Source organism: Aphelocoma coerulescens, chromosome 15 (genome assembly GCF_041296385.1).
Source record: "Aphelocoma coerulescens isolate FSJ_1873_10779 chromosome 15, UR_Acoe_1.0, whole genome shotgun sequence".
In the NCBI taxonomy this organism is placed as follows: Eukaryota; Metazoa; Chordata; class Aves; order Passeriformes; family Corvidae; genus Aphelocoma; species Aphelocoma coerulescens.
This window is the reverse complement of record NC_091029.1, coordinates 11,819,298-11,928,011: the sequence shown is the minus strand read 5'-3', so window position 1 is coordinate 11,928,011 and position 108,714 is coordinate 11,819,298. Positions and strand designations below refer to the sequence as shown.

The 108,714-nt window shown below is 47.8% G+C and overlaps 3 protein-coding genes and 2 long non-coding RNA genes across 15 annotated transcripts in view; 2 read left to right on the top strand and 3 right to left on the bottom strand.

The window, feature by feature from the left end:
• Nucleotides 1-12,344: 12,344 nt before the first annotated feature.
• On the bottom strand, nt 12,345-17,654 carry LOC138119380 (uncharacterized). Its single transcript, XR_011155487.1, has 2 exons — nt 17,527-17,654; nt 12,345-17,249 (listed from the first exon to the last, which is right to left on the bottom strand). It is a non-coding gene; the product is annotated as an uncharacterized lncRNA (long non-coding RNA).
• An 11-nt stretch (nt 17,655-17,665) lies between these two features.
• LOC138119379 (ATPase MORC2-like) lies at nt 17,666-74,111 on the top strand. Of its 6 annotated transcripts, none has more exons than XR_011155486.1 (26): nt 17,666-18,054; nt 24,267-24,320; nt 25,784-25,818; nt 26,797-26,865; nt 35,655-35,745; nt 37,299-37,407; nt 38,623-38,782; nt 38,867-38,978; nt 40,221-40,346; nt 50,002-50,081; nt 54,901-54,983; nt 55,831-55,916; nt 58,842-58,982; nt 59,402-59,556; nt 59,684-59,812; nt 61,040-61,145; nt 67,466-67,598; nt 67,896-67,970; nt 68,083-68,457; nt 68,858-68,998; nt 69,092-69,146; nt 69,921-70,062; nt 70,387-70,578; nt 70,673-70,789; nt 72,177-72,365; nt 73,207-74,111. XR_011155486.1 is itself a non-coding variant. In XM_069031164.1 (26 exons), exons 1-26 carry the CDS (start codon nt 17,969-17,971, stop codon nt 73,273-73,275), a joined length of 3,087 nt encoding a protein of 1,028 aa, XP_068887265.1. In that variant the 5' UTR covers nt 17,666-17,968; the 3' UTR covers nt 73,276-74,111. The 6 variants fall into 6 exon arrangements, 5 of the variants coding, with proteins under 5 accessions (XP_068887265.1, XP_068887267.1, XP_068887266.1 ...); XM_069031164.1 differs by having other exon boundaries at nt 70,673-70,766; XM_069031166.1 differs by lacking the exon at nt 59,684-59,812 and having other exon boundaries at nt 70,673-70,766.
• An 8,400-nt stretch (nt 74,112-82,511) lies between these two features.
• LOC138119246 (coiled-coil domain-containing protein 81-like) lies at nt 82,512-86,553 on the bottom strand. 5 transcript variants are annotated; one of them, XM_069030880.1, is made up of 11 exons: nt 86,508-86,553; nt 86,021-86,174; nt 85,572-85,828; nt 84,953-85,038; nt 84,720-84,793; nt 84,523-84,637; nt 84,189-84,312; nt 84,000-84,116; nt 83,315-83,451; nt 83,100-83,225; nt 82,512-82,628 (listed from the first exon to the last, which is right to left on the bottom strand). In XM_069030880.1, the coding sequence occupies exons 2-11, from the start codon at nt 86,070-86,072 to the stop codon at nt 82,604-82,606; spliced, it is 1,113 nt and encodes a 370-aa protein (XP_068886981.1). In that variant the 5' UTR covers nt 86,073-86,174; nt 86,508-86,553; the 3' UTR covers nt 82,512-82,603. The 5 variants fall into 5 exon arrangements, with proteins under 5 accessions (XP_068886981.1, XP_068886982.1, XP_068886984.1 ...); XM_069030881.1 differs by having other exon boundaries at nt 84,523-84,619; XM_069030883.1 differs by lacking the exon at nt 84,000-84,116.
• Nucleotides 86,554-88,915: 2,362 nt separating this feature from the next.
• LOC138119349 (uncharacterized) lies at nt 88,916-90,491 on the top strand. 2 transcript variants are annotated; one of them, XR_011155478.1, is made up of 4 exons: nt 88,916-89,109; nt 89,536-89,672; nt 89,762-89,887; nt 90,359-90,491. It is a non-coding gene; the product is annotated as an uncharacterized lncRNA (long non-coding RNA). The 2 variants fall into 2 exon arrangements; XR_011155477.1 differs by lacking the exon at nt 88,916-89,109 and having other exon boundaries at nt 89,381-89,672.
• An 8,384-nt stretch (nt 90,492-98,875) lies between these two features.
• The window catches only part of LOC138119259 (ATPase MORC2-like), an 11,110-nt gene continuing 1,271 nt past the window's right edge, over nt 98,876-108,714 (bottom strand). The window contains exons 2-11 of the mRNA XM_069030906.1: nt 105,389-105,521; nt 105,017-105,091; nt 104,530-104,904; nt 103,989-104,129; nt 103,841-103,895; nt 102,925-103,066; nt 102,409-102,600; nt 102,221-102,314; nt 100,622-100,810; nt 98,876-99,780 (exon numbers count right to left, since the gene is read on the bottom strand). Of these exons, the coding sequence (XP_068887007.1) occupies nt 99,712-99,780; nt 100,622-100,810; nt 102,221-102,314; nt 102,409-102,600; nt 102,925-103,066; nt 103,841-103,895; nt 103,989-104,129; nt 104,530-104,640 (993 nt within the window). The 5' untranslated portion in view covers nt 104,641-104,904; nt 105,017-105,091; nt 105,389-105,521 and the 3' untranslated portion in view covers nt 98,876-99,711. The remainder of the gene's footprint in view (nt 99,781-100,621; nt 100,811-102,220; nt 102,315-102,408; nt 102,601-102,924; nt 103,067-103,840; nt 103,896-103,988; nt 104,130-104,529; nt 104,905-105,016; nt 105,092-105,388; nt 105,522-108,714) is intronic.

The following is a 108,714-nucleotide window of genomic DNA, read 5'->3' as shown; positions in this document are numbered from 1 at the left end:
CCCGGGCGCGGGGACTCCCCGCCCGCAGGAGCTGCTGCTGACTCGGCTTGCGGGATGCGGGACAGAGAGCCACCAGCACCTCCTGCCCAGACGCCCTCCCCACTAGGCCCGGGGGATCCCACCATGGCATGCCCCTGCGTGCACTGGGGGGCTGTTTGAGCTGTTCCTTCACACCGCTGCAGGATTAATGCCCAGGGCACCCCCCAAAACCTGCGAGGGCTCCCTGGGGATATGTTGTCCCCCCTACATGGTCCCACTGCTCGCTCCAACTCAGAAGCTGCTTGTGGTGTGCTTGTCCTTACATCCTGTCCCAGGTCCCAGAAGGCAGTGCCAGGACACCCAAGCCCTGGTGTCTTGCTGTCGAGAGGTTCCCCTGGAGACCCCAAGCTCCTTACCTGCAGCTGAAGTCCTCTGCTAGGCAGAGGACAAACTTTTTGGGGGTCAATCTTGTTTCTGGGCAGAGGCCAGAAGTATTCCCTGGAGAGGACTAAGTACCTGAAGTAAGCGGGAAGCACTGTGGGCTCTGCAAACCAGGCAGCTGCCATCTGCTTCCAGCTCTTAGGAAATGGGGAGAGGTGCTGTTCCTTGCCTTGACTAGCAAGTCAGAGACCAAGGGGCTTCTCCAGAGCAGGTCACTGAGATTAAGTTCACTGCTATTCTGGGAGTTCCCAGCAATCTGGGAAGATGGATGGGATGGAGCAGGACCACAGCATCCTCTGTCACAGGGAAAGACCCACCACTGTAGGCCAGAAAGATGGGGTGTGGTAGAGGTGCCTAGAAGGTCCAGCAGTTTCCATACTGGGAGTGTCGGTTCAGATACCTCACTTCGGGCCTGTTTGGCAGGGTGGGTCTCCAGCTGCACTGGCATCCCAGAGCCCTCTGCTCCCCTAGGTTCCTCAGCAGCTCTCCACTCTCCAGCCCTGAGCAGCATTGGGCTCCACTGGAGCATGACAGCCCCTGCCCAAGCAACTATGCTAAAGCCAGGCCCTCTAAGCACTGTGCCCTCTAACACGACATCATTCTCTGCCAGTCTCAGCAGCAACATTATCTTCACTTGCTAGATGATCTCTGCCACAGAGCTGTCACACAGGGGTCTGCCCTGCCCTGAATCTCTTCTGTCACACAGCCCCTCAGGGAGCAGGCACCAGCACACTCAAGGTTCTGCATCACTTGCAGCCCTGCTGTCATGTGGGAGCAGGCACTGGCACATACCCAGCTCCTGGCCTTCAGGCAGCACAGCTGGCAGCAGCACAGCTGGCAGCAGCTCATCTGCTCTTGGGTTATGGGGGGGGACCCCACTGCCAACCTTCAGCTGTTGAAGGTATATCAGGTTTGTTCCCCAGCCCTTCTGCCAGCAGCAGCACTGGGCAGGGCAATGGATACTGGTGCGTGGCTGGCAACGTGGATGGTGGCCTTCCCACATGGAGCACCCAGAAGCAGAAGCATGCTGAGCCGTGTGGACAAAGTAGTCTTGGGTGCAGAGCTCTCAGCATATGCAGTGGCACTTATCCTGCCTCTGCTCCCACAGGTCTGCACCACTCCTGGCTGCATTCTCCCAGGGCAGTGACCCTGTCACATCCTCACTGGCCCACTGCCACATCCCCAGGATCACCACCCACCACACAGCATATGCGGGGCTCCCTGGGGGTGAGGTGGGCATGCAGCCAGCCAAGCACAGACTCCAAGCAGACCTCCTTATTCCATGAAGTGGAGCAAGGAAAGATTTAAAAATCCCCCCGGAGAGCCCAAGGCTTCAGCTCCAGGCCTGGCTCTGGGAGGGCGCAGGTGGCTGCCCTGTGCATTGGTGCAGGGCAGGTGAGGGAGTGATCTCACCGATCTGCAGCAATCACAGTGCACTGCTGTGTGTTCTGTGCTGACAAAGGCGGGCATATCGCCCAGTAGATGGGATGAACCTGCACCAGGGGGCAGAGAACTGGGTGGGTGCACAGGTCCTGGGGGCTCCCTCAGCTGGGGGACAAGTACAGCAAAGAGAGGAAGGGCAAGAATCCTTTGGGTTTCCTTTGGGGATGCTAAACATAAATACCAGTGATTGAATTTTTTTGTGCAAGCATATGTCTGGAACTGGTCTGGACACCTTTCTGACTCAGGTATGGGACAATGCAGACAAGGGTAGGGACGTGACTGTAGTGCCGGGCAGGGAGAATTTAATCTCCTTTGAGGCATGGCCTTTCCTCTGGGCACAGGAGCACAGTACGGGGCCAGCATTACCCTGCTGTTCTAGCAGCACAGACCCACTGGCAGTGCAGGGTTGCACAGGCTGCAGTGGGCAGAGGAGGGTTGTGGGATCCCTCTCTTCATCCTGAAGCTTTCTTGGTTTCATGCCTCCTCTCCTGGGAACTTCTGACACCCACAGACCTGTGTCCATCCTACTGTCCACACACCCAACACTTCGTGACTGCTCCCAAAATCACAAATTGGCTTGACCTGGTTGACCTCACTCCCAGAGGAAGCCAGGGAGGGGGGGACCTGTCACCCCAGGTGGGTGTTTGGGCCAGGCAACCACACCTGGCTGACCAAAGCAGCAGGATGAGCTCAGGGAGGAGGAGAAGAAGGAGGAATAAAAAGGGGAGGAGGAGAAGAAGGATAGTTCTTAGCTTCAGTGCACTGTGCTGTTCACCCATGGCACGCACATATGAAGCCTGATGCTGCCACTCCTCTGTATGCTGACAACAGGGCAGCTCCCACAGAGTACCATGCTATTATCAGCAGTGACATCATTATTATCAACAGCTCTCAGACCCACTTCCCAGGGCTCCCCATGGCAGAGTACCCACATGGTGCCCAGCTCCTCTGGGCAGGAGAGAAGCTCCTCCAGCTGCCTGGGGCTGCAAGAGAAGTTGGGCCCTCCCTGCCTCCTCCTCCTCTCACTCCTGAGGATTGCAGCCTTGGGTGTGATGGTGTGCCAAATTCCTCCTGGACAGTAGGTCCCTGGGCACTATGCAGCTTGTTTAGTTCAGAGGCTGGAATGAAGAGAGGCCAGACCTGGGGTGGATGTAGTGCTGTGCCCTCTGAGAGATGGAAGAACCTGGGCATGGGTGCACCCCAGAAATGGGGCAGGACAAGGGATGGGTTAAGTGCTGCCCTTGGGTGTGGATGGAGGCTGGGCAGCACAGAGTGGCCAGGGTGATGCACAGGAAGGTGTCCTGGGACACGCAGCACAGCTGGAGGGCACCAGTATGGCAGCTCTGCTGCAGCCAGACCAGGCACAGGGACCACCTGCCTGCACGGAACCAGTGCCACTTGCTTAGGACAGGGCACTCACGCACAAACCCATCCCCATTCCTCAGGCATGATTCACATCCTGCTGGGAGCTGGGGCAAGATCAGGTGTGATGTATCTCTTACATCCTGCTGCTGTCAGGGGCACTGGGCAGCCTCCTACCTGCCCAGGGGTGCTGCTTCATCTGGGATAGGAAGGAGCCATGTGACAAGGAAAGTCGCACTTTTGGGGGGTACATGGCCCAAGGAAGATCAGTGTTGCCACGTACATTGAGGGCTCCAGTTGCCCCACTTGACTGGCCTGTATGGGGACCAGGATGCAGAAAGCACACACTGCTTCCCTACAAGCTAGAACCAATTTGCCCCAGGTGCAGATCTCGAGGGCTGGATCTCTGTTGTGCCTCTTTACCTGCGCAGAGGAAGAGAATGGGTAGGTCTGTCCAGATGTCTGCAGTGTTATAAATGACTGTGGGAGGTTGACTTTTCTAGTCCCCCATGACAAGAGTCTCTTATTGTTAATGATTCGTTAAAACAGTTAATGGCTAAGTGGTTCCAAGTTATTGTTAAGTCTGGTAAATGGTTAAGGGGCATTTTGTTATTCGGGGATACTGTTAAATTTGTTTGTGTGTGAGGCTGATTAGCTTTAGGTTTGTTTCTTGTATTAGTACTAGGCCTGGAGTTGATTGACAGGAGGGGAAGGGAGAACTTTCTAGAAGAAGGGGATCAACTGTGATTAGCGTAAGGGGATAACCCGAGGACCCAGATTGGACCAGGACTTCACCAATCACTCGACGTTCCTACCTTGTCTATTTGAATGAACCAATCACCTGGACAAATGAGCCAACAAACACCAGTCGTCTCCAAGACTCTCGGAAGGGGGGTGGTGCTCCCAGGAGGGGCATAAAAGGTGACTCCCCGAGCAATCTGGGGCTCTGCTATTCGGTAGTGGTGAGGTGTCTAGTGTGGGTTGGGTTCTCCTCCCTGGGAATAAGCTAGGCAGCTGTTAGGAACCTTAATTGCTCCATTGTTAGTTTTTGTTAATAAACCTGCTTAGCAGGAAATTTGCTACAGTCATTTCTTTCATGCAGACTCTGGTCTGTTGCTCATGTTGGTACAGGAGCAATGCTGGTGAGTATCCAGGGGCTCAGCCTGCTCAGGGCATGCACCTGTGCTCCTGGTGGAGCCTCTCCAGAGGGTAGATCCACACAAAAAATGCTGGGTTAGCACCCTTCTTGCCCCTGCCCACCCTGGTCCAGCTCAGCTCCTGCTGTGGGGGCTGCAGCACTGGGGCACTGAGCTCCTGCACCACCACAGCCTTGGCTAGCAGGAGTTAAAGCCCAGATAAATTAATCCATTTCCCTCCACTGACCTTTGGCCCCGTCCCATGCAGAATCCCCCAAGGATCCTGTGAAGCGAGCACAGTCTGTCCCATTTCCTGCCCTGCCACAGAAGTCAGTGGGTTTATCCTGCAGCACGACATCTGCCACAGGAGCCTGAGTCTGCTTCTGCTGCAGTGCCTCTGATGCAGCCTGCTCCTACCTGGGCACCTCTTGGCCATGACTCCACCTTGCCTGAGCACCAGGAAAGAAGGGAGAAGGAAACACTTTCAGTACCCCGCAGTGCAGGAGCCCAGCAGTCCAGGGCACTGCACAGCACTCCGCAGTGCAGGATGCAGCCACAAGCAGAAGCAGGGCACCATGGCTGCCAGGAGCAGAGGGAGCTTGCAGGTAGAGGCTGCCGTGGAGCTAGCATCTACTCAGGACATGACTCCCCAGGCTGCAGCCTGCTCCCTGGCAGTGGGCCTGGGGGACTAGAGTGCTTGAAAACTGTCAGGGCCTTGGTGTCAGCATCTCCAGCGCCCACAGGGCTGCCAGCCTGTGAAGAAGAGTGGGAACCTCCCTTCCCTACTGTACGCTGGCATTTCCAGATGGATCTGTGCAACACCTGTACCCAGGCTGAGCGCATGGTCCCTGTCCTGCTGCCCAGCTGCTGCTGCCAGGGCCTGCAGAGGCACTCTGCGGCATCTGAACTTCCCACAGAGCTGTGCCCCTGCTTAGATGGCACTGGTAGACTGTAGAGTTTCCCTTCCAGCCTGTCCAGACCTCCAAATATCTCTTGTCTGACTCTCCTTCCTCCAAGGGGTTGTATCCCTCCCACCATGCTGACCCACAGGGCTCTCATCCTGCTTTTATCTGCACTTCAAGCAGTGGTGAGAAACAGGATCCCAGGGGAACCACAGCTCCTGGCCACATCAGAAGCCCCACCTGGAGCTGGAGAGAAATATCTTTTTGCTGTCAGAATGGAGGGAGGCTCCAGCTCAGCTGCAGCTCTGGGAGCTCACATGAAGCCCTGGCTGTGTGTTACACTGAGGGAGGCTGCTTCATTATTTCGACAGACAGGACATTCCTGAGAGGTGACCGGACAGCATTCCTCCCTTCTGCCTTTCCAGTTTCTTTGTTACACTGAATGAACACAACTCTTTTTTCCCCTTTTTGAGACACCTCAGAAGCCCACAAATCACAACATTGAGATCTGCTGTGGTCAAGAAAGGAAGGATTTGGAAAAAGAACAGGGGTTCAGGGAAGATGCCACTCCTGGTCACTTACCCCTAAAACCCAGGCTCCAGACATCTCCAAATACTGCTCAGCCTGGAGAAGAGAAGGCTCTGGGGAGACCTCATTGCAGCCTTCCAGTACTTAGGGGGGCAGATAGTGATAGGATAAGAGGGAATGGTTTTAAAATGACAGAGGAGAGATTTAGATGAAATGTTAGGGAGAAATTCTTCCCTGTGAGGATGGTAAATTCTTCCCTGTGATGTTGCCCAGGGAAGCTGTGGCTGCCCCATTTCTGGAAGTGTTTTGGGCCAGGTTGAACAGGTCTTGAACAACCTGGGATAGTGGAAGGTGTTTCTGCCCATGGCAGGGCAATGAAATGAGCTTTGAGGTCCTTTCCAGCCTGAACTATTCTGTGAAACATGCCAACCCTTTCAGGGCTTTCCCAGAAGAGCAGCCACATGCATATCCAAGAATCCTGCCTGTCAGTTAGGAGTTAGGGATTTTGACCAACAGGATACTGGGAGACAATCAAAGAATCGTTTTCCAGACTGTCCCAAAAATGGCTTTATTCACAAGCTGTATGTCAACAGCAAGATGACTCTTGCAGGGATGGGTTTGGGGAAGGTCCCCCAAATCACTGGGACTAGAGACCAAAGTGGCACTACTGTACCACAAGCAAGGCCAAACACACCTGGGTAGAGATGGCCAAATCCCCTGGACTGCCCAGGTCCTCTCTGCAGCCCTGTGCCAAGGCAAACAGACCACTTGTCCTGGAGCTGCAACACTGCCTGCATGGAGGGAGACACAGCCCCAAATGCAGGGTTCAGCACGGCCCACACTCACAGTCTGGCTGCAGGCAGCCCTGGCTATGGGCAGCCTGGGCTACAGGCACAATTTCTCCTCCAGGACTGAGGAGCTGGGGACAAATCTGCCTTAGCACTCAGAGGTTGCTCTCTTGTGGTCACTGGCAGCATGGAAACCACATCACAGGCACCAGTGCCACATGACTCCAAGAAACCTGGAAGCTGTAATGTTATGGAGAACCTGTACATGACCAGATCTAGTATTTGCTAATGAGCCATATCACATGCTGACAAAAGACACTTGGGTGTGCTGCTCCCAATGGCTCATGTCCTGCCAACTGGTGGAGGGCCTGGCTGTGTGTCACACCTCTAGGCTTCCTGCTGCCTGTGGTCAGTGATGGCTGCCCCATGCTCCAGGTCTACCATGTCCTTATGGATCAAGAGGATGAGCTTTCATCTGCTGCTCTCTGGTGACAGCTCTGTTTGCCTCTGCACCTGTCTCAGGCAGGGGCCCTTCTGTCTCATTTACCATGTGAACTATTTCAAGATCAGACTCTTTTCTGAACATATTTTCTCCTTATAGTCACTTGATTCTTCCCTGGGACAGCCACAAGGAATTAAGAAGACTTGGAAAAATATTCCTGAGTATGCTCTTCAGGGCTGCTCCTCCCCAGGACCATCCTTCCCCTTGCCCGCAGCTCCATGCTGAGTCCTCTTGTACTACCCGAGTCTTGTGGGCTCACCATGAGGAGATACTTCTTGACAGTGCTGCACCTTCTGTGTGCAAAATGTCAGATGTTTTTGTAGCTGTAATAAATCTCACTAGTTACTGTTCCATTATTTTTATAGCTGTTCATAGACTTTTCTCTGATGCATAGCTGGCTGCACTACCAACATCCTTTTTCTGTTCCCTTCTTGCTTTGCACAAGCTCAGATATGAAAGCTGTAGACTGGAGACCATCTGTGTAGGGAGCAATACTCTCATGCCAGGGCATTGCTTCTTCTTGTCTTCTTATCTAGATGGCTTATGTAAGAAAGAAACGAACAGCCACCTGGTTGGGAGTCTTCCCTGCTCAGCTGTGACTCTGCCAACTCTTGCACTGGACTCCTAATCCTCGCTGCTATGCCTAATATACTGCAGGCAGGCTGAGCTGTTGCATTAAAATGCCCTGTCCACACACAATGAGATTCACAGAGCTTTTCACAGAATCACAGAATAGTCTGAGATGGAAGAGACCCAGAAGGATCAACAAGTCCAACTCTTAAGTGAATGGCCCATAGGGGGATCAAACCTGCAGCCTAGGTGTTACTAGCACCATGCTCTGACCAACTGAGATTGCTAGTACTCCGTTCAGCATTTCACATGGGGTCTCAAATTAAGTTTGGAGATGGAAGATTAATTTATCCACTGCAAAGCCAGTATGAACAAATCCTTATCCTGCAGCAAAAGCTCCCACCAGCATCTCATGATGCTCTGCTGTCTCCCTGCGATGTGCTTTCCCACCCTTCCCTTTTCTGGAGGTCATTCTCTTAAGTCCCAACTTCAGTCCCTGAACTAGGGTCAACTGCAGCTCCATCATGTATGGAGGTCACAAACCAGCACTTTGCTCCTTTTGACTCATTTACAGCTGACAGGTGCATCCCAATCCAGCTATTGCCTTCCATGATATTCCAACAGCTGCCTCCCAATCCAGCTATTTCCTTCCATGACATTCCTTCTCCTCCTCAGTGGTATGATGACACACAGAGAAATCTTTAAATTACCTTTCACAAAAATTCTGCCATTCCTTGCAAGTTGTGCCTGCATTTGCACGTCCCTTATACTCTGTTCCGTCCCTCAAGAAGCTGCTCTGCCTGCCACCCAAACTGTGCCCGATTCCTGTTCCCACTCCAGCAGCTGTGATGCAAGACACAAAAACCAGCTGTCACAAAGCAAAGCTTCTCCCAATCACCTCACAGCATTTATGTTTTGTTCTTAACAGCCACGCACCTTTAACACCCTGCATATCAGCAGGTGGTTGTTACAAGGCTCCTTCTATTCTCCCAGCACCTGTTGTTTCCTGGCCCCAGGTACACATGGCAAAGTGAACCAGCAGAATAATGAAGGATATCATCAACATCCACGGAGACCATAAAATGGATCAAAGTCTCCATCTGATGTCACAAAAATTCCTCACAATTCTTAAGATGCTCCTACAGTGGACTTCTCAAACCACCCCATGGAAACACAGCAGGTATTGCAGACTGGTCACTGAGAAAACATCACAGAACACACACTATAACTGCCAAACTTCCTGCTGAAAGCAAAAAGAGCAGACAGCTTGTCCCACCAACTACCCTGTGTGACAGACACCATTACTCCAGGTTCCCTTGACAACCACATCCTATGCCTAGCGTTGTGGCTCAGCCTCAGTGGCAGCAGGAGCCTCCAGCTGGTCCAAAACTCATCAGCTACAGCTCAACACCAGGCTGGGGTGGTGGGCTCCCAGCTGAACGTGCTTCCCTGTGCGGGGCAGAACTTGCACCAACACACTGCATGCTGTTACTTCTACCCTTGAATCCTTTGGCCTCCAGTCCCCTCATCTTTCTCCTTGTTTCAGGGAAGCACTTGCTCAAGAGACACCTAGCTCCTATCAGTTACTGGCATCCCAAAAGAAAGCTGGGCTTCACATGTCTGCATACCTGGGAAGTGGTGCCTGCTTGTTCCAACAGCTACAGCCCAACAGCCTGACCTCAGCTCTGCCATGAACTTGGGAGAGGGGAGAGCATGGCCAGAGCACTTGTGTGCTCTGATGGCAGTCCTGCCAAGGTGCATCCCTCAGTGCAGGCTCACACTCCTCTCTGCCTGGTACATTTCCAGACCATGAATCCAGCAGACACCTGTGAACACCACAGAGCCCTGGGTGCAGAACAGGATGTTTCTCCACAGCAGGGACCATGCAGTGTGCCTAAAACCCCTTCAGCACTATGAAACTGGGCAATACCTTTGCCATCCAGAGGGAAGGCAAGCCCCTCAACAAGCAAAGGCTTTGGAGAACCTCAGGGAGGAGCTGGCAGGGACAAGTTCCAGTTGTGGCACTTGACCCACACTGCCTGCTCTTCACCATGCTGTGAGCTCTGGGGGTCCAATGAATTCCGAGATCCCATAGCTTCTCTTTCAAGGGCTCCCCATTCCTGGCAAGTGCCCCCTTCCCTGCACAGTTGATGCTTAGCTTCTGCCCCCAACTGTCCCATCCTCTTCCCATGTGTGCTCTTTCATACTCCTCATTCTCAGTGGAAAGTCTGTCAGATGGAAAGCTTCTCCCAGGATTATCTAAGGACAAATTCTTTTCTCCCCCTTGCTATGACAGTGGCTGGATTAAGACCTCAGCTACATGTAAAAAGAGGGCAGAATGGAGGGAAGCCCTCATCATGGCCAGAGCCTGAGCCACATAATCAGCAAAGAAGTAAATCTGTGTGAGGTGGTGGAAGGAAGTACTGTCTTAGAGCAAAATATTTAGATTCTGTGGAATATTGGCCAATTACAGTATTTTTCTTCAAATAGAACATTTATAAGAACACTGAAATAAATATTTGAGAACACTATATACCAAAACCTTGAGTAATTCCTGATGCAAAAGTGTTCCCTCATTTTTCAGGCAGCTTCCCCATTTAGTGTTTGGAGTTGGGATGACTTCTGGTGGCAGTGAGTTGCACTGACAGCATGTCCCTGCTGCCTGGAAATGGTGAAAGCCCTCCTGGCAAGGGTCACCTCCCAGTTTGAACCGAATGGCTGGGTGTGCTGGAGAATGAGATATGCCGTCTTGGCTTAAAAGATCCTGCTAGCAGCAGCTTGGGGAAAGGCCTGCAGGCAGCTCTTCCTGGGAAGTGGGAAGGCAGTTTATGACCTTCCTCTGTCTTTCAGTCCTGTGTGGAGGACTGCAGAGGGACGTGGACAAGAATGAGGTTCCTTAAATGGCCTTTTCTGAGATTCTGATGAACTCAGCTGCTAATTTAAGTCACACTCACTGCTGCCATGTCAGGGGACTTGTTCAGTGATGCTGGCAGTCACATCCCACTGCCATGGCTTCAGAAGCAAGGCAAACCCACCCACACAGCCCTAGCAGATTTGGTGTCATGCTCCTGAGCCGATGACCACCCTGGCCCCGAACAGTCCCAACCACATGCTTTGCCTTCTATTTTGCCCCCATTTCCCCCTGCCATATGAACAACCTAACCCAGTTCTTCCTCTCTCAGGCTCAATTTTTTCCTGCTTTTGCACCCCTCTGCAGTGATTGTAGCCTTGGTGAGTGATCCTAGTCAGGCAGCACTGCTGACACTCTCACCCCTTTGTCTGACTGTTTCTTGCTTTTTGCCCAGCCCCTGGACAGGGCTGGCCCCTCTTTGGCCTGGCAGTCAACCCTCCATTCAACCTCAGCCCAGAGCCAGACACCTCCTTGCAATTTTGCCATTAATGCTGGTATTTTCCTACATTTCAGCCACTGCCACCTGATGCAACACCAAAACTTACTTTCAACACAAGCTGGAGTCTCTCTTCATTGGCTTTCACATACCCATTATCCCACATGCCAGTAGGAAACAAGCCGCCACCACCACACTCCTTGTGAGCCTATGGATACTCTGCTCTTCCTTATGTTAGGTGGGGCAGGGTTAGAGAAAGAGTTTGGGAGAGGCACACAGTCAAAACCATTTTTACAGAACAAAGTCCTTTGTCTTTTAAAAATATTATGCAGATTATGTATTATGCCAATCACCGATGCAGGACAAAGATGCGGGGCTCAGGATGTATTGAACAAGCATGATGACATCTTCACACATCCTCCAAATGGACGGGATTACAGGATTGATGAGGACTGGTCAAACCATCACGAGATGATCCAACTACACTGATAAAACATTTCCTGAGTTTGTTTCTCTTAAATAAAGTAACTAGATTTGGATGGAAAAGCTGAGTGACAAGAAATAACTTCAGGGTGAAGTTGCTGAAAAAATTACGCTGCCTCACAGATTCTTCTTTTTTGGCCTCCCAAGAACTTCCCAGCTTCCTGATAGTTCCAGCTCAGTCTAGGGACAGTCTCTGAAGCTGTACGCTGACAGAGTGCTGACAGCTTTTTGCTACAGTACTTTTGCTCCTCACACCATCTCTTGACTGCCAGACTGACCAGCTTCCTGCAAACCATGACATTCCAGGGAAGATATTACACATCTGTGAAGTTCCCCTCATTCTCTCCCACCAAGGCAGACAGGCCTTCCTGTTGATATCAGCTTCCTATAAGGCAGAAGGGCAGCCCAGGGTTCTGGTGCACCTTGCACTTGTCTAAGACTAAAGCCAGGGGAGATGAATGCCTTCAGAGATGACAAAAGACGTTTGACCCATGGTGGCATTCCCAGCACATGCTAGAGGAGCAGTTATCTAGTCACCACTGAGAGATGCTTTGATGGCAATGACTGGCACAGCCCTGCTCTCTCCGTAGCACTCCCCAAGTGTGTTCTGTGACAGATGTGGTGATATAGCTGTTCATCTCTTCATTGGTAGCACAGCTCAATCTACTTGGATGCTGCCTCCATGAGGCACCCAAGAGATTTCCATAAGCTTTTCGCTACAACAGTATGTTTTTGGTTGCTTTCAAGTTGCCAGACTGAAATTACCTGAACCGCCCATGTCAGGCATACATCCATCAGGCTGGGTTAAACAGACACTTTGAATTGGACCAAACTCACAAGTAACACAGTCCACATATTTCAAATAATGAGACAGGGAAAACTATTTATTCATGAAAAGAATTGTACTAGTTAGTCACCTTGTTAAGAAGCCTGCACACCTTACGTTGGTTGAAGCCACTAAAAACATCACAGTTACAGTTCAGAGCAGAAAGCCTCTGGGCACGGGTCCTTTTCAGCATCCCTGTGGAAAACCATCCAACCTAGACCAAATTATCAATTTCTGACAATGAGTTCATGCCATCCATAACTCTTTCAAGTTTGTGAGGAAAATTCTTGTAAGATACTACCATCGCTCCTTTTCTACCATCTTCTCGTAGGCTCTTCTGCCTGTCTTTCCTGGCAAGGGACAGAGCGTTTTCTGTGGTAGGCCTGAGGTGGTGACATAATGCTGTAACAGCTGTGACATTTTTTTCATGTTGTTAGTTCATTAATCAAACCTGGACTCAGGACAGCGGGAGCCTGAGTGGCAGTGGAGGATCCTCCCTCTTCACCATTCCGCTTACAATTCACTCCAAGATGTCTCCCTGCTCTCACCTAATCTTACCCTTTCCACTCTTCTGCGAACTCATTTACAAAGTAATTTCTGACAACCAGTTTCTCACTGAGAATGGTACCTAGACTGAAATAAGGAATTTAAATCCATGATGTGACTTTCCCTGAAAACAAAGCATCAAGAGGCTGACACTTGTCACTACAGAAAAGGTCTCTGAACCGTTATTCTAGTACCTTCCACACGTTTAGGCACTCATCTTTGAACATCTTGCTCTGCATGTCTTGTAAGGACTGACACACAGACTGTTCATAAAACTACTGTTCCAGAAAAGAACCACAGGATTTAGGCCTCCCAACACAAGAGAAAAAGACACTTCCGTGAAGAGAGGTCCAACTTCACGACACTTGCATTTAGTCAGCAAATTGCTCTGCTACTTGATGCAAATGATAGAGGCTGGGCAGACATGGCTATGAACACAAGAAACAGGGCTGCCCCAGGTCATACAGGGAATAACTCCTTACTAGGAGAAGCCAGAAGGAAAACACTTCCTTCTAAATTCTTGACTTCAGGGTTGTGTTATTGTATTGAATCGACATGAAGATGCAACTCACATCCAAGAAAAGGTGGAATGCTTTGATGCTTTTTGATGCAGCCCTTTTCTGTGAGTGAGACTGGCATGCTCTGTCTAGAGGGGAACACCCCACATTGTTTGGAGGCAGCAGCGTATTTCACGGCAGAAGTTCTCATTGTGTACAGGGAGACAATGAGAACTCATCACATAGCAGAGGCAGCATATCGCATGACATGAAAGAATGAACCAAAAAGCTGTGAGGCAACATGATTTCAAGCCCATTAAAGGAAGCCACTTTGAAATTCTTTCTACAAACTCAGGGCAATGGAAAAGAGATCCATGCCAGTTTGGTTACTGGGGCTTGCAACTGCACCCAACCTTCTCAGGAGAAGTACCAAGGTGAACACTCAGTAGAACAGCACTGATCTAGAACTTCAGCAGCTTCTGTCTTGACATAGAGGACCTTGCATCCAAAGGCAATGCCATTTTTTCCTTCCATAAAAATGAAGGATAAAGGAAAGACCAGTAAACCCCTGAGGATTACTGGTCATGTCTCAGATTTATTTTTCACTGCCTGCTTATTTCACTCTGACACTGAAAACCTTGTTTCTACAATGCAAAGGTTTACATTTCTTCATGTACATAGACACAGAATAAAGCTACAAACAGTTAACTTGGGAGACCTCACAGGCATGTGGAAAAGACACTTCACTGCACTCGTGGCACTTGTCTGGAGCAGAATCTAATACTTACCACTATGATGACTCATGCATTAAGTACTGGCTTGGAAGTCTAGCTTCTTAAAAAATAGTGGAGAAAAAGAAAAATTGTTGATTCAAGACCCACACAGGTGGAGAAGAGGTTACCTTCAACTTGCAGAACAATGGCCACATAAATAAACTCTTCAGTGACCTCAGGCTATGGCCTGGATTCCAGTGGAAAGAGGCTTAACAAAATGCTACACCAGAGTAAGGACCCAGCAAGCACCACACGGGACCACATGAGAACTCACACCACAGCCTAGAAACATAGTGTGGAATCAAAAGACTAGTTTTACAAGGGCACGTGGGGATTATTCCAGAGTAAGAAACTCAGCCTTAAAGATGAGCAGTACAGTTTGCCCCAAGCTCCACACATATAGGCTGGACAAACCGCCAACCCACAGGTCATTTATCAGGAAAGTTATGTGCACCAGAGCAAACTGCTGCCTTCTACTGCACCAGAGACTTCAAAAATGAGGGCGTACTGCCCGTGACACCTGAGCAGCCAGACTTGTTTTGCCTGTTACTGTAAGATGCAGAGACCCTGGGACTGAACAGAAACTTAGGGAAATGGTGCTAGTAGCAGCAGAAAAAAAAAGGGAGGTTGCCTGTCATAACCACTATAACTGAAAGATCTAGAACTATTTAAACAAAGTTTGGGGAGAGAGTTTCCAAGAAAAAACAGCTGCCCCAGAAGAGGATAAATGTGAATTTCCAGTGGGAAGACTTAAAAGTACTGAGAAATTCAGCAGTTTGCAGCAGTGGTACTCAGGCCAAACAAGCCTATTATGTCTCCATCCATGGACGGAGAGGTTCTCATCAAAGCATAGCTCTGCTGTGGCCAAGGCAGAGTGTGATGTAAATCCAAATGCTGCTTTGCAAAAGGTGAATTCATTTCATTACACCTTGGGCCAATGTCTGGCAGCTCAGAGAGCCAGTAAACGAATGTATAAATCTTTCAAGACTTGGGCAAGAGAGACCAAAGAGCAGAATTCCAGAACATGTCTGAAACCTATTGCAGAACAGCTAATGAAAGTGTGTAAGAATTAAATTCTCACTTCACTTTTGTCAAAGAAAATTAAAAAGATGTGGAATCGACCATCACCAAATGGCAAGATGATAATGAGCAATTTCCTGCCTGGGCTGGCCAAATGAAATGGAAGTGCAATGCACTGGTCTTCTACCAAGAGCCAGATGGAAAGGACTGGCATCCAGCCAGCTCATCCTCAGAACAGGTCAGATCCCATAGGAGCAGCAGGAAGGTGTTCAACTGCTCTGTCCAGAGCACTGCAATACTCAGATGATGTTGTCAACCTCTCCAACATCAGGAAAGAAACACTGGTTCCTCCCTGAAAGTAAGATGATGAGGCAAAGTTCCTGGTAGGTACAGAGACACTCAGATTACCCAAGAGGACAAGGCTGATATGATGCCTAAGCTCAGGTTCATGTTCCTCAGGAACACATATTTGGGTAATTACCTTGCCCTTTCACTGATAGGATTTATATTGCTTTTGAACATCTGCTGTTATGTTATTGACTACAATGTGACAAAACAAAAGCTGAGCACAACAGATGATGCTACAATCTTTAATAGACTCTTTGTATGTCATAAACATAATACACCTAAACACAGTTCTTGACAGTAATTTTCCTAATTCTTTCATGCAGTTTGATGTCCTGCTGTGCACAGCTTTTCAGAGATAAAGTCTAAAAGAGCCACTGCAAACACAGGCACAGTCATTCTTTGATGCCTTCACAAGAACACAGAGAGAAATCCTTGCCAGGAGGAATGATACAACTTGCTGGCCTGAACAGGCCAAACTGAGGGTAAACAGAGTTAAGTGCTGTTCTGGGAAGTGAAGTTCTTAGGCCAAAGCTGCAGACTTGTTAACTCAGGCTCACACACCACTGGGAATGGGGGTCAAACAACTCAAATATGAAACTCAGGTTTTAGCCATTTACCAATCATGAGTAACAGATTTAAGTTTTCACCACATAGCTTGGATATCATAGAATCACAGAATGATGGAATGGTTTGGATTGGAAAGGATCTTAAAACTCATCTTGTCATACCCTCTACCACAGGCAGGACATGGACACCTTCCACTATGCCAGGTTGCTTCAAAAGCCCCATCCAACCTAGCTTTCCACACTTTGAGGGATGGAGCAGCCACAGCTTCTCTGGGCACCCTGTGCCAGGGCCTCCCCACTCTCACAGGAAAGCTCAGTATTCCATTAGCCCTGCCCTCTGGCAGTCGGGAGCCATTACCCCTTGTCCAAAGTCCCTCTCCAGCTCCCTTGGAGCCCCTTCAGGTACTGAAAGGCTGCAGTAAGGTCACCCTGGATGCTTCTCTTCTCCAGGTTGAATAATCCCAACTCCCATAGCCTTTTTTTTTTTTTTCTGATGAATTAGATTTTTTTGTTGGAAAATTATCAGACAAAATTAAAGTACTTCTTTTTTTTTAGCAAAACTTTACCTTTTCCCTGTGGTGCCCTATAAATAAAGTCTATCCTTTTTAAATCTGCACTTTTACACGTTCCATTCTTGCTGGACATTCTTCAAGAACAAATATGCCACATCAATTTCTGCACAGACTGAATTCTTTCAGAATTTGGATATTTAGTTCAGATTCCTATCATCCGAGACACAGCAGACACAGCCATGCTGTTTCAGCGTCCATTTCAGAAGTACGATTGGGGGTGCTTTTCCAGTGGACAACTCAGATGCTCAGACAAGTATTCCTGGCCTTCAGGGTTCCCGCATTCATGCTGCATTTAGGGGGGCATGGTGTGTGCAGGACACAGGTAGGACAACCCCTGAACTCAATCCCTTCACATTTCAAGATGAGCCAAAGGCACAGAATTGAAGCAAGAATATTTATGATTTTATATACCCTTTACATTAATGTTTTTTGGTGAGTGCGGGCACGTTCAGGAACTTCTCCTCGGTGACTTCCCAGAGCCTTCATCAGCGCCGCAGGACCGGCACCCGCCGAAATCCGCGCGGAGCCTCCGTAAGAGTTCAGCGGCGGGATCCTTCCATCCAGCTGCGTCCCGGAGCCGCTCCCGACGTTCAGGACCGGCAGGCCTCGCCCGCTCCAACCTGGCACCCGGCAGTTACCGCCAGCTGGTGCCCCCCACGCACGCCGCCGGCACCGCGGCGATCGGGCCCCCCCCGGCTCCGGCAGGGCCGGACGGGGCTCCCGCTGCCGGGCGGCCTCATCGCGCAGCCCGGCCCCACCACACCCGCAAGCCCGCCCTAGGAGGCAGCGGCGGCCGCTCCCGCGGCGCTGAGGCGTTCGGTTGCCGCCGGGGCGGAGACTGGGGAAAAAAGGGGGTCCCGCGAGGGGTCCCAGAACAGCCGCGCACACCGCACTCACCCTCCTCCTCCGTTCCCTCCCGGCCGCGCGCGCCCGTCACGCGGCGGCGCAGAGCCTACATTGGCCGCGCCGGGGCACTTTCATCACGTGCCTCTTTTTGACCAATGGGCGGTGGCCGCGTGGCCCCGCCCCCGCGGGGGCAGTTGCGGCGCTGGGTGCGATCCTAGCGCGGCGGAGACAAAGCGGGCCTGGGCCGGGCTGGGCCCGGGCGGCACGGCACGGCACGGCACGGCACGGCACGGCACGGCACGGCACCGCACGGCACGGCACCGCACGGCACCGCACCGCACCGCACCGCGGCGGCGGGGTGTGGCGCGGCATAACGAAGTGCAGTGCAGCGCCGACTGTTCAACCGGCGGGGGCCGTGACCGGCAGGGGGCGGGGAGGGCTCGAGGCGCGCGCGGCCGCCGGTGCATGCGGCAGGGGCCCGGGCCTGGGCCCGATGGCGGCTACTGCCGCCATTTCCCTGGGCAATTACAGCAGCCTGAACCGGGCCCAGCTTACCTTCGAGTACCTGCACACCAACTCGTGAGTACCGGCTGGGGTGGGGCGGACCCGCGGCACCCGGCCTGCTCAGGGCCCTGGCTCAGTGCGGTGGGCCTGGCTGAAGCCACGCGGGCCGGTGGGGCTGGGCGGACCCCTGCCCCCGGCCCGGTCGCCTCGTGGTCCCTCCGGGCCCGGCTATTGTATCGCGGGCCGGTCCGCGGGTCACGGAGAGCTGGTGCATGGGGACAAGCGGCCCCAGGAGGAACGGGGATGCCCCTTGGGCAACTAGACCCCCATGGCCGCACTTCCGCGGAGCAGTGTGTGCACTGCCATGACGGCCACCATCCCTCTGCAGCAACTGGCTTTGTGTGTGACTGAGTATTTTCCAGGTTTATTTTCAACAGGATTATGATACTTTTCTTCCAGTCAGATTTTTGTATGTCGCCAGTGAATCCCCCAAAATAACACCTCTTGAGACGAGGCAAAGCCATTATTTAAAATGAGTTTCTTCTGAGCACTTGTCTAGAAAATGAGAAGCACCATCAGGAAGCAGTGCTTAGCAGGATCAGGCACCTATCAAGACCTGCCTGCTGCTCCTAAGCCTTGTAATGCCATGTGTAGAGGAGATGAAAGAGCTTATTCTACCCGAACTGGAAGAACACTGTGGAAACCACTTGGCATTGCTTCATTTTGATCAGCTGGTCACCATTGTAAGATTGTCTGCTGATGTTCTGTGGAAGAGTTGACTTACTGTTATTCATCAATAGAAGAACAAATAAAGTGCAGGTTTATCTTTTTGTTTCCCTTTTCAACGTGTGAAGGATCACAGTGGTCTGTAGCAGTCTAAAGATGGCACAGAAACACGGGCAGCTTGGTTTCAAAGTATTTTTGTCTGGTTCTGTTGATAATAAGAGACATCTGCAAGAGCAGTTAAGACTAATCTCACATATGCCAAGAGCGTTACGATCCATTTATTTTCAGAATTAGGAAAGTAGTGGGCTTTGAATAGGGGATAAAGCTAGTAATGGCTCCGTGTCGCATTTGCGTCTGCTGTCTAGCTTGGCTGGTAGCAGTTGCATGTGGAGTGAACAGTCTGGTGCCTGAAGATTGATAATACTGAGTCATGTTGTGGTGGTGGTGTTGATTTCTGAAATTCTCATGTCCAGCTCCAGAAGACAATCTTTTTTATGGATTAGAAGACCGTGCAGATGATGGCAGTGCTCTGTCAGCAGATTGTGTTTGCCTGCAAAGCTCCAGAACTGTCCATCTTCGTAAGAAGATAAAGCCTGTGCTGTAGAAAAGACTTGAGTTGTTGCTGCTGCCCTCAAGTATATTAAAGCTACTTCATGTTGCCACTGTGCTTACGCTGCTGGTCTGCTTGTGGTGTGCTGCATGTCTACAGTGATGCCTGCATTTCCAAATTGTTGGGAAGAGCTGGAAGCTAATGCTTAGATAAGCCAAAGCTAGGGCTTCTTGTCCATCATGAACAAAGAGCCTTTTGAGGTTATGGGAATCAGTGCATAAGTCAAATGCTTCCCTAAGAATGGCAATGGGAGTAATGGAAGTCATTTTAAAAGCAAAGAAAGCCCCAAACTAACCCATGACAAACATCCCCTCCTGTTCCTCCAGTAAAAAAATGAGCAAAAAAGAAAAAGAACCAATCCCCAAATCAACCCAAGGCCAGCACAGGGCTTTTGATAGAGGAGAGTGGTCTTTTGGACTGTTCTCTCATGCTGAGGAAGACCATCCCTCCTCAGATAAGTTCTAGTTCAGTGCTAAGGGTCTTCTCATGTTCAAGGAGGTAGAAATTCTTTAAATTGCAGTGGAAGATCAGCCGTCTGGCCATTATGGTGCAGAAGAAAACCATGCCTTTTTTTTTTTTCCCTTCCTTTTTAAGACCATATTTAGGAAGAGTTTCCATATGTCTACCTCAGAGCACTCAGTCTGAAGTGCTTTACAGGAGATGGTTGATCAGGTCCCTGAGCTTGAGGACCTGCAGCAGATCTTTCCAATAGCGGCTTAATGCTTGCATGTCTGATGGCATGTTGAGTTGACCCTCCAGCATCTATATGAATTGATTCGGTTGCCATATTTTTTTAAAAATAAAAATACCACTGTGCTTTTCCAAGTGCTTTACTTGATGAGTAGTTGAGTGGAGACATACGTTTTAGTAAGTTCTGTAGAGATAGGACAGAGGGTAGTGGCTTTAACCTAAGAATGTAGATTCAGACTAGATATAAGGAAGACGTTCTTCCCTGTGAGGGTGGGCAGGCCCTGGCAGAGGTTGCCCAGAGACTCTGTTGCTGCCCCTGGATCCCTGAAAGTGTCCAAGGCCAGGTTGGATGGGGCTTGGAGCTACCTGGTCTAGTGGAAGGTGTCCCTGCCCATGGCTGGAGGTTGGACTAGATGATCTTTAAAGGTCTGTTTTCCACCCTTATGTTTCTATGTTAAAGTTCTTTTAGATCCTGAGAATGAAAATCAGTGTGCATAAGCACATGAAAATTACATGTGCATTGTTTTATGACTTTTCAGGGTCACCTGCTTGCCTTCTCATTGATTTTCCTTAACAATTAAATGCTGCTATGTTAAGATACTTCCAAAGTTATTCATTGAGATGATGCCAAAAGCATGACAGTGACCAGCCAATTTGTATTTGCATATTTTGAATATTTACAATTAAAAATTGAAGGAGTTTGTTAAAAGTAGGGGACCTGAAATTGTCTTCTAGCAGTAGGTAGCCTTTAGCTTGTAACTTGAGTGTTGTTGTGTAACTAGAATTGTCCTGGTGAATACAGTTGGAGTGGAAGAAGGTCCCTCAAATAGACTTCAAGATGACTAAATGATAGACTTGAGGAAAACTAGTCATAACAGACCAGCAGTATCTCCCCACCCCCCCAAACTCCTTCTTCTTCTTGTGCTTTTTTTTTCTGTTTTGGCCTGAAACAGAGTGCATTACTTAGAGAATGGCTGTTGTTCCGGATGCATGTGCCAAAATAAAACATTTTCCCATGTGTCCTCATTCTGAACAAAATGAAGTCTTAAGTCTCTTATTAGTAATTAGGTACTTGTCTGCAGGGTCTGGAGTCCAACTAGGTTCAAGCAGGAGGTTCCTGTAGGAACTGCTCACAAAACAAGCTTTTCTTCCCTTGGGATGTTACTCCACATGATTCTTTGTAGAGGTGTTTGAAGTTGGTCATGTTTTAGAGCCATCTAACTTGACCTTTTGTAATTTATGTTTCAATAAATTGTCGGCATTGGACTCCCTTGTTCTATTCCTTGTCAAGCCTGCAGTTCCGCGTGGAGCTGGCTCAAATGGAAGTTGCACACTGTGGGATGGTCCAAGCTAGTCTGTGTCTACCAAGATGAGCTGTTGTTGAGACTATGGATTTTGATAATACTTTCCTCCTTTTTGTATGTTGTTTCACCCATTGTATGGCAGTAATAGTTGTATTTTGAATACTCTGATGCAGGTTTTTGCCTCTGATGATGCCTATCTAAAATATACTCGTGTTTGCAGGTTACTTGCAAACTCTGATAGACTTCATTTTGCCAACATCTTGTCTCTTTTTTTTTTTTGACATTATGTTGCAAGTAAAATAATCTCAAACTTTTTTGGGGAGGTGTAAGAAATTGTCACTAGTTCATCATGATGGATGTGAAGTATTTCAGGCACTTTTGACTGTAAGGCAAGACCATGGGGTTTATTTAAGATTAGCTGATTGAATCAGGCCAAAGCACTTCATGTGACTTTAGTTAGGTGTTGACAAGTGTGTTCAAATTCATAAAGTGAAAATAAGACATTTTAGTGTATATTCATTTATGTTAGCGATAAATAGCTGGAGTGAATTTCATTGGCTTGTAGCAAGGTTCCCTTTGCTTGTGTCAGCACAACTGGTTGCAGTTTTGGGAGATGGTCAAGATTAGTACAGTGTCAGGCTATGTGGAGATGTTTTGTCTTGCCTTATTATCTGTAGCTGTGTTATCAGTTGTTTTGTTCCAGCATCTTTCTTTGGAAATCCTTATTTGTATCTTATTTGCACCTTTTCTGACTTTGAAGTATTCCTAAAATTGTGGAGTAAAAGCTGCTCATGAAGTGTAGCTACTAGTGCTAAAGCATCCATTTGCTTACAGTAAGGTCACTTCCTAAATAAACTTCTGTGATGTTGACCTGTGGAGCTGAATAGACACTTGTAAACTCAAGAGAACACTTGAAATCTGTAATCATCCTATGTATCTGCTCACTCACCTTCCTAGTGGGATGGGGAGGTGGATTGTACAAGGCTAAAATCCATGGGCTGAGATAAGAACAGTTCAAAAATTGGAGTAAAGAAAGATACGATAATAATAGGAAAAAGAGAGAGAGGCATAAACCCCGAATGTCAGGTGATGCTCAATAGAATTGCTCAGCACCCACTGACCCATGCCCAGCTTCTCCTCCAGCAGTGATTAGCCCCTCCTGGCCAGCTTCCCAGGCTTATAGACTGAGCAGGACATTCTGTGGTACAGAATATTCCTCTGGCTGATTTGGGTCAGCTGCCCTGTCCATGCTCCCCTCCAGCTTCTTGTCTAGCTGACTAGCATAGGACACTGAAAAGTCCTTGACTTAGGGTATGCATGGCTTGGCACCAGACTTTGGTGTGTTATTAACATTATTCTCACACTAAATCTAAAATGCAACACTGTAACACCTACTGAGAAGAAAATTAACTCTATTCCTGCTGAAACCAGGACAGCAGGAAATCCTGCTCAAAGGAAGGAACACCAAGATTGTGTTTCTATGGAAGCTTTCTATTAGGTAGGTAGTCTTCCAAACACCGTTCCCGTTGGTCTTGTCTCTGTGGGAGAGTGGAGATATACAAATCTCTGTTCCCATGGTTTCAGTGATAACTTTGAAGGCTGATGTGTTTTCTTCTGACTGGAGCTTGAGGGGTTCAATGGGATCATCCTGAAGATGGATATGAAAGCTTATTTTGTGGTTATTAGCAGTGTGGACAGCTATATATTTTATGTGTGGGAAGTACCTATGTGTCTGTTCTTGAAAGGCTGAAAATGTGAATAAATATCTTCTCTTTGGTCACCTGTTGCCCTTTTTGTGTAGTGGTGAGAACAGGCTGTATGTGAGGGTTTTGTGCAAACTGGAACATGTGCATAAAACCAGTTTCTGGGGTCTTGGTCTGTTCATTGAACAACCTAGAGGAGCAACAAATCCCAGCAACTGTTTCTCCACGTCTTTGCTGTTAACATTGTGGTGGATGTGGCTCATCTGTGTTTGAAATAATTGTTAGATTTTGAAGTTAGGATGCCAGCTTGGGCATGAAGTGGAGATATGGCATTTATGTTGACAGACAATGTATTGTAATGATTTTTATTAGCTTCTTAAGTTTTTCTCACCATGTATCTTCTTTCAATGTTGAGGTGTATAACTAATGGCTTCCAAATGGGAGCTGCTTATAAGAGATGGCAGTTAAGGGGCTGGAAACTAAACATGTCTCCTGAGATTGTGCTGAAGTGTTAGCTGGGTTCATGATTTTAGTGTTAAGTTGGAAAGGTGGTGTGGTACAGTGGTGTCAGAAGACTCTTTCTCTGGGTTAGTAGCAATTGCACCTACTAGACGTTAGCCAGGATCTGAAAGCTCTTTTCTGTCACAAATAACTTCTGCAATGAGACTGTGTGCATGGGGGAGACTCAGCCTTGTTCATAATGTTGTCCATGTCTTGTTGCACAGAGCACCTGTGGCTACCGCATCCATAGAAGTGTTCAAGGCCAGGTTGGACAGGGCTTGGAGCAAGGTGTCCCTACCCATGGCAGGGGGATTGGAATGAGATGGGCTTTAAGGTTCCTTCCAACTCAAACTGTTCTGTGATTCTATGATAATCCTCACGTGGCCATATTTACTTATAGGCAGAATTTAGTTGCCATGAAAAGGCCTGTCAGTGTGGTGAATAAGGACTTCCATGAACTGTTGACTGGGTCATAGGCCGGTTCATTGGATCATCGTGTTCTCTATCATTTTTGAGTACTTGCAATATGTTTTAGACAATAGTGAGCTGCAGTTTGGGGCAGATTGGCTGCTACATGGCTACCTCTGGCAGACAGTAAATCACTTGTTCCTAGTCTGCTGTCAGCCAGACCGTAGCGTTGTACCCATTTGACTGGATTTGTTTAAAATATAGTTGAGATTCTCATTTATTTAAAGGTCTCTCTTTTTTTAAGTGTTGGCGTAACCCTGCTGACTTCTGTGTTCTTCGTTGCAGAACTACCCATGAGTTCTTGTTTGGTGCCCTTGCTGAACTTGTAGATAATGCCAGGTATGTACCTGAGACCGCTTAATTCCCAAGGTAACTTTGGTTAAGATTTTATTCCTCTATGTATTAGTTGATCTTCAACAATTTTCACTTCTAGTAGACTTTACAAGAAATACAAAATAGAAGACATTGCTGCAATTTAGTATGAATATTTCACTTGCTCCTCTTACACTTGCCACATCAAACCCCTAAAAAAAATAATTATTCCTAGAAAGACAGGTTTGAACGAATCCCGAAACAACTCATATTGGAAAGGAAATTGATAGAAGATACAAGATAGATTTAAAGAAAAAACCAGTCTGCCTTTTTGTGTAAAGAAATTGGTAAAATAAATATTACAGGGGCTGTGACTCTTCTGATATCTAAGTAATCATAGTATCAAACATGACTATGAAAATCAAATCAGAAGTGGGAGCCTGAAAAATAGAGCAAGAATAGCTAAAGGAATTTTGACACTTGAGGAGACATGGTCTTTGGAAAGTGCAGGTATTGGGCCACCCATCTCACGTGTGTGTGGGGAATCCATGCTGTAGCAGCCTCCCAAGCCTTGCGTGTTTTTCTCTTGAGCTGCAGGAAGTACTGTCATGAAGCATTATAGAAATATTTTGGGTTTGTTTTCTCTAAATATGGTTTGTCGCAGTTTGTAATGTAAGGAGCTGAAACTGGGGCATTTTTGAGCAGGAAAGCTTCTGTTTGGGAAATCAGCTGTGTGCGTGTGTGTATGTGTGCGCACATGAGCTGGTGCTGTGTTCACTGTAGCTACAAGGTAATAAAAAGTAGGGTCTTTGGCATGGTTTTCCCTTCACCTCTTGGTTCCCCTCTGGCTGTAGAGAGGTTGTCTTCTGGGAAGAAGGTGGCTGGGCTGGAGGTACAAAACTGGAGCAAAGTGGCTGTGGCATTTGTCGAGTGGGGTTTTGTTGTAGCACTACAGCTCCACACCTCTAGTCAGCAAACCGAGGTTGGTTTGAGAACAGGGCAGTAGTGCTGTACATACTGTACTTTCAAATACAGAGAAGGATGCAGTGTGTGAAGGGCTTCGCTTCAGTGATCTTGTAATGACAGTTTCCTGTAACAACTGTGAATGTATTGGGATGGAGCTTTATGTGGAGTTACTAAACCTTTTGCAGGCAGCTTGACAGAAAAACTATAGGTGTTGTTTGTTTCGTACAGGAGGGAGCTCAGAAGCGTGTACTCATTTGATTCCCAGCGCTAGAACGACTTTTGTTAGAAGGCCAGTGATACTTCCGGTCACCAGATCTGTTTGTGTGCCAGCAATGTCTTACGCTGGAGTTTAGGTTCAAATAAACAAAAAGTAGGACAATGTTTTCTGTCAGTGATGACTGTGGAGCCTCTGTGGACTTTGATCTGTACAGCCAGTTATTTTGGAAATTATTGTATGTGCCTAGATTTTTAGCTTCATTTCTGTTTAACATTTGAATAACAGCTGTGTTTTTATTTCTTTGTAGAGATGCAGATGCCACGAGAATAGACATTTATACTGGTAAGTCACTCCTGCTGCTTCCTTGCATGTCAGCAATTAAGTCAGTAGTTAACTTGGATTTAGGCTGCAAAATGTGTGTTGTCCTTGACAGAATAGGAATGAGGGTGCTTATACCAAATCCTGGGGTCAGTACTGGGCCCCTCCAGACAAGAAAGACATTAAGGGACTGGACCATGTCCAGAGAAGGGCAAGGGAGCTGAAGAAGGGGCTGAAGCACAAGTCTGATGAGAAGTGGCTGAGGGAACTGGGGGGCTCAGCCTGGAGAAAAGAAGGCTTCTTCTTGCCTTCTTGCTCCTACAGCTCCATGACAGGAGGGTGCAGCCAGGTGGGGGTTGAGCTCTTCTCCCCAGTAATGAGTGACAGGAACAAGAGAAAACAACCTCAAGTTGTGCCAGGAGTTTAGATCGGATATTAGGGAAAATTTCTTCACTGAAAGTGTAGTCAGACACTGGAACAGACTGCACAGGGCAGTGGGGGAGTCATTATCTACCCATATTTAAAAGATGTGTAGATCTGGTGTTTAGGGACATGGTTTAGTGAACTCAGCTGTGTTAGGTTTGTGGTAGGACTTGATGATCTTAAGGGTCTTTTCCAATCTGAATAATTCTATTGTTTTACCATTTCTTCTGTGCCATAGTGCCTGTTGTCTTTCAAAAAGGAGTACTTTTACAAGTACCTTGGGGAGTCAATTAAGTCAGCCTTCACCTGGGGTCAGGTGAAGTGAGTTGCTGTTTGTACTGGATGCTTAAAAACTCCACTGTATTGTAATACAGTTTTGTAGCACATGCTTACATACAGTATGAAGTGAAGAAGTTCTTAGTCATTCTGTAACAAAAATCTGGTGCTCTTTCTTACAGCTTAGCCATATTGCAGATGTAAAAGTCCTGTTTGTTGTGTTATGTTTAATGTTAACACCAATCCTGTTTTATGGAACTTTTAAATTTTGGTTACGGGAGCAGTGAATAACTTCTCTTGCAGAGCGACGGGAGGACCTACGAGGTGGATTCATGCTATGTTTTTTGGATGATGGAACAGGAATGGATTCAAGTAAGTGGCAGAAAGTTATACTTGCATTTGCAAGCTGAGGTTTCATGTTACGGTTTAAGTTGAGTTAACAGCTTAATTCCGTTAAAAAGGGGATGTTCCATGCCTGTATACATGTTCCTGCCTCTCCACTGGCTCTTTTCCACCATATTACATATCAAACCATTTGCCTCTTCCATTGCAGAAAACTAATTGGTCAAAACAAAATTGTTTTACTGCATTACAGAGTTGAGTCAGCTTGGCCTAAGTTTCTCAGTACACTGAAGTTGACTGTGAGGCTGAAGGGAGAATAGTGGAGCAAGAAGGGGAATAAGCATTTTCCCCATCTGGCTGCCTGGTAGTCAGTGTCTCTCAGCTCTAACCAGAAGGTGTGCCATCGCAGAAGTTAAAGGCTCTGCTTTGAAAACAGTTTGCCATTGTTTCATCATGGACATTGTGGCTGAGATCAATGCTGGACAATATAAAATCTTAGTAATATGAGAAGTATATAACAAATGTATTTCTGCCTTGTAAGTGTTGATGTAAATCAGTGTTGTATCTAGCAGGAGAAAGCTAAAAGCTTTTCTGTTTGCTTTAGCATCAATGAGCAACACTGTCAACCTACCTTCTTTGAGTCTTGAGGACTGATAAATCATCCTGTGAGGAGCTCTCTACAGGGCAGAAAAATTGGGTAAAATTGGGAGGTGAATTTGGAGAAGACAAAGGAAATAGTTAAATAAGCAACAACTAACATTTTTGCACTGATTCCTCGGTACTTTAAGTTCCTCTTGTGATATTGTCATAGTTTAATCTGAGCTGGCAACTCAGCCCCACACAGCTGTTTACTCCTCCTCCACTGGGATGGTGGAGAGAATCAGAAGGGTAAAAAGTGAGGAAACTTCATGGGTTGAGATAAGGACAGTTTATAAGGGAAAGGAAAAGCTGTGCCCACAAGCACAGCAAACCAAGGAATTCATTCCCCATTTCCCATGGGCAGGCAAGTGTTCAGCCATCCTCAGGAGAGCAGGGCTCCATCATGTGAAAGTGACTTGGGAATGCAAATGCCATAAGGCTACATGTGCCTCTCTTGCTCTTACTTCCCCAGCTTTATCTGGTGAGCACTATACCAGGTTGCACAAGACTTGGAGCAACCTGGTCTAGTGGAAGGTGTCCCTGCCCATGGCAGGAGGTGGAACAAGATGGTCTTCAAGGTCCCTTCTAATCCAAACCATTCTGGGATTCTGTGATATTGTCTGGAATATACCTTGTGTCAGTTGGGCTCAGCCATCCCAGACTTGTCCCCTCCCATGTCCTTGTGCAACCCAGCCCGCTTGCTGATGGTGCAGTTTGAGGAGCAGAAAAGGCCTTGATGCTGTGTAAGCTGTGCTCAGCACTAACGAAAACATCCCTGTATTAGCAACACTTTTCTAAAACACAGCCCCGTGCAAGTTAGCATGGAGAGATTGAACTCTATCCAAGCTCAAACCAGTACAGATATAAAGCACTTCATTCAATTTATTTGTGCTTTGATACACAGATTTGTGACCTCCATAACGGAATTTGGTTTGAGCTCCACGTACCTTCTGTATATTCTTTGGAATACAATTAAGGATGCTAAACAGGTCTCCCAAGAGTAATTTTCTGCCACCAGTGGAACTGAAGGAAGCAGTAAAGCCTCATCCATGAAAAAAAGCTCTGAGATTGAAGTGTGGCCTTCTCACAATCCTTAGGATCAGGGAGAGGAAATACAGCCTTCTTTGCCTGTGTTGAAAACTGTGTGTTTCTCTGGAAGGTGCCAGATGTCCTAATGCTGCAGAATTTCATGGCAGCTTTTATCCTGTTATTGCTTCTGTATTGCTGTTTCTGTGACGAAATGGAATTTAAGTATTGGCTATTGTCTTGGTTTAAGATGATTTATGTCCCCTTAGTTTTAATCAATCCTTTTCTACAGGAAATGAGTATGAGTAAATATAAGTGAAAAATTAACAGTTTACTAGCAAGCAGAACAGCAACAGTCACAAAATAACAGTAGTCACTAGATACAAAATTGCTAAATTTCATGGACACTGTGGGAACAAAGAGAAACTCAAAATGGCGGAGTGACCCTTTCCCCAAGATGCTTGCCATGGGCGACCTCATGTGGGGAGATAAAGGGAAAATGATGGCAGGCCTCCCTCTTATCTCTCCGGTGGCAGCAGCTCCATCAGTGTATGCGACTGACACCCTCTGGCAGCTGGTACTTGGTTAAGGACTAGAATCTGTGGAAGGACTTTGCCTTCCTCTTGGCAGAGGACGGCAAGGCAGCCAGCTAAGGCGTCTCAGACTCTGCCTTCCCGCGTCAGCCGGGTGCTGCTGGCGGTTGCAGCAACTGCAGGGAGCGGGGCCTGTTCACTCAGCCCCACACCACAGCTGCAGACCAATGTTGCAAAATTCACTCTGAAACGGTGTTCGATTGTGAAATGCATCTTCTTGAGTTGCTACTGTTGCAAGCACAGAAAACCTACCTGAAACAACCCCTTCTGGGGCTCAGAGAGAAACATAGAGGAAAAAAAACTAAAGCAGAGCCTCTTCCTTAAGCAAAAGCTATGAGGGGAGAGAGAAAGCTCTGCCTGAGTGCCTCAACTTTAAAGAGTGTGACACTCGCCTGCCCCCACTCCCAGCCCTGTGGTTCTGGTTCTGGCCACACTGCCAGGTCTTAAAGAGGCTAACAATTTTGGGCACAGATGGATACGGAATACAATAATATTTGGGTTACCCGGGACAGCAGTAAGTGGCTTCTTTTGACTAGTCTTTCAGCTAAATGTTGAAGAATTTTATTCTGGTAGCCTGAGATGCTCAGTAAAGAAGATGGGTAGATACTGTTCATTGCAGGGGTATTTCACAGTGCTATGCATTGTATACAGCATGTAATTCATGTCCTTTGACTGTCTTGATGCTTGACCGAGGGCAGCCAGGTGGTAACTCCGTGTGCTGCACCATTTGCCTGTCAGCATGGACAGAAGCAGCTAAGGAGAATTTTCATTCAAATGCCCTGCATGGGGCTCTCTGGTTCCATCCCTGGCTGTAGGGATTTAAGCTTTAATTTCCTGTAATGCAGAATCTACCAGTTTTAAAGACATCCTGAAGATCTCCTATCTCTCTTTTAAGAGATATCAGTGGAAAACCTTTTATTGGACTTTTCTCCCTTTATACAGACCTTGCCTCAACAGAAATCATGGATCTTGGGAGTGTTTTATTTTTGTGCATGATAACTTTAATTAAGAACTGTTTTTATTGTACATGAAGCTGACATGTTAGAAAGAATAACTCCATGACTTGCTGTAGTGCTGTTGGAGCCCATGCTAACATGTGATCTTCCCAAGTCAGCTGAAAGGACAGCTTGGAAGGCTGGATGAGGCACCATCTGGGGACGATGAGTGAATAAACCCAGGTGTGTCTGGGCACTTCTGAATGGAGGGAAGAGTTGAAGTTGTTAACTGTTCCAGGAACACACTCTCTATGTTACTCTATCTTGTTGCTGTTCTCATGGGTCTTGTTCTGTCTGGGACAATTCTAGATTTGTCTGGCAGGCTCTGAAAACAGAAGGGTATAGTGAGGCAGTCGGTTAGATTTGAGTGCTCTGTCTGATGGCTCCTGATTATCAAGCCAAATGACAACTCCTCATTTCTAAAAATTAGGTATGCTTGTCAAGTGATTCCTGCTACAGTTGCATTCAGTACGCACTGCATTGGCTCTCTTAATGATCACTCTGGGTTGTGTGGTCTGAAGACCAAAATACATTTGTACTCAAGCTGCAAGCATCTCACACTGTAGAATCACGAGTTATCAAAAGGTCTGAGGATTCAGTGATGTCACAGGACAGCTCTTTTCAAAAGAACCATCATGTACTGCAGAGAGGTATCAGAAATATAGAATCTTCCGAGTTGGAAGGAATCCGCAAAGATCATGGAGTCTGGCGCAGGACACCCCAAAATCCCACCCTGTGCCTGAGAGCGTTGTCCAAATGCTTCTGGAGTTCTGTCAGGCTCGGGACCATGACCACTGCCCTGGGGAGCCTGTTCCAGTGCCCAACCACCCTTTTGGTGAAGAACCTTTTCCTAATTTCCAATATTAGAAAATATGTTATCCAATAAATACCCTCTGCCCCCAACAGAATAATAGTACTGGCCCAAAAGTTTGGCTTTTTCATAAGGAACTAGATAGGAGTCCATTAGAAAACCAAACGATGGATCTCATGCAGCGCATGAGATTTCTCATACTATCAGTGAAATCACTACTGGGAATACTGAGGCTTGAAATTTTATCTAATGCCTGGCTCTGAAATTTTAAATTCTGCATGAATTTAATGAATCAAAATACGGGTTGAATGATTCCATGAATCAACGTGTAGGTTGAGAAGGTATAACAACTACTAGTTTAGGAAGTGACCTGTAGTTCTATTCTTAAGCAATTGAAGAAAACCAGTCTCTACCTGGCATTTTCATCATAGAAGTGCTCAGGTTGGAAACTACCTCAAAGATCATTTTTTCCAGCCTTTCATGGGAAAGGGAAGAGATGATTTAGCACCCTGTCTCTCCAGTGATGGGGGCTCCACCACATACCTGGGGAGGTTGTTCCAGTGACTGATTAAATGAATGATTGATCTCTAAAAAATTTCTCACTTATTTTAAGAAGAAACCTCTCCCAGTGCAACTTGTATGTATTGCCTCTTTTTCATGTGACTCCTAGGAAAGGGAGAGCCTCCATCCTCTTTGTAGCTACCCTTCAAGTACTGTAATACTATGATGAGATTCTCCCTGGGCCCTCTCTTCTTGAGGAAGGAGACCTAGTTGTCCTCATAGGGCAGATTCTGCAGCCCTCTGATCATCTCCTGTCCAGTCTGTGCATCTGTCCTGAACTGAGACAGAACTGGATACAGTACTGCAGGTGGGGCCTGCCAGACATAGAGTTGAGTGGGATAATCACATCTCCATCTTTGGCAGTGTCTCTGTGGATACAGTCCAGGATCCTGTTTGCCTCAGTTGCTGCTGTGGGACACTGCTGGATCATACTCAGCTTGTTCACCAGGACCCTTCCAGCAAGGCTGTTCCTCCCAACCTGCAGATTCCAGTCTGTGCTGGGCTCTTGGGTTGTTTAATCCCGGGTTCAGGACTTTATGCTTCCCTTGAACTTCAGACACATCTTGCTTGCCCACTATTCCAGCATGTCCAGGTGTATAAGAAAGCACTCCTTATGTGCCCAATTTACCCTCATCAACAAAGCTGGTGAGTGTAAAAAAGCACCCCAGCATCCAGATCCTGTATGGAGATGATGAGTAATGTGGGGCACAGCATCAGTCCCTGGGGTCTCTGCTTGTTACAGGCTGCCAGCTGGAGTGAAAGCCGTTGATGATCACTTCTGAGCATGACCTATGAGCCAGTTCCCTACTTGTTTCGTATACCACCTGCCTGGTCTGTGTCTCCCCATTTTGTCCAGGAGCAGGCTGTGGTAAACTGTGTCCAACACTTTGCTGAAGTCCAGCCAAACAACACCCACTGCTCTCTCCATATGGACAGAAAGTGCTGCCTTATAGAAGGTGACCGAATCAGTCAGGTGTGACTTTCCTTGGTAAATCTCTGCAGACTTAGCCCATTCACCTGCCTCATCTGGCTTCTAATACTTTTTAAGACAACTTGTTCCATTGCTTTTTGAGAAATTGAAACAAATATATCAGTTCTTGCTTCTTTCAACTGTATTTTTGAAGTTTGGAAACTCAAAACATGGAAGCAGTTAATTAAGTAGTAGTGTCTGGGTTGCTTTATTAGATCTTGTATTTTAAAAATACTGTTTATCCGTGGCTCACAATAGTGAGGAACACTGTTTAACTGGAACTCCAACTCCTACTTCAGAGTGTGTACGCACTTGTGTGTGTGGATAGTGACTCTTGGGGGCCACTTTCAGGGGAGTGGTTACAGAATTCTCAGGAGAAAATGTCTCTTTAACCTTGTTTAGGGTTAAATCTTAATCCTAAACATTGATATTTCCTCTAATGTTAACAGATTTTTGAAATAAATTGCAGGAACATATATCAAAGTCATTTGTCAATCACTGGCTGTTTCCAGTCATTGCTCCGTGTCGGGTTGGTGTCCTGTGTTTGTTACAGTGACGAAGGACCTCACAGCTTCTCCCTTGTTTCCGTATCCCAGGGAAAGTTCAACTTGGCTTTAGGCTTATTTCCCCCAGGTAGTGAATTAAATTCTTTAGCTCTGGGATATCTTTTGAGGATGCTGTTGAGTCCACTGCAAATACTCCACCTAACATGAATAGAGCAGATGAATTTGTGGAGAAGGCAGGAAGTATAATTTTCTCTGCTCAGATTGGGACCTTCTTTATTGCATTCTCAGCTGAAGACCTTTGAGATACAAGAGGACTCTGCTCAACGAGCAAAGCCAGGTCTGACTTCAGGAACACTCAGAAACTGAACAGCTCCATCCACCAGTTCCTTCATCCCAGGTGTCCAGTGTTTCTTATGAAAACTGTTTTTCTATATGCCCTTGGTTTCTTGGGCTTTGAAGATCAACCTGATATCTTGACCATCTTGAGTGAATTTCTTCAGCTTGTTTTTTTTCTCTTATTTGTTTTGCATAGATCTCCCTCCCTTTTTAGGGACCAAGTCTGGAGAGCTGGCAGAGTAAAGACACATACACCAATACGATTTGAGCATCGTTCTCCCTCTATTGTTCAGCTATGCAAGCTTATATCTACTTTTGCAAAGATTCACGCCCAGTCCCTCTAGACAGCCTCTAATTAGCGCGGGAGATGACCATTGTATATAACTTTGCCAAGGACTTTCAGGGGTGCCTGCAGCCAGGTGCTTTCCAGGCTTGCCTGCAGCCAGGGGCCAGTTCAGGGGCTTTTCCTCAGCAACCCTGGGTTGTCCAATCTTTCCAGGGGTATCAAATGCCCCTGTTCCACAAGGAATCCCTCTACACTCCCGCATTTTTCTTGCCAGGGGGTTTGGCTTTTTTTAATCCAGTAGCCCTGAGACACAACAAAACAAAAATAGTGTAACTAAAATAGCCTTAAGTGAAACACCCTCCAGAGCCTTAAAAGAGCTGGAAAAAAATGAATTTGTATCTTGATTCTTGGGAGGATATAAGTATTAAATGTCTCCCAAAGACAGCCTGGAGAGAGATGCTCCCTCACAGTCCCCTCTGCTCAGCATCACCTTCATCCCTCTGCCCTGAAAGAAGAGTCACAATAGGGTGGTTTCAGACATCCAGCACTGAGTGATAAACCATCTGGTCACCTTTCCTGAGAGGGGAAATGCTTTGGATAATTACTCTTTACCCATTTTAGACTTCCTAAAGGTTTCTTAAAAACAGTTAGTGAAAAATGCTTGTAGAGCAAAAAGGTTCCAATAGTCCTTCTCTTTTTAGAATATCCCCTGTCTGCTTTCCTCACCAGGCTTTAAAAATAACACAGTAATAGTAGTTAGAGTAATAATAATGTCATCATCAACATCCACACCCAGATCTCTAATACAAGGTATTCCAGTGTTTTCTTTGACTAGAAAATACAACAGTAGGCTGAAGGGAAGGCAGAGGTACCCTTATCCAGTCCAAAGCTGTTTCTGGAATAGCTGTGGAGCTCCATTGAGAATAGCTGCAGTTGAGGCAGTGAGGTGTTCGCACAGTTGTTCTCCTGTATTTGTGTCTTTAAATCTGACTATCATTTCAACTGAAAATGGCATTCTGACACCAGCTCAGTGATGTCATGTCAGACCAATGGTGTTAGTACTGAATATTTTACTGTAAAACTAGTCAATGCTGGTACGCCTGTATGAGTCTTTTGCATGCTGAAATATAGCTTGTCCATGGGCTCAGCCACCCTCCTCATCTGGTGGGATGAGTGATGTCTTGTGCTCCATTATAGCTTGTGTATGCATTTGTTTTTAGCCCTCGTGGTAAGGTACTTTGCATTCCTTGTGTCTGGAATTAAACTGTATTTCTTCCAGTAAACTCTCTGGTGAAATAATTGTTATCTCTTGGGGGAAGGGAAAGGAATCATTCTGTCCTAGGGATGATGTTAAAAGGCTTTATCCCTTGAACAGTAGAAAGGCTGTAACTAAAAATGACAGACCCTCTCAGATGTAAAGTTATTGTGTCCTTTCATTTTTATCCTGTGCTAATGAAATCCTCTGCTAATTGCTGTAGGACCTGCTCGTGTTGCCTTTCCCCCCAGCTGTCCTGCTGCCAGGGCTTCAGCAATCTGCTGCCAAAGTTAGCTTGTGTCTTACTAGTGCTTTAATTAACCAGTGTTCAGTTCAGCACTGTGAAGAAACAGTAATGTTTATTCTGGATTTCTGACCTTTTTTATAGTCCCGACCTCTGCTCTAGTGCCCGTGCTCTGAAGTGTGTGGTGTCAGTGGGACATGGGATGCCATGCATCCCAGGGTCTTAATTTATGAGAATCAACAACTATTCTGGACACAATAGACCATTTTGGTGGATGGTTTTTTTTCTTTTTTTGCAAAAAAGAAACATCTTCATGCAGTTCAGGTGGGGCAGTGAACTAGACTGAAACTTAAAACTCTTTTTGTCAGCATCATGGCACCTGTACAAAGCTTCTGGTAACATCAATGGCCTCAGGCAGCATGTATGTCACAGGGCTCTGTGGTACAGTTTCAGGATGGAACTTCAGCTTGGGTTTCTGGCCTCTTTTCTGGCCTATTTCCAGTGGTGAAGGAGTTATCTTCCTTCTTAATGTAAAAGATGTGTGTGTGTGACTGTACACTGAAATAAGCCTTTTTTGTTCCCTGTCTCTTGTTGCAGATGAAGCTGCCAGTGTTATCCAGTTTGGTAAATCAGCCAAGCGATCACCTGAGTCCACTCAAATCGGGCAGTATGGGAACGGCTTGAAATCGTAGGTACAACAAGAGCCAGCCTCCTGAGGTTGGGGAGGTCATAGTCCAGGTGATCGATGTACTTTTTGCTCAGAGGTGTATAGATTTTTTTCCAGAAAAAAAGTGCAGATGAACTCTTAAGATCCCCTGGTTTGGTAGACAGGAGCTCTGTCAACATCTGCTGTGGTCTTCCAGGGGCCATCATCTGTACAGCTGATAGCAGTGGTTTGGCACTACGTTTGCATAAGGCAGAGGGTGCAGGTCAGAGCTCAGGGAAAATAATGGAAGAGCTGGAAACAAAATGGTAATCTCCCTGTGATAGTCAGGTAGTAAAATTAGAGCAAAATAGTGCTGCAGCCTTTCAACAGGAAAGTTGTCTGGTACAAGGCAGATGGACTTAAACATTTTCTTTTTGTTCTTAAACCAAACAAATGCAGGGAGAAGGGGAATGATGGAAGCAATGAGAGAAGGAGTGGGATTAAGTGCAGAGGAGTGCAAGGAAGGGAATCTTAGTGGTTGGAGTGGATTTGCTAGGAAATAGGAAGAAGTTTGCTGTGTCTTTGGAAAAGTTACAGGGCTTTGTGGCTTACTCTGACTGTTCTGCTTTGTGCTCGCCCATGTGGCTTGATTATATGCATCTTACTGGGAAATCAGCGGGACTCTATAACCTGGGGGAAGAAAATCCAGAATTAGGGGATCTTTACACGCTGTTGGTTCAGCTACAATGCAGGACAGATCCCAGATCCTGACTGTGTGCTTCCAGGACAGATCTCTGTCCTTTCTTAACCTTGAGCGAGAGGTGTACTGTATTACAGCTGAGAAATGCTGCCTGAAGCCCCAGCATGCGAAAGGTAGGCTGTGGTATCGCTGTGGTATGGACTTAAGCCAGTCTGAAGAGAAATGCTGACATAATACTAATACTTCTTTCAGTGCAGTGTTAATTGTTACCTGTTAAGGTGTTTTGGATGAGTTTGGTAACAGGATAACTTGGTAGAGAAGACAGAGAAGATGCAAACACACTGTTTGGGATAGGAGAGTGGGGAGGAAGAGGGGACTGTCCCTTTTTGTGACAACAAGCTGCTAAGCTGCCTGAACTGAAGTGTCAGTGAGGCTTTAGTTAGGTTAGGAAATGAATTCTCAGTCTCCAGACTGCTGCAGTTGATTCCAGGTACAGTGAAATGAGGAGTGCCTTTGCTTTCTCACTGACATTTCTGCTCAGGGATTTGAAGGTTGTTGTCACATCTCACCTCAGTTGTCTTCTAAAATTCTTTAAAAATTTTTGTTTAAGCTTTCTACATAGTATGAGTCTGGAATGCCATGCTGTATTTCTGCACCTTTTAATTGTGACTGGTGTTAAATGTTTTGAAACACTATGAAAATGCCCAGATTGATATGCTTTCTGAAAGGAATGAGATGTTTAGAGAGAAATGATGTTGCTGTTTCAACCCGTCTGCCTAACCTGGTTTTGCCATCTCATAACTGAGCATAATTGGAAGAAAGCTCGGTAATGTGGTCTGCGTTCTGAACAGTGTGGTACATCAGGTGTAACACACAGTCTGACCTCTGTCTACAGGGGCTCCATGCGGATTGGGAAGGATTTTATTCTGTTCACAAGGAAAGATAACACCATGACTTGTCTGCTCTTGTCACGGACGTTCCATGAAGAAGAAGGCATCGATGAGGTTTGCATGTGCTTGTTGTAATGAACTAATATAGTGAATGCTGCTTCATCTGAACCTGCCCAGCTCTCACAGAAGAGTCTGTGTCAGGGCTGGTTGCTGCTCTCGTCGTACCAGTGTATGGTTTTCTTTTGGCAATATGCTTGTAGGGCTTCTGCAAAGTCAACAGAATTTTTTTCCTTTTGGTTTTAATTTCTAATTGAGAAGTCTCCCCAGAGTAGAGCAAGTTTGAAGGGCTTGTTTCAGTCACTTAAAGGTGTGCTTATGCTCAGTTCAGGACATGCCTAGACATCCTGTGTTTTCCTTTTCCCACAAAATTTGAGTTTGAGATGTATTTAATTTTACTGCTCTGGTTTTATTTGTGTAGAGAATTAAGGTGTTTGAAGTTGCTACCCACAGATCATTAACTGCAGGTGTGTCTCTTCTTTCAGATATTTTTGATTTTTAATAAAAAGTCAGTGTAGTTCTACCTATGACAAACTTGGATATTTTAATAGATAACTCAGCCATTGTTGTTCCAGGCAAAGTTGATAATGAAAAGTTTTTAATTTGCACTGGGGTGGTATCTCAGAAAGCATCTTCCACCATGAGGGAGGGATTGAAGGGACTGCAGAGAAGCTGGGGAGGGGCAGTGCATGCTGGTAGCCAGCCCATGACTGAAACAGGTTGGGAACAGTAAAGTAATTCTAATTCCCACAGCAGCTCTGGCTACTTTTTTGGCTTGACCACAGTTCTGGAATGGGATTTGTGTCTTTGATGTGCAGCTGCAGTTTATAATTCTATCTGTATTTTTGCTCTAAATGACAGAAAGCACCTTGCTAGCATCCTATAAAAACAATAAAGACTGAGATCAGGATAAATATGAGTGAAGGATATCTGAGTTCAAGAGAGAAATTAAGCCAGAGTGGTTTTTTTAGTATTATGAAAGTTGCTACATGGGAGGGGGAAAAAAGCCATTGAGCGTGTGAGTAGCCAGTACCGTACAGGTGACTTGGGAATGGTTCAGTCTGAGACAGGTATTGAAAGAAGGCAACTCGGAGGCTGGCAAAGAGGGTCTTTAAATATTTGACAGACATGCAAACTATTGAAAAGTTGGAAAGGACTCTCATGGTGACTTAAGGGGCTGTCAGGAGGGGTAAGTCACTGGACCGTGACCCGCAGGAGGGGCTGACTGGAGTGGGAGAACCAGAGTCACTCTCAATACAATGGGATTTGCAGGTCATCGTTCCCCTGCCCACCTGGAATGCACGGAGCTGTGAACCCGTGACGGACAACATGGAGAAGTTTGCTATTGAGACGGAGCTCATTTACAAGTATTCCCCTTTCAAATCAGAACGGGAAGTGATGGACCAGTTCAATAAGATACGTGGTGAGAAAGGTACATGTGCAGGATGGTTTAGGTCACGGGTGAGGTATTTGGGGTTTGGCTGGGATTCACCTGGTCGACTCGTTACTTGTTCAGGCACCCTGGTGATCATCTTTAACCTCAAACTAATGGATAATGGAGAGCCAGAGCTGGATGTGACTTCTGACCCTCAGGATATTCAGATGGCAGAAACACCCCGAGAGGGAACGTAAGTGTGACTGGTGTAACAGGCCCTGATCAAATTTGGTGTAGGGTTTGGCTATATACTATGTGCATAGGGTTTTTTTTAAGCTTCTGTTTCTGTAGTGAATTAGAGAATTTAGAAGATCTGTAGTTTGTTCTTTAGTTTGGGGTTCACGTGTGTGTCAGCCCATGGGTGCTGTGGCTGTGTTTGGGGTGAACGCCTGCGCTGGCTGGTCTCAGCTTAGCCAAAGCAGCAGACTTAGTGTCCTTTAGGCACCATAAAAAACGGAGCCCTGAGCTCTATGTTTCATTTTCTACACCTGTCAAACATGTTTTCATCAGCACGAGAGCTGGTTGTGAGTCAGTGCTGGTCCCAAACTGCTGTTCAGTTTTGTGATTTTGTTGCAAAACATGAGATGCTGTGCAGGTCAGCCTCCATGGACGGGTGGAACGGGAGGCAAATGGGGTGTATCATCACATCTTTCAGGGAGCAGGGGGCACTCCTCCCTGCAGAGGGGCAAGAAGGATGTGCTCGGAGGGCAGCTGGAGGAGCAGAGGGCCCTGTTTAGAGAGAGCTGAGTGCTGAGTTGATTACCTGTACCCTGAAAAGGAAAAACTGAGCTGAAATGAGCCAAATGCTTGATTAAATCCCAGAGCTCCATGGGCGCACTTAGCAAGCTTTACTTTTCTGATGAGATTACATGCTTCTTCCCTTCAGTGCTTGAATTTTCCGTAGAAAATTTCAGACCCTGTAAAGCAGCTCTATCTATGTATTAGAGTGATGATACTGAGCAAATTCCTTGGGGCTCTCCAAGGGATCTCAGCATCTTTAATGCCTGTTTGTAAGGCAGGCATGATTGCCACTGATCACTGCCTCTTCCTTCTGATGTTGTGGTACCATGTCTGTGTGTGAGTAGTGCAGGTTCTGTGGCAGTGTACTGCTGACTTACTGAAGGGTAAAAAAGCTCTGGTAGGTGGGCACACTTTTAGTGTTAAATAGTCCAATTTATAGCTTTGACCATTATTATCCAGATGTATTCAAGCGCCCTCTTCAGGCTGCAGTAACGTGTATCAGTGTCCTGTAGCAGTAGTTATGATGTAAGCTCAACAGAGATTCTGGAGAAGACATAGGTAGAAAAAAAATTAAAGAAAAGCCTTGCTTAATGTAGCTTCATGGTAATTAAAATTGACAGACCTTTTCTTTCACATGTCTGTTTTGCTGAGGGTATTTTTTGGGCATCTTCTGAAGTAGACGGCTCTCTTGCAGCAAGCCGGAGCGCCGCTCCTTCCGTGCCTATGCTGCTGTGCTTTATATTGATCCCAGGATGAGGATCTTCATCAACGGACACAAAGTACAAACCAAACGACTCTCGTGCTGCCTCTACAAGCCAAGGTAAGGTTGGATCCAAGACCTGTGGATGTGGGACCATTTGGAATTAGAGAAAAGGTGAAGTTTTGCTCTCCCAGGTGTATCCTGCATAATTCCATTCTTAACTCTAACCCTAACCCTAAAGCCACAGAAGCAGACCGTAAGAGAATGGCATGTGGTGTTGACATCATGGGAAAATAGATACATAGTGGAAAATCTAATGCCTTTGAAAATTGTGTGAGTCCTTGGTGCAATTTGGCTCCCTTTTAGAGCAAACAAAGAAATTAAGATCCTGGTTGTATGGAATGCCATATTCATACAAAACTGTTGGGTAACTGGGTTTTTTTTTGAGCAGAAGAAGGAAATACGTACGGTGGGTGTTAGGATTATTTCCAAAAAGAAACTAGACTGAGCACTTTGAAACAGTTACTTTTATATGTAGCTAGTCTAGGTTATAGATATTGAGAAAAAGCTTTCCCTATATTCCTTTTAAATTTCCTTAAACAAAAAATGTGACGGTGAGCTGGGATGTGCTGTCAGTTGGTTGAACAGAGACTGAAAAAAGGTTAATGGGCTGGGAGGGGAAAGGGAAACCTGTATTTAAGTCTGCCTGAGGCAGACTCTCTGGGAGCACACAGTCTGCATTCTAGATACCCTGGCATAATTTATTTGAATAAAATAGTAGTAATTTTGTAGACTATTTGTGGATTTTTTAGTGTAGCATTTTGGGCTCACTCTCAACCTACCAGGTGCTGTTAGCAACCGCAGGCCAGTGGCATGCCACTGACAGTGCCTGAAGAGCCTGGCTGGTTTTTAACTTAGGCTTCCTCAGCTCCTTACATGAGACTGTGTGAAATGGTATCAGAAACCTGTCCAAAATAATGGAACATTACACCCACTGCTCCTCATGCCTGCCAGGCCAGTTGTTTCCCTGCGGAAGGCAGGGAACTTGCCACTGTAAATCCTGATTTACTGGGTAGAGAATCTCTGGATTTCTAGATTTTTGACTGTGTTTTGTCTACATATGAGGGCCTTGTGCTGCTTTCTCTTGTGCTGCAGTCCAACAAAAGTACTAGGGAGAGAAATCAGAGGGGGACATAGGTTTTTATCTCATCAGAGACAAGCTTCTTGCAAGAGTCCTAGACAGGATGCCATCACTGTGGGTGATGCTGCCAGCGTCATGACAATATTAGGTGTTCTAGGTCACCCCAGATGTTCATCTACCTCAGTGTCTTCCTTTTCAAGTGGTCAGTTGTTGGGGAAGATGAAACAGGAAAGCCTTATAAATATGATTGCCTGACAAAAGATTTTGGGAATATGAAAACTATAAGCGACATCGAAATGAAGGCCACCTTTGAGATATAGAGTCTTAGTTACTGAACAACTAGAAGACAATGGTATAGCCGGCTGAAGGTAATCCCCTCTTGATTAGACAATACCCTCTGCTTGCAGACAGGTCCAAGGGTCAGAGCAGACCCTACTAGCTCAGCAGAAGGGGTCCAAGGAGTAGTTTTTAGAAGTTAAAATGTAACACTCTATGGTAATGTAATAACTCTTATAGGCTGTATGTAACTGCTATAGGATTTGTACCTTGTATTAGATTGGCTAGTGAGAATTAGAATATTCACTACAGAAGATGATTTATTGTATTGTAACAAGGACCTCGCTCTCTTGATTCATCTCTCTCTCTCCTACACCTTGGGCCTGCTTGGAGCTGCAGCTGGCAGCTCTAAGCAGTGCCCCTGTACCCACGCCCTTTGCAATAAACAGCGTGCACCCCAAAGAGCTGCTTATAGAGATCTCTCGTCTCCGTCCGTCCCTCCGTCCGTACCGTCTGAACCATCCTGATGAGTTTCTACAGTCAGTAGTCTATTCTAAGGAGCCCCAAGCTGATGGATTAGTGCTGGTGGCAGGTGTATCTCACAGATCTGCTTCTGCCACATCGGAGCAGACTTCTGTAGATCTGCTTATGGTGCTAGGCCAGTAGAAATTCCCCAAAGACATTTACATTTAAAATCCCCATTCCTGCAACAGAGCAGTAAAGACTGTGCAACGCCTTCCTGTAGAGCACAGTGTAAATCTTCTCAGACTTATGGCAATTACTGTGGCCTTACTGGGCCTCTCTGGAGAATGTCTGGACTGCTCCCTTCTGGCTGGACTTCCTGATGCCAGTTTTGGGCTCCAGAAGCTGCGTGGTCATCAGGAAAAGCCATCAAAGCCTTCACTGTGGGCTCTGAGAGCCAATACAGCTCTTGGGGTAGATGCCACACTGTGCCCTGGGCAGATTGGGGAAATTCAGTCTTTTTCCTGAGGAGAGCTCAAATCTGCCCTGGGTGGTGGCTCTTTCCAAAGGGAAAACCAGTAAATCAGTCCATTCTGAGAGTGGAGTTACTCTGCTTTTACAGCCATAGGTGTGGGGTTTTTTTACATTTTTCTCCCTGAACGTGCTGGAAAGGGTTGCTTATGCCCTGGCTTTCCCTTTAGAGCTGGAGCCAGAGCTCACCATCCCCATTTAGCTACTAGGCTTTGAGTGCTCTGCAGGTTAATACTGGGTTAATCCTTTGCACTTGTACAGGCCCTCCTTTGTGTGTGAGTGCACAGGGGAAGGTACCTCCATTGTGGTGCTCCTTTGAGATCAGCTGATGCAGCAGTGATGCTCAGCTCTTTAGCACAGCTGTGTTTCTGGCCAGTAGCCCAGGCCAGGTAAGTGTTGAACCTTCCTGGTCAAGCGAAGGGGTGGGGAACAGACGGTGGAGGTGCTGCTGCCTTACAGCCTGAGCAGCTGGTGTGCTTGTGTGGGACATCTGAAGGGCTCTTTTCTTCTAGAGGGGGCTCCCTCCTCCTGTGAGTCAGGTTGCCTTCATCTCTGAAGGAAAAGCCTGTACAGTGGCTTGTCTGCAGGTTTCAGTGTTGACGTTAGTGAACAATGAATGGAAATCCACTGTGGATTTAGGATATGTAAGTGCCTTTACTGAAAAACAGGTTTTACAGCCCTTGCACTGTTTTTCAGGAATAACAGTGTGTCTCCTGAGCAGGACACTTGTTTGCTGTTTGTCATCCACCTGTGTTTCTACGGGAGAGGCTTCTCCTCACCTTTCTGGAGCTGATGTCATCCTGGTGGCAGGGGCGGGCTGGTTTTGTGCATATCCTTCACCAGTATTTGCAGTTCTGTTACCACATTTCCAGCTTACCCGGGAATGGCCTGTGTCTCCTGAAGGATTGCTTCCAGCCCTTCTCTTCCCCAGTACCTGTTGGAGCTTGTTTAGCCATATGGGCTGTGCAGGTAGAAATAGCGAGGCCATGTGCAAGGCATGTGCCTCTATGAGACACTCCAAGGCAGTTGGAATGAGTGTCTTGAAGCTCGTGATGGCTCACAGTGCCATCATCTGGGACGCCCCACAGTTGCTACAGCAAAAGAGTGCTGTCCCTACGGTTCTCCCAAGTGTTACCTTGCCCCCTGAGCTGGGCATGGGGGGATAATTCAGCTTCACTCTGCTTCTCTTTTTTTTTTTCCCCTTAGAAGTCAGGCAGATGTGGGTGAAGTAATGTGGTTCTGCCAACATGTTGAAAGCAGCCTTGCTTTCAGAGTGTGCTGTCTCCTGGCCCCAATAGCTTTCATCAACCTTACATAGGTTAGAGATGGCACCACCAAAATCCTGACTCTTTAGCTCCTGACATGGTGAAATCACAGACTGTTATTTCTGGAAGTGTTAGCACCTGCCTGCTTTTACCCCAGGGAGGAAATCCTTAGAAATAGCAGAAAATGAGTTTAGCAAAATGTATTTCAGGGAACTGTGCTTGTGGTATTAATTTTCTAGATTTGGGAGCAAGGGATTCCTATTGGTGAGACTATTTCTGATGTCAGTACCAACATCCATGTGTGCTCACCCCCAGAAACAAACCTAAACAAAACTTTTCATCAGTACAAGGCTGTTTCTCATGAATCCTGACAGTTTATCTGCCATTTGGGGTGAATTTTGTCTCTCATTAGGATCTAAGTGTGACTCTAATCAGTTGGTCAGTCGAGTGTTACGTCCCCATGTGTTTTTGCTTCTCTGTAAAAACAGCATTTCTAGTACTTTTGCTTTAGCTAAATGCTGGAAAAGTTTATCCCATCCATTTGGGATGGGATTTTCCTCTTGATACATCCAAAACCTTCTGTCTTAAGGTGATCTGAGTTCCTGCAGGCTCTGCTTGTCCTAGGTGTCATCTTTCCTCATGACATACTTGGAGGTGGTACACACTCATGAGCTTCTACCTCACACGTCCATCTCTCTCACTCTGCAGCAGTCAGTGAATTTGGATCTGTATTTGGCATGCTAGGATACAGGGAAGGTGAAACAAGCCGCTCCACCTCCAGCACTATTTACAAGGTTGTGAGTCAGATATGGTAATACTGTCCCTGCCTGGCTTTGTGGGGTCCCGCGTGCCCCCACAGAAGCACAGGTGGGTTCAGTATTACAGTCTGTACCAATGAGTCAAGCAGGGCATTTGCATGCATTCTGGCAGGAGCATTTATTGCTTCTACACTGTCGAAGGTAGCAGAGGCAAATACAAACATGATCCTGAGGTTCACAGTTTTGTCTGGGGGTGGAGAAAAGGCAGGACTAGGGAACAGGGACCAATGGAGAAGCTCTGGGGGAGTTGACGAGGGATAGAGGCTGACAGCCAACTGGGAAATCCAAACTGGGATAGATTAACAGAACAAGCATCCTGGGAGAAGCCCCTTTGGCCACCCTAGCCCAAGGTGGCTTCTGTGGTACTAGGGACCCATCTTACCAAGAACTCTCTGTCCCTTGTAATGTATGTCCACCAGCCACCACAACTCCTCCTTTCTGTATCAAACAAAAAGGCCTCCCCTAGGGATCCCAAAACCCAACGTCCCAAACAACTAAACATACACAAAACAACAATGATCAGAAGCCCCCACAACCCAATGCCTCAACAAGTCCTTAAATCTTTTAGAGGATTTTTCGCTCTGGATGCTGGAATGGATGCTCTCAAGGGCGGAGGTGAGGTTTAAGCAGCACAGTTCTCTGCCCCAAAGGGGCTGCAGCACAGTCCAAGCATTCACTGTTGGTGGTACCAGGAGCATCCAGAGGGCAGCAGGGTGATATGTGTTGGGTGCTGGGCATCATGGTGGTGAATGTGGGCACAGGCTCTGGCAGTTGTTTCTGTTGGGGTTTCAAACAAAGCTTTGCAATTTCAAATGGGGGGGCCTTTCCCATCCCCCCTTCTCTTACTTCAGGGTCTGGGGAGAGGGAAATGGTATAACCAGTAGTAAATAAAGAGAGGGGTGCAAGTTAACAGAAAACATCTCAATAAAAGTATTGGGGAGTGTGGTTGTGGGAAAGACAAGGCAGAGGGGTGGTAGTAGGGAATATTAACTGTTGGGAAAGCAACAGAAGGGGTAAGATCTGGGGAGACACCACAGGTGTCTTGACTTATCCGTTCGAAGTCTTGTTTGCAGTTCTGGTTACGGGACGGTGTGTCTGTTTCTATGGTGGACATTGCTGCTGTTTTGAGTCATCTCCGTTTCCAAGAGGGTGGTCTGGTCTTTTGACTGCACCCTGTTCATCTTGGTGTCTGTTGTGTCCACAGGAACGGTGTTTGCTGGGCTGGTGCAGGGCTTGTTTTTTTCTGGCAGTTTCCAGGTATTATCTGTGGTTCTTGGTTTCTTCACTCTAGTTTTTGGTCTTTACACTCAGCATCTGAATGCGAGAAGTCACTGTTCTGTTTCTTTGACTGCTGTTCTGCATGCTCCAGCTGCACGTGCGAGCTGGTCAGGTTGTTTCACTGCTTCCCTTACGATGTTTTCGCAGCTCTCTGGGAACAGCCTGAGTCCTACAGCTTGGCTCCTGCTACCCCCCCTCTTGTTCTGCTTCTCATACAGCACAGGGGTGGAATTTGCTGGCAGAGCTGGGGCTGAGGTGAAAGGCACCATGCGGGTGGGGTTTTCGCACCTGGGGGAGCAGAGCGGCAGCTGTGATGACTTGGCAGCCTCAGGGCATTCGCAGAGCAGTGGCGGCGGTGGGCGGAAGGCGTGGCCCCGCAGTGCCGCGGCAGTGAAGGAGCGGCCGGGGTGAGCTGGGGCAGAGCCTTCTCGCAGGAGCTGCTTCCAGCCCGCTGCCACAGCGGGGGGAGTTAAGTCTTCTAGGTTGAAAACGACAACAAACTGTCCTTTCAACTCTTGCGCCACGTGGGCGGCTAGGGGGAGCCGCAGCAAGCGGCTGTGCGAGGCTCGGTCCTGGGTTAGCAGCGTGGCTGGCTTGGGCGGGCCCGGTGGCAGTGGTGACGGGGGAGAAAAGCGGCTCGGCCCACGCCCTGTCTAAGCTGCCGCGCAGGAAGGGAAGTCTGGCGCCGGTCAGAAGACCGAAGGGGTCCGGTCGGCAGCCTTCGGTCTGGGCTGAGCACGCCGCGCGCTGCTCACTGCCCCAGAGCTCCTTGGGGGGGACGGCGACCGCCGCCCCTCTGCTGCGGCGCTGCCAGGGAAACCGAGGGCAGCGGAATCAGGCACCTGTAGCATTTGCCACAGCTGCCGCTGCTTTTTCAGTCTTTGTTCGGAGGGCACTAGATCCCCTCTGTTTCTAGCATTGTCAGGCTGCCTCAAGCCTTCCAGGGAGTCCCCGTATAACGCAGTTCTGTGCTCGCTGTACGAGCTCTGGCGTGCCCTCGATCAGAGAGAGTCCAGCTGCATTACTTCTGCGCGTCGCAGAAGCGACCTCGGCATCAGGATAGGCACTGGCTGGGCGCACTCGCTGGCTTCTTTGCAGAGGAGACACGACAGGAGCCGATGATACAGGCTCACGTTAGTTCAGAGATAAAGGAAGAGAGAGGGGGTTCTTCTGGTCTGGCTTCCAACAGGTTTATTGTCAGAAGTTTAGCAACCAGAACACAGCAATGATCTTAATCCTAATAGCCCTGGGAGGCTTTTCCCTCAGTTTTATAGGGGGTTTGAAAACCGCAGGTAAAGGGGAAAACAACCAATGAGTTACAAGCAAGGGGGAGGACACAATTTAACAAGAACCAATGGGGGAAACCGAGAGGCGGGAGATACAACAAAGAACCAACGAACAAACGAGTAAGAGAGAATTTTCTGAGCCGCCCATCGATCCACCCTCTGAGTCTGTGTCTTGGGGAAACTCAATCCACGGGAGGGCCCAGGGTTGATCCGCATCTCGCTGCCCCAGCCCAGCAGTGGGCTGGGTCATAACAACCCCCGTATGCCGCTTTTTCAGCTTGAGGCTTCTCAAGCCACAGTAGGAACCCGCCAGGATCATGGCACTGGGGGGGGCCCGCGGGCTCTGTGGGAGAGTCATTGCCGCTTCGTTCATGGCTTCTGCTGGGGCTACTGGGGCCCGAAGCCAGGTCAGCTGGGGCACAGAACTGATGCTCAGGGGCAGGCTGAGCCCGGCAGGAGCGGCTGTTCCAGCACAGGGCTCATAGCAGGCAGGCGTGAACACTTGGCAACTTCCCCTCACGAGGCAGGTACGGGCACTGCGTTCGTGCAGCAGCTTTCGCAGCGCCTTGTGCTCTAGCACACACATATGCAGCCTCACTATGTCTGGGCAGCGAAGGGAGGGATACCAAGGCAGCGCATGCAGAGGTGTCGCTGTCCCCGAGTGTCTCGTAGTCTCCCCAGCTGCTACCACCCCCACTCTTGGTCTCAGCCGCATGGGAGTGCGAGGTGGGTTGGTTTTCATGGGCAGGGCCACCGATGGAGGACACAGGGACACAGGAGGGAGAGGCAGGATCTGTGGCTAGGAAGGGAGTCTCAGCAGAGGGGGAAGGGCCCGATGAAACACGTATCGACGCGTGGGAGGGGCCAGGGACAGAAGTGGGACCGCGTGCAGGCGAAAAGCCCGCCACAGCTTCCACATGTTGTTTGCCATTTTGTTTGAGGGGAATGGAAGCGGGAGAATTAAAAATAAAGGTAGCAGCTGGGTTTGTGGGACTGATTCTGCTGCCACCGCGATCTTGGAGCAAATTTAAAGTAGAGAAAACCAGGGAGGTGGGTACAGGGAAGAGGTTTGGGGTAGGACCCGGGGTGGCCTGGCCAGCACCACCATGGGCAGGGAACAAAGGAGATAGGGAGAGAGCAGGCAGATGATAGCGGACCTGTGCATTCTGGCAGAATCCATCTCCCGGTTTCCCTTGAAGCAGAGCAGAGGGATCGGGGATGCAGGGAGAAGGAAGCGGTAAAGGGGTTTTTAAACTGAGGTTAACATTTCCCAACCATTTTACAAGACAATCAATAGCTTTTGCTAGCTTGTAAAGGAAATAACCTTTTCCAGACATAAACAACCATCTCACAAAGCATTTTAAATACTCAACTAACCACTGCTTAAACAACTACTGAACAAAATGTTTTAAACCTTCCTTTATATAACAAAAATTCTCATGAACAAGGACTCTTAGAACTGGGAGAAAGGCTTCCTGCAGGAGATGAGACAACTCTGCCCCATCTCCCTCTCTTCCCAACCCTCAAGATAAAAGGAAATTAACAAAAAAGGATACAAAAGTGACCCATATTACCTTAGAGGGTCAAATAAAAGTCTCGAGGGTGGTCCACCGACTTTAGACCAGTCTTCTCTTTCCCTAGAAGGTTGTTGGTCTCCCTCCCGAGACCCCTGATAGAACTCAGAGGTTTCTTTGGGGGAAATGGCTGCTCGAAAGGCGACTTTATTCCAACAGCGAAGCTGTGCTGGAGACACTCTAGGGGACAGTCCGAGGCGATCCACGTTCAGGCACCATTTAATACTGTCTCTCTCCGGCTCTGTGGGGTCCCGCGTGCCCCCACAGAAGCACAGGTGGGTTCAGTATTACAGTCTGTACCAATGAGTCAAGCAGGGCATTTGCGTGCATTCTGGCAGGAGCATTTATTGCTTCTACACTGTCGAAGGTAGCAGAGGCAAATACAAACATGATCCTGAGGTTCACAGTTTTGTCTGGGGGTGGAGAAAAGGCAGGACTAGGGAACAGGGACCAATGGAGAAGCTCTGGGGGAGTTGACGAGGGATAGAGGCTGACAGCCAACTGGGATAGATTAACTTAGCAGAACAAGCATCCTGGGAGAAGCCCCTTTGGCCACCCTAGCCCAAGGTGGCTTCTGTGGTACTAGGGACCCATCTTACCAAGAACTCTCTGTCCCTTGTAATGTATGTCCACTGGCCACCACAACATGGAGCACACAGAAGTGTCCTGAAACTTGAAGTTCTGGTCAAATTGTTGCTCTGCTTTAAGCTAGCCCTGTGTGAGATGGACCTATCATACTGCACCTGTAGACAGCTGTTCACAGGAAAGGTTATTTAGCTGTGGTGGGAACGTTTTGAGAAGCTTTCCATATATATTCACTCCTCTTTTCCACTTCTGAAGAAATTATTTCTCTAAGTCTTGAGATTTGCTCCAAGAATATAGATATATTTCATCCCCACTGGTTAATGCAGAAGAAGAGAGTATATTGTGGTTGCAGCTACTACTAAAACATCTCTGACTTAAAAAGATTTTGCCTAGCTTCATCCAAAAATGTCCAGTTCATGATACATAAACCTCCTCCATTTACTGAATCTGTTGGGAGGAGTAGAGTAGCACATGGGGACCTTGTTCCCTCATGGAGTGATGAAATCTTGGTTTGACCTTACTGCTGAGTTTGCTGATTAATAAATTTTGATCATCACAGGATGTACAAATACACTTCAAACCGTTTCAAGACCCGTGCAGAGCAAGAGGTGAAGAAAGCAGAGCACGTGGCAAGGATAGGTGAGTCCTCAGGGTATGCATGTGCCTTCGTTCAGCTATTGCTAAGGGGAGGACCAAACCCTTGCTGGGTGTGACCTGGGATTACTTGCCTCTGGGATCATTGATTGCTCAGGAACTGAATTATTGCAGCAACTGCAGATGACACAGACTTACTTCCATGCAATGGAAGGAATGTACATTGTTCCCAGAGATCATTTCATCTGAGTAGCAGATGTACAGGATAACCCTTGGAGTCCCAGCAGTTTGCCCTCATTCCAGCAGAAGCCTGGCTGAGCCCTGTCACCCTGCAGTTCTTCTCTCGCCTTTAACATATCATGAGCTTTTGGTTGTGTTCTGCACCTTTCCTGTTAAGGCAGCTAAAAAAGTAGGTTTTTATTCTGTCACTTAATGTAAAGGGATTGGTCTGGGTGTACCAGGGAGCCCTGGTTTGTTTGGTTTTAACCCTTCCAGGCATACCTTTTGCCCATCTAATCTTCCTTTTCTGTTAAATCCTGTAATCCTCAGGGAAAAATCAGTTTGTCATTATTGGATATGCAGCGTATAGAAATCACACAAGCATATAAATATAGCATTAAACTGTATTATAACTGTATTAAATCTCCAGAAATTTAATACACAAAGCAGTGTCCCTCCCTAACCCTTGATGGAAGAACGCTGTAGTGAAGGAAGAATCTTGGAAGTTGTAAGTCATCTATATGTGACCCATATCTTCTGATAGGTTTCATAAATCAACTACATAAATCACTTGGAGGCATGTATCCTCTGTCCCTGTGTCGGAGCTGCTTTAGGCACGTCTGTGTATGGCTGCAGGTCAGATGCACAAGGGATGGTGCCACATTCAGCCTGTGCAGCATCACAGAGGGCAGTGTGACTTTGACCCTGCCCCAAGGCAAAGCAGCAGAGTGAAATGGTGTGAATTGCCGTGTTCCCTGTTCCTCCTTTAGGAAGTGCAGCCTGGTAAGATAGACTTGATAAGATGAAGCTTAAGCAGATTTTATTGTGTGCATCAGTCCTCATAGGTGAATTTATTTTTAGATTGAGTCCTGTAGCCGGGGCAGGTCTTGAGCACGCACACTCCCATTGCTTTTCAATAAGGTGCAAAGAGCAGGATTTAGAGAGGCTTCTTCCCTAAAGCAGTCTATGAGGCTTTCACGACACTTAAAAGTGGAGTTTTAGCATCTGGCACTGAAAAATGGTGTCCATTGGTGTCCCAGCGCTGAGAACAGGCCCTGTTGGCACAAAAATGTCACTCATTTCCATCACCAAACCAGCCCGGTGCCTTTGGGTGTGCAGGGATCACTGAACCTGCAGTGTTCCCAGGTGGCTGAGAAGGCCAATGGCATCCTGGCCTGTGCTAGAAATAGTGTGGCCAGTAGGACCAGGGAAGTGATTCTTCCCCCTGGCCTGGTACTCAGCACTGTTGAGCCTACACCTCAAGTACTGCGTCCAGTTCTGGGCCTGTCATTTCAAGAAGGACATTGAGGTGTTAGAGTGAGTTCAGAGAAGGGCAGCAGAGCTGGTGGAGGATCTGGAGTGCATGTCCTGTGAGGAGAGGCTGAGGGAGCTGTGGTGATTTAGCTTAGAGAGGAGGCTCAGGTAAAACTACCTGGAAGGAGGCTGTAGCCAGGTGGAGGTAGGTCTCTGCTCCCAGGCAACTAGTCACAGGACGAGAAGACATAGTCTGAAGGTGCACCAGGAGAGGTTTAAGTTGGACATTAGGATGAATTTCTTCACAAAAGGGGTCGTTAGATATTGGAATGGACTGCCCAGGGAGGTGGTGGAGTCACCATCCCTGGAGATGTTTAAGGAAGGACTGGTTGTGGCACTTAGTGCCATGGTCAGCTTGACATGGTGGTGTTGGTCACAGGTTGGACTCCATGATCTCAGAGGTCTTTTCTAACCTAATTGACTCTGTGAACTGGCCCCGCGCTTCCAGTGTGCAGGGATCGCCAAACCAACCCTTCAGGGAGCGCAGGGATCACTGAACTGGCCTGGTGCCTCTGGAGGAAAGAGGGTGCTGAGCAAAGGGCTTAGGAGACTGTGGTGAAAACTCCCAGCTGACCTCAGACTGTCACTGCAAGAGTGGGTCACATGGAGCCTCCAGGACTAAAACATGCTCAGGGCATTATCCTCAGTGGCATACATCTCATCACTTTGCTTATAGGAAAATAGATTTAACCTGTAGCACCAAGCTTTCTTGTTCTCCTGCTGGTAGAAACAATTAATTTCTCATGGTGTCCAGCTCTCCAGAGGGATCCTCACCCAGGAATGATTTGCAGTTTGCTCTTTTAAAGCCAGGAGTACATTGTGAGAAATGGTGGGTCTCGGCTGAGCAAACAGCAGTTCCAGAATGCCAGAGATGCCTGCCTGCAAGGAATGTGTTGGAATCAGTCAGACTGAGGGAATGCTGAGTCTCTGGAAGTAGCTTATGAACTTGTGGAATCAAAACAGGATAACCAAAAAATAGCTGAGAGGGGGAAGATGTATGAGCAGCAGTAACTGTTGGTGACATGGCTTTGGCATGTCTAAAAAGAGCTATGACTCAGGAGTGAAGACGTACATATATTTAAGATGAGGAAAAGCCACTTTTCAGTCCCCAGGAACTAACTTCCTGCCTCATGCGATAAGCTGTAATATGTAGATCCCTAATTGAGTGGGTGAACCTAGGAAAAAAGTATCATTCCCGGGCAAGGTGGCTGTGAAAGACCATCACCTTCTTTCTCTGTTCTTCTGAACCGAGACTGAGTACTGCACTGAGGCACCTTGGCGTTGCCATTGCCTGGCTTCTGGAAATCTCCTTCCAAAGTTTGGAAAGCAAACAAATGGAAGAGGTGGGGAGTCATGCAGGTGTCCAGTACTGGAAGCTAACAGCTCTGTGCTGCTCTAGGTATTATTTCAGATTATTTTGGTGTGTTCAGTGACATGCTTGGCAGTGTGATGGGTACACCATGCCTGTTGTCCCCTGGGAGGATGTGTATACGGGTTCCAGCTGCTGCATGCTTGCTGTCCTGCATAGGACATGCATCTTTATGCCTTGGGGCCTCAGCCCTGTAACTGTATCGGTCCCTTTCAGCCGTCTCAGTTGTCACTGCGTTAGTGGAGCAGGTTTGACCTGTGCCCTTCTGGGTTACCATTGTGTTCTTTCCACTAGTCACAAATATATTTAGCCCACCAGCAACTTCCCTACAAGCTCTGATTGAAGTGGACCAAGTGCTTTAAGCAGCCTCCAGCCTCCTGTTGGTTTGATTTAGCCAGACTATCTCTTGATGATGGCTAGTCACACAGCATAGTCCTTGGTAAGCAGCTGTGAACTCCAGAGCATGCTGTAGTGGGAATGAGGTGAACAAAACTCCAATGGGACACAGCATAGAAAGAAAAAGGGATTTCTGTTGTAGTGGTCTAAGTGAACTGAGTGGCTGGTTTCCTTCTGGCTGGCAACTGAGTGCTGCTTTTTGGAGAGATGTTGGTAATGCCTAGGAGCAAATTGCAAGCCTGTCATCTTCTTGCTTACCTCATGCTATGTAAATCTTAGGCAAGGTCGCTCCTCCACTGGTGTGTTTCCTTGTTTTGGGTGTCTTACAGACACAGTTTATCTCCCTGTGAGGACAGTGGGGAGGGAGGTGGCTTTTGGGTGTGCTGTAATCAGGCTGCTGCGCCCCCGGGTGTGGGAGTGCAAGCCTTGTTTGCCTTGGTATGAGCAACACCATTCCTCAGCATGCATCCATTGTATTTCCAAATTACAGAATCACAGGATAACTTGGATTGGAAGGGACCTTATAACTCATTTTGTCTTAAGTCTCCCTGGAGCATTCTCCAGGTGAACACCCCCAGCTCTCCCAGCCTGGCTCCAGAGCAGAGGGGCTCCAGCCCTTGGAGCATCTCTGTGGCCTCCTCTGGACTGAGTCCAGCAGCTCCAGGTCCTTCCTGTGCTGGGCCCTAGGACTGGAGGCAGCTCTGCAGGTGGGGTCTCACCTGGGTGGAGCAGAGGAGCAGAATCCCCCCCTGCTGCCCATGCTGTGGGATCAGCCCAGGGTATGGGGAGTTTCTGGCGGCCAGTGCCAACAGCTGGGGCGCTGCCAGCTCTCATCAAGCAGCACCCCCAAGTCATTCTACTCAGGGCTGCTCTCAGTCCATTCTCCTTGTGGAAAATGAGGTTTATTGAATGAATCTTAAGTAATACAAGGGTGGTGTGTGCCTATCGTCAGCATTCCTGTTTGTCTAGGAGAGAGGCAAAAAGGGGAGTTCCTTTTATGTGGTAAGTTTCTTGCATGCAAGGATCACGTGCAGGGTAGGTTTTCAGAATGCTGGGCCCTATTTAATGCGTAGCACAGATTTGTCTTTTTTCCAGGCAAAATTTAGCAATTATCAGAGATAAAAGTGTTTCTGAGAGTAGTCCTTTCCCTTAATCTCTGCAAGAAAATTACCTTTTTGGAACTCCTTTTCAAACCTGAACTTAGTCTTGGTTTTGTGAGAGCCTTTCTCTGAATCATGTTACCAGGCAGAGCAGGCAGAGCCATGGGCATCCTTACACTTTTCAGTTCCTTGTTGACTTCCTCACGGATCCTTCCTTCAAACATGTTTTTGCACAGTTTATCCCTGCTGTTGTACCAGTGTTGACTGTGACCTCTGAGCATATTTAAGATGCCATGTCAGTGGAGCCCTCTCATGTAAGGTTTGATTTTTGTACCTTTTGTTGTTCCCTTTGTACCCTTGTACACATCAGTGCAGCAAAGGCTCTGTGGAATTGTTCTCCTTGGGTGAGTGCCTGACGATGTCTGTCTGTACCAAATGACATCATCCTTGTCCCCGTATGTTTCAGCGGAAGAGAAGGCTCGTGAGGCAGAGAGCAAAGCCCGGGCCCTTGAGCTACGCCTCGGAGGGGATCTCACACGGGAGTCCAGGGTAAGCCTTGTGCTTTTGGCAGCATATCGTGTTTTGGGCACCAAGGGATGGTTTGGAGCACTGGTAGTGGAGTGATGCTGACTGAACAGCATCCCATGGCAGCATGCTCCAGTCAGCAGTGAACTTCCAGCAGCATTTAGGCATCTCCATGGCCTCATCACCACTGGATGTGCTTCACCATCTTCACATGGTGTCCAGCCCAAGTGAGAAGTGTGCTGGCATTCCCCTGTCTACACCCCCAATATATCCTACACCCCCATATATCCAGACTAGAGGTGCTGTTTGCTGACAGCCTCTGTGGAAGCGGCCTCGGAAACAGGACTAGAACTAGGGGCTTTTTGGCTGTTCCCCACAGCCTGTACAGCTGACTCTGAGGCATTTGGGCAGGGGCTTTTGGGGAGGGCTTTTTGCTTCCATCTGGTGGGACTGTGGTTTTGAGAGGGGCAAGGCTGAGCCCTGGTGCCAGGGGTTCAGAGGAGGGCTGGCAGGGACACCAGGAGGCTCAGCAAGTAGCACCCATTTAAAATCTCTGGGCTTCTCTTGGTATGTGATGGAAACAACAGTATCCAAGTACCCTGGATGTTTCCTTGTGCTCCCTTGCCACTGATTTCAGTTTCCTTGATCCTTTATTACATGTAGACATTTTCCTCCAAGCAGCTGTGTAGCTCCTTAAACAACCTAGCATAAGTGCTGCCGTACATATGGAGTCGCACTGGTTATCACCCTCGACCGGTTGTGAATTCTTTACATTTAAAACATTTCTCAGCTCTTCCTGAAAGAGCAGAAAACCATAAATTGAGTGAATTTTATGAATTTCCCAGCTTGACTATGCAATGCCTGTTTCCAGGTGACACTGCGTCAGGTCCAGAACTTGGCCATCACCATGCGGCAGGAGGCTGACGTCAAGAAAAGGATTAAGGATGCAAAGCAGCGGTGAGTGCAAGGGCTTCCAAACTCTGGAGTTCCTAGGCTGTTTGCTTCAGGTGCTCATATGTCTCTCCTGCTTCGCATGTATGTTCGGTTCAGCTCAAAGCTTAAATATCCATGGGCATCTTATATGCCTGGGCTGTTAAACTGAGCAGCTGGATCACTATTCTGGTTACCTCTGCTATTCTCCTTTTACCTGTGGAAGGACATGTGGGTCTCTGGGTTGGATTGTTTGCTGTAGATGTTTACCTGGTTTTCACATCACTTTTTTTCACTCTTTGCTTTTTCACCTGCAGATAAGATTAAAGCTGATGAAAAAATGTTCACAAGTTACAGTGAAACAGCTTTAGTAATTTTAGGGATGTTTTCTAAAAACAGGCTGAGTTTTGGTGCAGTCAGTGCTATGAAATCCCAAGGCATTCTTCTAGCTTAGCTCTGGTGGCAATTAACTTTGGTTTTTGATGTACTTACAGGAATATTTCACTCTTAATATACATTTGTTTTGCATTTCTCAAATAAAGTGATAACCAGAATCAAATGCTCTTTAAACAAATACTGAGTCTGAGGAAGTTGGGGATTTGGATGCAGCACATCTCCATTCCCACCTACCTGTGTGCATGCTCATTTACATGGCTGCCTAGGTCAGAACTATCCCGGACGTGTTGCCAGAGATAGGTCTAATGCATCTTAAGATGCTAAAAAGAAATAAATAAATACAGCTTCAGTTAAAAGTGCTAGAGCTAGGATCTGAAGGATACAGAAGCTTGTGAGAGAAGCTGTTTTCTTCACCTTCCACATTTCCATCTCTACCTTGTCCTTTAATTCTTGGGTTTGGTGATATTAGTGTGCAATGAAAAATTTTGTGAATAGCCTTCTGCCCTTCCTGCCCATGGGCAAAATACTCTTCCTGTTAATAACCTGATCAGCAAAAAAAAAAGCTCTGGGCAGGTACATGGATTTCCCTGTGTCCCTGCATTCATCTCTGGTGATCAGAAGCAGTTCAGAGGATCATGCTCTTCCACAACATTGTACTTCATCCAGAAAACAGAAGAAAATCCTGAAAGATGTGTATAATAAGATAGCTTCTGTACTAATCAATCCCTGTTGTCTTTTAGAAAATTCTTGAGTTACAGAGAATGTCCTAAGACAGTTTTCTGCTGTTTCCCTGATGCTGGGTGCATCAATGAAAGAAGTGCTTTATGGTTTCCAAAGGCTGTGTAATACCAGGTTGGATCTGAATCCAGACAATAGGACAGGTACTACATTCCTAGTAATGAAATCCCTGGCTTTCGATACCACTTCATTTTCTATGGTTTGGATGATAATTTTACTTCCTGTCCTCTCTGATAAAAATGAGGAGATGCCTTTCTTGTTTTGTAGGTGAGTACATGCTTGAAGTGTAAGGCTCTACATTCTTTTCCAGAAGTTAGAAAAAGAAAATGAATCCCTGAGATGCGTGTTTTGCCACACTTGCTCATGCTCTTGAATCACAGTTGTCTACCTCAGTGAGCTGAGACCAAAGGGTCACACTCCAGCCGAGCAGTTGGCAGTGTTCAAAACCCCTCTTGGCAAAGGTTTAGATTTAAAATTACTGAAAGGTGCTCTTCCAGATGTTTTCTGAGGAATGTACTAGAGTCACCTCTCTTAAATGAAGATGTGTCACAGGGTACCATTGCATCTGTGTGGAGGAAGATGGCCTTAAACAAAAAATGAATATGAATTTAATCTATTTTGGGGATTTATTTTGCAGTGTTACAACGTTAAGACAGACTCAGATCTCATATTTGCAGGTGATCATTGTGTAGGGCTCATGCGTGCATGGCTCAGGTCTTCCTAATATCTGATACTAGTAGACAGTCAACAGAACATTTTTAATAATTCCACTATGTTCAACTAACCATTTAAGCATGCTGAAGTCAAATTCCTCATTAAGATAAAGCACAAAAGTGCGAAGGACTTGATGTGGGCAGGTGGGGAATATAAAGGAGGTCAAAATTGAGAGGGGTGGGCAGGACTGTGGTATAGGCTCTGCCTTGCAGTAGTTACAGGTTTGGACCTCGCATTTGAGGATACCTTCATCCTGAAGCTACAGATCCTTCTTATGAAAAAATCCTCAGCATGGATATCAGGGAAGATGTGGAACCTGATTAATCTAGTGTGTTGAAGAGCAGGCTTCTGTTTGTGAGACACAGGGATTTTGTTTGATTTATTGCACAAAGAGATCAAAATCTTGAGGCTTTTAGCCTTGATGGAGATAGAATTCCTGGTAACCAAAGATTCAGATTCAGAAATCCCTATGGGCTCAGAAATGTGCTTGAGGCTTACTTTTGTTGGAGTCATCTGCTGCATAGATAAGGGAAAAATCATGTGACTTGATATCCTGACATTCCAGGGAAAAAAGCTCTGCTTGGGCTGTGTGTTGTATCCTCCATCTTTCCAACTTAAGGAGCAGTCTTATGAAACTTGCAATTAGGAGAACTTCCTAGAATCTGCATATCAAGACTTTAGTTTTGTATTGAAATTTGAATTTCCATGCTTTATCTAGATAGGGATCTGTATCTGGAAAGTACAAACCAAAATTGCATGGGAAAGGACCAGTCTGGACGCAACAGCACTCTCATAAAACTAATTCACTGAATGAAAACATCTGAAGTAAAAACCAGAATCCATTCTGAAAGAGAAAAAAAATTCAAATCAATAATTAAATTATCTGTCCAACCTAAATTAGTATCTGTACTGCAAAGTTTTTGTATTTTGTTCATATTCAGCTGTAATGCCCTTTCAACAAATGTTTTGTACTTTTCAGAAGTAGCAGATTACAGGATTACTTTAATGCTCAGGGGTGCTGGATTTCCATACCCTCTCTCTAACACCAGCAAGTAATACACTTTATTTTCAGCATCTCTTGAAGCTCTGTTTTGTTCCCTACAGGGCGCTGAAAGAACCCAAAGAGCTGAATTTTATCTTTGGGGTGAACATTGAGCAGCGTGAGCTGGACGGCATGTTCATTTATAACTGCAGTCGGCTGATCAAGATGTACGAGAAGGTGGGCCCACAGCTGGAGGGTGGCATGTGAGTCCTGCAGATTTTTCTGCAATCTTTTTGCTTAAGCCTGGCACATTTCTACATCTGACTTAGGCTGTGCAGTAACCATGTTCTGCCTTAGTCATTATTCATGAGCCTGGGGCTTGCTCACTTTGTCAGCCTTCAGTTTGCATTCTGACAAATAAATTATATTTAATACTGCCTAATATTTCCTTGGTTTCTTGATAGAGAGTTCTCTATACAAGTTTTAGTCATCCCTGCAACAGTATGAGGTGCTTGGCATTTGGTGCTGTTGAGTGCTTGTAGTAATAATGCCTCATTCTACAGACAGGCAAAATAGGTCTTGACAGGAAATACAAATATTTGAGCCTATGTTACATTTTGCATGATGGTTCAGGTTGCCAACCTGTCAGTTTAATGTTTGTGACTGTGTGTCCCTCTTCCAGGGCATGTGGAGGAGTCGTAGGTGTGGTGGATGTGCCCTATTTGGTTCTGGAGCCAACCCATAATAAACAAGACTTTGCTGATGCCAAGGAGTATCGACACTTGCTGAAGGCCATGGGAGAGCATTTGGCTCAGTATTGGAAGGATGTTGCAATAGGTAATGAAGGTTCATAATTACCAGGGTCTGGAAGGAAAAACTTGGGTGGCTGGAGGGCAGCCAAGAGTGCAGATGGTGATTTTGTGGTAATGGCTCCATATTGAGCAGAATATGGTTTGTTTTCCAGCCCAGAGAGGTATCATCAAGTTCTGGGATGAATTTGGTTATTTATCAGCAAACTGGAACCAGCCTCCGTCTAGTGAACTGCGCTACAAGCGCAGGAGAGCCATGGAGATCCCCACCACAATTCAGTGCGGTGCGTCTGATCCAGCTGCTTCTCCCTGGGGAAGGGGGGACACTTCTGGCTGCAGCTGGGGACAGCTAAATGCGTAGGAGACTTGGGATGGACTATCATTATCCCCTCCTAGGGCCTGTCTCCTCTGCAGGTTGCGTTTGTCTGCACTCAGTGGTACTCTGTGACATCCTGGCACAAGGCTCCTTTCCTGCACAGTTCACTAACTGATCTTCAGGTGCTCTGACAGAGCAGGGCAGGTATGGCCAGTAGCAGTGTTGAGAGCAGGCTTAGAAATGTCATATGAACTGGAGCTCACCAAAGCCATCCATCCCAGCACCAGAATAAGATCTGAAACATCCTCACAGGCAATGGGAAGTGTCCAAGTAATTTGTACCCTGATGCACTGGCCTGCACTGTGTGTCAGCACCGAGGGAACCTTTTACAGTTGCCTTGGAATTTAATGCAAGTTCTCTTCTGTGCACCTCTAAACAGCTCTGGCTAAGCCCTTGTTAGGGTAATGGGAAGTTCAACACCATCACTTTGTCACCTGGTAGAGGGACACCAAACTCCCTTCTTTACTCCCCAGGACTTGAGGATAAGGTTGTAGGAAGGAATGTAAGGCCATTCTTGTGGAATTATTTGTTAGGCTCTTCTGCCTTGATGGTTGTCTCAGTCTTTTCAAGGTTCCTCTGAAGGAGGAGGAGCTTTACTCTCCTTCTTCTTGTCTTCCCTTGTTGATATCCTTCCAGAGCCTGATTTAAGGGCATTTGGATTTTCCTGGAAGAATTTGATTTTGTGAAGCTGTTGGTTTCCTGGTAGGCCAGCAATACTCTGGAAGACAAATTTGTGTTCCTGGTTCATAAAAAAATTGAATAGATTTTTTTTTTTGGTGGATAAGTAAGAGACAGCCTGACTGCTGGGCTGAGCTGTGATGTCAGGACTGGCTGTTCAATTTGGTTTGTATGTGCCATTGTTGCAGCAGGAGTGTAAGGTCCTCTGGTATTTGTTGATGCCAGGTTTCGTTGTGTTCTTGTTAGGGATGTCTTTGACGGTTTCATTCAAGCGTTTTGTGAGCATGAAGAAAGAATTGACTCAATACATTCTGTGACTGTCTCATTTTTTTTTGGCCACTAGTCTCACTGTTGTTGGATACGCTTCGGTGTGGTCCTTGGGCATTAAATGGGCTATGGGAAAAAATGATGTGTCTTGGGCTGTGTATTTCTGACTTGCAAAGCATCTCTCTGACAGATGTCTGTCTGAAGTGGCGGACTCTCCCGTTCCAACTGAGCTCAGTGGAGAAGAACTACCCTGATAGCTGGGTGTGCTCCATGAACCCTGATCCTGAACAAGACAGGTAAGAATCAGTTAATATTAAGACTTTGCTGCAGGGTGCCTATCTGCACATGTGGAGCTTTTTCCTGGTCAGTTGTTCTTTGAAAACAGTTGGAGGGATTCTGTACCTTTAAGTTGTGCTCACAGTCTGCGAAAAGGCAGCAATGGCAAGTGTATGGGGAACTGAATGCTGGATGGGCATTTGCAATGTGCAAATTGCAGAGGACATCCTCAGCAAGTGACAGGTGACACCAAACTGGGAGGAGCAGCTGACAAGCCAGGCAGTCACAGGTTCATCCAGAGGGTCCTGCAGAGTGGAGAAATGGGCCGGCAGAAACCTCCTGACATTCAGCCAGGAAAATGCAAAGTCCTGTCCTTGGGAGGAACAGCTCCAGCACTGGTGTGTGCTGTCCATCCCAGAGCTGAGCAGTCTCAGGGGGTTCTCATCAATGTATACAAACATCTAAAGGCAAAGACAGAACCTGACTCTTCCCAATGGTGCCCAATGGCAGGACAGACACCACGGGCACAAGCTGGACTGCTGGAGGATCCTTCTGCACATCAGAAACACTTTTTTCCCTGCAAGGGTGACCAAATCCTGGCCCAGGTTTCTCAGAGAGATTGTGCAGTCTCCATCCTTGGAGATATTCCAGGACATGGTCCTGGGCTCCTAGTGTTGGGTGGCCCTGCCTGAGCAGTGTGGAACCAGAGGGACCCCAGAGCTGCCTCTAGCCTCAAACTAGGTGAAGTTTGGATCCTTGGTGGTTGTACTAGTTTGAGAACAAACCAGTGGGAGGCACTAAGTCAGGAAAACAATTTAATAGGGAAATTAAAAAAAAAAAAAAAGCAGGAAACACTGGTTTAAACTGACAGAGTCAGGATACAACCTGTTGGTCAGGGTGGCAGTAGTAGTCTAATAAAATGATGGCTGCAGTCCTCCTGAAGTGGTGGATGTGGTTCTGCTGAAGCAGTGATCCTGTAGAAAGGGTCTGCTCTTCCTCAGAAGGTCCAGTGGTGGCTGTGTAGCTCCTGTCCTCTGGAAATTCAGTGGAGAAGGGTTGTCTCTGGTGTTCGGGATCTCAGATTACATCCAGGATGGAATGCTTGGTTCCTCCCTCTGGGTGGAGCATCTCACAATGGGATAATGAGTCATGAGGCCAAGTGTTGATTAGGCTCATTAACAGAAGATAGTCCGGAGGGAGTTATCTCTGAGTCATGGCAGGACAATGATGGGCCATTAACAGCAAGATAGTCTGGGGGGAGGAGGCAAGGAAACACTGTCCCACCTGGTTTCAACAGCTCATGAGGAATAGAATACACTGCAACCCAGGACAGTGTTTTTGCTGCACTGGCACTGGAAATACTAATGTAGGTTTAGATTATATTAATTTTGCCAGGGGCAGAATAGATGGCAATTGGAGAACTGTCATGGTGCAGGCTGGTGAGTTCAGGGGGGGGCTTTACAGTTGTCTTTATTGCTCCTACAGCTCCCATCCATCAGAGACCAAACTGCAGCAGCTCCACTGGGTTGGGGTGAGCCTGGTAGGGACATTTTGCATGCTTGAGGGAGCAGCACAATGACTCACTTTCCAGTGATGTTTTTTACAGTCACAAAATATAGGTAGAATCTAGTCATTTATTTGAGTGAGGAAGATTATTGCTCTAGGCTGCTACCCTGTGGAGAGCAGCACTGCTGGAAGCCAGTTCTTGTCTGTATTGTGTAAGGAAGGGAAGCTGCTTCGATGTAACTCCAGTCTCTTGGCTCAGGGCTTAAAGACAAAGGGGATGAATCCAGGCAGTAACTTTTGATTGGAATAAAAATTTTAACATCTATGGCTGAAAATTTTACAGAATACTGATGCTATTTTGAAGTATTGATTTTCTGATTTCTTCCTTTTGGTACCTCCCAGTGGAAAAATACCTGTGCTAACTTCCCTGTTTGCTCCATGTGTATGTAGAGCTCCTGCTGTAGAGCTCTGAGGAGTCTGGCAATGCTGAGGATGTTCTTAGACAAAATGCTGGGGCAGGGCTGAGCCTGGAACCTAAGAAGGAGCTGCCACATCCCCAGCCCTTCAGGTGGAAGTAGTAGTGAGGCTGGGAAGATGTTGCTTGTAGACACACAGAAACACAGACAGACCATGTATGTGCACGCATCCAGCCCCACAGATAGCAGAGGTGAGCATGTGCAGCACTCACACAAGACTGCACTGGGCTGTCAGGATGAAGGACCACTAGTGAAAATAGTCATACCTATACCTGGCTTCCAGATCCCATGCCTCTGCTTACTTGCACTGGATAGACAGGCCCTGAGGTCTGCAGTCCCAGGAGGTGAGGTGTACAGACCTCCTTCTGTGGGTACACTTGACATACACACACTACAGACCTCCCAGTGTCTCACACTGAGCATCTCTCTGTCTTGATTGCATCAGGATCTTTGTTCTTCCCAAGTGCTTTCTGCCTAGAGACACCCATAGCTCCGCCTACACCCCTATACCCATGTCCATCAGCTGGGCAGGACTCATCTGTCCCTCCAGCAATCAGCTCCTGTGGGTCATCCTTGGACATCCCCTCCCCTGCTCCCAGGTCACCTTCTGGTTGGCTCCTCTGGCCTGGAGTTCCTGTGGCCCATGTTCATTCACATGTCTGTAGTCACAGCAGCTGGTGGTACTCAGGCACATGGGCCACTGTGACTAGTGGTCCCATTCCAGCTCCTGGCTCTTGCACCCCAGTACACAGGTCTGCACACAGAATGGAGGCCCTTGCCTAGGAAAAGGGGAGACATGGAGGTTAGTACACAGAGATGTACTGACCAGCAAATGGTTTATGTACAACTGGCCCTTGTTACAGTCTATTTTTCCCATGTTTGGTCTTCCCTGAATCATCTCAGTCCCTTCCTTTACCTGGTTTTGGTTCCTCCCATTGGTCCAAAAGATGTCTCAGAGGGCTTCCCCCATTGACCAAACACCAGGACAGAGGCGGTCGTGGGACAGTCCTGGCAGGAGCCCAAAGGGGGTTTCTGTTCCTCTGAACAGATTTGCATTCCCCAATTCCCACCAAGCCAAATTCACATTCTCTGAGCTGCCTTTGGGCCTCTGGGCTTGTGGAAATGGACCCTAGATGGGCTGCTAGCTCCTGGCATGACCGAGGGTAGCCATGGAAGGGTGTTATTCAGGTCCCCTCACCTGCCGTTGTATCTGTGCACTTCTGTCTGCAGATGTAGTCTTTGTTGTATCACCTACCAGGAACTTGATTTACAGATGAAAGAATTTTAATTTTTAATTTGCAATACCTTGAAGATGGTGGATGGCTGGGGGTGGGTGGCTGCATTTCATGTGAGAACATGCAGGGGTGTTGTTTGGAGTGAGTCCTGAGTGCCTCTGCCATGCATGCTGTGCCATCCTACATCCCCCATACATGGAGCTGGGAAAGGGCAGGTAGAGCACATGGCACTGGTGATCCAAACTTCTGGTCATTTCAGTTTCAAAAGGGATCTCAGGAGTCTTACTCTGGAAAAATAAATAACTCCAGAACATTTTTTGATTAAGGAGGCTTACGTGTGCTTTCCAGCAGCAAGTGCAGTTGTGTCCTTTACATGAAGCAGAAGTTGCTCCACATTCCTCTGGCTTTTGGCTGGGGCCAGTTCTGAGTGCTGCACTGTTGGGTCTTTGTGCAGAGTTTGGACACCTTCACATCTGTGTCCTGACCATTCCAGGTATTTGTAGTGTCTGAAGGATGACAGGATTTGAGAAGCACATGGGTAGGGTTCTCAAGCTTGTGTACCGTGAGGGTCTGTGCAGGGTCTCATTCAGCCAAATTGGAAATGAAGCAATGTCAGAGCTGGTGTTGAGACTCTCCTGGCATCAGAGATCACATGGTGGTTTTGGCTGCCTCAGCCCAGTGTCCACTGGTGGCATCGAGCTGTTCCCCACCCTTCTGGTTTGTCCACCTACGCTTCAGTGGCTGCTCATGGCATGTTCCAGGTCACGGGAGCTGAACACCCTTCTCGGTCTCTGTCATGGGAAGCAGTCACTCCTTCCAGTGCCACTGTTTGTGTGGGGGTCAGCACTAGGTGCCACCATCACTCACTTTATTACAGAGAAGGCAGTGTCCCTGTTTCACACTGTAAAATAGTGTCAGGCTCGCTTGCCTCTGTTCTCCTATCTGATATCCAGCTGGATCCTAAATGTCATTTGAATGGGTGGCTGAAGCACCAGCTGAACATGATTGTGTGTCTCAAAGCTCCTTGAGCACCACCAGAGTCTTGGTTTTAGGCCATTCTGACTACCAAGATAATGCTTTGTTCTGGTTTGCTGCCTCCAGTGATGCAATCTCTGGGTTTGGATGCCATGGATAACACGAATTTTTCTAGTCGCAGAACTCATGGTGCTTTCATTCTTTACTGTGCTGTAAGACACAGCTTGGCAATGCTTCCAGCCTTGCCATGAGCTGGAAGATGCATTTCTGTGCTGGGAAACCTGTGTATGGTGCCACTTGTTCAACTTTGTGTTTAGGAACTGCAGGTTTGGTGTCAGGCAGTCATTTTGCAGTGATGACACACACTTCCTTAGCTGTTGAGCTTTTGATGGGATACCCTTCCTTTTTGGACGAGGGTGAAAGAGCAGAGGAGGCTGCTGTCCTGCTAAGTTCTTTATTTCATTGTCTCACAGTTTTCTGTGAGTTCGAAGGGGTTACATGATAAGGCCAAGCGGTAACAGCAGCAGCAGCAGGCCAACAGCAAGTAGAAAACAGCTGCTTCTTCTGTTATCTAAACTTACAAAAGTGTGGATTATATTTGTTAATTGACCAATGAAATTAACACACAATTCTAGTTTTTCTTTTCTTAACCTATCCTGGTCTAATTCTAACAGTGGTAAGTCTTACACAAGTGTTACGTAAGTATTACACAGATTAGCGTATATAGTTTCTATCAGCTCTTATTATTTATGTGAACACTCTATCTAAAAAATGTGAATAGTATAGTTCTATCTATGTTTTGTCTAAAGTAAAGAAATTCTGTGAAAAGGTAACACTGCTGCAGTAAAAACTGTGTTTAAGATTTCTTTGCTGCAGCTTTTCAATGTTTAAAGCGCTTAGCATATATTTCTACTAAAAGTTAAAAAATCTGTATTTCCATTTCACTTTGGTGTGACTTCATGCATCTCAGCTTATCCAAAGGTTTTAATTCAACCCCTGTGCTTTGGCTTCCCTCTGGGCCTGGGTCCAGAGGAGCTTTCACTCCAACACTTAGCCAAGGAAGTAACCACTCTATGGAAACACCCCAGCAGTGCTTCAGCTGGGAAGAGGTTGATGGAGGAACTGCTGCTTGTGCTCCTTCTCACTCACAAAGCTGATGAGTGTGTATCTGGTAGACAGAGATCTTGGTAAAATCATCTCTCCTCAGCATCTTGGAGCTTTGAGTGTTCTACAGTGAGAGCAGGGTCCTCCCTTTACTAATAAGACTCACACCTGCAGGTTGCCAGCTTGTCTCCAATGTAGTGTGAGATCTGCTAGATCTCTTGTGTTGTATAAGGGCCATCTCCTGCTTTCGTGGCTCAAACCATTCTTGCATGACTTCACCCCAGCAGGGCTGATCCTGGTCTGTCTTTCCATGACTCCATTTGGTGACAGGAGATGAGCCTGGGCTCAGTCCCCTCTTCCTCCTCTGGCAGTGCTCCTGAGGGCCAGCTGCTCAGCCAGCACTTTGAAGGTGATGCCAGTCCATTTGAGAGAGTATTTCCTACCTGTTTTCTTTCTCTCTCAAGGACTCTTCCAGGATTCTGCACCTGAGAGGACCTGAGAGAGTAGGATACTCACCACTATTGTAGGCCATAGGCTGAACAGGATGGAAAAAGCAAATAGCTACAGGATATTGCAAAGGAAGCTGCGTGGCCCCTTGAGTGGCAAAGGCAGAAGGCATCTGAGGCTGGAAGGCTTGTGGTAACAACGTCTAAGTCATAGGTTCCTGGTACTGTGCTTTCCTTTCTGAAGGAAAAGAAATCTGTAGAAAGAGGAACTGATATGAAGACATAAGCTGATGGGAAGGAAAATTGCTGAAAAAGTCGAGTACAGATGCAGTACAGAAGCTATCACAGCTATCACAGTTCCTGGGCTCTGAGTTGGTGATTCCCAGCATAAATGCCTTTTTATTAACAACTGTACTTTCAATCCTTAATTCATATTTGTTTTCCAAGATGAAAACCACTGCTTTTGCGATTGTGGCTACTGCAGAAAGGCAAGCGGCTTTCCTGCTGCCTTTGGAACGGGATGTTGGGATAATCCTGCGTGAGACGGTACAGGTTCTGCTGTCCTTGCTGAGGTTGTTTTGCATTTCCTTCATGCTAGATGTGAGGCTGCAGAGCAGAAGCAGAAGGTACCACTGGGAACTCTAAAAAAAGACTTGAAATCACATGAGGAAAAGCAGAAACAACTGACAGAGAAAATCCGCCAGCAGCAGGAAAAGCTGGAAGCTCTGCAGGTGAGTCTGGAGGTCTCCAGCTAAGCAGAGCAGGTGTGATGGACCTCGTTGTGCAAAGGGCTGCTGCTGAGACTGAAACCGCCTATGCTCCTTCATGGTGCTGGGGCTGTTCTAATAACAGAAATTGACCATCTCAGCTTACATTTAATTTTCTGTTGGGAAAATGGGAAGGACAGCTGAAGAGATGTCTCTTGAAGGACACAAAACACACCTTTTAGCCTGGAAAACTGCTGCAATGGGTTTAGGCAGCCCCTGGCAGCTTATAAACATGACCTTGCTGATTTTTTTTTTTGGTAGAAAACCACTCCAATTCGATCTCAGGCTGACTTAAAGAAACTGCCTCTGGAAGTGACCACACGGCCTTCAAGGGAGGTAAATGGGATCCTGCTGTAGGCTTTTACTCTTCTGTGCTTCCTTAGCTGCTCTGAACAGCAGATCCCCATTCTTCTACTCTTCCTCTCTCTGTACCCCCCCTTTGTTTCAGCACACCCGAACTCAGCGCCCGCGATCTCCTCCTTTGCCTGATGCAATCAAGAATGCTCCCAGCAGACCACCAGGATCTTCACCTCCTCCTAAGTCCTGCAGTCAGCTGAAAAAGAGCTCTTCAGATCGTCCAAATAGCAGCTCTCCCAAGCTAGCCAGCGTGCTCTTCAAGGAGGAAGCCAGCACTTCCAGGACACACCATCACACTGTGACAGCTGGGAAGTCTAACAGCACTTTAAAAACTCTTGCCAAACCAGGTACAAGCATGAAGTCCCTCTCTGGCCTTCAGAGCCCCAAAAGCCCACGTGAGACACCCAATCCAAAAGCTGCCAAGGTGCCAGCAGTAAAGAAATCTGCCTCTGGCAGATGTTCACAGGTAAGAATCAACGGGATGAAAACCCTCAGCTCCTCACCCACTGTCCTGCTAAGCCTGTCTGCTCTGCCTTGTGGGATGTGCACTGTGGGCCCTGCACACAGGACAAGAGAACTTTTACTTTACTTGTGGGTGAGGGTGCCATTTACACCCCTTGAGAAGACTTGTCATCTCTTTCCTGTTAGACCAGATTGTTTCTCCAGAAAAAAAAGGCATGTGGAGTGGTGGGGTGAGCGTTTTCATTATGATGTAGCACCTCTAAAACCTTCTGGAAAAGCACCAATACTGGATGTTGGGCTTTTTTGCCTTTTTTTTTTTTTTTTTTTTTTTTAACTTGGCTGCAAGAATGTTTTGGTTGGAAGCAGGCTGGAATTAATAGCTAGAGCTTGTTTGCTTCCTCCAGGCCTCCAGCACTCGAAAGAGGGCCTTGAACATCCCAGAGGATGGGTCTGAGGAGGAAGGAGAACACAAAAAGGAGAGGACAAAACGAGGAAAATTTTTGGCAATGAAAGAAGAGAAGGATTCCAGTGAGGTGGTGGTGGAGGTGAGAGTGTGCTGGTTTCCCCAGCAGAAGGTATTTGTCAGGTGTTGATAATCTTGATGGGAGGCGACTAATATGAGCTCTCTCTGCTCCCAGCTCACAGACAGTGCTGGAGAGGAAGAGTTGTTGGAACTGAAGAAAGCACAGAAAGGTGAGAAATGAGCCCTTGGGCTGCCACCAGTATCTGACATAGAAAAGAACTGTTGCACCAGTTAAACGTGTGATTTCATTGATGAGATTTTAAAATAAGAAATAGTGTAAATTTGAATCCTAAACCCCAAGATGACTCTAACTTGCATAAAACATTTTGGCTGGGAACCCTTTGATTAGACCAGAGGCAATTGTGGCGCAGAAAGGTCTGTGATCAATGGCCGTGATCAATGGTGGGGCTGTGATCGATCCTGGGGCTGAGCTGCAGGGTGTACCTGATGGCATGTTCACCCTTCCTGAGTGGATCATGCAGCCGTGCCAGCTGAAAAATGCTCAGAACTGTATCCAGATCTGCTGCACTGCTGTGAGAGAAGAGGGGCTGGGAGACGTCAGGAAAGGTGGTACTGCACCATCTGTCAGAGCAGGACATCTCTTCAGCATGCTTCCAGGGAGCTGTCTGGAAAGTGACCCACTAGGGACATGTGGCAAATTGTCCTAGAGCCCATCATGAGACTGTGAAGCCCATGTCAAACAGCTTGGAGTGCAGGAGAAACCTTCCATCTGGAATTGCCAGTTCATTTCCATGCATCTTCATGTTTCTCAGCAGGAGCTGACCTGTGGGTCCATTGTGTTTTGATGGTGTCCATTACTGTTTGAGGGTATTGTCAGAGGTTCAGGTGTGCTCCCTGCTGAGGTGCCTGAATCTCTAGAGTTCCTGTAGAACGTGCTTTCCAGCAGCTGAATGTTTGCAAACACCTTTGCTTCCCCCTCACAGATAAGGGGCTGCACGTGGAGGTGCGTGTGAACAAGGAATGGTTCACTGGCCGTGTCACGGCTGTGGAAAGGGGCAGGCACGCAATCCGGTGGAAGGTGAAGTTTGATTATGTCCCTACAGACACCACGCCAAGGGATCGCTGGTAACTATTTTGAGCTACTGGATTTTGGAGGCTTGTTTTGCTTTTGGGAGGAAGGGCCTGTTTTATTGCCATAGATGCTGAAGAAAAATGTGCTGCTGTCATGTCAGGAAACATGTGAGGTCAGGACCGTCCAGCACTTCATAAGGAATGAGCATGACAGACTCCATCAGTCTGTCACTCTGATGCCTGCCCTGGAGGCAGCTGTTAGGTGTCTAGAGGTCTGAGTGACACTTGGGTACAGGTTCTGATGAAACTGTTAACCATGTTTCACGTATGTCCAATGTAGAAAAAGATTCCTGACATTCCCTTAATACTTTTTCTCAGGGTAGAGAAGGGCAGTGAGGATGTAAGGCTTATGAAGCCTCCCTCTCCTGAGTACCAGGCTCCAGACACACAGCAGGAAGAGGAGGTGGTTGTGGCTGAACCTTCTACCTCGGATTGCGTCAGAATCGAGCCTGACACCACCGGTCCCAGCAGCAGCCAAGAAACAGTTGACTTGCTAGTCCAGATCCTTCGGTGGGTTCACCACAGACCTTGTGAGCTCTGCAGTCTGATTGCTTCAGCCTGTTGAACTCCCAACTCTGGCTTTGTGTTTTGTTCTCCTGCACAGGAATTGTTTGCGATACTTCTTGCCTCCAAATTTTCCAATCTCCAAAAATGAGCTGAGTTCCATGAGCTCAGAAGGGTTGTTGGCATTTCCCTTGGTGAGTTCAGTACTTCTAGAAAAGTAAGTTGGTGTGTTTTCACCACACGTATTCCATTCTTATGGCAAATGTGCATCCTGTTGATGCAAGAGTGCACTCTTAAAAAGATAATTTGGATCCTTGGCAGACTAACCTAGCTGAGGAAAAGAATGAGAGCTCTGAGAGATGCCTTGAGTCTTATAGAAGTTGTCTGAGGATTTTTCTAATTACCATGCATCTGTGTGGGAATGCTGTTGGCTGCTACTATCATAAATTCTTAACCATTGCTGTTAAACTTCTAAAAAAGAGAGGCCAGGTTAGAGGTTTTTAGAAGCAGAAGGTAGACATATCTGTTTGTTTTGCTCCCAGCCTTATAACTTATCTGGAGACAATCTTAAAAATGATAAATAATAACAAATAACTATCACCAGATGCACAGAATATTCTGAGTTGGAAGGAGGCCACAAGGATCATCGAGTCCAACTCTTAGGTAAATGGCCCATACAGGGATTGAACCCACAATGTTAGTGTGAATTCAGTCCCTTTATAGGCCATTTACTTTGGTGTGAGAGAACATGGAAGCCAACCCCTTCCCACTTCCCCAGGAGAGCAGGTTGACTGCCAGTGAGTCAGCTGCACACCTTAAGACTTTTGACCTCTGTTTATTTGAGCACAGGACAGGTGGAACTGAGCTTCCACCAGTGTCTTCCACCAGCGGGCTGGTACTGGGAGGACCAGTGCTGGCTGGAATGCAGGGCAAGGGAACTGGCCTCTCTGACTTTTTCCTTCCCCAACATACCACCAAGAGAGACCTTTCCAGGAGGCACATGTAAATTACAAAAGCCACCTGCAGATGACCACATGACCAAAGCCAGTGCTGTTTTGTACTCCCACTCTCACAGTGTGTGTATTGGCAGTCTCTCTCTTGTCTCCTTCCCTTCTGTTAACTCAGGCATCTGCTGGCATGTGCTGGAGTTACCACTCCTGCTCCTTCCACAGGACACCTTGGTTGTGTCTGTCTGGGGTTTTTGGTGAGTGTAGCTGTCCCTACCTTGCAGTGAGAGGCTGTGTTGTCTGGGTGATCTGTACCAAGGATACTCACAGTGTACAGGGGATATCAGGCCCTGCCTGCAGCATACCTGTGGGTTCAGGCTTTTTAAAGCACACTGCACCCTTAATCTAAATTCAAGCAGCTTTGGGGCAGTTCTGGTATTGGAAGAATGTGAAAACCCATGTGAGTTCCATGCTGGCTGCAGTAGGCAAATCAGATGTAAATATGAGCATGGGCAGGACATGCAGGGGCACACTGTGGGGAGGATTTGATCAGGGGGCCAGGAGTTTGGATCTTCTACAAGCCTGTGAGTGCTCATGTTTTTGTGATGCTTGGTGCCTTCTCTTAACGTGTCATCTGTTGTGTTTTGCCTACTACAGAAAGAATATTTTAAGCAATATGAGGTGGGTCTGCAGAACCTGTGCAATTCATATCAGACACGTGCCGATGCCCGGGCCAAAGCCTGCGAGGAAAACCTCCGGAACTCAGAGAGGAAGCTGAAGGAAACAGAGGAGAAACTGCAGAAGTTGAGGACTAATATCATGGCCCTTCTGCAGAAAGTGCAGGAGGTGGGTGAGGAGGAGTGGCTAACCCTGAGCTGCCTCGGAGTAGCCACCTGGCTCATCCCCTCCAGGCATTACAAGTGTTTCAGTCCAGTGTCTCACTGGGCACCAGCTTCCTCAGTTGGGAATGGCTTGGGCTGTCACTGCCCACCCTTGAGATCCAGGCCCTGGGAGTCCTGATGTGTGTTAATTCTCACAGAATGATTTCTCATAGCGTGTATGCAGTACACAGGTTCTGTTTGTTCTCTGCCATGATGCTGCAGGAGAATTTCCCCAGGCACAGGCAGTACTCAGCAGGGAATTTTTGCCCCATTATTGGGCAGATTCTGAACTCCACATATAGAAATGCAAACCTTTAAACAAGTAATAAAAAAAAAATCTTGTGGTGAAATTGATATATTAGTTATACTATTAAATTAAAATAGAAAATATATATTTAATTAAAACATTTAAATAAATTAACTTTAAATTTAAAAACTACTTTAATAAAATTAGGATCAGCCAATGGAAAGGCTGCTGAAAGCATCTGGAAGCAGTTGCTCCCTGTTAGGAAAACGTACTAAATCTAAAAAAAACCCAACCAAACCTACCTCGACTGAGATCAGTACAGTAGATACATCACTTGAGTGCATTGTTTGAACATCAGGTGCTGATGGGTTTCCAGTGTTGTCTTCTGGGGGCTGACAGGGAAAGCAGCTGTCAGCAGCTGGAGGGTGCTGGAGGTTGGCGCATAGAGGCTGAGCAGACCAGATGTAACAGAGGATGCTGAGCTGCTCTGGCTTCTCTTTTCTTGCACTGTTCTTCAAGATTCACTTCTCACTGGTATTTCTTGTTGCTTTGGTTTCAGGACATTGATATTAATACAGATGATGAACTGGATGCATATATTGAGGACTTGATCATGAAAGGAGACTGAGCAGCTCCAGTATGAGTCCTGGAGAAGTACAGAGGAGCTGGCTGCTGCAGTGGGAGATGTGGATCTCTGTGCAGGTGGACTGGGGCAGCTGATGAGGAGAGAGTTTTTTAGACAGTGCTCACGTTGGTATACAACTTGTTCCTGTGACTGTACATAAGAAACATTCGTGCTGTTGGCAGGAAAATTTCCAACTTTGTAGTTCTCTGAATCTCTTCCTTTTGTTTATAAATATTTATTTTTAAAAGAAATGGGAGCTGTGCCTGATATGATGGGTGGTTTTAGTGATGTAGAAGTGTGAGTACCCTTTTTGCATCTTGGGTATATTCATATGCTAAACCTGGGAGCCCAGAGCACCCTGCTTAGCACGTTGTCTTCAGTAAGAACCTGGCAGCAACTAAAAAATAAGCCTTGAGTTGAAGCAGGGTGGGTCAGGACTTTGTTGTGGAGGATACTGAACCTGGGCTAGAGAAAGCCAAGCCATGAGTTTGAGCCATAGAAAAGAGATGTTGCTGAGCCATGAGTTGTGAGCAGAGGGGGTGGAACCTCGGGGGATCTGGGGAATTGGGCACTGGCACCTGCAGTGAGCTTCCTGAACAGGAGGTCGCTGCCACCGTGGTAACAACCAAGAGGCTGAGGGTCCTTCTAGAAGAGGATCACCTCCTGGACTGCTCATAGTGGGCAGCATCAGAGGGAAAATGCTGGAGTTTGTGTTCTCTGCTTGCAGTCACTTTATAACTCACTTCTGCTGCTGTTTCTTTGAGACGTAATTACAGTGTCAGAAGAACTCCTTGACCACCTGACAATAAAGTGACTCCTGTTCTATTGTCACCCCCTCAGGTTTGTGTTGCTTTGATCAATTTGCTCTTCCAGGTAATTTTATTATTAGGGAGTGCTAATTATTAGAGAGAGGCTATTTGGAGCCTTCGGAGCCCTACACCGCTGATTGGCATCTGGCCCTGTGCCTGCAGCAAGGAAAACACCTGTCTCTTATCCTTTAGCTGCAGCCCGCTCCTGGTAGGCCACTTGTGGCCAAGGGAACTCAAGTCTGAGTTTGTCAGCTGGCCAGCAGCTTCTCAGGCCTGCTAGGACAAAGTGCCTGTGGACTCATGCTCAGAAACTGGAGTCCCCTGCAAGCCAGATGGTTGGAGAAACATGGTGTGAGCAAGAGGTACCCACCATCAGGGAGGTCAGGTGGAATGGACCCTTGGGGTTCACTTGACACCTGGATGTGTAGTAGATGTTTTGCAGAAAACCCTTCCAAATTAAGTATCTGTTGCACAGATAATCTTTGGCACTAATTGTTTATAGTCCTGGAGAACTCCCAAGTTTCTACACACCACAGGGGAGGGGGAAGGCTTTTGCTCATTACCTGAATTCCAGGTGCTTGTCACAGCATGTGGTGAGACTGACTGCTTCCATCCAGAATCTGGGCCTGACATCCCACAGTAAATGAAGGTAAGGAGTATTCCCCCATCCTCATACACCTTCTGCACAGAGGGTTCCTTAAACAAAGGAGCAGGCTGCACCAGTCTCCATTTCCTCACACATACTGGAGATTTGTTAGTTGTGATGATACACTGCTGTTTCTGGTGAAAATAATCTGGAGAAGATGCATTTTTTTATTAAGGTGAAAGAAGAAATCTTTGTCCTTCCCAGGAGCCAGCAGACATTCTAGAAAAGCAGATTTTGTTATATTGCAGTTCAGAGCTGCTGCTGCACACAGGCAGCGTGGGACTAACAGCTCTTACACAGTTCTTGAGCTTTCTGGCACAGTTTGACTCCCTACTTCTCTCATGTTAAAAAGTGCTACTGTTTTGGTTTGGGTTTTTTTTTCCCCTCTGTTCTGTGGAACTTCTCATTTCCAGTTTTAATTCTTGTTTTTTAATGCATTTAATTTTTTTGATCTTCTACCAAGGTTTTTTGCTAGGAAGAGCAAGCCAAGAACTTTTAAGTGCCAATAAATCAAGTTTTTCATTCTCAAACCCTTTCAGGAAATCCTCTGCAGCTGCTTTTCTCTTTTTCTTGATTTTGTTTTTGTAAATTTGTTAAGCATATCTGTGTGTAACATCAGGTTTTAGTAACACCTCTAAAGCCCAAAGTCTGAGAATGCCTCCAGAGGGTATGGAAACTGCTGGCTTCAAGTAGGGTACACTCCAAAGCTGTTATCAGGACATTTTTGTGTTGAGCTCTTAAAATCAGGGGTGGAGGTTGCCCCACAGCTCTCCCCCACACACCTCTCCCATGGGTGTTCTTCCCCAGTATCACACAGGGATGTCCCTTGTCACAACTTGACAGCCGTTACAGCTGACATTAAGAACCTGTCCCCTGCCTGTAGCCCTATCATGACACCTCCATCCTGCAGTTAAGTCTCTTGATGCTTCAGGTGTTCCCTAAGTCTTCCTCTGTGCTTTCAGCTGTTTCTTACAGTAGAAATACTAAGAAAGACACGAGTTTCATTTTGCACAACATTCCCTCCCCCTCTCTATGGCCAGCTTAATCCCTTCTTTATGCATCCCATTTTGGAAATTCCTCGTGCAGCTGTCAGCTGGGTGCTTCATGCCAGCTCACTTCTACTGGTGAGGCTGCATTTTTCCTTCAAGCGCTTTGCCACATTCCCCTTGCATCTGCTTCTGGGAGCAGCAGGAACAGCAGATGACTGATGTTCTTGCCTGTGGGAGGGTAAAGACAGTGAAGGTCACTCTGGGAGAAACCAAGCGGGTCTGGGAAATTCACCAATTCTTGATGATTGCCGTGGACTAAAATGCTGTGGGGGATGTCCTGAGTGCACAGCTCTGCAGAGGTGTAAAGTAACACTGATCTGGTTTGGATGGAGAAATCTGAGGGGTGTGTGCATGCAGTTTTGGAGGTGTTCATTGTCCCTAAGAGCTCCTTAGTTCCCAGAGTGGCTTCTTCATGAGGAAATAAGAAGGACTGTGTGGTTCCCGTCCTTTTGGAACACTTCTTGACACACTTTTTGTCAACCAGAGTGTTCTCCTTGTTTTGGTTTGAAAGACAGGTGTCTGCCAAGGAAGGCGGTAACCTCCCTTGGAATGGAGAGTATGACCCCTTTCCCCCTGAATTATTATAACTTTGAAATTAAGAGGCTTGCAGGCAACAATACAGGAAAAGGAATAACAGTTCTAGTTACAGGAATAACTAGTTCTACTAGTATATATAAGAAGGCAAACAAGCAACAACAGCAGTAACAACAAACAGAACCGGTAACCCAGTAACAGCCTTCTCTCGGCTGCCAGGCACTTTCCCCTTTGGTGCAGCTCCCGTTGCAGCCAGCAGGGGCGCTGGTGGCTCCGGGCTGGCCAGGGCAGGTGTGATGGTTCCCCCCTGGCTGCAGGGGGCGCTGTGGCACAAACCCGGTCGTCTCTCTCACGTGGTATGGCGGACGCAGTGGGTGGAAGGGATGGAAGAAAGGCTTGCTCCACAAACCCCCACGGGCAGCCAATCCCGGTGCCCCAGCAGGAACCTTGGGAGCAGCAAGCTGGAACGGCAGGAACGAGCTCACACGGGGTAGCAAGCAAGAAGCAGCAGAAACCCAGAAGCTGTAGCAGGAGCCACGGGGGTGTTCCGGCAGGCAGGGGTGTGTGGGGTTACAGTGTAGCAAAAAAGCCTCGGAGCAGTGGCAGAGGCAAGGCAGGGGCTGGGCAGCGGCAGCCCGGCTCCCCAACACGGCTGGGAGAGACTCCCTTGGACAGGGAAAGGGCTCAGGGATCCCAGGGTTTCCCCTGAGGCACCCAAGCAGATGGTGGAGGGTCCTTTGTTTGGTGAGGTAGGGTGTTAAGGTCCCAGTGCAGTGGCTGCACTTACAAGCAAGAGCTCCACTCATGGTAGAAGAAAGGCAGCAGGAGACAGAACCCCACAGTGGTGGTGAATTCTTCCCACAGTGACCGCAGCCTCTTTCGCTTCTGAAAGCTGAGAAAGCAAGAGAGTGTCAGGAAAATTAATTCACAAACACCAGAGGTTTATGTCCAAAAAGGAGACAGAGGAGTCCTGTAACTTTATTTGAATAAAGGGAGAGGCCATGGTGTAAGAGACGGTCCGAAGATCCCTCATCTGCCTCACGATCATCACCAAGGACAGAGACTGAACACAGGAGTCCTGGCCTGGCTGAGGTGGGGTGTCTGCCAAGTGTTGCCTGCAGGTGTGCCCGCTGGGAACTGGTACGCATTCCTGAGGAAAATGAGCGCAGGTCACAGTGGACTGTGCCGTTCTTGCTGCCCAGGCAGGAAGGACTGCGCAGAAGCGGAAAGGAATGACCTGTCCTGTACACCTGTCCTGTACCTGCTTCCCAAAGCAACGGGCCTCATAACAATGGCTGTAGATTTCCCCACCTCTTGGCCAGTTGCCCCTCGCTTCTGGAAAGGACGATAAAGGGACTTTCTAAAATAACTGAGACGAGATCTCCCCACGGAAAGAGGACGAATCTATTGGCAGAAGACCACGAGGACTTTGTCTCATCCGTTGGTAGCTATTACCCCCCTTTCTTCCTCTCTACTCTTTTACTTTGTTTTCTTTATCTCTCTCTCTCTCTTTCTCTCCTCTATCTCATTACTGTGTTGTGGGCACTTAAAGGTGCACTCTTTTGATTAAGACTGAAATCCCTTGTGTCCTTTTGCACTCTGAGATCTATAAACGAACCATCATGACCCTCGCTTGTATTAGCGGATCATGACACATGGGCACTTCCCATGGGGTCTCTTGAATTGTTGGGTTATGCAACCCCCTTTTTATCCTAATTCCCAGCCACAACACCCTCTTCCTTTCCCCATTGGCTGAGGTACTCAGAAGATACAGACTTCTTGAATCACCTATTCTATGCCCCCCTCTTTGTTATATAAAAGAAAAAAACCTATTCATAATTCTATTAAGTCTTTGTTCTTTTTCTCTAGGTTCAGGAATTTAACATGGCCTTGGCTGAGCAACAGTCTGTCGATTAGTAACATCTTCTAGAACTGAGAGTTTTCTTCTGTTGCTTCCCTCTCTCAAAGCTCCTAGCCCTATCTACAAGCAGATTCGCTTGTAGATAGGGCTAGGAGTCTGTTTGTAAAGACACATTCATCTTACTCCTTTCAAAAGCTAGGAGCTGCGCCCAACCCCCTTTTCCCCAGCCCAATTCTCGTGGTATCTCTGCCCTTCCGAGAGAAACCCTCAGATAAGAGAAGTGCAGCCAGGTGCCCTCCTCCCCTGAGCTTGGCAACTTCTTTTGTCTCTTCTAAGAACTGATCATTATGGTTATGGATTGTTATGGAGCGATAGATGGGACAAAGTTCCATGAGAGAAAGAAACAAAAAGAAAAATCCTAAACCCCGACACTCCTCCATTACGGACGCAAGCAACTGCCACCACACAGAACAATTCCTGTGAGTACTGAATTCCCCAAAAGACAAGACACGTTGGAGGAAGGCGCAATGAGTGGGGTTGCCTTGTGTGCTAGTCACTTGCCTTTTTCTGTCTTTCCTCTGAACACTCCTTACCAGGTGATTCCCTGTAGAAACGCCTGATCAGACTAGTGATCAGATGCAAGGCTCTGGGTGGAAAGAAAGCTGGCCAGAGTTAGTGAAAAGAGAAAAGCAGCTTCTTGCACATGAGCAAAAGGAAACAGTCCTTTTCCAGAGCTGTGTGTGGAGGGGTGGAGGAGAATGGCAGTGCTAAGGCTGCCTCTACAGTGTGCTTGGGTTATAGGTGAGAGCTGGGTCTTCTGGGTGCAGAAGAATGCTTTGTGAAAAGCTTTTCTTCAGCCATAAAAAACTTTTCTTGTCCTTCAGCATCTGATTTCTTTGCAAGCCTTAGTGAGGGAGTAACTCATCTGCAAAGGGTCCTGTTTCCTCTGCAGAAACTGTGCATGGCCTGGCAGCAACCAACCAGTGTCGGGGTGGGGGGGTGTACCGGTTTGGCCAAATTTAGAAATATATCCTCTGAGAGAAGGCACAACCACCCCTCCCCCACCAGGTTCGGGGAAAAAAAATAAATTTTCCTCGAAGGAAAATGAAGAAGATAAAACTATTTATTTAACAAACACACGGGAAAGGAAAATGAGGTTAAATGGTAAAATCTTTTGCTGTGGAGGAAAAACCTGGGAAAGCGTTAGAGTCCTCCCTTTGGTCTCCTCGGAGCTGGGGCTTGGCCCAGGGCCAGGCCCTCTATGCCCGATGGAAAGTCCACCCGATGTGCTCTGAGGTTGAAAGCAGTCCAGTAGCAAAGGGAGAAAATCCGGAATTCTAGAGAAGGAAAAGCAAAGTCCAACTCTCAGTCTCTCTCCGGAGAACCAGAAACTGAAAACAACTGGCCAAAAGCTGACTGGAACACAGCAAGCCGGGTGCTTCCTCGCTCCCCTGCCGCGGCTGGGGAAAAAAAAAAACTCCTATATTTATGTGACCTTGAACAAGCTGCAAACTGCTTTGAGAAAGTTTTGCTCAGTTTTTTTTCTTCCCCCTCTCAGGCTCAGTTTAGAGGCATAGAAAGGCACAAAAATTAATTTCTGGGCATAGGCAGCGATATGGGATACACATCATAACGTCACCCCAAGACAGGGGGCTCCACAACCTGGACAACACCGGCTTCATAAGCTTTGTCCTGCAGCATTTCACATACACTCTGCCACTGGCTGGTGCCACTTACTCTCCTAGGGGCAGAACTGGTCCTATGAGTCCTTGCTCAGTCAGCTCTGAGGGATGGAAAAACAACAGTGACTCTAGGAAGATAGGTCTCAATTTTTCTCTAGAAGCTGCCTTTGGGTATTGCCTTCAGAAAAGGTTCAGCAGAGCATAGGGAGCATGTTGTTTGATTTAATAAACTCATAGAATCCCAGTTTGGAAGGGACCTCAAGGATCTAGGACCAACCTTTCCTGGCAAAAGCGCAGTCTAGACAAGATTGGCCCAGCACCCGGTCCAGCTGAATCTCAAAAGTGTCCAATGTTGAGGAATCCACTACTTCCCTGGGGTGATTATTCCAGTGGCTGATTGTTCTCATTGTGGAAAATTTTCCTCCCTAGGAGTAACTTGCATGCACAAATGTGCCATGCTCAAAGTTTCAGGGAAGGTCATTCCTATCTTCCTGTGACTGATGAAGTGCATTTGAAAGGATGTTGTCATTGGGATGTCCTGCTGTTGCTGGAAAGATGCTAAAATGGAGGACATGAGCATCCTGGATCCTCAGCATTGCTTCGCACCTCGTTTCTGTAGTGCCCTGCCACTGTGCTAAATGACACAAAAAAAACCCCCCAAACCAAACTGTGGATACAATATTGCTGCTAGCAAGAATTTTTCTTGCTTCTTTCCAGTCCCGTGAGATACTTTTCTCTCTCACGGAAGATATTAGCAGAGTTCTATAAACTATGACCACCTGCGACCTTGCAGAGCTTTGTTTATGGTACAGTTTATTTATGGTACATTGTTTATTTTAACAATGGATGTTTTAGGATTTTAGCCAATCACCCCAAGGGGTGGCTGATCCTTTGACCAATTAGACTATGAAGAAAAAAAGTCTATAAAAGAGTTTGTAAAATAATTAAATAAATCAATCTTGCTGCACAATTCCTGCCCGTTGGATATCTCCTCTCCTCCCTACGGCTGCGGGATACCGTAATACAAACCACCCCTGAAAAGTCACGTCAGGTGGCACTGTACAAAATCAATCAGAAACTTGTGTGGGATTCTATTAAAAGTTGGAATTGTATGGAGGAAAAAAAATTATTCCTTGTTTGTCAAACCCTTGAGTTTTCTGGCTGTGATTCTAGTTCTGGGATGCAATAAGCCTTGCTGCAATGATAGGTGTTCATTCTCACAAAGGCACCTCTGTGCTCTCCAGTCTGGTGTGTCGGTGCCTTTTCTGCCCAGGGGAGGTAAAGGCCAGGACCTTTCTGCCCCCACACATTTTGTGTGGGAGCAATCCCCGGACGTGTTCAAGTTTTGGCGGTGGTATCCAAATGTGGGAGGTGGGCTCACAAAGGAGGAAGACAGTGCCTTCCCTCCCTGGGGAAGGAAAATACCCAGGGCCCAGGGTTGCTGGGGCAGATGATGGGCTGCCCCGGGGAGGTAAAGGCCAGTGACAGCTTTCTGCAGTGCTCTACAGTCTCCCCAGTGCTCTCAGGGTCCTCCTCAGTGTTCCCAGTGCCCCTTCCATTGCTCCCTATCCCCTGCACTGCTCCCAGTGCCCCCTCCAGTGCTCCCAGTGTCCCTCATTGCTCTCCAGTTCCCCCCCATTCCAGCGTTCCCCAGTCTCTCCACCTGGATGGTGGCACCTCACTGGGCAGTGACATCCCAGCAGGCACCAATGATCCCATGGGTGATGGCACCTCCCCCTCTTGGTTTCATATCACCTCTGCCAGGAAATGCATTCTGGAGATCTCCCAGATGTCTGGATTCTCCTCCTGTCAGGCACCAGGGGAGGGTGGGGCGGGTTGGGGGTGGCACAGGTCCCCCATGAGGACCAGGGCTTGTGAAGGAGCCTCACCTACCTGTTCCTCCTGAAGAGCAGGTACCTGCAAACATGGCACCCACCTTGGCCTATCTGCTGCTCAGTCCCACCCTGAGCAGGAGGCAAGAGGCAAACCCACCTCCTCACCTTGAAGAAGGGGCAGTCAATAACTAACTCATGTAAGCACAAGTTAACTATTGGGAGACAGTAAATGTTAGTTCAGACAGACGATGTTAATTACAAAGCCTGAGAAGCCAAATTCACCCTAATCTTGTCAAGATAGAGAGGACGAGGATCATCTCAGAGACTGCTGAATCATTTCTCAAAGGACTACGCATGCCCAGGGAGAAAGGTGAAAAGTTCATGAGAGGAAGACTACTGGCCTTCATCAGAAAAGACCCCCGAGGAAGAGGAGAGGCCTTCCTCCAGTGCGACCACCAGGACACACAGCGCATGCGTGGCCCATATGCTAATGACTTCTGAGAAATAATTTGTATAACCACACCTGTCCCAAGGAATGTGATGAATATTCATAATTTAACCCTTAATACTGTGTTGTAGAGAGCACCAGGTGTGTGTGTTTGGAGGAGCGATCCCCACACACCCAGCGCGCCGAATAAAGCAAATACCCACTTCTCTGACTCTGTCTCTGAAGTGTCTCCTGGCCCAGTTGCGGCACAATTCAACCTTCCTGAAGAGCCTGTGTCCCCTCACAATGCCCCCCCCCCCCCCCCCATCCCAGCCATTAGACAGCTTCATCACCACGCCTAGACCACTCAGTCCAGGTGGGAACAGAGGTATTTATTTTGTATCCACAGGTGGACCTCAGCAGGTGAGCAGCCTCCCAGCCCCGTCACCAGCAGCCGCTGCTGCAGCCACCGCTGCAGTCCGAACCCCTCATGCGCTGGACCAGCACCTGGAGCTGAGGTGAGAGGGAGAGAGAGAGAGGCATCTGATCAAACGGGTGGGGAGAAGGCAGAGAATTTCTGCAGGATTGGCTCAGACCACCTGGGATGGGATCACATCAAGGTGTCCATGGAGATGCCTCTGGTGATTTCCCAGCCCAGGAGAAGGTCCCTGGTGCAGCTGAGGCAAAGCCAGGTTGGGCTGAGACCTTGGGTATACCATACAGGTGTCCCAGCTCAGGACAGGGTGTTGTGGGGTAGGACTCTGCCAGGGAAGGACATGCTTTCAGGTTTGGGAAGGGGACAGCCAGCCAGCAAGGTCCCTCTGCCTTCAGCCAGGACCTTTCCATCCCACGTGGGAAGCAGATGCTGGGTGTCCACGTGGCTGTCAGGGGAGTCCAGCCCAAAGGCAGCCTCCAGATCTCGCTCCTGTCCCCCGGGGCTGCCTCAGCGGAGGGACATGGGGAATTCCATCCCTTTGGAATTACCTGCAGAACTGCCTCTGCTGCTCCTGCCGCCGTTGGTTGTTCTCAGCCAGAAACATGAAGATGTTCCTCCGCATCTGATGTGGCTCCAGCCCACGGAGCACCTGGATGGCTCGTGGGGAAAGGTGTCTGCAACAACAGGGAATCGTCATCCCAGAGCTGCCAGCTGCCTCTCCCCTCGCCCCACCCTGTGCTCACACAGTCCCATGTCCACCCACCTGGTCCCAGGCTGGAATCTCTCTGCCATTTTTTCTGTGGGGAGGGGGGTTCCACTCTTCTTCCACCTCGCAGTAACCCCCTTTCTTGGGGGCTTGGATGGACGGTGGGGAGCCCAAACACCTCCAGCGCCGAATACCTGCCAAGGAGGGGTCACTCTCAGCAAACCAGAGGCGCCACTTCCCAGAGGACTCCTGGAAAAGTGGGAGCCAGGAGACTTGGCACTCCATCTTGGCTGATGGCTGCTCTTACCCCCCAGAGTTCTCCCTTGGGGGATATGTAGGTAAATCCCTGCCATGCACCTGGATGACCCCCAACTGCACACCAGGGATGCCTTTCTCCTTGAGTCCCATGAGTCCTCTTGAAGTCTCAGGACACTCACTGTCCTCAGGGCACCCTAACTCCATCTGAGACCCCTCTCTGGGTGCCCAGGGACTCCCATATCCTGAGGTCCTAAGAGTCCCCCCAGTTCCTAGGGACCACCCCCAAACCAGCCCAGGGACCCCAGAAGTGCTCTGGGACACCCTAAGCCCTCCAGAAACATCCAGCCCCTCCAAGGAACCTGTCCCATGCCTCATCAGTCCTTTGTGGTCACCCCTGACCTCCAATTCCACCCCCTGTGCCCCTCTCCCAGGAAGGTTCTATGGGCAGCCAGGGTGACCTGACACAGATGGTCTCTGCCTGTACCTGTGGCATCTGTTGGTTCTCCGCAGCAGCCCAGGCTTCCCACGCTGCCCATTCCACCTTCTGTTCTCTCCAGTGGGAATTCCCATGCTCCCATTCTACACACAGCTGCCAGACCTCCTGGAGGTGTCAGGCATGATTAAGCTCAGCTTTTGAGGGGCTTCCTTCAGGTCTGATCCATCTTGCACATACCTGCAGTGCTCTTTGGCAGTTCTCAGAAGCCAGGAGTATGATGTCAGGCCTGGCTGAAGGAGCTAACTCCTGCCCACCTGTCTCCTTCATCTTGGGAGAACTGGCTGGGCATGGGGGGAGCACACTGCAGAAATACCAGGAGTCATCGCCATGAGCATGGGGCAGATTGGGAACCTGTTTTCCTTGGGGCAAAAACTCCCCAGGTGTTCAGGAGAAGTGGGGAGCTATCACTGTCTCCCATGGACCTTCCTGAGTTGCTACAGTTCAAGTGTCTGAGAGGAATTTCACCCAGGGTGCAAGGATTCCCCCCAATCTCTTCCCACAAGAGTTTCACCTGGAAGGTGGCTTTGGCCCTGGCTCTTGCTGCCTCTTGCCTGGCCTCTGGTTTGGCAGCATAGGGAGGGAAAACTTTCCGGGATGCTCTTGTTCCCCTGGGAAAGGAGGAAGCTCTTGGGAGCAGCCCGTGAGGTTGTGTGGTCACAGGATGTGATCACCCCATGTGTGACAGAGCAGCAGGAACCCATTCCATACCTGTTCTGACCCTGTGTTTCTCTGCAACCTTTGTGTGTTGGGTGGAAAAAGCCTCGGACACAGCGAGCTGAAACCTGGAATCAAAGAATGACAACATCCTGAAGTGGAAGGGACCCACAATAATCAGTGAGGCCAAGTGCAGAAGCAAATGATGCCACAGGCTTGAGGAATGGAAGATCCCACACTCTGCAGGCAATGAGGGAACCAGAAAATCACCAAGGAAATGCACACACCTGGGGAACATGTGGGCCTGTGCAGCCTGCATCCCCTGAGCAGTGGTCACTCCATTGTTGACACCAGAACCTGGGACCCACAGCCTCTGCAGAGTGACAGGGAGCTGTCAGGAGGTTTCCATGATGGAAGCAGACCTGTCTCCTGCTCCTATAGGAGCCACTTCTCCAAACCCCTCTTCCCAAACCTAATTTGTGAACATCATGGAATCAAAGAACCAAAAAGGTTGGAAGAACCCTTGGAGACCAACAGGTGCAACCAAGGCCACATCTACACGTCTCTTAAATCCCTTCAGGGATGATGAGTCCACCACTGCCCTGGGCAGCCTGTGTCAGGGGTGGACAACCTCTTACATGAAGAAATTTTCCCTAAAATTCCACCTAAACCTCTCCTGGTGCAATTTGTCTTTTGTTATCTGGGAGAAGAGACTGACCCCCACCTGGCTTCCCCCTCCTTTCATGTAGATACAGAGAGCAAGAAGGTCCCCCCTGAACCTCCTTTTCTTCAGGCTCAGCCCCCACAGCTGCTCCTCATGAGCCTTGTGCTTCAGACCCTTTCCCAGCCACTCTGCCCTTCTCTGGGCATGCTCCAGCACCCCAATGTCCCCAGATTCCAGCTCACCGTGAGCAGCAGAGCCACCCAGATGTCCTGACTCGCCAGTTCTGCAATGCAGCTGCAGTGGAATTGCATGCATAGGACATTGTCCTGGCAGGACAGGATGCCAATATTCTCAAAGGTGAAGGCAGGGCACTGCCTGGTGCTCAGCTGGAAGGAGTACAAGAGAATGGTCTCTTCCACACAGCCCCTCACCATGTCAGGTGGGAGGGAGTTGGTCTGAGACAGCCAGCAGTAATCCAGTGGCATGATCTTGATATCACCTGTGAAGAGGAGAGCATTCTCATTGCCACAGCTGAGCAAATTTTCACATGAGATTCATGGCAAAATGTCAGAAGGACAGGTTTGGTCTGGGGGAAACTCAAGCTGTCCTCCAACTTTGGAATCAATTCCCCCTCCCCCAAAGAGCAGAGGGAACACAGTCCCCCCAAATGTGGAGCTGGATCCCTTCTCACCAGGGATCATCACTGTTGGGAACACCAGCTCCCGTAGACAGGACATATCCATGTCCAGCTGGAACACGGGTCTTCGGACCAAATACACCTCTTCTGTGCCATTGATTTGCTCATGGACCACAGCGAAGGTCCCAAGACCAGGGACAAGAACACCCTGCCCAGGAAGAAGACAATAGTTGAGATAGGTGTTACATCCCAGACCCTTGAATTCAGAGGTTAAACTCAAGGTTCCTTTACTCTAGCTGGTGCAAAGCAGAAATCCCCACCAGCTATTTGCAAGAGGTGAAAAATCACACAAAACGCAAAACTATAGGCAATTAAGGAAACTTTGGCAAAGGAGTAAATAAACCAACAAATTCAACATAAAACCACTTATGATACCATTACTTAGCGTTTTAGTTAGCATTTCCCCAAAAAGTTCCATGAAAAGAGGATTAGAAGGAGAGACAGAGACAGAAAAGCTACAGCAAAAGACACTTTTAGCTACCAGCTCCTAGGTTCCCCCACAGAGTCCCAGAGAAGGCAAGGTCCAGATAGTGGCTACTGCCTGGTCAGCGTTTTTTAAGCCCTTGGGCCTTTGTGGGCCCACCCCCCAGGTGGGACTGCTAGTCACTCAGCCAATTAGAGGGCAGGTTAGCCCCGCCCCCTAGGTGCTATGATTGACAGCCCGGCTCAGGGGGCTGGGAGCAGGGTAGGGCACTGCTTCACCTACACAAAGCGTGGCCTGCCCTTCCCACCAGACACTGGCATTACAAGTGCAAGATGTCTCGAGATGTTGATCTAATCCAGTCTCTGACAATAGGAAATATGAAAACTGTGGGAAAACCCCACATTCTCAATTTTTTTACTTTCCCTCTTCAAACTATTCACAAAAATTCCTCAGCTAAAGAAGATCCCAAGCCATTCCAACCTAGGGAAAGATTCCCGGGGATGATCCTTGGCATGGACCTAGCATGATCCTGTATCTCTCTGCTAGGTCTCTCCACCCCTGACAGCTCAGAGCACACTAAGAGGAGTTCTCTTGGGGTGGTGCCATGATGCTCAGGGAGGGGGACCACAGGGGACCAAGACACCAGCCCACCTTGTCCAGCTTCATCTGTCTTAGGACATAGGCAGACACGACATCCCAGATGGCCACCACCTCTGGAAAGTACCAGAAAGAGGCATCAGGTTGCACTCATGGCATTTTGGGAAGCTCAGTGGAGTGATAGATGGGGCTGATAAAGAGCCTGGACTGGACCGTACCCCTGGTTCTGCCTCCTTCTACTCCCCAAGCAGTGCTGGGGCAGAACTGGGGGTGGGGAAAGGGCTCAGAACCAGGGCTGTGGTCATCCAACCCCCAAAACCAGATGGCACCCCAAAATCCAGTTGGCTCTTGAGAGCCCAGTAGGAACTGTCAGACCTCCCATAAGAGCCAGAACCTCGAAAGGTCACAGCTCCCACAGCTTGAAAGTTGGCCCTGGTAGAGGGGACATGCTGTGCCCATAGGACCCTCAGGGCAGCCCTAGCTCTGTCCAACCCTCCTTCTGGCCCTTGGGGGGCTCCCCAAACCCTCACCTTTGGTGGAGAGTCGCAGGAGTGTGGGGAACAAGCAACTCTGCCTCTTGTTGATGCTGATGGTGCAGCACCCCTCCATCCTGCTCCCCAAATTCCTCTCTGATCAGCCCCTGCCCTGTCTGTCCCTGAGGGCCCTCCCATAAAAGCCCCCACACCCACCAGAACAACCCCCTGACCCTGCTCAAGGCAGTGCCCAGCAGCCCCCAGTCATCACCACGGCGTGCACGCAGTGATGGGGGGTGCCACCTTGTGATGTCACTAGCAGCGTGGGGAGGTGTATTGTGATGTCAGCAGAAAGATGCCATCTTGGAGGTGGGGGAGGGGGACTGCAGAACTAAGAGCCTGTCCTGGCACACCTCAGGTGTCACCACGTTTCAAGAGGTGTCACTGCTGCTGAGCCGGGATGACTTCCTAGAGATAGTCTTAGTTAACAACCAAAGAAAATATGTATTAAAAAAAAATAAATAAAAATACATTCATCTATTTTAAAATGATGAAGAATCAGTGTTCCGGGCCTTTTTTTGTTATGAAATATGATGGATTGAGGGTTTTATCCTGGCTCCCACTTTTCCGGGAGTCCTCTGGGAAGTGGCACCTCTGGTTTGCTGAGTGTCCCCCTCTGTAGTGGTTTGGTCTAAAATACTTATTACTGTTTATCTTCTGTGAGATAAGAATTAGGAGAAATGCAAAGCAGGCACCAACTTGAAAGAACATAAAGAAGTTTATTAACAGACCTAAAAGAAGAAAAGAAAAAAAAATCATACCACCTTCAGAACTCTCCTCCTCCTCCCACCTTCCTCCCTTCTCCCACTGACGATGTAAAGACAACCCTTAAGATGTTCAGTCTGTTTACCACTTCCATAATAACCTTGTTCAGTCCATTTAGAAAGAGAAGTCTCTCCTTGCTCGTGCTATGACAACAGTATCACAACGAGACAGCCACCCACTTCCAAATATTGTTCAGTCCATTTAGGAAGAGGAGTCTCTCTGCTTGCGATGTGAGTCCCTTCCCCCGACTTGCAGCTTTTCCCACAACTGCTTTCGAGGGTCCACTCTTGAAGTCTTTTGGGGTACAATTTTAAGGTTGAGCCGTTCAGAAACAAAAAACAGAGGCCCTTCTCCTTCCCTGGGAGCAAAGGGTCTTTCTTATCTTCATCTTTAAGACTATCTCTAGGAGCATGTCTAGGAATTGAGGTTTTTGTCCTTTTGCATTTGGAGCAAAAGTCCTCATCTGGTTCATCTCTCTCTGTCCAAACTTCTCATGAAATTACAGCTGCGTCAGCATCTGCCTATCTCAGCGCAGGTGCTTTTGCTCACAAGTTGAACACTCCACGCCCCATATCTTCATGAAATTACAACGGGATACTCTGATATATCATAGCTTCACAACAGACTTTCAGCTTTAAGCATCTCCTCTCTCTCTTCCCTCAGGTTTTCAGCTCTTCACAGCAATAAAAGGGTTAATCTCACCTCGGCCTTGCAGCTGGAATGTGGCTTATCGCTGTTGGTCACCTGACCTCTGCCGGACAGAGGTGCCGCTTTGCTGAAATCTTGGCCGCAGTGGAGGGGGGGGGGGGTTCCGAGCCGCTCTGGCCGCCCACGGCAAGGCAGTGGGGGGGGTTCCACAGCTGGAACAGGCCCATGGCTCCAGGCTGGCCATGGCCCGGCCTGGCCTGGCCCAAGCAGGGCCTGGCCGGGCCCGCTGGCCCCCGCACGGGGCCTGCAGCCACCTGTCCCAGTGCCGGAAACGAGAGAGAGCTTGGGGGGGGGGGAGTTTGTCTATTCTTAAGTGTGGATCACAGAGGCGGTCACAACTTTAAGTGGCATAAAGAATTGTCCATATTCAAACTGGCCAGCTGATAGGTTCTATGAGGTCCCAGAGGAAGCTGTAAGCACCCCTTAGCAAGGATATCCCTTCCGGGACGATGCTTGCTAACCTATGACGCCCTCCTTGGCAGGTATTCGACGCTGGAGGTGTTTGGGCTCCCCACCGTCCATCCAAGCCCCCAAGAAAGGGGGTTACTGCGAGGTGGAAGAAGAGTGGAACCCCCCTCCCCACAGAAAAAATGGCAGAGAGATTCCAGCCTGGGACCAGGTGGGTGGACATGGGACTGTGTGAGCACAGGGTGGGGCGAGGGGAGAGGCAGCTGGCAGCTCTGGGATGACGATTCCCTGTTGTTGCAGACACCTTTCCCCACGAGCCATCCAGGTGCTCCGTGGGCTGGAGCCACATCAGATGCGGAGGAACATCTTCATGTTTCTGGCTGAGAACAACCAACGGCGGCAGGAGCAGCAGAGGCAGTTCTGCAGGTAATTCCAAAGGGATGGAATTCCCCATGTCCCTCCGCTGAGGCAGCCCCGGGGGACAGGAGCGAGATCTGGAGGCTGCCTTTGGGCTGGACTCCCCTGACAGCCACGTGGACACCCAGCATCTGCTTCCCACGTGGGATGGAAAGGTCCTGGCTGAAGGCAGAGGGACCTTGCTGGCTGGCTGTCCCCTTCCCAAACCTGAAAGCATGTCCTTCCCTGGCAGAGTCCTACCCCACAACACCCTGTCCTGAGCTGGGACACCTGTATGGTATACCCAAGGTCTCAGCCCAACCTGGCTTTGCCTCAGCTGCACCAGGGACCTTCTCCTGGGCTGGGAAATCACCAGAGGCATCTCCATGGACACCTTGATGTGATCCCATCCCAGGTGGTCTGAGCCAATCCTGCAGAAATTCTCTGCCTTCTCCCCACCCGTTTGATCAGATGTCTCTCTCTCTCTCCCTCTCACCTCAGCTCCAGGTGCTGGTCCAGCGCATGAGGGGTTCGGACTGCAGTGGTGGCTGCAGCAGCGGCTGCTGGTGACGGGGCTGGGAGGCTGCTCACCTGCTGAGGTCCACCTGTGGATACAAAATAAATACCTCTGTTCCCACCTGGACTGAGTGGTCTAGGCGTGGTGATGAAGCTGTCTAATGGCTGGGATGGGGGGGGGGGGGGGGGCATTGTGAGGGGACACAGGCTCTTCAGGAAGGTTGAATTGTGCCGCAACTGGGCCAGGAGACACTTCAGAGACAGAGTCAGAGAAGTGGGTATTTGCTTTATTCGGCGCGCTGGGTGTGTGGGGATCGCTCCTCCAAACACACACACCTGGTGCTCTCTACAACACAGTATTAAGGGTTAAATTATGAATATTCATCACATTCCTTGGGACAGGTGTGGTTATACAAATTATTTCTCAGAAGTCATTAGCATATGGGCCACGCATGCGCTGTGTGTCCTGGTGGTCGCACTGGAGGAAGGCCTCTCCTCTTCCTCGGGGGTCTTTTCTGATGAAGGCCAGTAGTCTTCCTCTCATGAACTTTTCACCTTTCTCCCTGGGCATGCGTAGTCCTTTGAGAAATGATTCAGCAGTCTCTGAGATGATCCTCGTCCTCTCTATCTTGACAAGATTAGGGTGAATTTGGCTTCTCAGGCTTTGTAATTAACATCGTCTGTCTGAACTAACATTTACTGTCTCCCAATAGTTAACTTGTGCTTACATGAGTTAGTTATTGACTGCCCCTTCTTCAAGGTGAGGAGGTGGGTTTGCCTCTTGCCTCCTGCTCAGGGTGGGACTGAGCAGCAGATAGGCCAAGGTGGGTGCCATGTTTGCAGGTACCTGCTCTTCAGGAGGAACAGGTAGGTGAGGCTCCTTCACAAGCCCTGGTCCTCATGGGGGACCTGTGCCACCCCCAACCCGCCCCACCCTCCCCTGGTGCCTGACAGGAGGAGAATCCAGACATCTGGGAGATCTCCAGAATGCATTTCCTGGCAGAGGTGATATGAAACCAAGAGGGGGAGGTGCCATCACCCATGGGATCATTGGTGCCTGCTGGGATGTCACTGCCCAGTGAGGTGCCACCATCCAGGTGGAGAGACTGGGGAACGCTGGAATGGGGGGGAACTGGAGAGCAATGAGGGACACTGGGAGCACTGGAGGGGGCACTGGGAGCAGTGCAGGGGATAGGGAGCAATGGAAGGGGCACTGGGAACACTGAGGAGGACCCTGAGAGCACTGGGGAGACTGTAGAGCACTGCAGAAAGCTGTCACTGGCCTTTACCTCCCCGGGGCAGCCCATCATCTGCCCCAGCAACCCTGGGCCCTGGGTATTTTCCTTCCCCAGGGAGGGAAGGCACTGTCTTCCTCCTTTGTGAGCCCACCTCCCACATTTGGATACCACCGCCAAAACTTGAACACGTCCGGGGATTGCTCCCACACAAAATGTGTGGGGGCAGAAAGGTCCTGGCCTTTACCTCCCCTGGGCAGAAAAGGCACCGACACACCAGACTGGAGAGCACAGAGGTGCCTTTGTGAGAATGAACACCTATCATTGCAGCAAGGCTTATTGCATCCCAGAACTAGAATCACAGCCAGAAAACTCAAGGGTTTGACAAACAAGGAATAATTTTTTTTCCTCCATACAATTCCAACTTTTAATAGAATCCCACACAAGTTTCTGATTGATTTTGTACAGTGCCACCTGACGTGACTTTTCAGGGGTGGTTTGTATTACGGTATCCCGCAGCCGTAGGGAGGAGAGGAGATATCCAACGGGCAGGAATTGTGCAGCAAGATTGATTTATTTAATTATTTTACAAACTCTTTTATAGACTTTTTTTCTTCATAGTCTAATTGGTCAAAGGATCAGCCACCCCTTGGGGTGATTGGCTAAAATCCTAAAACATCCATTGTTAAAATAAACAATGTACCATAAATAAACTGTACCATAAACAAAGCTCTGCAAGGTCGCAGGTGGTCATAGTTTATAGAACTCTGCTAATATCTTCCGTGAGAGAGAAAAGTATCTCACGGGACTGGAAAGAAGCAAGAAAAATTCTTGCTAGCAGCAATATTGTATCCACAGTTTGGTTTGGGGGGTTTTTTTTGTGTCATTTAGCACAGTGGCAGGGCACTACAGAAACGAGGTGCGAAGCAATGCTGAGGATCCAGGATGCTCATGTCCTCCATTTTAGCATCTTTCCAGCAACAGCAGGACATCCCAATGACAACATCCTTTCAAATGCACTTCATCAGTCACAGGAAGATAGGAATGACCTTCCCTGAAACTTTGAGCATGGCACATTTGTGCATGCAAGTTACTCCTAGGGAGGAAAATTTTCCACAATGAGAACAATCAGCCACTGGAATAATCACCCCAGGGAAGTAGTGGATTCCTCAACATTGGACACTTTTGAGATTCAGCTGGACCGGGTGCTGGGCCAATCTTGTCTAGACTGCGCTTTTGCCAGGAAAGGTTGGTCCTAGATCCTTGAGGTCCCTTCCAAACTGGGATTCTATGAGTTTATTAAATCAAACAACATGCTCCCTATGCTCTGCTGAACCTTTTCTGAAGGCAATACCCAAAGGCAGCTTCTAGAGAAAAATTGAGACCTATCTTCCTAGAGTCACTGTTGTTTTTCCATCCCTCAGAGCTGACTGAGCAAGGACTCATAGGACCAGTTCTGCCCCTAGGAGAGTAAGTGGCACCAGCCAGTGGCAGAGTGTATGTGAAATGCTGCAGGACAAAGCTTATGAAGCCGGTGTTGTCCAGGTTGTGGAGCCCCCTGTCTTGGGGTGACGTTATGATGTGTATCCCATATCGCTGCCTATGCCCAGAAATTAATTTTTGTGCCTTTCTATGCCTCTAAACTGAGCCTGAGAGGGGGAAGAAAAAAAACTGAGCAAAACTTTCTCAAAGCAGTTTGCAGCTTGTTCAAGGTCACATAAATATAGGAGTTTTTTTTTTTCCCCAGCCGCGGCAGGGGAGCGAGGAAGCACCCGGCTTGCTGTGTTCCAGTCAGCTTTTGGCCAGTTGTTTTCAGTTTCTGGTTCTCCGGAGAGAGACTGAGAGTTGGACTTTGCTTTTCCTTCTCTAGAATTCCGGATTTTCTCCCTTTGCTACTGGACTGCTTTCAACCTCAGAGCACATCGGGTGGACTTTCCATCGGGCATAGAGGGCCTGGCCCTGGGCCAAGCCCCAGCTCCGAGGAGACCAAAGGGAGGACTCTAACGCTTTCCCAGGTTTTTCCTCCACAGCAAAAGATTTTACCATTTAACCTCATTTTCCTTTCCCGTGTGTTTGTTAAATAAATAGTTTTATCTTCTTCATTTTCCTTCGAGGAAAATTTATTTTTTTTCCCCGAACCTGGTGGGGGAGGGGTGGTTGTGCCTTCTCTCAGAGGATATATTTCTAAATTTGGCCAAACCGGTACACCCCCCCACCCCGACACTGGTTGGTTGCTGCCAGGCCATGCACAGTTTCTGCAGAGGAAACAGGACCCTTTGCAGATGAGTTACTCCCTCACTAAGGCTTGCAAAGAAATCAGATGCTGAAGGACAAGAAAAGTTTTTTATGGCTGAAGAAAAGCTTTTCACAAAGCATTCTTCTGCACCCAGAAGACCCAGCTCTCACCTATAACCCAAGCACACTGTAGAGGCAGCCTTAGCACTGCCATTCTCCTCCACCCCTCCACACACAGCTCTGGAAAAGGACTGTTTCCTTTTGCTCATGTGCAAGAAGCTGCTTTTCTCTTTTCACTAACTCTGGCCAGCTTTCTTTCCACCCAGAGCCTTGCATCTGATCACTAGTCTGATCAGGCGTTTCTACAGGGAATCACCTGGTAAGGAGTGTTCAGAGGAAAGACAGAAAAAGGCAAGTGACTAGCACACAAGGCAACCCCACTCATTGCGCCTTCCTCCAACGTGTCTTGTCTTTTGGGGAATTCAGTACTCACAGGAATTGTTCTGTGTGGTGGCAGTTGCTTGCGTCCGTAATGGAGGAGTGTCGGGGTTTAGGATTTTTCTTTTTGTTTCTTTCTCTCATGGAACTTTGTCCCATCTATCGCTCCATAACAATCCATAACCATAATGATCAGTTCTTAGAAGAGACAAAAGAAGTTGCCAAGCTCAGGGGAGGAGGGCACCTGGCTGCACTTCTCTTATCTGAGGGTTTCTCTCGGAAGGGCAGAGATACCACGAGAATTGGGCTGGGGAAAAGGGGGTTGGGCGCAGCTCCTAGCTTTTGAAAGGAGTAAGATGAATGTGTCTTTACAAACAGACTCCTAGCCCTATCTACAAGCGAATCTGCTTGTAGATAGGGCTAGGAGCTTTGAGAGAGGGAAGCAACAGAAGAAAACTCTCAGTTCTAGAAGATGTTACTAATCGACAGACTGTTGCTCAGCCAAGGCCATGTTAAATTCCTGAACCTAGAGAAAAAGAACAAAGACTTAATAGAATTATGAATAGGTTTTTTTCTTTTATATAACAAAGAGGGGGGCATAGAATAGGTGATTCAAGAAGTCTGTATCTTCTGAGTACCTCAGCCAATGGGGAAAGGAAGAGGGTGTTGTGGCTGGGAATTAGGATAAAAAGGGGGTTGCATAACCCAACAATTCAAGAGACCCCATGGGAAGTGCCCATGTGTCATGATCCGCTAATACAAGCGAGGGTCATGATGGTTCGTTTATAGATCTCAGAGTGCAAAAGGACACAAGGGATTTCAGTCTTAATCAAAAGAGTGCACCTTTAAGTGCCCACAACACAGTAATGAGATAGAGGAGAGAAAGAGAGAGAGAGAGATAAAGAAAACAAAGTAAAAGAGTAGAGAGGAAGAAAGGGGGGTAATAGCTACCAACGGATGAGACAAAGTCCTCGTGGTCTTCTGCCAATAGATTCGTCCTCTTTCCGTGGGGAGATCTCGTCTCAGTTATTTTAGAAAGTCCCTTTATCGTCCTTTCCAGAAGCGAGGGGCAACTGGCCAAGAGGTGGGGAAATCTACAGCCATTGTTATGAGGCCCGTTGCTTTGGGAAGCAGGTACAGGACAGGTGTACAGGACAGGTCATTCCTTTCCGCTTCTGCGCAGTCCTTCCTGCCTGGGCAGCAAGAACGGCACAGTCCACTGTGACCTGCGCTCATTTTCCTCAGGAATGCGTACCAGTTCCCAGCGGGCACACCTGCAGGCAACACTTGGCAGACACCCCACCTCAGCCAGGCCAGGACTCCTGTGTTCAGTCTCTGTCCTTGGTGATGATCGTGAGGCAGATGAGGGATCTTCGGACCGTCTCTTACACCATGGCCTCTCCCTTTATTCAAATAAAGTTACAGGACTCCTCTGTCTCCTTTTTGGACATAAACCTCTGGTGTTTGTGAATTAATTTTCCTGACACTCTCTTGCTTTCTCAGCTTTCAGAAGCGAAAGAGGCTGCGGTCACTGTGGGAAGAATTCACCACCACTGTGGGGTTCTGTCTCCTGCTGCCTTTCTTCTACCATGAGTGGAGCTCTTGCTTGTAAGTGCAGCCACTGCACTGGGACCTTAACACCCTACCTCACCAAACAAAGGACCCTCCACCATCTGCTTGGGTGCCTCAGGGGAAACCCTGGGATCCCTGAGCCCTTTCCCTGTCCAAGGGAGTCTCTCCCAGCCGTGTTGGGGAGCCGGGCTGCCGCTGCCCAGCCCCTGCCTTGCCTCTGCCACTGCTCCGAGGCTTTTTTGCTACACTGTAACCCCACACACCCCTGCCTGCCGGAACACCCCCGTGGCTCCTGCTACAGCTTCTGGGTTTCTGCTGCTTCTTGCTTGCTACCCCGTGTGAGCTCGTTCCTGCCGTTCCAGCTTGCTGCTCCCAAGGTTCCTGCTGGGGCACCGGGATTGGCTGCCCGTGGGGGTTTGTGGAGCAAGCCTTTCTTCCATCCCTTCCACCCACTGCGTCCGCCATACCACGTGAGAGAGACGACCGGGTTTGTGCCACAGCGCCCCCTGCAGCCAGGGGGGAACCATCACACCTGCCCTGGCCAGCCCGGAGCCACCAGCGCCCCTGCTGGCTGCAACGGGAGCTGCACCAAAGGGGAAAGTGCCTGGCAGCCGAGAGAAGGCTGTTACTGGGTTACCGGTTCTGTTTGTTGTTACTGCTGTTGTTGCTTGTTTGCCTTCTTATATATACTAGTAGAACTAGTTATTCCTGTAACTAGAACTGTTATTCCTTTTCCTGTATTGTTGCCTGCAAGCCTCTTAATTTCAAAGTTATAATAATTCAGGGGGAAAGGGGTCATACTCTCCATTCCAAGGGAGGTTACCGCCTTCCTTGGCAGACACCTGTCTTTCAAACCAAAACAAGGAGAACACTCTGGTTGACAAAAAGTGTGTCAAGAAGTGTTCCAAAAGGACGGGAACCACACAGTCCTTCTTATTTCCTCATGAAGAAGCCACTCTGGGAACTAAGGAGCTCTTAGGGACAATGAACACCTCCAAAACTGCATGCACACACCCCTCAGATTTCTCCATCCAAACCAGATCAGTGTTACTTTACACCTCTGCAGAGCTGTGCACTCAGGACATCCCCCACAGCATTTTAGTCCACGGCAATCATCAAGAATTGGTGAATTTCCCAGACCCGCTTGGTTTCTCCCAGAGTGACCTTCACTGTCTTTACCCTCCCACAGGCAAGAACATCAGTCATCTGCTGTTCCTGCTGCTCCCAGAAGCAGATGCAAGGGGAATGTGGCAAAGCGCTTGAAGGAAAAATGCAGCCTCACCAGTAGAAGTGAGCTGGCATGAAGCACCCAGCTGACAGCTGCACGAGGAATTTCCAAAATGGGATGCATAAAGAAGGGATTAAGCTGGCCATAGAGAGGGGGAGGGAATGTTGTGCAAAATGAAACTCGTGTCTTTCTTAGTATTTCTACTGTAAGAAACAGCTGAAAGCACAGAGGAAGACTTAGGGAACACCTGAAGCATCAAGAGACTTAACTGCAGGATGGAGGTGTCATGATAGGGCTACAGGCAGGGGACAGGTTCTTAATGTCAGCTGTAACGGCTGTCAAGTTGTGACAAGGGACATCCCTGTGTGATACTGGGGAAGAACACCCATGGGAGAGGTGTGTGGGGGAGAGCTGTGGGGCAACCTCCACCCCTGATTTTAAGAGCTCAACACAAAAATGTCCTGATAACAGCTTTGGAGTGTACCCTACTTGAAGCCAGCAGTTTCCATACCCTCTGGAGGCATTCTCAGACTTTGGGCTTTAGAGGTGTTACTAAAACCTGATGTTACACACAGATATGCTTAACAAATTTACAAAAACAAAATCAAGAAAAAGAGAAAAGCAGCTGCAGAGGATTTCCTGAAAGGGTTTGAGAATGAAAAACTTGATTTATTGGCACTTAAAAGTTCTTGGCTTGCTCTTCCTAGCAAAAAACCTTGGTAGAAGATCAAAAAAATTAAATGCATTAAAAAACAAGAATTAAAACTGGAAATGAGAAGTTCCACAGAACAGAGGGGAAAAAAAAACCCAAACCAAAACAGTAGCACTTTTTAACATGAGAGAAGTAGGGAGTCAAACTGTGCCAGAAAGCTCAAGAACTGTGTAAGAGCTGTTAGTCCCACGCTGCCTGTGTGCAGCAGCAGCTCTGAACTGCAATATAACAAAATCTGCTTTTCTAGAATGTCTGCTGGCTCCTGGGAAGGACAAAGATTTCTTCTTTCACCTTAATAAAAAAATGCATCTTCTCCAGATTATTTTCACCAGAAACAGCAGTGTATCATCACAACTAACAAATCTCCAGTATGTGTGAGGAAATGGAGACTGGTGCAGCCTGCTCCTTTGTTTAAGGAACCCTCTGTGCAGAAGGTGTATGAGGATGGGGGAATACTCCTTACCTTCATTTACTGTGGGATGTCAGGCCCAGATTCTGGATGGAAGCAGTCAGTCTCACCACATGCTGTGACAAGCACCTGGAATTCAGGTAATGAGCAAAAGCCTTCCCCCTCCCCTGTGGTGTGTAGAAACTTGGGAGTTCTCCAGGACTATAAACAATTAGTGCCAAAGATTATCTGTGCAACAGATACTTAATTTGGAAGGGTTTTCTGCAAAACATCTACTACACATCCAGGTGTCAAGTGAACCCCAAGGGTCCATTCCACCTGACCTCCCTGATGGTGGGTACCTCTTGCTCACACCATGTTTCTCCAACCATCTGGCTTGCAGGGGACTCCAGTTTCTGAGCATGAGTCCACAGGCACTTTGTCCTAGCAGGCCTGAGAAGCTGCTGGCCAGCTGACAAACTCAGACTTGAGTTCCCTTGGCCACAAGTGGCCTACCAGGAGCGGGCTGCAGCTAAAGGATAAGAGACAGGTGTTTTCCTTGCTGCAGGCACAGGGCCAGATGCCAATCAGCGGTGTAGGGCTCCGAAGGCTCCAAATAGCCTCTCTCTAATAATTAGCACTCCCTAATAATAAAATTACCTGGAAGAGCAAATTGATCAAAGCAACACAAACCTGAGGGGGTGACAATAGAACAGGAGTCACTTTATTGTCAGGTGGTCAAGGAGTTCTTCTGACACTGTAATTACGTCTCAAAGAAACAGCAGCAGAAGTGAGTTATAAAGTGACTGCAAGCAGAGAACACAAACTCCAGCATTTTCCCTCTGATGCTGCCCACTATGAGCAGTCCAGGAGGTGATCCTCTTCTAGAAGGACCCTCAGCCTCTTGGTTGTTACCACGGTGGCAGCGACCTCCTGTTCAGGAAGCTCACTGCAGGTGCCAGTGCCCAATTCCCCAGATCCCCCGAGGTTCCACCCCCTCTGCTCACAACTCATGGCTCAGCAACATCTCTTTTCTATGGCTCAAACTCATGGCTTGGCTTTCTCTAGCCCAGGTTCAGTATCCTCCACAACAAAGTCCTGACCCACCCTGCTTCAACTCAAGGCTTATTTTTTAGTTGCTGCCAGGTTCTTACTGAAGACAACGTGCTAAGCAGGGTGCTCTGGGCTCCCAGGTTTAGCATATGAATATACCCAAGATGCAAAAAGGGTACTCACACTTCTACATCACTAAAACCACCCATCATATCAGGCACAGCTCCCATTTCTTTTAAAAATAAATATTTATAAACAAAAGGAAGAGATTCAGAGAACTACAAAGTTGGAAATTTTCCTGCCAACAGCACGAATGTTTCTTATGTACAGTCACAGGAACAAGTTGTATACCAACGTGAGCACTGTCTAAAAAACTCTCTCCTCATCAGCTGCCCCAGTCCACCTGCACAGAGATCCACATCTCCCACTGCAGCAGCCAGCTCCTCTGTACTTCTCCAGGACTCATACTGGAGCTGCTCAGTCTCCTTTCATGATCAAGTCCTCAATATATGCATCCAGTTCATCATCTGTATTAATATCAATGTCCTGAAACCAAAGCAACAAGAAATACCAGTGAGAAGTGAATCTTGAAGAACAGTGCAAGAAAAGAGAAGCCAGAGCAGCTCAGCATCCTCTGTTACATCTGGTCTGCTCAGCCTCTATGCGCCAACCTCCAGCACCCTCCAGCTGCTGACAGCTGCTTTCCCTGTCAGCCCCCAGAAGACAACACTGGAAACCCATCAGCACCTGATGTTCAAACAATGCACTCAAGTGATGTATCTACTGTACTGATCTCAGTCGAGGTAGGTTTGGTTGGGTTTTTTTTAGATTTAGTACGTTTTCCTAACAGGGAGCAACTGCTTCCAGATGCTTTCAGCAGCCTTTCCATTGGCTGATCCTAATTTTATTAAAGTAGTTTTTAAATTTAAAGTTAATTTATTTAAATGTTTTAATTAAATATATATTTTCTATTTTAATTTAATAGTATAACTAATATATCAATTTCACCACAAGATTTTTTTTTTATTACTTGTTTAAAGGTTTGCATTTCTATATGTGGAGTTCAGAATCTGCCCAATAATGGGGCAAAAATTCCCTGCTGAGTACTGCCTGTGCCTGGGGAAATTCTCCTGCAGCATCATGGCAGAGAACAAACAGAACCTGTGTACTGCATACACGCTATGAGAAATCATTCTGTGAGAATTAACACACATCAGGACTCCCAGGGCCTGGATCTCAAGGGTGGGCAGTGACAGCCCAAGCCATTCCCAACTGAGGAAGCTGGTGCCCAGTGAGACACTGGACTGAAACACTTGTAATGCCTGGAGGGGATGAGCCAGGTGGCTACTCCGAGGCAGCTCAGGGTTAGCCACTCCTCCTCACCCACCTCCTGCACTTTCTGCAGAAGGGCCATGATATTAGTCCTCAACTTCTGCAGTTTCTCCTCTGTTTCCTTCAGCTTCCTCTCTGAGTTCCGGAGGTTTTCCTCGCAGGCTTTGGCCCGGGCATCGGCACGTGTCTGATATGAATTGCACAGGTTCTGCAGACCCACCTCATATTGCTTAAAATATTCTTTCTGTAGTAGGCAAAACACAACAGATGACACGTTAAGAGAAGGCACCAAGCATCACAAAAACATGAGCACTCACAGGCTTGTAGAAGATCCAAACTCCTGGCCCCCTGATCAAATCCTCCCCACAGTGTGCCCCTGCATGTCCTGCCCATGCTCATATTTACATCTGATTTGCCTACTGCAGCCAGCATGGAACTCACATGGGTTTTCACATTCTTCCAATACCAGAACTGCCCCAAAGCTGCTTGAATTTAGATTAAGGGTGCAGTGTGCTTTAAAAAGCCTGAACCCACAGGTATGCTGCAGGCAGGGCCTGATATCCCCTGTACACTGTGAGTATCCTTGGTACAGATCACCCAGACAACACAGCCTCTCACTGCAAGGTAGGGACAGCTACACTCACCAAAAACCCCAGACAGACACAACCAAGGTGTCCTGTGGAAGGAGCAGGAGTGGTAACTCCAGCACATGCCAGCAGATGCCTGAGTTAACAGAAGGGAAGGAGACAAGAGAGAGACTGCCAATACACACACTGTGAGAGTGGGAGTACAAAACAGCACTGGCTTTGGTCATGTGGTCATCTGCAGGTGGCTTTTGTAATTTACATGTGCCTCCTGGAAAGGTCTCTCTTGGTGGTATGTTGGGGAAGGAAAAAGTCAGAGAGGCCAGTTCCCTTGCCCTGCATTCCAGCCAGCACTGGTCCTCCCAGTACCAGCCCGCTGGTGGAAGACACTGGTGGAAGCTCAGTTCCACCTGTCCTGTGCTCAAATAAACAGAGGTCAAAAGTCTTAAGGTGTGCAGCTGACTCACTGGCAGTCAACCTGCTCTCCTGGGGAAGTGGGAAGGGGTTGGCTTCCATGTTCTCTCACACCAAAGTAAATGGCCTATAAAGGGACTGAATTCACACTAACATTGTGGGTTCAATCCCTGTATGGGCCATTTACCTAAGAGTTGGACTCGATGATCCTTGTGGCCTCCTTCCAACTCAGAATATTCTGTGCATCTGGTGATAGTTATTTGTTATTATTTATCATTTTTAAGATTGTCTCCAGATAAGTTATAAGGCTGGGAGCAAAACAAACAGATATGTCTACCTTCTGCTTCTAAAAACCTCTAACCTGGCCTCTCTTTTTTAGAAGTTTAACAGCAATGGTTAAGAATTTATGATAGTAGCAGCCAACAGCATTCCCACACAGATGCATGGTAATTAGAAAAATCCTCAGACAACTTCTATAAGACTCAAGGCATCTCTCAGAGCTCTCATTCTTTTCCTCAGCTAGGTTAGTCTGCCAAGGATCCAAATTATCTTTTTAAGAGTGCACTCTTGCATCAACAGGATGCACATTTGCCATAAGAATGGAATACGTGTGGTGAAAACACACCAACTTACTTTTCTAGAAGTACTGAACTCACCAAGGGAAATGCCAACAACCCTTCTGAGCTCATGGAACTCAGCTCATTTTTGGAGATTGGAAAATTTGGAGGCAAGAAGTATCGCAAACAATTCCTGTGCAGGAGAACAAAACACAAAGCCAGAGTTGGGAGTTCAACAGGCTGAAGCAATCAGACTGCAGAGCTCACAAGGTCTGTGGTGAACCCACCGAAGGATCTGGACTAGCAAGTCAACTGTTTCTTGGCTGCTGCTGGGACCGGTGGTGTCAGGCTCGATTCTGACGCAATCCGAGGTAGAAGGTTCAGCCACAACCACCTCCTCTTCCTGCTGTGTGTCTGGAGCCTGGTACTCAGGAGAGGGAGGCTTCATAAGCCTTACATCCTCACTGCCCTTCTCTACCCTGAGAAAAAGTATTAAGGGAATGTCAGGAATCTTTTTCTACATTGGACATACGTGAAACATGGTTAACAGTTTCATCAGAACCTGTACCCAAGTGTCACTCAGACCTCTAGACACCTAACAGCTGCCTCCAGGGCAGGCATCAGAGTGACAGACTGATGGAGTCTGTCATGCTCATTCCTTATGAAGTGCTGGACGGTCCTGACCTCACATGTTTCCTGACATGACAGCAGCACATTTTTCTTCAGCATCTATGGCAATAAAACAGGCCCTTCCTCCCAAAAGCAAAACAAGCCTCCAAAATCCAGTAGCTCAAAATAGTTACCAGCGATCCCTTGGCGTGGTGTCTGTAGGGACATAATCAAACTTCACCTTCCACCGGATTGCGTGCCTGCCCCTTTCCACAGCCGTGACACGGCCAGTGAACCATTCCTTGTTCACACGCACCTCCACGTGCAGCCCCTTATCTGTGAGGGGGAAGCAAAGGTGTTTGCAAACATTCAGCTGCTGGAAAGCACGTTCTACAGGAACTCTAGAGATTCAGGCACCTCAGCAGGGAGCACACCTGAACCTCTGACAATACCCTCAAACAGTAATGGACACCATCAAAACACAATGGACCCACAGGTCAGCTCCTGCTGAGAAACATGAAGATGCATGGAAATGAACTGGCAATTCCAGATGGAAGGTTTCTCCTGCACTCCAAGCTGTTTGACATGGGCTTCACAGTCTCATGATGGGCTCTAGGACAATTTGCCACATGTCCCTAGTGGGTCACTTTCCAGACAGCTCCCTGGAAGCATGCTGAAGAGATGTCCTGCTCTGACAGATGGTGCAGTACCACCTTTCCTGACGTCTCCCAGCCCCTCTTCTCTCACAGCAGTGCAGCAGATCTGGATACAGTTCTGAGCATTTTTCAGCTGGCACGGCTGCATGATCCACTCAGGAAGGGTGAACATGCCATCAGGTACACCCTGCAGCTCAGCCCCAGGATCGATCACAGCCCCACCATCGATCACGGCCATTGATCACAGACCTTTCTGCGCCACAATTGCCTCTGGTCTAATCAAAGGGTTCCCAGCCAAAATGTTTTATGCAAGTTAGAGTCATCTTGGGGTTTAGGATTCAAATTTACACTATTTCTTATTTTAAAATCTCATCAATGAAATCACACGTTTAACTGGTGCAACAGTTCTTTTCTATGTCAGATACTGGTGGCAGCCCAAGGGCTCATTTCTCACCTTTCTGTGCTTTCTTCAGTTCCAACAACTCTTCCTCTCCAGCACTGTCTGTGAGCTGGGAGCAGAGAGAGCTCATATTAGTCGCCTCCCATCAAGATTATCAACACCTGACAAATACCTTCTGCTGGGGAAACCAGCACACTCTCACCTCCACCACCACCTCACTGGAATCCTTCTCTTCTTTCATTGCCAAAAATTTTCCTCGTTTTGTCCTCTCCTTTTTGTGTTCTCCTTCCTCCTCAGACCCATCCTCTGGGATGTTCAAGGCCCTCTTTCGAGTGCTGGAGGCCTGGAGGAAGCAAACAAGCTCTAGCTATTAATTCCAGCCTGCTTCCAACCAAAACATTCTTGCAGCCAAGTTAAAAAAAAAAAAAAAAAAAAAAAAGGCAAAAAAGCCCAACATCCAGTATTGGTGCTTTTCCAGAAGGTTTTAGAGGTGCTACATCATAATGAAAACGCTCACCCCACCACTCCACATGCCTTTTTTTTCTGGAGAAACAATCTGGTCTAACAGGAAAGAGATGACAAGTCTTCTCAAGGGGTGTAAATGGCACCCTCACCCACAAGTAAAGTAAAAGTTCTCTTGTCCTGTGTGCAGGGCCCACAGTGCACATCCCACAAGGCAGAGCAGACAGGCTTAGCAGGACAGTGGGTGAGGAGCTGAGGGTTTTCATCCCGTTGATTCTTACCTGTGAACATCTGCCAGAGGCAGATTTCTTTACTGCTGGCACCTTGGCAGCTTTTGGATTGGGTGTCTCACGTGGGCTTTTGGGGCTCTGAAGGCCAGAGAGGGACTTCATGCTTGTACCTGGTTTGGCAAGAGTTTTTAAAGTGCTGTTAGACTTCCCAGCTGTCACAGTGTGATGGTGTGTCCTGGAAGTGCTGGCTTCCTCCTTGAAGAGCACGCTGGCTAGCTTGGGAGAGCTGCTATTTGGACGATCTGAAGAGCTCTTTTTCAGCTGACTGCAGGACTTAGGAGGAGGTGAAGATCCTGGTGGTCTGCTGGGAGCATTCTTGATTGCATCAGGCAAAGGAGGAGATCGCGGGCGCTGAGTTCGGGTGTGCTGAAACAAAGGGGGGGTACAGAGAGAGGAAGAGTAGAAGAATGGGGATCTGCTGTTCAGAGCAGCTAAGGAAGCACAGAAGAGTAAAAGCCTACAGCAGGATCCCATTTACCTCCCTTGAAGGCCGTGTGGTCACTTCCAGAGGCAGTTTCTTTAAGTCAGCCTGAGATCGAATTGGAGTGGTTTTCTACCAAAAAAAAAAATCAGCAAGGTCATGTTTATAAGCTGCCAGGGGCTGCCTAAACCCATTGCAGCAGTTTTCCAGGCTAAAAGGTGTGTTTTGTGTCCTTCAAGAGACATCTCTTCAGCTGTCCTTCCCATTTTCCCAACAGAAAATTAAATGTAAGCTGAGATGGTCAATTTCTGTTATTAGAACAGCCCCAGCACCATGAAGGAGCATAGGCGGTTTCAGTCTCAGCAGCAGCCCTTTGCACAACGAGGTCCATCACACCTGCTCTGCTTAGCTGGAGACCTCCAGACTCACCTGCAGAGCTTCCAGCTTTTCCTGCTGCTGGCGGATTTTCTCTGTCAGTTGTTTCTGCTTTTCCTCATGTGATTTCAAGTCTTTTTTTAGAGTTCCCAGTGGTACCTTCTGCTTCTGCTCTGCAGCCTCACATCTAGCATGAAGGAAATGCAAAACAACCTCAGCAAGGACAGCAGAACCTGTACCGTCTCACGCAGGATTATCCCAACATCCCGTTCCAAAGGCAGCAGGAAAGCCGCTTGCCTTTCTGCAGTAGCCACAATCGCAAAAGCAGTGGTTTTCATCTTGGAAAACAAATATGAATTAAGGATTGAAAGTACAGTTGTTAATAAAAAGGCATTTATGCTGGGAATCACCAACTCAGAGCCCAGGAACTGTGATAGCTGTGATAGCTTCTGTACTGCATCTGTACTCGACTTTTTCAGCAATTTTCCTTCCCATCAGCTTATGTCTTCATATCAGTTCCTCTTTCTACAGATTTCTTTTCCTTCAGAAAGGAAAGCACAGTACCAGGAACCTATGACTTAGACGTTGTTACCACAAGCCTTCCAGCCTCAGATGCCTTCTGCCTTTGCCACTCAAGGGGCCACGCAGCTTCCTTTGCAATATCCTGTAGCTATTTGCTTTTTCCATCCTGTTCAGCCTATGGCCTACAATAGTGGTGAGTATCCTACTCTCTCAGGTCCTCTCAGGTGCAGAATCCTGGAAGAGTCCTTGAGAGAGAAAGAAAACAGGTAGGAAATACTCTCTCAAATGGACTGGCATCACCTTCAAAGTGCTGGCTGAGCAGCTGGCCCTCAGGAGCACTGCCAGAGGAGGAAGAGGGGACTGAGCCCAGGCTCATCTCCTGTCACCAAATGGAGTCATGGAAAGACAGACCAGGATCAGCCCTGCTGGGGTGAAGTCATGCAAGAATGGTTTGAGCCACGAAAGCAGGAGATGGCCCTTATACAACACAAGAGATCTAGCAGATCTCACACTACATTGGAGACAAGCTGGCAACCTGCAGGTGTGAGTCTTATTAGTAAAGGGAGGACCCTGCTCTCACTGTAGAACACTCAAAGCTCCAAGATGCTGAGGAGAGATGATTTTACCAAGATCTCTGTCTACCAGATACACACTCATCAGCTTTGTGAGTGAGAAGGAGCACAAGCAGCAGTTCCTCCATCAACCTCTTCCCAGCTGAAGCACTGCTGGGGTGTTTCCATAGAGTGGTTACTTCCTTGGCTAAGTGTTGGAGTGAAAGCTCCTCTGGACCCAGGCCCAGAGGGAAGCCAAAGCACAGGGGTTGAATTAAAACCTTTGGATAAGCTGAGATGCATGAAGTCACACCAAAGTGAAATGGAAATACAGATTTTTTAACTTTTAGTAGAAATATATGCTAAGCGCTTTAAACATTGAAAAGCTGCAGCAAAGAAATCTTAAACACAGTTTTTACTGCAGCAGTGTTACCTTTTCACAGAATTTCTTTACTTTAGACAAAACATAGATAGAACTATACTATTCACATTTTTTAGATAGAGTGTTCACATAAATAATAAGAGCTGATAGAAACTATATACGCTAATCTGTGTAATACTTACGTAACACTTGTGTAAGACTTACCACTGTTAGAATTAGACCAGGATAGGTTAAGAAAAGAAAAACTAGAATTGTGTGTTAATTTCATTGGTCAATTAACAAATATAATCCACACTTTTGTAAGTTTAGATAACAGAAGAAGCAGCTGTTTTCTACTTGCTGTTGGCCTGCTGCTGCTGCTGTTACCGCTTGGCCTTATCATGTAACCCCTTCGAACTCACAGAAAACTGTGAGACAATGAAATAAAGAACTTAGCAGGACAGCAGCCTCCTCTGCTCTTTCACCCTCGTCCAAAAAGGAAGGGTATCCCATCAAAAGCTCAACAGCTAAGGAAGTGTGTGTCATCACTGCAAAATGACTGCCTGACACCAAACCTGCAGTTCCTAAACACAAAGTTGAACAAGTGGCACCATACACAGGTTTCCCAGCACAGAAATGCATCTTCCAGCTCATGGCAAGGCTGGAAGCATTGCCAAGCTGTGTCTTACAGCACAGTAAAGAATGAAAGCACCATGAGTTCTGCGACTAGAAAAATTCGTGTTATCCATGGCATCCAAACCCAGAGATTGCATCACTGGAGGCAGCAAACCAGAACAAAGCATTATCTTGGTAGTCAGAATGGCCTAAAACCAAGACTCTGGTGGTGCTCAAGGAGCTTTGAGACACACAATCATGTTCAGCTGGTGCTTCAGCCACCCATTCAAATGACATTTAGGATCCAGCTGGATATCAGATAGGAGAACAGAGGCAAGCGAGCCTGACACTATTTTACAGTGTGAAACAGGGACACTGCCTTCTCTGTAATAAAGTGAGTGATGGTGGCACCTAGTGCTGACCCCCACACAAACAGTGGCACTGGAAGGAGTGACTGCTTCCCATGACAGAGACCGAGAAGGGTGTTCAGCTCCCGTGACCTGGAACATGCCATGAGCAGCCACTGAAGCGTAGGTGGACAAACCAGAAGGGTGGGGAACAGCTCGATGCCACCAGTGGACACTGGGCTGAGGCAGCCAAAACCACCATGTGATCTCTGATGCCAGGAGAGTCTCAACACCAGCTCTGACATTGCTTCATTTCCAATTTGGCTGAATGAGACCCTGCACAGACCCTCACGGTACACAAGCTTGAGAACCCTACCCATGTGCTTCTCAAATCCTGTCATCCTTCAGACACTACAAATACCTGGAATGGTCAGGACACAGATGTGAAGGTGTCCAAACTCTGCACAAAGACCCAACAGTGCAGCACTCAGAACTGGCCCCAGCCAAAAGCCAGAGGAATGTGGAGCAACTTCTGCTTCATGTAAAGGACACAACTGCACTTGCTGCTGGAAAGCACACGTAAGCCTCCTTAATCAAAAAATGTTCTGGAGTTATTTATTTTTCCAGAGTAAGACTCCTGAGATCCCTTTTGAAACTGAAATGACCAGAAGTTTGGATCACCAGTGCCATGTGCTCTACCTGCCCTTTCCCAGCTCCATGTATGGACATGAGAGCAAACAGCAAATCCACTGCAGATAAAGCTGCAACGGACACTAAATGGCTTATCTTTATGTGTTTTCAGAACAATGTTTCCAGTATTGCAACATGGCTATGTGTGCCCGGATTAGTCAACCAGCACAGCAAGACTTTACCTCTAACAATCATAAAGGCAAGTATGCCTTTGAGTGCCCAAGGGGTCAGCAAGCAAGAAGGGAAAGAGAGCAATGTCCTTTTCCCTAAAGACCACTCTAACACAACACAAAT

Bases quoted from the DNA above. Each gene is read 5' to 3' on its own strand.
- LOC138119379 (XM_069031164.1), top strand. From the start codon at position 17,969: ATGGCGGCTACTGCCGCCATTTCCCTGGGCAATTACAGCAGCCTGAAC. The intron at 24,321-25,783 runs GTATGTACCTGA...ATTTCTTTGTAG, and splicing joins GAACTTGTAGATAATGCCAG to AGATGCAGATGCCACGAGAA. The intron at 70,063-70,386 runs GTAACTATTTTG...ACTTTTTCTCAG, and splicing joins ACCACGCCAAGGGATCGCTG to GGTAGAGAAGGGCAGTGAGG.
- LOC138119246 (XM_069030880.1), bottom strand. From the start codon at position 86,072: ATGGATATGTCCTGTCTACGGGAGCTGGTGTTCCCAACAGTGATGATC. The intron at 85,039-85,571 runs GTGAGCTGGAAT...GTCACTCTGCAG, and splicing joins GGGTGGCTCTGCTGCTCACG to AGGCTGTGGGTCCCAGGTTC. The intron at 84,794-84,952 runs GTGTGTGCATTT...CTTTGATTCCAG, and splicing joins CAGGCCCACATGTTCCCCAG to GTTTCAGCTCGCTGTGTCCG.